Source organism: Lacerta agilis, chromosome 5, assembly GCF_009819535.1.
Source record: "Lacerta agilis isolate rLacAgi1 chromosome 5, rLacAgi1.pri, whole genome shotgun sequence".
Taxonomy (NCBI): domain Eukaryota; kingdom Metazoa; phylum Chordata; class Lepidosauria; order Squamata; family Lacertidae; genus Lacerta; species Lacerta agilis.
The window spans coordinates 92,425,010-92,538,480 of NC_046316.1; the positions used below are offsets into that span (position 1 = coordinate 92,425,010).

At 49.3% G+C, this 113,471-nt stretch overlaps 1 protein-coding gene and 1 non-coding gene across 6 annotated transcripts; both read right to left on the bottom strand.

The window, feature by feature from the left end:
* Positions 1-2,345: 2,345 nt before the first annotated feature.
* TNK2 (tyrosine kinase non receptor 2) lies at positions 2,346-102,198 on the bottom strand. 5 transcript variants are annotated; one of them, XM_033150902.1, is made up of 17 exons: positions 101,865-102,198; positions 88,543-88,821; positions 47,594-47,771; positions 44,768-44,838; positions 42,227-42,439; positions 40,646-40,798; positions 38,111-38,388; positions 34,603-34,729; positions 33,706-33,852; positions 32,241-32,335; positions 18,002-18,196; positions 10,824-10,915; positions 8,597-8,641; positions 4,826-6,198; positions 4,452-4,547; positions 3,931-4,058; positions 2,346-2,724 (listed from the first exon to the last, which is right to left on the bottom strand). In XM_033150902.1, exons 2-17 carry the CDS (start codon positions 88,564-88,566, stop codon positions 2,718-2,720), a joined length of 3,222 nt encoding a protein of 1,073 aa, XP_033006793.1. In that variant the 5' UTR covers positions 88,567-88,821; positions 101,865-102,198; the 3' UTR covers positions 2,346-2,717. The 5 variants fall into 5 exon arrangements, with proteins under 5 accessions (XP_033006793.1, XP_033006794.1, XP_033006795.1 ...); XM_033150903.1 differs by lacking the exons at positions 88,543-88,821; positions 101,865-102,198 and adding an exon at positions 80,391-80,485; XM_033150904.1 differs by lacking the exons at positions 88,543-88,821; positions 101,865-102,198 and adding an exon at positions 70,258-70,303.
* TRNAI-GAU lies at positions 65,203-65,276 on the bottom strand. The gene has a single exon. It is a non-coding gene; the product is annotated as a tRNA-Ile (tRNA).
* Positions 102,199-113,471: the final 11,273 nt, after the last annotated feature.

A 113,471-nucleotide genomic window follows, 5' to 3' on the forward strand; every position in this document is an offset into this window, starting at 1 on the left:
CTGAGCAAATATGAGGGAACGATTTCACTGCCAACCTGGGACAGTGGCTAGAGAGAGGTGTTTTTCACCCTTAAAGTCTCACTGTTCCAAATCCATAGTAAGCCAACAGATGAAAGGAAAATGAGTGTAGAGAGGTCTTCACTAGAAGGGTTGGTGGTCAACGAAACTGAAGATGTGCTCTGAAAACTTACTGGCTCGAGCCAAGGACTACCAGCAACTGAACCAGGCAAGGTGGCGGTTGAAATCAAATGCCCATGGCAGTTATTGATGTCATAATGGGCAGGGAAATGGCCGGGCAACCAGGCAACAAATGACACACGGCAATGGAATGCTCTGCTCCAACGGACGTTTCCAAGCTGGTCTTGCCTCTGGAGAGCTTCATGGAGGTTCAAATTCTGAAACGTTACTGGGGCGGATATAAAACGGTGAAGGAACAACACCCCAATTTTAATGGAACCCTATTTGTACGAGTGCATCTTGCTGTCACTTTCCTTACCGCAAAAAAAAAAATCATTTAAAGAGAGAGAGCCAAAGCGCTTTAATCCACCTTCAATAGTGCAAACCTAAATTTGCCGGCATGTCATTGAATTCCTCTTGCTAAATGGCGACAGCCTGGAGGAGGTCCCTAGTTATGTTAGGGTAGGGTACTGGAACTGCTGCGTGTTCTGCATAAAATGTTCTGGATGTCCTTTGGGAGACAGGTGGAGGGCAAGTATGGAGGATTCCCTGGTCCTGAATGGGGTAACTGTGCCCCTGAAGGACCAGGTGCGCAGCCTGGGAGTCATTTTGGACTCCCAGCTGTCCATGGAGGTGCAGGTTAATTCTGTGTCCAGGGCGGCTGTCCACCAGCTCCATCTGGTACGCAGGCTGAGACCCTACCTGCCCGCGGACTGTCTCCCCAGAGTGGTGCATGCTCTGGTTATCTCCCGCTTGGACTACTGCAAGGCGCTCTCTGTGGGGCTACCTTTGAAGGTGACCTGGAAACTGCAATTAATCCAGAATGCAGCAGCTAGACTGGTGACTGGGAGTGGCCGCCGGGACCACATAACACCGGTCCTGAGAGATCTACATTAGCTCCCAGTACATTTCCGAGCACAATTCAAAGTGTTGGTGCTGACCTTTAAAGCCCTAAACGGCCTCGGTCCTGTATACCTGAAGGAGCGTCTCCACCCCCATCATTCAGCCCGGACACTGAGATCCAGCTCTGACGGCCTTCTGTCGGTTCCCTCACTGCGAGAAGCAAAACTACAGGGAACCAGGCAGAGGGCCTTCTCGGTAGTGGCACCCGCCCTGTGGAACGCCCTCCCATCACAGGTCAAGGAGATAAACAACTACCTGACATTCAGAAAATACCTGAAGGCAGCCCTTTTTAGAGAAATTTTTAATGTGTGATATTTTTGTATCTGATTTTTGTTGGAAGCAACCCAGAGTGGCTGGGGAAATCCAGCCAGATGGGCGGGGTACAAATAATAAAAATTATTATTATTATTATTATTTCCCCCCTGATTTTTGGACAAATTTTTACCCTGACCTTTGACACCAGAGATTTGTGTGTGTTTTCAGGGCCTACCCTATTCCTGTGATTGTAATCTGATTTAACCATTTTGGATTGTGAATGTTAAATTGTTGTCACCTGTTCTGGGACCTGCTGGTGAAGGATGTGTAATAAAAATTTAATAATAATAATAATAATAATAATAATAATGTTTAATTATTATTTCTATTTAAAAACCTGATAGTTTAAGAGCAGAGTTTATGTCACTTCAGACGTGTGGGGAATTACTGTGAGCACTGCGGAAGTGCCTCTGACGATCCAGATGTGTGGAATATTTGCACATCAGTGTCATGTTCACCTCGTGGCTTTGCGGCTGCTGCCGACATGCAAATGCTTCAGCACATACAAACAGAGCAGGCTTGGCCAACCTGGTGCCCTCCAGATCGTTTGGACTGCAACTCCTGCCACCTGTGATAATTGGCCCTGCTGGCTGGGGTTGAAGGTTCTGGAGTGCGCCAGGTTGGGAGAGGGACAGTTGAAGAGCACGGGCATTTGAGTAGCGTTACCCGTAATGCAAAGTGCAAGCAGACACCCAGAGCACTCTGGGAGCTGTAGTTCCCCGGAGAACAGAAGAGCCTTCTTTCACGCTATTGAGGGCTGGCAGCTGTGTGAAAAAAGGGGTGCTTCCATTTCCAGGAAGAGAAACCTTCAGAATTCTTAGGCTTGCACCTTCTCTCTCCTACTGGACTCCAACGCGGCCAGTTTCCACGAAGTCCTCGCCCAAACACCCCCCGCGACCCTGCCCGCCCCATTCGCCCGCGGACACGAATTGCCATTTGACTGCCACTTCTTTCTCTCCAAAATAGAATAGAATATTTATATATTAATGTAACACTTCTCTTTACAAAATAAATCCGACACGAAGCAATGGGAATAATGGTCGGAAGCAGGGGTGGGGCGCGGGGGACGGCGACAAGCAAACACGAAGCCGCCTGGCGTCGGCGGAGGGTCAGCGGCCCGGTCTCTGGCGCGGGGGGAACGCGTGCGGGTCTGGCCCAGCGGGACCAAGCTACAGTCTCGTGTGCCTCTGCTCTGCCGTCCTCGGTCTCGGGGCAGCCGAGGCTCGGTCCGTACGCCTCCTCAGAAGGGGCTCCTCAGAACAGCACCAACCACGGGAACCCACGTCGGGTCAACCACTCCTGTTTTGGGGTACTCCTGCAGCTCACCGCCTGCAAGGGCAAAGATTCAGTAAGTGGAGGACGACAGCAAGAATTCAGTAGATGTGGAGTGGGCCTCTCAGGAAGCAGAGAGTCCTCCAGCCCTTCCCAAAAATGAAACAGAGAGAGAGAGAGAGAGAGAAATAGCTGTCCATATTGATTCCTCTCCCTCCATGTGATACTGCATCTGAGCCAAGGACTTTTCTCACCATCAGGCAACAGCCTTTTTCACCTGCCTTGGCTTCAGGATGGAGTTTCTGGTACGGGTATTATGTGCCTGCGTCTTTTGCTGAACGGAACGGAAGATTAGGCTGTCTGCCGGTATGCTTTTTACAATGTCTTTATTACGTTTTCGTCATTGGTGTTTTGTAATCATAAGAATTGTAGGGTTGGAAGGGACCCCCAAGCATCATCTAGTCCAACCCCCTAATAGGTTTCTAATGTTGTTGTACACCGCCCTGGTATCTTTTGATAAAAGGTGGTATATAAATTGAAATAACAATAAGTAGTAGTAGCAGTAGTAGTCATGGGGTTGGAGAGAGAGAGTGTGTGTGTGGCTTCAACAGTGCTTAGCTTGTTTTTGGTAGCTTGTTAATGTCGTCAATCCTGTTTTGTGAGTTATGAGTGCTGCAATGCTTTGAGATTCCTTAACCTGACTTTGGTTGTGCTGTTTAGCTCAATTTTTTAGTTGTTTTGTTAACGGCGTTTTATAGAAGGTGGTTTGTTTTACAGGTGGTTTGTCATGGTTTTGCTGGCGATCTGTTAATTATTCCATACGGTTTATGTCAACATTCCCCCCTTTTTTTGCGGGAAATTCCCCTATCAGTACTATAGTCTATAGTGCTGATATGGGGATTTCCCACAAAAAAGGGAAGGTTGACAACTATGGTTTACGTTGTTATGGGGATGTTCTGTTGGTATTTTTTGTTTGTAGGCCGCTTCGTGACTCGTGCGAGTGAAAAGGGACGTAGAAATATAATAAACGAACGGATGGAAATGTAGGGTAGCATTTGGGCTGCTAAGGTCAACATTTATGTCTGCTTCCCGACCCACTTCTGTGCTGGCCCATGGCCCCAGGATGAAAAATTGTCCCCCCTGCCCCACCACCTCTGCTCTAGGTGATCTACTGAGGCCGCCCTGGCTTCTCTGCCCCACGGAGCAGGCAGCCACTGAGAAACCAGGCCACAGCCGTGGCGCAAAGCGGTGTCCTGCTCTTACTTGAGCCGGAAGGCGCTGTAGGGATCCAGCAAGTGAGAGCTGGCCTGCTCCAGGTTCCAGTCAAACATCTCCAGGACCTTGTGGCACTCCAGCCGTGTTTTGAGTCCCAGGCAGAAGAGCTGCTCCACCTGTGGGGAAGGACAGGGCACAAGGCTGAGCTGCGGGAGGCAGGCAGGTAAGACTCTGAGCAACAGGCTCATGAGCACCGGGCTCCCATCCTGGAGCTGTGCCCAGCCCGGCCAGCGGAGGGGGCTCAGTGAGCCCAGTGCAACAAGGAGATATCGACCTGGCAGCATTTGGATGGAAGAGCTCCTTCCAAATATTGCCAAGCAATATTTGGATGGCAAGGAACACAGGAAGCGGCCTTGTACCCAGACTATTCCTGCCTTCGTCTCCACCAACCAGGATTTCAGGCAAGGACCCTCTCTCCCGGCTTGAGGCCTATTGCATGCAGAGAGGGTGCCCTACAGCTGAGCCACGGCCCTCCCCACCCAAAGCACACCTCCCTGGCTGCCGTTTACCTTCAGGTACTGAATGGCCTTCTGCACATTCCAGCTGTGGTTTTGCAGTGCCGCGTGGCACTCCTCCGTGGTGACGCCGTGAACCGTCTCTTGGACCTGCAGCGGAAAGCACAAATTATTTATTTCTCTGCGCACCATTCGGACCCCCTTACGTGGAGGAGTGGAGACGCGAACACGGTTCACCAGATTACAAGTCTACCACTCCTAACCACTACACCACACTGGAGGACCTTGGCACAGAATTTTGGGGGTCTACTTTTAGCACGTGGTCCTCCCAGACAAAGCGACAAGTCACGTTTTCGGATGACAAGGTTGGGTCGAAGCGTGCCCGCTGACACAGGCAGCTCTTACCCCAACCCAAGAGAGCCACTCACCAGCCGTATTTTCTCCGAGGGCCTGGGGCTATCGGAGCTGTCGTAGATAATCTTCTGAAGGCCGCAGGAAGCCTTGAAGGGGACGTTGCTGTTGTTGGAGGAGAAGTTGGCTTTGTAGTCGGGCTGCTGCTGGACCATGGGCCGGACGGTGGCCGTGGTGACCACCCTGGCCGGAGGCGGGGCTTCCTCGGGGTTCTTGGCCTCCTTGAAGAACTTCTCGTACTTGTCCAGGTAGGGCGGGCGCTCGGGGAGGAGGTAGTAGTGGGTGTTGCTGACCTTCCGGCCGTCCTTGACGATGGGCAGGATGCAGGGCCCCTTGGCGCTCTCCTTCCCTTGCGCTTGGATCACCTTAGGGGTGGCGTACTTGGGGTCCAGGGCAAAGCTCTGGGTGGTGGGCATGGGCTGCTTCCCGGGGGACGTGGACAGGAACGCCCCCAGGGACAACGGGGAGCACAGGTTGGTCCTCGGCTGCGGCGACCCCCCTTGCAGAGCCATGGGGCTGGGAGTTCGGGAGCCAGGCTGGGATAACGGTTCTCGTGGCGGGATCTGGGGCGGCCGGTCCTCCTCGCCCGCCGACAGCTCCCCGGACCAGCGCCCGTGCTCGTTCCGGCGGATCGGCCGGGGCAGGATGGGGACGCGAGGGGGGATCTGGGGCTTGTCCTCCCCTGGGCTGGGCGTGGAGGCCACGGAGGAAGAGCCCAAGGGCACGTTGAGGTGCTTCATGCATTCCTGTTGCAGTTCTTGGAAGAGCTCGGTCGTCTGGGCAGGGCTAGGCTGCTTGATCTCCTTGGGCGGCAGGAAGAGGTTGTCTTCCAGCGGGAGAGACGTGGGGTCTTCCTTGGACCCAAAGCCAACCCCGGTCTCCCCCTTCTCCCAGTTTTTGCAGCTGTCCCGGCGTCCCACCAGCCCTTCTGCGCTGTTGATGGAGCACACCTCGAAGTCGTCTTCGTCTTGAGCTACGTCGTCGTACGCGGGGGGCGGAGGGAGGGGCCGGGCGTCCCAGTCCACGATGGGCGTCGGGTGGAGGGGCCGGGGCAGTGCTTGCGTGGGGCTCTGAGGGGGTGTCTTGTCCAACAGGGAGAAGGCTTCCATGGCCAGCTTCGCCAGGGACGGGGCACAGAGCTCCCCAACGGGCGACGGGGTACTGGGGACGGGTTCGTCCCCGAAGTCGATCAGCGTTACCTCGCTGCCGGGCAGAGCGCCTCCCTTGGTCCGGGGCAGTAGGAGCCTCTCACCCACTTTGGTGCCGGAGATGCGGGCCGATGGCTTGGCCGGGCGCAGACCTCGCCCCGTGCCGGGCTTCTTCAGGCAGAGATGCTTGAGGCCTAAGGAGAGGGGGTTGTCCTCTTCGCTCACAGGGTCGTACGAGGGCTCTGGAAGGGAAAAGGGGACTGGGTGAGATCCTGGGGCCAGACGGCACTCCGATACTCATGGGCTATCTGAGCTAGGAAGAGGAGTCCCTGTCCTACTGACATCATTCCGTCTGACCCCAAGAAGGCCACTCGGAACCCACAAGGTTGGGTTATGGGGAACCCTGGTCATCTCAATAACCCTGGATGCCCTCTAGATTTTTTGGGGGTACCATGCCCCTCACCCAAAACATCTGGAGGGCACCAGGTTGGCAAAGGTTGCTTGATACCTCAATAAGACCCTCTCAACACTTTGATGACTGCCCCAATGCTGCCCCTGCTCATCAACCCCCAACCCTTCCTCTACCCTTTTGTTTCACCATCGTCTGAAAAGATGATACAGAGCTTTGATATCCCCAAAGGATTTAGGGGTAGGTGATCATTTGAGGTCATGATTTTTAGCTTTTGTTCTTTCCAGAGCACGTGCGCAAACTTGAGGAACTGTTGTAGCCACCACACATTCCCACAACCAAGCACACATGGCAACCTAAGAACCACAACAGAACACTTCTTTCAAGCCGAATTTCAGCCAGGGAAGTGGACCCTGCGGGCATCAGGGGGCGGTTTCCATGGGCCCACCTGGGCCTACAAGTGCCATGTTGCCAGCAGCTGGTTTTAAGGGGGCGTTGGTGGGCAGTGGTGGGGGATTCCCCTTTGGTCCATAAAGAAACCGTGATGGAATCAGAGAGTTGGATGGGATTGACCATAACTTGTTACTGCAGTTTGGGTTGGATCATCCCCTGACCCCACGCAGATCAGCCATTGAAGTACAAACCACAATATTCCACAAGCAGAGAGAAACAGGGCCCCTCCAGAGGTCATTTTTATCGTGCCTTTGTGGCGATTTGTGCTCAGGATGCAGTGGTATGCAACCCAGCTTGTCAATACTGCTTTGGGGCAGAATTACTGCTTTGTTCCTAAATGGTGCATGTCCCACAGTTTCTTGCTGAGATCCTGTAACCTTTTAAACAGCTAGCGCTATGGATGGCAATAATGTGGTAACGTTGGGGAAGCGTCACAGAACAGCCAATATAGTGGAATTATGTGTGTGGACAGCCCCGTAGAAATCCATCACTGATGCACTATTGTTGCACCAGAAACATGTTGCAGATGAGACACCCCTCCAACAAACTAACACCGGTCTGGAGGAGCCCGGAGGAAAGCAGAGAGAGCAGCCCTGCTATAAAGAAAGATCTGTCCGGAGCAAACAGCTGAAAATAACAATCCTGTGCCCCCCCCCCCCAAGCCACAAAGACCGAACTACCAGTACTCGCTGTTCTGCTTTGCTGTCTCCACCATCCATGCATTGAACACACACATGCTTCTTAGAGCCATGGAATCGTAAGGTTGGAAAGGGACCCAAGGGTCATCTAGTCCAACCCCCTGAAATTCAACCCCCTTGCTTCCCCCTTGATCGGGAGAGAGATAAGGCCTCCATTGTTGAATGCAGAGGGAGGCTGTTTGTTTCCCCAGTGACATGTGACTGGCTGATTAGATTATCTGTCTGGAAACTGTAGAAATGGCTGTAGGACTAGAAGCTGCAGAACTGTGAGTTGGACCCCATAAAAAGGGGCTTTTCCTCTTTGCAAAAAAAGCTGCACCACTTTCAGCTGACCCTCAAAAAAGCAGGGCTTTTCCTCTTTGCAAAAAAAGCTGCACCACTTTCAGCTGACCCTCAAAAAAGCAGGGCTTTTCCTCTTTGCAAAAAAAGCTGCACCACTTTCAGCTGATCCTCAAAAAGCAGGGCTTTCCCCCTTTCCTCCTCTAAAAACTAGATGCGTCTTGTGTTCAGGTGCGTCTTATGGAGCAAAAAATATGGTATATCTCTCAGTCTCCGCTTCTCCAGGCTCAACATGCCCCAGCTCCTTCAACCATTCCTCATAAGGCCTGGTTTCCAGACCCTTGGTCATCTTGGTCGCCGTCCTCTGCACAGCTTCCAGCTTGTCGATATCCAATATAAATTGTGGTGCCCAGAACTGGCCACAGTCTTCCCGGAGCGGCCTGACCAAGGCAGAATAGAGCAGGACTATTGCTTCCCCTGGCACTAGACTTCTGCGGTCACAGCCTAGAATCACGTCAGCTTCCTTTGCTGCTGCGCCACACTGCCGACTCATCCCTAGCTAGAAGTATTTCTGTGTCCTCGCTTGCGCACCTCTCTGAGTCCCCCCCCCCACATGCCCCCGGTAGTTCTGTGTGTGCAGCCAGGCAGGGATGGTTGAATGCAGGGCAGGGAGCTCTCGCAGCTCACACCGGGACGCACACACACACATGCACACCCTGGTACCTGTGAAGAGAGGAGCTAAGAGAGCGCGCAGAGAGCAGGCGCAGGGGGCAGGGCAGCCTGAGAAGCGCCCCCACTTACTCTTTAGGAGGATCGAGGGCTGAGGTGGCCGAGGCGGAGGCTCCCCTGCAGGAGAAAGAGAGAGAGAGAGAAACAGAGAGACCCCATAGAAGAGAAAGAGAGAGAAGCAGAGCATCAGTGAGCATCATGCGTGGGGCAGAGGGGGGGCAAGAAGCAGCTAGAGAAGAGGCAAGGGGCCGTGCAGACAAGCCGTTCCGAACCTGGCGTCTCTCAAACGTGGGTCTCCAGCTGTCGTCGGACTACAACTCCCATCATCCCTGACCACTGGTCCTGCTAGCTAGGGATGATGGGAGTTGTAGTCCGACAACAGCTGGAAGACCCACGTTTGAGAAACACTGCCTAAATGTTGTGGGACTCCCAACTCCTATCAGCGCCAGGCAGCATGGCCATTGGTCAGGGATGATGGGAGTTGTAGTCCGACAACCTCCGGAGAGCCGCAAGTTCTCCTCTTCTGGTTTAAAGCCACCAGGTGCAGGGAGAGAGGAGGCGGTCGCTGCAGGTGCCGCACAGGATTCGGCCTGAAGTCTGAGGAAACGTAAAAAAATAAAATAAATCCAGGTATGCACCATTGCAAAGGAATGAATGGGAAGGGGCAGGATGTGAAAGTTTGGTTATATTGCGGAAATGCCCAAATCTGTCCCATGAAGGCAGAGAAGTCACTGCAATTGACACCCGTTTTGGGGTAGGAAAATAGAGTACCGTATTTTTCGCTCCACAAGACGCACTTTTTTCCTCCTAAAAAGTAAGGGGAAATATCTGTGCGTCTTATGGAGTGAATGGTGGTCCCTGGAGCTGAATTGCCCAGGGGCCAAAAGAGGATCATGCTTTTTATTTTACAAAGAGAAAAGGGGGTGTTGAAAGGACCCCGCTGAGCAGCTGATCAGCAAGAGATCGGGAGAGAGATAAGAGTCCCGGCTCCCTTTCGGCCCCGCCCTCCATTGTTGAATGTGCTGCAGAGGGAGGTTGTTTGTTTCCCCAGCAACATGTGACTGGCTGATTAGATTATCTGTCTGGAAACTGTAGAAAAGGCTCCCTTTCCTTTAGAAGCTGCAGAAATGTGAGTTGAACCCCATAAAAACGGGGCTTTTCTCTTTGCAAAAAAAGCTGCACCTCTTTCAGCTGATCCTCAAAAAAGCGCCCTATGGTCCGGTGCGCCCTATGGAGCGAAAAATACGGTATCTGGTTAAAGAATCACAGATTTGTAGAGTTGGAAAGGACTTCAAGGGACGTCTAAGTCCAACTCCCTGCAGTGCAGGAATCACAGAACTGATTTTTCAAAATCAACCAAATTCCCCATGCCTTCCCATTGAACAGAGGAGCTGCCTTGCATTTTGGCACTATAGCCGACAGACAGCCAGTGGTTCTAAACGTAGGGGTTAAGACTATCCGCTTACATTCTTGCATCTGTTTATTACATTTAGTTATTGCTTATTTCCTCCTTCCCTCTAAGGAGCTCAAGGTGGCACAGTCTTCTTCCCCAGTCCCCATTTTATGCTCACAACAACCCTGTGAGGCAGGTCAGGCTGAGAGAAGGCAGTGACCGGCACCCAAGGTCAGACCCGGTGAGCTTCATGTGGCCGAGTGGGGATTTGAACCCTGGTCTCCCGCGTCTCAGTCCAACACCCTAACCGCTATGACACACTTGGTGATGCAGATCTGCCTCCGCCAACCTGGGGCCTGACCACACGCATCAGCCAGCGCCATGGCTAGCTGGAGGACTGATGGCACTCGTAGTAAAAAATATCTGAGACTTCCACAACAACGCCCTTCTGAAATTGGCATCTATGAAGCAGAGGAGGCAGGAAGAAACAAAAAAGCTTGGGGAAAATGAGGAGAAACGTTGGAAGCCCAAGAAGCCATTGCAAAGCCAGTGAAAGCCCAGAGGACACCACGGCCGTTTGATCTCCTGGTAACACAAGACCTTCCTAAAACTTCTAGGATCACCACGTGTCAAGCGAGAAATTATTCAAGCAAGCCAGGCTTCCTTGAGGTGCAGCTGCAGCATCGCACACGGACACTACAACACCCAGCATGCAGTGCAGGGAGTGACGAAGCAGAAAAGCATGCTGGGTCTTGTAGTTCTTCTGAGTTACGGTGCATTCATCCAAATCCGTATCTGCAGCTATGGCAGGCTCAGGCTGAGCTGGGCAGGATCTAGCACTGGCAAGAGTGGGGGGTGGGGGGATAGGTGAAGGATTGGGTTTGGGGGGCACAGGGACCTCCTTACTTTTCGCTCTTCCGGGGAGCTGCGTGGGCCTGGCTGCATTCAAGTCCACCCCTAGGACATCGGGAGGGTCCATAGGGTTGCCCAGGTAAAGCCTGCAGAGAATGACAGAAAGGAGAAAATCATATGTATAAACCAGTGGTTCCCAAACTTTTTAGAGCAACTGACCCATTGGTTCCATAAACAAATCCCCAGGGCCTCCTACCCTATAAAAACCATTATTCAGAATAGCAGTTTACAGTAACAACTAGCTGCACATTCATTCAAAACCCAACTAAAGCCATTTAGTTTCGTTAAATCAACAAAACTGATGAACTTGAGCCAGGGATACCAGTTTCTTACAGTCTGGTAGCCATTTACACCTCCTAGGTAATCCCACCACCCCACCCCAGGGGGCAGTACTGCCCACTTTGGGAACCGGAGCGCTGATAAAAGAACGCAGTCTCACTGGCACAACCTCCCGTTCTGAACCCTTAAGGCACTATCAGCTGCATGGAATGGTCTCTGCCCCCCAGAGCCACCAGGGCTGGCGTCAGGTGTAGGTCAGCAGCCAAAACAATGAATCAGCTAAATCTTTATTCCAGGACACAAACCACAGCTCAGGCCCAGTGGTCTCAGCAACTCTTTCTAGGAGATCCTGATGAGGCAACTGCGAGGATAGAAGGTGCCCACCTTCCCAGTGCCCATTAAAATCCTAGAATCCTAGACTTCCGGCGGCTGGCGCCATTATGGACGGTCCTGGGTTGCTTCGGCTGCGAAGCACCCAGTTCATTCCGGGGGTTAGGAGCCCTGCAGCCGCATAGCGGGGCTTCGGTGGGGGCACGGGAAGAGCGTCCCGTGCCCTGGGCTCCCCGGCTGTGCCCGTTGCGCTCCGAACCCTTCCCCCGCTCCCCCTGTAAAGGGGGAGTGGGGGTGAAGGGACCACGGAGCCGGGCTTTAGGGGAAATGCCCCAACCGGGATGTTTACATGCGGCGGCAAAGTCCGTGATGAGCGTCTCTGTTCTACCTGTCACTAAGGAGTTGCTAAGAAACCAGAAGCTGTGAGTAATTAACTGACTCTTTGTATTCCGGGAAAGCTCTGGGATTAAGAAGAAGAAAGGCAGCCCGCCTCTCTCCCTTCGGGTGGTGAAAGAAATTAACTCTTTAAGTGACTGCTGTTACAACAATCAATAGAAAGTATTTGGAATTTGAGAACTGAGTCTGTTGAGATCTCCTTTTGGGGGTTAACTGAGGAAAAAATATCTCCATTTGAAGTTTTGGTCTTTATACTCCGGGATCGGAAGAAATGGCGGCGATTTGGACTTGCGTAGGAAAAAATTGAGACAAAGGAAGGAAAAGACAGGAAACGTAACTTGATACCCACCTCCCCCCCGAAGATGTTGGGCTTCGCGCTTACGTTGGCATTGAAGGATTGGGAGGAGGAGGAAAAACTCACTGTCTTTCAACTGGAACTGCTTGATCGAAAACTAAGAGCCTTGAGTGCGATTATAAATGGAAAGAATATGTTTTCCACAGAGGAGGCTTTTCGAAAGTTTTATTCAATGGAAACAGACTTCTGCAAAGAGTTGGAAGATGTGTTGGAACGATGGTTGGAGATGGCTGAGCAAATCCGAATGGAACAGGGACCGATTTCAGGGGGTGGCAGTAACCCTGGAACGGAAAGATTTTTAATATCCAGACTCCGAGGTGGCAGCTCGGGGTCGAGGGACATAGAATTAAGATTTCTACAAGAAGAAGAAGCATGGCACAAAGGCACGGAGAAACTCAGAATGGAGAGGACGAACATCTTGGAGCTCGATGCAGGGTTTGTGGTGGTTGCAACCTGGATCTGTGGATATTTAGAAGAATATAATTGGAGATTTGGTTCTGGTGAAGGACAGGAGAAGATAATGGACAGAAGGGGAGTGGGTTGAATTAATTAATGTATAATATAGATGGTCTGCCATGGTATCCGAAATCGGAGTGTGAAGTTTGTTAATTACAAGTCTATGTTAAATAAGTAAGGAGATATTGAGCTTAAGTTAAAAGCAGCATGATAAATGATAGAAGAAATAAGTTTAGCTGTAAGAATATTTGGTTAAGTTTTAGGTTATAATGCAAAGAATAAGACAAAGGTGTTTTTTCTTTTTTAAGTAAAGTTAAATTTTTATAGAGAAAAGTTGTTAAGGAAATAGTGTATTGTTTTAAAACCGAAGGTGTACAGGCGGGGGAAGTCAAACGTCAAGATTTGGAACTAGGAATTTTTTTTTTTTAATAAGGTATACAGATAAGAAGAAGAATCCTGACATTATGTGTATTTGTATTTGTTTTGATATTTGTAGGTGTGGGTTGGGTTTGTGTTATTTTGTGAAAATGTCAATAAATTCTGATAAAAAAAATAAATCCTAGAATCCTAGAGTTGGAAGAGATCCCAAGGGCCATCCAGTCCAACCCCCTGCCAAGCAGGAAACACCATCCAAGCATTCCTGACAGATGGCTGTCAAGCCTCCGCTTAAAGACCTCCAAAGAAGGAGACTCCACCACACTCCTTGGCAGCAAATTCCACTGTCCAACAGCTCTTACTGTCAGGAAGTTCTTCCTAATGTTTAGGTGGAATCTTCTTTCTTGTAGTTTGAATCCATTTCTCCGTGTCCGCTTCTCTGGAGCAGCAGAAAACAACCTTTCACCCTCCTCTATATGACATCCTTTGATATATTTGAACATGGCTATCATATCACCCCTTAACCTTCTCTTCTCCAGGCTAAACATACCCAGCTCCCTAAGCCGTTCCTCATAAGGCATCGTTTCCAGGCCTTGGACCATTTTGGTTGCCCTCCTCTGGACACCTTCCAGCTTGTCAGTATCCTTCTTGAACTGCGGTGCCCAGAACTGGACACAGTATTCCAGGTGAGGTCTGACCAGAGCAGAATACAGTGGTACTATTACTTCCCTTGATCTAGATGCTATACTCCTATTGATGCAGCCCAGAATTGGCTTTTTGAGCTGCTGCATCACACTGTTGGCTCATGTCAAGTTTATGGTCTACCAAGACTCCTAGATCCTTTTCACATGTACTGCTCTCAAGCCAGGTGTCACCCATCCTGTATTAGGACGACTCCTCTCCAGAAACACCCACTGCTGTGCCCATTTCATTTCTCCAGGGGTTCTAGGAGACTAGCAGGGAGGGGAGCCTCTCGCAGCAGGAGGGGGGAGACACTCTGCATTCTTCAGCAGCCTGTCTCCACGCCGTCTCCCTCTTCTCCTGCCTCTGAGTCTGGACTGCCCTCTGCCACCATCTCTTCCTGTTGACTCTCCTGCTCCTGACACCTCCCAGTCTGCTCCTTCTTTACCCTCTGACGTCGTCATCCTGCCACCAATCCCTGAGCCTTGTTCCCTTGGGGGTTACCCAGGGGGTTCCCTGGCTGATGCCTCCCTCCGCTCCCCGCCCCCCTACATCAAGCCAGCCTAGGACAGAAGGCTTACAGATCTCCCTGTGATGTCCATAGCAGCAGCCTTCCTAGAGGGAAATTCAAACAATTGGCCGAAAAGCAAAGTTTTCTGCCAGGCCAATAAAAAAACAGCTATCTGGGGGGGGTGTTGTTTGAATCTGCTGCACTTAAATCCAAGTTTGTTCCTGACCACTTAAAAAAAACCCTGCTCCACGGGTCGTCCTGTTAAGCCCAGCCCAAGATTTGGGTGTTGCCGGGCACCCCAGTTTCGATCCAACCAGCGCCGTGTGGAGCAGGGAAGGCCGGGCAAGGTGTGGCTGGCACAGCAGAGGGCAAGGGCATTGTTGGTACACCTTGCCGGCTGCAATGGGAACATCTTGGGCTTGGCACAGCCTGGATGCGCTGCTGCATCTGCCGCCCACACAAGAGCTGACGAAACACAGAAGCTAAGCTCAGAGACGGCTCCTCGGAAAGAGAGGGTGCGACCCGTAAATATGGGGCATGGCAGGGTTGTGCAGGTGTGCTTCCTGATCTGAACGACCCTCCTTTGCCTCTGAGCTGCAGGAAGGACCTGGAGGCTCATGCATGGGAAAGTTGCCAGCCCAAGGTGTGAGGCTTGGCAGCGGGCACAACACAAGCCTGCCTCCCTTGGGTAAGGGCAGATGGTTGGTTAAGAGAGGGGGGGTGCCAAGCCAAACTCACAACATTCATGGCTTAGAGTCATAGAATTGTAGAGCGGGAAGGGAACCCAAGGGTCATCTTAACTTAAGAATCCATGACAGGTGGCCATCTAACCTCTGAGCCAGTGTGGTGTAGTGGTTAAGAGCAGCGGACTCATAATCTGGTGAACTGGGTTCGCGTCTCCGCTCCTCCACATGCAGCTGCTGGGTGACCTTGGGCTAGTCACACTTCTCTGAAGTCTCTCAGCCCCACTTACTTCACAGAGCGTTTGTTGTGGGGGCAGAAGGGAAAGGAGGATGTTAGCCGCTTTGAGACTCCTTCGGGTAGTGATAAAGCGGGATATCAAATCCAAACTCCTCCTCCTCCTCCTCCTCCTCCTCCTCCTCCTCTTCTTCTTCTTCTTCTTCTTCCTCTTCTCTGCTTGAAAACCTCCAAGGAAGGAGAGTCTACCAGCTTCTGAGGGAGTCCGTTCCCCGGTCAAACAGCTCTTACTGTCAGAAAGTTCTTCCTGATGTTTAGTCAAAACCTCCTTTCTTGTAGCTTGTAGCCACTGGTTCGGGTCCTACCCTCCAGAGCAGGAGAAGACAAACTTGTTCCACCTTCCATGTGATATATGAAGATGACTGTTGTATCACATCTCGGCCTTCTCCAGGCTAAACATACCCAACTCCCTCATAAGGCTTGTTTTCCAGACCCTTGATCATCTCGGTCACCCTCCTCTGCACATGTTCCAGCTTGTCAACATCCTTCTTAAATTGTGGTGGCCAGAACTGGACACAGGACTCCAGACGTGGCCTGACCAAGGCAGAATTTGTTGTTGTTCAGTCGTTCAGTCGTGTCCGACTCTTCGTGACCCCATGGACCAGAGCACACCAGGCACGCCTATCCTTCACTGCCTCCCGCAGTTTGGCCAAACTCATGTTAGTAGCTTCGAGAATACTGTCCAACCATCTCATCCTCTGTCGTCCCCTTCTCCTTGTGCCCTCCATCTTTCCCAACATCAGGGTCTTTTCCAGGGAGTCTTCTCTTCTCATGAGGTGGCCAAAGTACTGGAGCCTCAGCTTCAGGATCTGTCCTTCTAGTGAGCACTCAGGGCCGATTTCTTTGAGAATGGATAGGTTTGATCTTCTTGCAGTCCCTGGGACTCTCAAGAGTCTCCTCCAGCACCATAATTCAAAAGCATCAATTCTTCGGCGATCAGCCTTCTTGATGGTCCAGCTCTCACTTCCGTACATTACTACTGGGATGTAGAATACAGTGGAATACAGTGGAGCTATTGCTTCCATTGATCTGGACACTAGACTTCTGTTGATGCAGCCTAGAATAACACCAGCTTTTCCTTGCTGCTGCGTCACACGGTTGAAAGGCACAAGCCGCATAGCAAAAACCCACAGGCCCCCCAACTTCTGCAAAGCACATGGCAATGGTGCTCGTGAGGGGCTCAGGGTTGGAACAAGCATGACTTTTCAGAGGTCAAACCGGAATCTGAACATTCTGAAACGATGAAAAGTTCTGGATTTCCTGGCGATAAAATTGCCAAAATCTATTTTTTTTGTGGGGGGGGGGGTGCGGTTGTTGTTGTTTCAGGGGGAGAGAATATCATTCAGGCCGCAGAATCTTTAGTATGCACAAACAATTCTTTTAAAAAATACATGTATATGGAATGACATTTAGGATTCGGCTCTTACGGGCTTGCCGTTCTGAAGATTTAAAATGCAAGGCGTCGTTACAGTATGGGCAAAATTTGGAGCACATCTGCATTGGATCCAGAGAGGGGGCGTGCAGGCCAAATATGAGCAGGACAAGGTACAACCTGGTCACATTTGATGCAGTTGCAGATGTCCCACATGGTCTGTGCCACTCATCCACAACCTGTGCATGGCTGCCACGGGAGCAGTGCTTGGGCTGTGGCCACGGCATGCCACGTGGCTCGCAGGAACCAAGTCCCCTGAAGGAGTACACCTGAGCCGAAAGCTCCATTGCCGGCGGTGGCAAGCGGTGTCCCTGGCAGGGTGGAAGGCTGGGAGCCTGGCAGCAGGTGGCGCCAGAGAGCCAACAACAAGGACAGCCAAGCCAGTCTAGTTTTGCTCCCATCTTTCTCCCCACAGAAACCGAGGAGGACTGAATCCTAGAATCCTAGAGTTGGAAGAGACCAGTCCAACCCCCTGCCATCAAAGCATTCCTGACAGATGGCTGTCAAGCCTCCGCCTAAAGACCTCCAAAGAAGGAGACTCCACCACACTCCTTGGCAGCAAATTCCACTGTCCAACAGCTCTCACTGTCAGGAAGTTCTTCCTAATGTTTAGGTGGAATCTTCTTTCTTGTAGTTTGAATCCATTGCCCCATGTCCGCTTCTCTGGAGCAGCAGAAAACAACCTTTCTCCCTCCTCTATATGACATCCTTTTATATATTTGAACATGGCTATCATATCACCCCTTAACCTTCTCTTCTCCAGGCTAAACATACCCAGCTCCCTAAGCCGTTCCTCATAAGGCATCGTTTCCAGGCCTTGGACCATTTTGGTTGCCCTCCTCTGGACACGTTCCAGCTTGTCAGTATCCTTCTTGAACTGTGGTGCCCAGAACTGGACACAGTATTCCAGGTGAGGTCTGACCAGAGCGGAATACAGTGGTACTATTACTTCCCTTGATCTAGATGCTATACTCCTATTGATGCAGCCCAGAATTGCATTGGCTTTTTTAGCTGCTGCATCACACTGTTGACTCATGTCAAGTTTGTGGTCTACCAAGACTCCTAGATCCTTTTCACATGTACTGCTCTCAAGCCAGGTGTCACCCATCCTGTATTAGTGCCTTTCATTTTTTTTTGCCCAAGTGTAGTACTTTACATTTCTCCCTGTTAAAATTTATCTGGACACCCTCTGGACTGGATGCAGGACAGAAGCCACAAAGGTGCAAGGGTGAGGGCATTAGTTCAAGGGGGCAGGCAACCTTGGGACCAGCCACGTCCCCCATAGCCACGAGGCCACGGCCGGTCCTTCCGGGAATCCCACACACAGCAGTGGGGAGGGGGGGAACTGGGGAGAAAGAGGAAAGAGGAAATGTTCTTACTCGTCAATTTTATCGGGGAAGCCCCAGCACTGCTGTGGGTTGGTGTCTCCATGGCCCGTGTGGATGAAGCTGTTTTTGAGGGGCTGGCTGATGTCGTGGGCGGACAGCCCTGCCACCGAGGTCACCGTGTTGCGCGGGAACTGGCCCACCTTCAGGGTCCGTTTGTTCTGACCCCTCCACCAGTAATTCTCAGCCCTGGGGGACAAAATTGGGACAGGTTAGGAGGTCCGGAGGAAAAGCAGGTCGGGTTTTTCTTCCCACAGGCAGAGCATCCGCCAGCACCTGTGCATTATAGGATGGAGATTCCGACTAAACATCAGGAAGAACTTTCTGATGGGAAGAGCTGTTCAGTATTCCCGAAGGAGCGTCTCCACCCCCATCGTTCTGCCCGGACACTGAGGTCCAGTGCTGAAGGCCTTCTGGCGGTTCCCTCACTGCGAGAAGCCAAGTTACAGGGAACCAGGCAGAGGGCCTTCTCGGTGGTGGCACCCGCCCTGTGGAACGCCCTCCCACCGGATGTCAAAGAGAAAAACAACTACCAGACTTTTAGAAGACACCTGAAGGCAGCCCTGTTTAGGGAAGCTTTTAATGTTTAATATATTATTGTATTTTAATATTCTGTTGGATGCCGCCCAGAGTGGATGGGACCAGCCAGATGGATGGGATATAAATTATTATTATTATTATTATTATTATTATTATTATTATTATTAAACAGTGGAATGGACTTCCCTTGGAAGGGGGTGGACTCTAATTCCTTGGAGGTTTTTAAGCAGCAGTTGGGTGGGCAAGCTCTGCATAAATTTCTGCATTGCAGGTGGTTGGACTAGGTAATTATTATTATTATTATTATTATTATTATTATTATTATTATTATTATTTTATTTATACCCCAGCCACTCTGGGTGGCTTACAGCACATAAAAATTGTGAAACATTAGACATTAAAATTTCCCCCCGTTACAGGGTTGCCTTCTGATGTCTTCTAAAAGTCGGACAGTTGTTTATTTCCTTGACATCTGATGGGAGGGCGTTCCACAGGGCAGGCGCCACCACCGAGATGACCCTTGGGGCCCCTTCCAACTCTATGATCCTATGACCCAATCCCAGCCGCTGCAGATGTGTCGAACACCCACCGGGAAATATCTGAAGAAGCGACCAAGACACTGAGCCAAGAATCCTGCTTTTGGACGGACCCATCACCCACAACAGATGGATGCTAGCCATCCAGACTACAACCTCCTGTAGCACACCGAGTGAACGCAAGAACGTAAGAGGAGTCTTCTGGATCAGGCCAATGTCCCATCTAGTGGGTATTCCGCAAGCAGGACCTGAGCAGAAGAGCGTAAGATATTCAGAAGCTTTGCTGCCTCCAATTTTGGCAGCAGAGCATAGCCGTTATGGCCAGTAGCCATCGAGAGCCCTCTCCTCCTCCATGAATTGGTCCAATTTGATGACACAACCTTGATGGCAGAAAGTGAGGAGGAATTAAAGAACCTTTTAATGAGGGTGAAAGAGGAGAGCGCAAAATATGGCCTGAAGCTCAACATCAAAAAAACTAAGATCATGGCCACTGGTCCCATCACCTCCTGGCAAATAGAAGGGGAAGAAATGGAGGCAGGGAGAGATTTCACTTTCTTGGGTTCCATGATCACTGCAGATGGTGACAGCAGTCACGAAATTAAAAGACGCCTGCTTCTTGGGAGAAAAGCAATGACAAACCTAGACAGCATCTTAAAAAGCAAAGACATCACCTTGCCGACAAAGGTCCGTATAGTTAAAGCTATGCTTTTCCCAGTAGTAATGTATGGAAGTGAGAGCTGGACCATCAAGAAGTCTGATCGCCGAAGAATGGATGCTTTTGAATTATGGTGCTGGAGGAGACTCTTGAGAGTTCCATGGACTGCAATAAGATCAAACCTATCCATTCTCAAGGAAATCGGCCCTGAATGCTCACTAGAAGGACAGATCCTGAAGTTGAGGCTCCAGTACTTGGGCCACCTCATGAGAAGAGAAGACTCCCTAGAAAAGACCCTGATGTTGGGAAAGATGGAGGGCACAAGGAGAAGGGGACGACAGAGGATGAGATGGTTGGACAGTGTTCTCGAAGTGACTGGCATGAGTTTGGCCAAGCTGCGAGAGGCAGTGAAAGATAGGGGTGCCTGGCGTGCTCTGGTCCATGGGGTCACGAAGAGTCGGACATGACTGAATGACTGAACAACAACAACAACAGAGTTGGTGGCCATCTCTGACCCTTGTGGCAGGGAGTTCCATAGTTTAACTGTGCGCTGCCTGTCCTGAATCTTCCAACATTCAACTTCACTCACGGGTTTTGGCATTAGGAGAGAGGGAGGAAAGCTTTTCTCTACCCGCAGCGCAAAGAAAGGCAATCTTCAGGGGTGCTTACAGGGCAAAAGCTCGAGCAAGCAAGCCAAGCCGCACATTACAGAGGGACATAGCACCGAGTCACTAGCCAACATGGCCTTAGGAATATAGGCAGCTGCTTCATCTTAACAAGTCAGACCACTGATCCTTCTAACTCTGACTGGCAGCAGCCCTCCAGGGAGCCTTTCCTAGCCCTCCCCAGAGATGCTGAGAACCTGGGGTTTCTGCATCCAAACAGATGCTCCAGAGCTGAGCGACTTACACCCCTTCCCCACCTGGCTGGGGAACAGGGGGGAATTCCTCCCTGACTCAAACCAGGGGTGGCAACGAGCCAAACAACCCGAGAAAAAAGCCATTCACTGAGTCACCATTCCAGTAATAAATTTATGGTTTGCAACCCTGTGACATCGGCTGCCTTTCACGGTGGAATTTCCTGATGCTTCCGAGGGAAAAGTTCCAGAATGGGCAGGAACAAGAGAATCAGTGCAAATGGGAGGCACGTTTTTGGTGATTTCTGTGAGCTGACACTGAATATTCTGAAAAAAGGGTTCTTCTTTTTTTTTGGGGGGGGGCAACCAGGATACACCCAACATTATACCACGGCAGGGTGAACAGACCAGGCGAGTCATATTTCGCAAACTATCTGCAGACGTGAAAAATCAAATAACGCTCCTCTTTTCTGTTTGCTACAGGACTTGAATGGCGAGGCGATGAAATACCTTCTGCTAAGGTTTGTAGCTTCTCAGACCCACTCCCAAATTTTAAATGATATATTATTATGTGAGTTTTGGTAAAAGTAGGAGAGCCCAGCTGTTCAAGATACCGGGATAATCCCTCTGCCATGAGTTCGGTTTGAGCCCCATGTTGGGCGAAAGTTTCCTGCATCGCAGGGGGTTGGACTAGATGACCCTCGAGGTCCCTTCCAACTCTAAAATTCTATGATTCTATGTACCTCATTGCTCTCACCAAGTGGTTTATTTTTTTTAATTGCAAAAATATTTATATATTGGTGTTCATTTAAAAAACATACACACAGAGAGGTGTTTACAACAGTTATACATGAAACCACATACGACAAAAAATAACAATGTTAGAATCAGAAATCAACTACAGTCGTACCTTGGTTCTTGAACGGATTCCAGGAATCCGTTCGTCTTCCGAGGCGCGGCTTCCGATTGGCTGCAGGAGCTTCCTGCAGCCAATCGGAAGCCCCGTAAGCCGCATCGTACATTCAGCTTCCGAAAAACGTTCGCAAACTGGAACACTCACTTTGCGGTGTTCGGGAGCCAAAATGTCCGAGTCGCAAGGCGTTCCATAACTATGGAAATATGCATTCTTAATGGACTAATGGAATAGGAAAAATATCAGCAGCAGCTTTAAAGTTTGAAATACATTGGAAACTTCCGCCCCTGAAGAGGCTTGCAGTGATTTGAAACCCAAAGAATCCTGGGAACGGTAGTTTGGCAATGGTTTGAGGAATTGTCGCTCTGAGAGAGGCTAAACTACAGTTCCCGGGATTCTTCTCAAGGTGCTTTAAATGTCCTCTAACTTTATGGAGTGTTACAGGTATCTGAAGAAGTGTGCATGCACACGAAAGCTCATACCAGGAACAAACTCAGTTGGTCTCTAAGGTGCTACTAGAAAGAATTTTCGATTTTGTTTTGTTTATGGAGTGTGCACAGCCATACAGTCTATGTTTTGCTTTCGGTGTGCCATGAAATCCAGCCTGATTAAGCAGCCTTTCAACGATTGGGAAACCTTTGCCCAGTTCCTCGGTGCCCCGAGCGTGAGACTGTTAGTCCAGAACCGAGCGGAGGGCCTGGCTCTCCGTGTTCACAAGGGAGGAGGCGCCGGCTCCGCCTCTGGCAGCCGCCCTCCCGTTCTCCACGCTGAGTAATAAGTTGGCACAGAAAGACGACTCATCGAGAAGGTAAACAGGAAAGGGGGTGAGCCAGCCTTGATTGCAAGCGGGTGACTCACTAGGTAACTTCAGGAGACGGCCTGCGCTGTTAGCAGCCAGAGAGCACCTGCTCAGAGTTCCGGCTGCAGCAAAAGCAAAGCGAAGCCGTGTTAAGCTGTGGTACTCCCTGCCACAGGAGGCAGTGACGGCCACCAACTTGGATGGCTTCCCATTGGGGCACGGTGTCAGTTGCACTTAACTGAGGCCTTTAAACTTGTCCTATAAAGTATATTCTAATGTATTTTAATATTTGTTGGAAGCCACCCAGAGTGGCCGGGGAGACCCAGCCAGATGGGCGGGGTACAAATAAATCCTAGAATCCTAGAATCCTAGAGTTGGAAGAGACCCCAAGGGCCATCCAGTCCAACCCCCTGCCAAGCAGGAAACACCATCAAAGCATTCCTGACAGATGGCTGTCAAGCCTCCGCTTAAAGACCTCCAAAGAAGGAGACTCCACCACACTCCTTGGTAGCAAATTCCACTGTCCAACAGCTCTTACTGTCAGGAAGTTCTTCCTAATGTTTAGGTGGAATCTTCTTTCTTGTACTTTTAATCCATTGCTCCGTGTCCGCTTCTCTGGAGCAGCAGAAAACAACCTTTCACCCTCCTCTATATGACATCCTTTTATATATTTGAACATGGCTATCATATCACCCCTTAACCTTCTCTTCTCCAGGCTAAACATACCGAGCTCCCTAAATCATCATCATCATCATCATCATCTTCTGATGTTCTTATGGAACCTCCAGGTCCAGAAGCACTCTATCTAGACTTCTAGGTTTTTTTTTAGGAGCATTGGGCCACTGGGAACAGGATGCTGGACTAGATGGGCCTCTTCTTTGGCCTGATCCTGCTGCTTCAGGGCTCGTCTTATGGTCTTCTGCCTGCTAGAGAACTTCTCCTGCACACCTGAGGTGCTCTTGAACAGCTCCCATAAGTTCCCATGAGCTATGACACAACTATTTCTAGGATAAATATTGGGTCTGGTTTCTTTTCTTCTTTTGAAAAACCCATTCATCTCCAGTTTGGTGTAGTGGTTGGAATACTGAGCTGGAACCCAGAAGGCCAGGGTTCAAATCCCCACTCGGTCAGGAAGCTCAATGCCTCTCAGCCTATCCTACCTCACAGGGTTGTCGTGAGGATAAAGCTGGAAGTTGGTGGTGCAGGGACAGATCCATATAGGCCCCATCCTGAGCTCCTGGGATATATATCCAACAACCAACCAACCAACCAAGTCCGGTCCATTGGCATTTATGTCAAGAGATTAAAACTAGATCATATGCTCAAAATCTTCCTATGCGAGGGGGAAATCTGCCATGGAGGAAGTTAACTTTTTAAGCAGTGCAGTCACGTTGCTACTGAGGGTGATTCATGCTCACTGAGGTGGCGAGGAGGGGTCCCTGAAAAGTGTGCGAAGTCACCTGCAGCGCTTAGTCACCGTGAGTTTGCTCTGCATGAGCCGAGAGCAGCCGAGCTCCGGGCAACCCCAAGAGCCGCCCAATCCAACACGGTTCTCTGCTGCTTTTTAAAATGGGCTTCTACGTTTCCCGCGTGGCTATGTGCCGCCCCGATATTTTACGAGAGGGCGGAGGGTGAATGCTTTCGCGAACAAACGGCCGGACTGAGCATGCTGCACTTAATTCACAGCGGAGTCTTTACCCGTTCTCCTCTTAAGACGCCGCAGTTCCCCTGGGGAATCTGATTAAGCCTCTCTGCTTAAGCTCAGACTCACTTTTGCTTTGCTCTGTAGTTATAAACTCACAGAGCTGTAGAGTTGAAGGGGACCCCAAGGGCCATCTAGTCTGACCCCCTGCAATGCAGGAACCACAACTGGAAAATCCCAACCTCTCCAATGCAATCCAATCCTCCTTCTTATTTATGCTGCCGGAGAGCCCAGATAGCAATTGAAAGGTTTGGATTCTTTATTTTATTTTATTGCTCATACAAACCCCCTTTGGCACTAATTCTGCATTCCCTGTTCCCCGCGGCTGCAAGGAAGGAAAAGAGAGTGGAGAGAGCCATGGCCGGAGCCAAATAGCCTTATACTGAGTCAGACCTATGGTCCATCTACCTCAATACTGTCTGCTCTGACTGGCAGCGGCTCTCCAGGAGCGCAGGCAGGGAGTCTTCTGCTTCCCATGAAAAGCAGCTCTGCTCCACCTCTGAACGACAGCCCTTCTTCTAAAAACAACGTAAGACCCTAGTCCTCATGGAGGCTTTGTCTAAATGTGAGCACAGTGACTCGGACCGTTGGTCCACCTAGTGTTGCCCACACTGACTGGCAGCAGCGGCTCCCAGGATTTCAGGCAGCGAGCCTCTCCCAGCCCTACCTGGAAACGGTGCCAGAGGTTGGCCTTCTGCATGCAAAGCAGGTGCTCTGCGGCTGAGCTATGGTCACGCCCTCAAAGAAGGGCCAAATTCTGCAGGCAGGGCAATGGGGTCTGCCGCAAAAACGGGAGGGGAGGACCTGCTTGTCCAGGTGTTGCAGGATCTCAGTGCCCATCGTAGCTGCTGGGCGAAAGGCTCCCTGCCTCTGCATTAAACTGTACAGGTGATATGACTGGGAATGAGGAATGATCCTTCCTGATGGAGATTCCACGTTCCTGTGACGGGGTTTGGGAAAGGGACGGACGGACCCTGAGTTCCTTGGAAGGCAGGGCAGGAAGCGGATTTCATAAATTAGAAATTGCAACAACAACAATAAGAGCTCGAGACAAGAGGGAACAAGAGAAGTTAAGAACACAGCCAGATTTAGACACATCAGGCAGATAATGACCATTATATTATCGAGAACTGATACACTGGGGCAGATTAATCACCAGGGCTCTTGTGTGTCTCCTGCTGATTTCTACATCGGCGCAACTCCCACCACTTCCGAATACAGGCTCCAAATCTGGGGTTCCTGGCAGATGGAGCCCTGAAAAAGCCCAGGGCTCTTGCAGTTTATACCCGCTAACTGGCAGGCCTGGTTAAAAGCAGTCTTCATAGAATCACAGAATTGTCAGACGGGAACCCGGTGGTCATCTAGTCCAACCCCCTGCAATGCAGGAATCTCAACTAAAGCATTCCTGACAGGTGGCCATCTAACCGCTGCTTAAAAACCTCCAATGGAGGAGTTTCCACCATCTTCTGAGGGAGTCCATTCCACTCTGGCAGACAGAAAGATCTTGCTAATGTTTAATGTCTGAATCTCCTTTCTCGTCATTTGAATCCATTGGTTTGAGCCCTACCTTTCGGAGCAGGAGAAAACAAGCTTGCTCCATCTTCCATTTGACAGCCCTTGAGATATGTGATTATGGCTCTCATATCTCCTCTCGGTCTCCTCTTTCCCAGGCTAAACATACCCAGCTCCTTCAACCGTTCCTCATAAGGCTTGGTTTCCAGACCCTGGATCATCTTGGTTGCCCTCCTCTGCACACCTTCCAGTTTGTCGATATCCTTCTTAAACTGTGCTGCCCAGAACTGGAAACAAGACTCCAGATGGGGTCTGACCAAGGCAGAATTTGGTGAGGCTCTGGGGTTTGCGTGAGAGAGATGGACGGATCGTAGTTCGGTGGTAAAGCAGGTTCCACCTCTAGCATTGGCAGGTGGGGCTGGGAAAGACCCCCTGCCTGAACCCCTGGAGAGAGACTGCCATTCAGGGTAGGCAATACTGAGCTAGATGGACCCAACAGGCAGCTTCATATATTCAATTCCCTGCATCTCCAATTAAAGGGTGTTAGCATTTGGAGACCCTCTGCTCGTCAGAGGAGACAAAACGAGGCAAGATGACTTCAGCGGTGAGATGAACAAGGCTGAACCGTGTTGTTGTTTTTTTAAGCCTTAATGTGCATAAACCTCGGACTCCTGGACTCTTTGCACCCATCTGTCATCCTCGGGCAGGGCTGCAAGGAAATCAGAAACCATCCCTTTCCCTTTCCAACTACCGGTAAGCCTGGGTGGAATGTACAACCCAGGATGGTGGTTAATGTACAAGCCAGAATCATTATTCCTGCATTCCAGGGGGTTGGGCTAGATCAGGGGTCGGCAACCTAAGGCCCATGGGCCACAAGCGGCCCACAGGGGTTGTTTAACCGTCCCATGAGCTGCCCCCGAACAGAGCCACCAGCTCGGTGAGTCTCCATGCGCTGCGCTAAACCGGCTCAGCGTGACGCAGGGACTCGCTCCCGCGGCACTGGAAATCGCATCTGCGCAGGCACAGATGCTGAAAATCGTGGGCGCATGCGCGATCTGGCTCACGGAGGGATCTCTGCTGCAGTGAACCGGCCCAGGCGAAGAAAACCTTGCTGACCCCTGGGCTAGATGACCCCGTGGGGTCCCTCTACAATTCTATGATTCCATCAACCACAGTTGGATCCTGGCTTATTCCGAACCAATCAGAGCTTAAACGAGGCAAAGTTTCCAAGGGCGACTCTGGTTAGCCAAAAAGCAAAAGCTTTGCCATCTTGCCGCCCGCAAGGCTAAGCCAAGCACTGAATGCAAAGGAATTGAGGTATCTGCTCTGAAAGGTAAAGGGACCCCTGACCATTAGGTCCACTTGCGGACGACTCTGGGGTTGCAGTGCTCATCTCGCGTTACTGGCCGAGGGAGCCGGCGTACAGCTTCCGGGTCATGTGGCCGGCATGATTAAGCCGCTTCTGGCGAACCAGAGCAGTGCATGGAAACGCAGTTTACCTTCCCGCCGGAGTGGTACCTATTTATCTACTTGCCCTTTTGACGTGCTTTCGAACTGCTAGGTGGGCAGGAGCAGGGACTGAGCAACGGGAGCTCACCCCGTCACGGGGATTCGAACTGCCGACCTTCTGATCAGCAAGCTCTAGGCTCTGTGGTTCAACCCACAGTGCCACCTGTGTCCCAACGTTGAATGTAAAGGTAAAGGTAAAGGGACCCCTGACCATTAGGTCCACTCGCGGATGACTCTGGGGTTGCAGTGCTCATCTCACGTTACTGGCCGAGGGAGCCGGCGTACAGCTTCCGGGTGATGTGGCCAGCATGACAAAGCCGCTTCTGGCGAACCAGAGCAGCACACGGAAACACCGTTTACCTTCCCGCCGGAGCGGTACCTATTTATCTACTTGCACTTTTGACGTGCTTTTGAACTGCTAGGTGGGCAGGAGATCTTAAGGGGAGCCAGCAGGCTGAGGTCTGCTCCAGGGGTGGCAAACCAACGGGAAGCTCTGGACAAGACTTGCCAAAATTAACCAACAGGCACGTGAGCTTCCTAGCAGATTCTGCACTAGGTCAGTTAATGGAAGAGGAGCTGCCAGCTAGTTATTTTTCCCACTTCAGCCAGTCTTAAGCCAACTCTTGCCTGCATTTGCCGCGCAGGCGAGCAGGAGACCAGGGCAGGGTGCAAATGGGCATGCGCACTTCGCGCTTCCTAGAGATGCAACTCAGTGCGCAGAGCAGTTGCCTTGCATGCAGACGGTCCCAGGTTCAATCCCCAATGGCGTCTCCAGGTCGGGTTGAGAAAGAAACCCTGGAGAACAGCTGCCAGTCCGTGCGGGCAATACCGGCCAATGGTCTAACACAGCATAAGGCAGCTTCCTATGCCTTAAACCAACAACATGCAAAGGAAGTCCACTTAAAAGAAAAAAAACAAAGCATTCAAAGATCGTCTTGCATTTGAATCAGAGAATTGCAGAGTTGGAAGGGGACCCCCAAAGGTCATCCAATCCAACCCGTTGGAATGCAGGAATCTCGGCTAAAGCATTTGGTTTGAGCGTAACAAATTAGTTTTTCATTTTCCCGCCGCCCGAGCAATGGGTTGGGGTAACAAACAGATAGGTTGAGCCAATAAAGTGGCACGGCGGAACTGGAACCTGCAACCCCTGCTTCCAAAGTGTGCTCACCTGCCGCCTTGCAGAGCAATTTCCACCCGCGAAGTGGCGGCTGGGCAAACCGGCAGCGAAATGTTGTGCATGTACAGCCCCTTGAGAACATGAGCAGAACCTGGCTGCTGGATCAGGCGAAAGTTTGGGTAGCCCATCTCCTCCAGAAGGCCTGTTCTCAAAGGGGACAACCGGACTCCCCAATAGGAAACCGCAAAGCAGGACCCGAGTGCGAGAGCAGCAGCTCTCACTGCCTCCGGCGGTGGAATACAGTTCCCTCCACCCACCGGCCTCTGTTTCCCCTCCCCGCGCCCCTCCCTGGCACAAGCATCACCTGTGCCGGGTCTCCCCGGGGAAAATCCACGCCGGATCCTCAGGCGAGCCTCCCAGCCGGCAGGGAAGCCCGAGTCTCTCTCCCCGCTGCCTCCAGCACCACCGCCTGCTGAGTGTGAGAGAGAGGAAGGGAGGAAGGGCTGTTTATGTGCTCAGCCCTGTCACTCAGCAGGGCCGTGACGTAATGCTCTTTGCGCTACGCCCTCGTCGCTGGCTCTGGTTGCGTGCCAACTCCCTGCAATTAAGGCTGCCCAGCCCAGGAGCAAGAGTCACAGAGAGGCAGGCGGCAGCGAGAGCCGGTCCCTAAAGACACACCGTCCCGCCCTGGCTCACGGCCGCTGCTCGGAGGGGGAGACGGAGCCAGCCGCAGAGGGGCAGGAAAGGGGGCTCCAGGGACGGGCCCGACCTCTGTGTTCCGTCCTTCCGCTGGCATTCCGTTGCCAGCCTGGTGTCCTCCACAGAATGGGAGAGTTGGGAGGGATCCCCCCCAAAGGTCATCCAGTCCAACCCGCTGGAATGCAGGAGTCACAGCTGAAGAATTCCCGGCAACCTCTGCTTAAAAACCTCCAAGGAAGGAGAGTCTACCAGCTTCTGAGAGATTCTGTTCTCCTATCAAACAACTCTTACTGTCGGAAAGTTCTTCCTGATGTTTAGTCACAATCTTCGTTCTTATAACGTGAAGCCATGGGTTCGAGTCCTACCCTCTGGAGCAGGAGAAAACATGCTTGTTCCCTCTTCCATGAGGCAGCCCTGGAGATATTTGAAGATATCTCCACCCCCATCGTTCTGCCCAGACACTGAGGTTCAGTGCCGAGGGCTTTCTGGGGGTTCCCTCGCTACGAGAAGCCAGGGAACCAGGCAGGGGGCCTTCTCGGTGGTGGCACCCGCCCTGTGGAACGCCCTCCCACCAGATGTCAAAGAGAACAACAACTACCAGACTTTTAGAAGACATCTGAAGGCAGCCCTGTTTAGGGAAGCTTTTAATGTTTAATATATTATTGCATTTTAATGTTCTGTTGGAAGCCGCCCAGAGTGGCTTGGGTATAAATAATAAATTATTATTATTATTATTATTATTATTATTATTATTATTATTATTAGATAGGTCTCATATCTCCTCTCGGTCTCCTCTTTCCCAGGCTAAACATGCCCAGCTCCTTCAACCGTTCCTCATCAGGCTTGGTTTCCAGACCCCTGATCGTCTCGGTGGCCCTCCTCTGCACACCTTCCAGCTTGTCAACATCCTCCTTAAACTGTGGCGCCCAGAACTGGACACAGGACTCCAGGTGGGCGTCTGAGCAAGGCAGATGTGTTGGACCACAAATCCCATCAGCGGGGGCTGATGGCAGGGGCAGACCGAGGGCATCTCCTCCAGCTGGCAGAGCAGGCAGCCCTTGCCAAACCCTTGGGGAGAAAGAGACCCATTCCTAGTCCTGCCCCTCTGATATCCTTGCCACTGAATCATAGAACTGTAGAGTTGGAAGGGACCCCAAGAGTCATCTAGTCCAACCCCCTGCAACACAGGAATCAATCTGGAGGTGCCAGGACTGAAATCCGATGGGTCCCTGCCAAAAAAATCTCGGCCCACTCCCCTCAAATCCAAATTCATCAAAAGCCCCCCCCCCTCCTGCATAGTATTTTAACAATTCTTTCATTGTCCTTTTCTCTAAAAAATCCTGTTCTTACAATGGCCACCCAGGTGCCCTTGGGACGCCCACCTTCAGGGCCCCCTGGCATCCAGAGGAATACCCTCTTCCCCTTCCTGCTTCTCCTCAGGCCAGGCTGCTCTGCCACCAAGGGCAGGACAATCGCCTCTTTCGGAAAACCCTTCTGCAGTTGCCAGGTCTTCTGGGAAAACCGTGCCAGGGTAGCTAGCCAGCCAGCCAGCTGGTGCCGTCTCCTCTGCGGGCATGAGGATCAGGTGAGCGTGGGTGGCAGGGAGCGGCAGGCAGGGCGGGGGCGGGGGCGTGCGAGAGAACGTGGCATGCCGAGCACTGGAGGGTACGCAAGCCAAGGCAGAAATCACACTCCGGGGAAAGGAGTGACTCACGAGACGGGGCCCTGGCAAGGGAGGCCGGCCGCTCCAGAGCCCGGGTGGCACTGCTTCGGCATGGCACGCAGACTGGCAAAGGGCAGGGCACCGTCACAGACTCGTAGGGTTGGAAGGGACCCCCGGGAGTCATCTAGTCCAACCCCCTGCAATGCAGGAATCACAGGTGGAGAACCCCTGGCAGATGGCCGCCCAATCTCTGCTGAAACGCCTCCGAGGAACCCCAGACAGCCTCGACGCGGAGAGTAAACCCAGCAACACCGAGCTTCAGCAAACGTAGCCCCTCCGAGCATCCCGCCCACAAAAGCTTTATGTATTAATTCATTCTATTTGTCCCATAAAATCTATGCACCACTTGATTGTAAATCAACACACCTGCACACACCTCAAAGCTGTCTACGGAAAAAAGAGAAGGCAATAAGATGACCCATGTGAAAATGTTAGCAGCGATAAGGTACGGCTTTTGAAAAGTTAAAGCAACACTATTTAAACTCGCAAACAGTTTCTAAGCATCTGGGTCAGCCAGGATCCCTGCCCCTGACTCCAGGGGGGAGCAGCAGAAAGACTTCCCAGCTATCTTAAGCGGAAACCAAATGTAATTGGATGCCATGCACGCCACATTCCCCTCCTTCCCAAAGCACAGCTCCCATGAGATTCCTGAGCCCATCCCTCGCATTTTATGATGATCCAGGGCGATTTCAATCATGTAAAAACACTCTGATTCCCGGAGCATCCGTGGGCCAGGCTGAGAAGGCGATTGGGCCGCATCCGGCTCACGGGCCTTAGGTTGCCTACCCCTGCAGTGAGCCAACACCCTGGTCAGACTCTCTCTCTTCCCAGGGACTCTTTGGCAGGTGGAATCCCAGATTCATAGAATCGTAAAGTTGGAAGGGACCCCCAATAATCATCTAGTCCAACCCCCCCCCCCGTGATGCAATACACTTTCTGCCCAACATGGGACTCGAACCCACGACACTGAGATAATAATAATAAATAATAATAAAAATTTTATTTATACCCCGCCCTTCCCAGCCAAAAAAACGGGCTCAGGGTGGCTAACACCAATTAAAATCACAGCAAAAAACCTAAACACAATCAATTTAAAATAACAGATTAAAATACAAATTTAAAAATTCAATATTAAAACTGCAGTCTCATTTTCAAATAACCCACCAATAAAAGAATGAAGCATAAATATTAAACAGAAAACAACCCAAAGGCCAGGTGGAACAGCTCCGTCTTGCAGGCCCTGCGGAAAGATGCCAAATCCCGCAGGGCCCTGGTCTCTTGTGATAGACTGTTCCACCAAGTCGGGGCCAATACTGAGAAGGCCCTGGCCCTAGTTGAGGCCAACCTAGCGTCTTTGTTGCTCGGGACCTCCAAAAGATTATTATTTGAGGACCTTAAGGTCCTACATGGGACATACCAGGAGATCAAGAGTCTCGCACGAGACCGACTGAGCTATCCCACAACAACCTGCGAAAAAACAGCCTTTGCAAAGCTGGTGGACCCCCCCCCCCAGGTGATTTGGGTGACCGTCTTGCAGAATAAGTTGCATTTCTCGGTATATATGCATATGGCTGCACTGCCCTCGGTGCATAAGATTTCTTAGGCGAGCTCAGAATTTGCCCGCCTGGGTCCCTCTCGAAGTTTCCCCAGTCTTCCCCTTGCCCCACACTACCTGCCCTCGATGACCGTGATGATGTCGTTCAGTTCGATGTGGAGCTTGTCTGGCTCGTCGAAATCTTGCAGGGCCCGCATATCCGTGGGCTGAGCCTGGGGGAGGAAAGCAGGGGAGACGTGAAGGCTCAGCAAAGAGACGACCCAGCCAAAAGCTTGCAGATCTGCTGGGAGGGAAACTGCCCAGGCCCCCCAGCCAAAGACGAGGACCTGAGGGACCAGAGTTCGAATCTCCACTTAGCCGCCGATGAGCTCGCTGGGCCAGTCGCAGTCTCTCCGCCCTAACCGACCTCGCAAGGTTGTTGTGAGGGTAAAACTAGGCTGAGAGCCACGCGTGCCACCCGGAAGTAAGTGTTGCGGTTTGCGAACGTTTTTCGGAAGCCGAATGTCCGATGCGGATGTCGGCTATTGTTTCCGGGGTGCCTGCATCAATCAGAAGCTGTGCCTTGGTTTTTGAACATTTCGGAAGTCAAACGGACCTCCAGAACGCATTAAGTTTGGCGCTTTCTTTGTTGCTATTTATTTTGCGTTTTTGTTTTTTTGGGCTTTTTCGGTTATTTTGTTTTTGTGGCTGTGTGGAACCCAGTTCAGCTGCTGATTGATTGATTGATTGATTGACTGTGGAAATGGATAAAAGCCATTTCCAAACAATAACTATCATCAGTGTGGGTAAGGGAAAAAAAGTAATTTTTATTTTTAATCATCTACAATACTATCTTATTTGTTTTATAGTACAGTACATTGATTATTGCTTTCATTTTATGGATCTATGGTCTCGTTAGATAGTAAAATTCATGTTACATTTCTGTTTTAGAGGTTGTTTCTAAAAGTCTGGAACGGATTAATCTGTTTTGCATTACTTTCTATGGGAAAGCGTGCCTTGGTTTTGGAACGGACTTCCGGAATGGATTAAGTTTGAGAACCAAGGTATTAACTGTAAAATAAAATAGAACCTGTGGCAGTTGCGTCCCCCTCTCTCTCTCACTAGGTGGCAGCACAGAGGACACCCAAATAAGAGATGCCCCCAAGGGTTTCTGAGTCACAGAATCCTAGAACTGTAGAGTTCGAAGGGACCCCAGTGGTCATCTAGCCCAACCCCCTGCAAATGCAGGAACCCCTAAACAATCCTTGACAGTAGGCCATCCAACCTCTGCTTAGAAACCTCCAAGGAAGGAGAATCCACCACCTTCTTTCTGAGGGGTCCATTCTGCTATCGAACAGCACTTACCACCAGAAAGCTCTTCCTGATATTTAGTCAGAATCTCCTTCCTTGTAACTTGAAGCCAAACTTGAGGTTTGGGGCCTACCCCCCACAGCAGCAGAAAACAAGTTTGCTCACTTACATCCAAGGTTCCCCATTCCTCCACACGTGATTTAGTTTGGGGCGCACGGGTTAACACTGATTTTCCCAGCGGCTATTGTTTTGCATTCCTCCCCAAAAACCCAAAACACCTCTGGGAAAATACCTCCAAGAGGAAGTCACGCAGGGCCAGAAATGTGGGTCGGTCTTCTGGCTTGTGTGCCCAGCATTGCAGCATGACGTTGTAAATGTCCTGGGGACAGTCTTCCGGCCGCGGCAGCCGCTCTCCCTCCTTGTCGATCTTGTGCAAAATCTAGGCAAAGGAAACAGGGTTCAGGAGTGCCAGCCGGAACCGGACCTACCGGCAAGCCTCCTCGGTGAGGACTAGGAGCTTGATGGCAACGCAGGAGGTCCACCGCACATCATTTTAAAACAACAACACCCTCTCGTTTGTGAGGATTTCAGGTCTTTTCTCACGAAATTATAAGATGCCTGCTTCTTGGGAGAAAAGCAATGACAAACCTAGACAGCATCTTAAAAAGCAGAGACATCACCTTGCCGACAAAGGTCCGTATATTTAAAGCTATGGTTTTCCCAGTAGTGATGTATGGATGTGAGAGCTGGACCATAAAGAAGGTTGATCGCCGAAGAATTGATGCTTTTGAATTATGGTGCTGGAGGAGACTCTTGAGAGTCCCATGGACTGCAAGAAGATCAAAACTATCTATTCTGAAGGAAATCAGGCCTGAGTGCTCACTGGAAGGACAGATCCTGAAGCTGAGGCTCCAGTACTTTGGCCACCTCATGAGAAGAGAAGACTCCCTGGAAAAGACCCTGATGTTGGGAAAGATGGAGGGCAAAAGGAGAAGGGGACGAGAGGATGAGATGGTGGGACAGTGTTCTCAAAGCTACCAACATGAGTCTGACCAAACTGCGGGAGACAGTGGAAGACAGGAGTGCCTGGCATGCTCTGGTCCATGGGGTCACGAAGAGTCGGACATGACTAAACGACTAAACAACAACAAGTTGAGGCACTGCGCAGACCAGGCCCCTGCGATCGTACCTGACTGCCGTTGAGGCCAATCCAAGGCTCCTGTCCGTAGGTGAACATCTCCCACAACGTCACGCCAAACATCCAGGTGTCGCTGGCATGCGAGAAGGTGCGGGTCTTCAGGCTTTCAGGAGCGCACCTGGATTTGCAGGTGTGCAGGAGGAAAGAGAGAGATGTGTCAGTGCAATTTGAAGGGGGGGTTGGCAGGTATAAATGCAGATCAAAACAATGCTGGGTGGAGAATGAGATGGTTTGGTTAGCCCGAAGATGGAAAACGAGCGAGGTCCCAACCTAAGAAGAATGGCAACTTAAGCTGACAGAATATGCGCCTCAGATAAAATACAAAACCGTGTATATCTCTGGATAGAAATGTATTAATTATAGAACTAAACTGACAATATCATCATACCAAAAGTAGACATAGATATTTCCTCAGAGGCAAAGCCTATATATGCTTTAAAAAATCAAATGTTCCCAATGTTGGTGAAACGGGAAGATTTGAAGCTGTGCCACCGGTCGGGAGGACATACCCACACGTCTGAATGACTTTGTATAACCTTCTCCAACATTGGGAAGATAGACCCATACGTCTTATAGACTTTTGCATAACCATTTTTAACATTATATTGCACTTTGAACCAGCACTTTGATGTTTAAAAGCATATATAGGCATTGATATTGTCAGTTTAGATCTATAATTAATACATTTCTATCCAGAGATATACACGGTTTTGTATTTTATCTGAGGTACAGATACCGTGACTGTCTGTTGTTGTTTCTACTGACAGAATACGCGCAGCTTGCAGACTTAACATACAGAATAAGTGAACAAGAAGGACATACGTTTAAAGAAGATTTGAAAACGTCTATTGACTAAATGGGGGGAAGCTGCGTACACTTCAAAACGTTGGCAGCGTTAAGAAATATTCCACGGTGTAAATAAGTTTTGATGACTGCAATAATGGAACACTGAATGGTTTAGTTTTTGTAAAATACGCAGGGATCTATGATATGCAAAATGAACCATGGAAAGAGAAGAAGGGAAGTCATTGATATTTTAAGGATGTTTAAATGAGTATTTTAAACGGTAAAACAGAAAATTTAATAAAAAATTATATGCAAAAAGGGAGAGAATGAGATGTGTTCAGCTAGGGACACTCCTAAGATGTAAGAACAGCATCAGACCATTGGCTCATATAGTATGGCAATCTCACAGGTAAACTGGAACATGAGATGCAAAGACACTCTTTGCATCACCCTCCTCAAGACCTCCATAGAAATTTGATTATGGGGCACCATCTGGGGAAGCTGGGGGACCAAGCCCCCCCACCCAAAAAAAACATTTTCAAGGAAATATTTTTGCTGCTAATTCAGCCTGGCCTCGTTTTCCTTTCTGTATATAATTTTATTAAATTTTCTGTTTTACAATTCAAAAGATTTATTTAAACCACCTTAAAATGTCAATGACTTCCCTTCTTCTCTTTCCATGGTTCATTTTTGCATTTCATAAATCCCTCCTTATTTTACATAAACTATACCATTCAGTATTCCATTATTTCAGGCTTCCTCAACCTCGGCCTTCCAGATGTTTTGAGACTACAATTCCCATCATCCCTGACCACTGGTCCTACTAGCTAGGGATCATGGGAGTTGTAGGCCAAAAACATCTGGAGGGCCGAGGTTGAGGAAGCCTGCATTATTACATCCATCAAAACTTGTTTACTCCTTGCCTGCTCAAATAGTCATTAAGATGTGTTTAGAATAAAAAGATGAAAATATGGTTAAGTAGAGAAGAGATTTGAAGATTTGTATATAATGGTGAAAGTATAAAAAATGACAGATAGAATAAAGTAATAAATCAGAATTATGAACCGTTGTAAAAGCAGTGGAAGTACATCTAGAAGATCAATTGTGTATGCTTATTGTTGATTTTCTTTTGCCCTAATTCTTTTCTTTTCTGTTTTCCTCTTTCCTCTTTCTTCCCTTCCCCCTTTTTTTCTTTCTCTTTTCTTTCTCTTTTTTCTTATTAATCTTCCTTTTCCTTCACTTTCAACAACCATCCTGTGTGGGGTACAACTAGTTACATCAATGATGGAAAGTGATTCTTTTAATGCTTTCCCCCCCTCTTTGTCTTTTTATGTGGATACTGGCGATGTTTTAAATCAGTATTTGTATATGCATATGTATATATGTAAGTATTTTAAATAAGTAATAAAGATTTGTAAAAAAACAAAACAAAACAAAAACTAAACTAAACTTGTTTACACTGTTGAATTGATCTTAATGCTGCCAAGTGTACACAATTTTCACCCATATAATCAATAAACATTTCCCAATCTTCTCTAAATGTACCGTATTTTTTGGTCCATAAGGCGCTCCGGACCACTAGACGCACCTGTTTTTTAAAGGGGAAAAACCAGGATAAAATATTTTCCTGGTTTTCCTCCTCTAAAAGGCAGGGAGGGGTGCGCTGGAGGGGGAGCCCTTCACAGCGGCTCATCCCCGCTTGCTTTAAAGGGACATGGGGACGAGGGGAGAACCTGGCACGACCCAGCAACACCCCCGTCCCTTCCTGCTGCCTCCCCCATCCCCCGCCGCGTTCGGCAGGAGGTGGGGGGGAGGCAGCGGAGATGTTGCTAGATCGTGCCCAGCACCTTTCGGCGAACGGAGGTACTGGCACGATCCAGCAACATCGCCGCTGCCTCTCCCCACCTCCCGCCGAATGCGGCGGGGGATGGGGGGGGAGGCCGTGGGAGCGAAGCCTTCGCTCCATAAGGCGCACAGGGATTTCCCCTTCCTTTTTAGGAGGGAAAAAGTGTGTCTTACGGAGCGTTAAATACGGTATGTTCTTCTTGTTCTCTTATTCTATATGTGAAGTCCGCAAGCTGCGCATATTCCATCAGCCATTTTTCTTTGGTTGGAACCTCGCTCGTTTTCCATTTTGTGGCTAACGAAACACGGTCCGTAGTAGTGGCATACATAAATAACTTTTTTTGACACTTGGGAATTTCCGTCTGACTTATTCCCAACAAAAAGGGCTCATGGAATCCTAGAATCCTAGAGTTGGAAGAGACCACAAGGGCCATCCAGTCCAACCCCCTGCCAAGCAGGAAACACCACCAAAGCATTCCTGACAGGTGGCTGTCAAGCCTCCGCTTAAAGACCTCCAAAGAAGGAGACTCCACCACACTCCTTGGCAGCAAATTCCACTATCCAACAGCTCTTACTGACAGGAAGTTCTTCCTAATGTTTAGGTGGAATCTTCTTTCTTGTAGTTTGAATCCATTGCCCCGTGTCCGCTTCTCTGGAGCAGCAAACAACCATTCACCCTCCTCTATATGCCTCTGTTTTTTAGTGGAAAGTACTTTAAAACATTTTTTCCCAATTCATTATGGATTCCTTTCTGGGTTTTGTGGTGTGTGTGTGTGTGTGTTGCGTTGCACTGCTCGATTACATCCTGCCATTTTTAGCTCGGGTTTCTGCTAAGCCAGCCTTGACGGACGAGCCGCGGGTGACTCACCAGGCGAACGGCACCTTTCGATGCTCTTGCATGACATAGTGGTCGTCATTCTTGGGCAAGGCCCTCATGAGCCCGAAGTCTCCGATCTTGACCAGGTCGTTCGTGGCCAGCAGGATGTTGCGGGCAGCCAGGTCCCGGTGGATGAAGCGCTTGGACTCCAGGTAGGCCATGCCGCGGGCGATCTGGATGGCGTACTGGCACAGGGTGGCGATGAGGAAGTGCCCCTGGTTCTTGCGCAGCCGGTCCAGCAGGGAGCCGAGAGGGGCCAGCTCCGTGACCTTGGAGGCGGGACAGAAAGAAGGTCACGCACAGCGGAGGCCAAGACCTTCGGATCGGGGTTGGCGATAGGGCCGCTGCCCGGTTACAGAGACCAGAACTGATTCATAAGAGTGATAGAGTTGGGACGGGACCCCCAAGGATCATCAAGTCCAACCCCCTGATTCTCCGGGTCCCTTCCGACTAATAATTAATTAATTGATTAATTAGCCACCCATCCGACTGGGTTGCCAGTCTGGGAGACTTCCAAAACGATATTCAGACACAAAAACACCCCTCAAACGTTTCTGTGATTCTATGAATTAATCAATTAAATCTGCACGCCTTTGAATAGGACAGTATTGAAATGTGTGGGGAATTGGATCGGATCCACACCGAGTTAGGTGGACACTGAAATTAGCTTAGCCACACACAGCTCACTTGGCGCTTTGGTTCCCATGGGACCTGTTTGGGGGCCAAATCTGTGCGTGTGGCAAAGGTGGTCACTCCAGGAGCTGTGCGATTCTGACTCATGGTTTAAGCAGACATCTTTCCCCACAGTTACAGGTGGGTAGCCGTGTTGGTCTGCCATAGTCGAAACAAAATAGGAAATTCTTTCCAGTAGCACCTTAGAGACCAACTGAGTTTGTTCTTGGTATGAGCTTTCGTGTGCATGCACACTTCTTCAGATACACTGAAACAGAAGTCACCAGATCCTTAAATATAGTGAGGGAGTGGGGAGGGGTATTACTCAGTCTATTTCAGAAATAGACTGGAAAGAGAAGTGGCTGAATTGCAACTAATCACCAAACTTAAAGCCATGGAGAAACCTGGTCTGAACAAAGACATTGGATTCTTATCTCATTATACATGACAAAGCTATCTTTAGCCATCTCACCCCTTGCCTTTCCCTGCAAGACTAAGTGCAGCCGTTAAGAGTCGTCAACAGGTTTTCCACACCTATCAGCTGATTACCCATTCCTACCACCCTTCTGAGTAATACCCCTCTCACTATATATAAGGGTCTGGTGACTTCTGTTTCAGTGTATCTGAAGAAGTGTGCATGCACATGAAAGCTCATACCAAGAACAAACTCAGTTGGTCTCTAAGGTGCTACTGGAAAGAATTTTCTATTTTGTTTCATCTTTCCCCATAGTTCAATGAAAAACCGATTTGATCGATTGATTAAAGGTTGGCACCTGACTTAATTCACATTGCAAGATTACAGTGACAACTGCTAATGGTGCCCTCATAAATCTTAAGGCTGCATTTGGGTATTTTTAAGGCAGCCCCTCCCCCCCCAAAAAACCTTTGTGCTCTCTGGAAGTTGCTGAACTACAACTCCCATCATCCCCAGCAACATCCGGCCATGCTGGCTGGGGCTGATGGGAATTGTAGTCCAGCAACATTTGGAGTCCCCCTAGGTTGCAGAAGGCTGGAACAAGGGCATGCTGGGTGAGGAGAGAGCCAGGTAACTCCCTGGACCTCAAGAGAAGGCGGCTGATGAGATGAGCAAGAGTAAGTGAAAGAGAAACAGCCAGCCCTTCTGTCCTGGAGAATCAAGATGGCTCCCGGTACGTTTCCAAGCACAATTCAAAGTGTTGGTGCCGGCCTTTAAAGGGCCTCAGCCCAGTATACCTGAAGGAGCGTCTCCACCCCCATCGTTCAGCCCAGACACTGAGGTCCAGCTCCGAGGGCCTTCTGGTGGTTCCCTCACTGTGAGAAGCGAGGTTACAGGAAACCAGGCAGAGGGCCTTCTTGGTAGTGGCGCCCTCCCTTCAGATGTCAAGGAAAGAAACAGCTATCTGACTTTCAGAAGACATCTGAAGGCAGCCCTGTTTAGGGAAGTTTTTAACGCTCGATGTTTTATCGCAGTGTTTTTCAACCACTGTTCCGCGGCACACTAGTGTGCCGCGAGATGTTGCCTGGTGTGCCGTGGGAAAAATTTGTTTATTTGATTCCTATTCAAGAGAATTACTTTATATATAGTCAATATAGGCACAGAGTTAAATTTTTTAACATTTTCTAATGGTGGTGTGCCTCGTGATTTTTTTCATGAAACAAGTGTGCCTTTGCCCAAAAAAGGTTGAAAAACACTGTTTTATCGTGCTTTTAATATTCGGTTGGGAGCCGCCCAGAGTGGCTGGGGAAACCCAGCCAGATGGGCGGGGTATAAATAATAAATTATTATCGTTATCCACTACCAGTCCCAGCCCCAAACACCACTTTCCCTCGGTGGCAGGAGCCCAGAAGCGGCGCCTGTCCTCAGCCTCTCCTCACCATCTTCATGGGGTTGGAGAGCACCACGCCGTAGAGGCGGATGAGATTCAGGTGGTCCAAGGAGTGCATGGCGTTGACCTCGCGGATGAAGTCGTCAAGGGCTTCCGGTTGGCTCAGCACGTCCGTCTTGAGGCATTTGACAGCCACGTTCAGCTGGGGGAGGAAGCAAGAGTTTGAAGAAGAAGAAGAGGAGTTTGGATTTGATATCCCGCTTTATCACTACCCGAAGGAGTCTCAAAGCGGCTCACATTCTCCTTTCCCTTCCTCCCCCACAACAAACACCCTGTGAGGTGTGTGGGGCTGAGAGACTTCAGAGAAATGTGACTAGCCCAAGGTCACCCAGCAGCTGCATGTGGAAGAGCGGGGACGCGAACCCGGTTCACCAGATTACGAGTCCACCGCTCTTAACCACTACACCACACTGGCTCTCCCAGTGCCACTCCAATCTTGCAAAACCTACATAAACGTTCTGTTCAGCTGACCGCTGGTGCCTGGATTCTCTTGGCCAGACCAGGATAAACCCACAGGTGCATCAAACCCCAATATTTACCCAGTGGTAAAAAAAGGTAAAGGACCCCCGGACTGTTAAGTCCAGTCAAAGGCGACTATGGGGTTGTGGCGCTCATCTTGCTTTCTGGTGCAATGGGACACTGTGACGGAAGCCAGAGAGCACGGAAATGCTGTTTACCTTCCCTATTTATCTACTTGCACTTTGATGTGCTTTCAAACTGCTAGGTTGGCAGGAGCTGGGACCAGGCGCGGAGGAAGCCTCGCTACCCGGGGCGGCGAACGGAGGCACCCCCTGGGGGCAGGGCGTTGTGGTGTGATGTCACACCGCAACATCAGGACAGAGTGCGCATGCCAGATTTGGTGCATGCTCACTCCGCCGCCAGGCCGCCGCTGCCGCTCCCGCGGTGACCTTGCAAGCCGCTGAGCGATCGGCAGCTCGTGGGGCTGACGCACGCGAAAAGCAGCATGGCCTTATGCCCGCCGCGAACGGTCAGCAAGCCCACGAGCCGCCGATCGCGCGCGACAGCCCCATAGCGGCACGGACGGGCTGCGGGGTGGAGCGGCCTCGCTCCGCGGTTTGCTCACAGGCCGCCGAGCAGGTTTACAAGCAGGCTGCGTGGCGAGGCTGCCTCGCTCTGCGGCTTGCTCAGGGCCCGCCGGCAGGGCAGGGCCGGCCCAAGTGTCACCCAGCCTCCCCTGTAACCTGGGCGCCCCACCCCTACGCCCCGCCCTCGCTACACCACTGGCTGGGACAAAGCAACGGGAGCTCACCCCACTGGGCGGATTCGAGCCGCCAACCTTCTGATCAACAAGCCCAAGAAGCGTTTTAATCCTGCTGGCCACATGACCAGGAAAGCTGTTTGTGGACAAACGCCGGCTCCCTCATCCTGAAAGCAAGATGAGCGCCGCAACCCCAGAGTCGCCTTTGACTGGACTTAACCATCCAGGGGTCCTTTACCTTTTAGCCAACAGGAACATACTGGCTAAACTCCCCCATCAGCTCCATTACTGCCAGCGCAGCAGGAAGCCAGAGGGAGGAAAGCCTGGGGGGGGGGAAGGTGGCCCCCTTACCAACTTGCCGGTGGGCGTGCACCACTCCCCTCGCCGCACCACCCCGAAGGAGCCGTCGCCCAGCTTCTCGAAGAGCACCAGGTCCTTTTCGCTGATCAGGCATGTCAAGGCCTGCTGCTGGCCCTCCTCCAGGGGGGGCGGGGTGGACTGCTTGCCCAGGCCGCACTGCGCCAGGGGCTGGAAGTCAGAGTCCGGCCGCTTCCCGCTGAAGACCTGCGCGGAAGGAGAGGGGGATTATTTATTTGTTTTGTAAAATCTACACAGCGGCAATGGTCTTTTCCTTAGGGTCTGCTCCCGAAGCCTTTCTCACAAATGAGTATAGCCTCGAGGCAGCGGAGGTTTAGGGTCAGAGTTTTCCTTCTCCTCTAATGCAATTTTTTTTAAAAAAATTGTCATTATATTGGGATGCCCTGGGATGCATTTTTAAGAAGGGCAAGATGCAACCGTCCGAAGGAAATTAAACAAAGACACGTTAAGGGTCATTAACCACCTCGAGATACATTTTGTTTTTTTTATATAAGTAAATAAGAAAGGTATAGACACGCACAGGGAGATGGATGAGGGTGGCAGCAGCTGAGGGCCTGAGAAGACTGCCCTTTCCCCACATCCATCCCATAGTCTGAGCTTCAGAGGGACGTCACGGCATATTCCCAAACACTCCAACTTCCCAGGGACTGGTGAGGTACCTAACGGGTCTCTGAGCAAGAGAGAAGGCCTATTGGCCAGGGGGTTCCGGGTGGGAGGGACGGTTCTCTTATGATCCCCATCTCCCCGTAAAACATCCAAAAGGATTCTCACGGTGCCCAGGATTCGATCAGGGAACCAGCCCGCCTGGGGTGCTGTAAAGAAGGGAAGGGAAAGTATTCATGTGCCACTGAATCACAGACAACCTCTAAGCGGGGGTTGCTTCAGCTGCTGTTAAGTCACCAGGAGCTGCATGTTCGGCGGCCGCAGGACACTGGGAAACTGAGACAGCGGAGTGGCTGGAACTCTTTAACAGAAGTGCTGCATGCTGCAACATTTTGCTGCAGTCCCAGTGGTACCTCTGAAAACTCACTTGTAGGGCATGGAGGGAGAACCGGGCAGGGTTAATTCCTCTGTGTCTCGCTCAGGAGCTTCTCGGAAGCAGCTGCCTGGCTACTATAAGCAGCAGAATACTGGACCTCAAAGGGTCTCTGGCCTGATCCTGGTTTCATAAGGCATCCCAGGGGACAAGCCCCTTCAGATTCCCACCGTCTCCAGCAAAAGGAGAGCTTCTCTCTGCAATGATCTGCAAGCAGTTAAACGCCTGGCTCCAAGCCAGCCACGAAGGTTAATTCAATGCTCTCCTGATAATTGCTGTGAATTCAATTTGCTGCCGTTGAGCTCGGAGACATCGCGGCCAATTGCAGCTATTTATCACTTCCACCACGGGCTTGCTGCTTGCACGTCGGTCTGTGTGCATGCGCGGGGGACGGCAGGGACCCCCCCTCCCAACTGCAGCACCCTATGCAAACAGACGTTAATAACAGCAGAATTGGCAGAGTCAGTCCACCAGCAGCAATGCAGCCAGGCGATGAAAATTTGCTCCCAAGGATGCCTCAGCCAGAAGGGGGCGCCAGAGGGACAAAAAGCGCCTGGCTCCCATCTGACGGTTCAGCAGACAGGGAGGCGGTTAATTATTTTGAGCTTGCAACTAATCCTGAAAACTGCAATCGATTAGCCAAAGTGCCTTGGGAAATTAACCTTCCGAGGACAGAGGTCTGCATGCCAATGGCGGCCTCAGTGCATCTGTCCACGAGCACAGGTGTTTTTTTTGTTTGTTTTTTAATCTGCTCTTAATGCAGATTTCTTTCTTTGATTACTGGGGCTTTAAGTTTAGCTTGCATTGTGTTCTTGCATTAGTTATTTATTTGTTGCATTTAAATCCGACCTTTTTCTCCGAGGAGCTCAAGGTTTGACAGCCCTAGAATCACAGAACAGTAGAGCTGGAAGGGACCCCCAAGCATCATCTAGCCCAACCCCCTGGCCGCAGGTCCCAAAGGCGATGCGGCAGCCATCTTCGAATATCTGAAGGGCTATCTCCCGCTCCTCATTTTAATCCCCTCGTTGGTCCTGTGAGGCAGGTTAGGCTGATAGCCCAGAGTCACCATTGCCGAGTAGGGATTCGAACCCTGGACTCCCAGGTCCCTAGCCTGCTGCTCTAACCACTACTCCACACTGCTTTGTTGCACATTTTGTAAATATGCCACCTTAGAGACCCCACGGTGCACAGCTGGGTGTGCATCTTTTAAAGGAACGAATAAGCAAATAAACAGAGCGTGGAGGCTGAAACATAACACCGGCCAAGCTAGAAAAGTGACAGACCTTTCAAGCTCGAAATGCAGCTACAGTTACAACCTTCTACTACTGCATTTCAGCTTTCTTTCTTTAAAAAATCGGTTACGGGAGACTAGCAATGTGCCTCTGGTCATTCCTTAAGAAACAACCACCCAGCGGGGATTTTAAAGACTGCTTTTAAAAAACTAAGTTTCTAGCCCTCTTGAGTACAGCTGCCCTTACTTTGCTCATCCAAGATTTCCGCTTGCACACAGCCTTCCTCCTCTTGACGGCTTCCCAGAGGCGCCTCTGACCTGTGAAAACAAAAAGCGAGGGTCAACCAGTTGGGGGGGGGGGAGACTAGTCAGTTCCCGAAGTATCCACACGGACACCCCAATGCCCATTGCATGCATGTGCCCCACATCCCCAGACTGGATGTTTCATTGTGGCAGGTAATTCTGCAAAGAATTACCGAATATTGTAGCTGAAACACCCCCTAATCCACCTAGCTCCAAGACACTACAGTGCAAAGCACATGGTAAAGGTAAAGGGACCCCTGACCATTAGGTCCAGTCGCGGACAACTCTGGGGTTGCGGCGCTCATCTCGCATTACTGGCCGAGGGAGCCGGCGTACAGCTTCCAGGTCATGGGGCCAGCATGACAGAGCCGCTTCTGGCGAAATGCCGTTTACCTTCCCACCGGAGCAGTACCTATTTATCTACTTGCACTTTGACGTGCTTTCGAACTGCCAGGTGGGCAGGAGCTGGGACCGAGCAACGGGAGCTGACTCCGTCGTTGCGGGGATTCGAACCGCCAACCTTCTGATCGGCAAGCCCTAGGCTCTGTGGTTTAGACCACAGCGCCACCCTCATCCCTCAAAGCACATGGTACAAGCAAACATTTGCAACATGGCCCCCGCGTGTTTTTCATAAATGAACACCAGCTAAGTCAGCGTTTGGATACGCTCCTTTTGAGTAGTGGATCAACTCGGGGCGGCGGGGTGGGGGAAAAGGTTCTTAGCCCGCCGGTCAGTTTTCTGCTCAAAGCAGCCCTGAGGTTCCAGATTTGCAGACACAAATCCAGCGCCCTGTTAGAGGGGAGTTAGTGGGGGTTCATTTTTGAGCAAGAAAATGCCTGGTAGGGACAGGGCTAAGCCACCCCATTCCTTCTCTCTCCTCCCACTGAAACTCAGGCTCCCAAGAGAACCGCTTTTCATTTACTGGTGATTCTTTTTTTAAAAAAAAAAATAACACCCAACCCACAAAACCTGAAAGGCTTTATTTCATACCTCTGTGTGTCACCTACGTTTTGTCCCGTAAAGGTTTGCCCAGCAAATTCCTGGCTAGGCATTCTAAACTGCAGGTGGCTATTTAGTGGGGACTGGGATCATTGTTCAGGCCTGCCTCTTTCAAAATAAAGGCATTTTTCTTTTCTTTTCATAACCTTGACTCCAAAAGGGGCAATAAGGTGTCATGCATTTGTTTTAAAAAATACACAGAAATAAGAATTCATGGTGCACTTCACATTTATGTGGCCCTTGGGCGGTGCGGTGCAATCCTGCACATGGCTGAGTTCTGTGCTACTCAGAGGGCCTTCCAGACACGGTTTTTTAAAAATAGAATCATAGAATTGGAGAGTTGGAAGGGACCCCTGAGGGTCATCTAGCCCAACCCGGAGAGTCCGTTCCCCTGTCAAGCGGTTCTTACCGTCAGAAAATTCTTCCTTATGTTTAGTTGGAATCTCCATTTGGCAATTTGAATCCCTACGGAGCAGCGGAAAACACGCTTGGCTCCCTCTTCCGTGTGACAGCCCTTTGGAGATTTGAAGATGATTTATACTCGTGATGGTATCGGGGCGGTTAGACACAATCCTGCTTTCTATGTTTTGCCTTTGTGAAACTCGGCACGGAGCCGGATAGGTGCAACACAGGAACTGGTGGCTCCACCTGTCCTTACCTCTGGCTCTGCCTATCCTCTACCTCCACTTCACTAGTTCTATAACCTTGGAACTCCCTGCCTATTGATATCAGGCATTAACATTCTATGGCCTTTTAAATACACTGTATGTCTGTGGGAGGGTGTTTTCTGTTTGTTTGTTTGTTTTGCTTGTGTTTTATTATGTATTCGGTGTTTCCGTTTTGTATTTTTATGTTGCAAACTGCCCTGTGATTTCTGAGTGAAGGGTGGCATGCAAATTTAATAAATAATGGCAATACCAATTTGTGGCTGGTTTAGAGCGCTGTGCTCTGAGCCGCTTGGGCTTGCCGATCGGAAGGTCGGCGGTTCGAATCCCCGCGACGGGGTGAGCTCCCGTGGCTTGGTCCCAGCTTCTGCCAACCTAGCAGTTCAAAAGCACACCAGTACAAGTAGATAAATAGATACCACTCCGGCAGGAACGTAAAATGACATTTCCATGTGCTTTGGCTTCTGTCACAGTGTCCCGTTGTGCCAGAAGCGGTATAGTCCTGCCGGCCACAGGACCTGGAAAGATGTCTGTGGACAAACGGCGGCTCCCTCAGCCTGAAAGTGAGATGCGCGCTGCAACCCCATAGTCGCCTTTGACTGGATTTAACCATCCAGGGGTCCTTTACCTTTTTACCTGTACCTTACCTATACCGGATCATCCACACACATCTGGTGTGTGGATGATCATCTAACATCTGGAGGGCTCCTCTTGCACTAGAGAGGAACCAAAGTGGGACAGAAAATAAAACCAGACATTTGTAGTACAAAAAGTTACAGGATTTCTGTAGCAAGTTGCGGGACATGCACTGATTGGCAAGAACCAGTGTGTCCGCCTCAAAACTGCTGAAAGCAGGATTCCATATAACTACCCTGAGACCTTCCCAGAATCAGAGATTTGTCGAGTTAGAAGGGACCCCCAAGGGTCATCCAGCCCAACCCCCCGCAATGCAGGAGTCTCAGCTAAAGTATCCATGAGCAAAAATCGTCATCAACGCACAATATAAAGGACACCGGGATTTGCTCCAAAGCGTCCTCCTTCCCTTTCACTTCCGATCCCGTGATGCTGCCTGTTGAGTCGGCGTTCAGTGGCGGGGACTCACTCACCAGGCCTCCCCATGCCAATCTTCTCCAGATCCTCGTTCTTGACATATTCAAAGTGCGAGAGGCGCGTGACGTTGAGGTCGTCGCGGATGCGCAAGAAGTACTGCTGCAGCTGGACCTCGGTTAACAGTTCCAGCAGCCAGTCCGTTCCTTCATCTGCTTGCATGCCACAGCTCAGCTTCTGCAGGGAAACAGAAGGAAATAAAGTCAGGCAGGCGAGGGGGGGGGGTTTCCATGGTTTTAGGAAACAGTCACCCCCCCCCCCCAACTTCTCCTCGGCTGGGGAGCAGGTAGAGTCCCAGGAAATCTGGAGAGCCAGAATTATGAATTTTGAGCAGGCGAGTATGAATGGATCATCAATCTTTACCATCAAGGGCAAAAAGGAGAAATGTCATATTCAGTACGTAGGTGAAAACTATAAGGGACGTACGCAAACATTTTAGAAATCATAGGATCATAGATCTGCCGTTTTGGCCTCAAAAGCAAAACACTTTAAATCCGCCAATTACAGCCCGTCAAGATTATCAAGAACTGCTACAGCGATGTCAACAGACTAAAGGAGAGAACTTCTATGGCAGGGGTGGCCAACTTCCAAGAGACTGTGATCTACTCACAGGGTTAAAAATTGGCAGTGATCTACCCCCTTTTGGGGGGTTCAGGTCAAAGTTGTTGAGCTTTTTTTAGGAAGGAAAGCCCTGTTTTTTTGGGTTCACGTAAAAGTTGTTGAGCTTCTTTAGAGAGGAGGAAAGTGACATTGAGCTTTTAAAAAGTTTTTTATTTTTATCTTTATTTGCGTTTGGAACATTTGTTGTATAACTGTGGCAAACATTGTATATCTGATAAATAAATGACAATTTTCAATAAAAAAAAGGAAGGAAAGCCCTTTTTTGGTGGTTCAGGTCATTTTAAGGGTGCAGGGCAAAGAAGTTGAGGTTTTTTTAGGGCAGCCAAAGTTTTTTAGCTTCTTTGGGGGGTAACCACTGATCTACCAGTGATCTACCACAGACGTCCAGTGATCTACCGGTAGATCACGATCTACCTGTTGGACATGCCTGTTCTATGGAAATACACAATGGGGATTATCTGGGGTGGGGGGCCCTGAGCGGCAAGGAGGTGGCAGAAGGGCTCCGGAGGTGTAAATGACCAGAAGACTTTGAAAAGCTGGCATCCCTGCCTCCAGTTCATCGCAAATGAATTAAACTATAAATAGTTTTAACTGGATTTTGGATAAATGGGGCATCAGCTGCTACTGTAACTGAACCTTGTTGTGTTATGGTCTTCCTTCGTGGGGCGTGCGAGCCCACGATTCTGAGCAATGCTTTTTCATAGACGAGGGAGGGGGCACTGGGTGTGTTTACGGGACCAAGCGGGGGGACGGGGTGGCCCCAGAAAGTTTGAAAACTGAGTCTGGTGGACGCAGCACAAGGTATATTCCTGCGCTGCTTGGTGCATCCACCGTGGGGATCCGAAGGCGATCTGGAAGTTTTAAACACCCCTGGTTTTTTTGTGCAGAAGTTAATCATTTAAACAGAGCGCGGCTTTGTCCAGGGATGGGGGGGGGAGGAGGGGGGAGGATGCACCAGCCCTCCAGATAAGACCAGAAGCTCCTTTGCAGGAGGCTTGGAACAAGCCAGCTTAAAGTCAAGGTTCCTCATCTATCTCCCACAAATGGGTCGGACAGAGGAAGGGGGCATTTGGGCCTGGCCTTTCCCAGAGGGCAGCCGAAACCCCATTAGCCCCCGGCCCTGCTTAATGGACAGTAATAGTTCTCCTGGCCTGCTTCCCAGCCTCCCGGAGGAACGTGTGGCTCACAGAAAAAGGCCTTCTGTTCTCACTCTGAATGATTCCACATTTGCTGCACGGTCCCCCGGAGTCTGCCAGTGGAGTCGGGGGCCGGAAGGAATCCCGGCCAAAAGGAGTCTGGATTTCGCATCGCGGTGGGGGAAGAAGAGACCGGCGAGCCGCGCTCGCTGGGAAACGGGGCTGCTTGGGAGGAAGCCTGTGGTTTTCGGGGGGTCTCCGGCCGCAGACCGTCTGGAGAAGCGATGGTGGCCGAAAAGGGCAGGCAGGGAGGACAAGGCGCAGGGAGGATTGCGGAGGTGGAGGAGAGGAAGGAGCCACGGAGGAAGGAAAGACGACGACGACGTACAGGAACAAGAGTCAGAGCTGTGGAGAACTGTAGAGATGGAAGGGTCCCTCAAGGGTCATCTAGTCCAACCCACTGCAATGCAAGAATCCCAGCTGAAAAATCCCTGGCAGATGGCCATCCAACTTCCCGTAAATGAGTCCACCAACTTCCACAGTAGGCCTTTCCACAATGGATTGGCTTAGTGTCAGAAGCCCTTCCGAATGCTGAGTCAGAATTTCCAGTCTTGCAAGTTGAATACAGTGGTACCTCGGGTTACAGACGCTTCAGGTTACAGACTCTGTTAACCCAGAAATAGCGCTTCAGGTTAAGAACTTTGCTTCTGGATAAGAACAGAAATCGTGCTCTGGTGGCGCAGTGGCAGCGGGAGGTCCCATTAGCTAAAGTGGTGCTTCAGGTTAAGAACAGTTTCAGGTTAAGAGCGGACCTCCGGAATGAATTAAGTACGTAACCAGAGGTACCACTGTATGTCGGTTCAGGTACCACCCTCTGGAGCAGCAGAGAAAACCCTGCTCCGACTTCCATATCACACAGCCCTTCGGAGAATTAAAGATGCTGTAATCTCCATTGGTGGCGCTGTGTGAGGGAGGGAGGGTGGCCTGGGTTAGCCAATGTGGTGCTGTCTCCAGTCAACGGGGTTGCTATCTGCAGTTGATGGGAGGCGTAGGGACCACATCCGCTACCCCAGATATACACGCTTATTCACAAATGTCCCACTGAATCCGGTGGGGCTTATTCAAATTTCAGCCTAAGGCACAACCTAGCAAGCTCATGGCGATAAATATACTGTATTCCAGATCTATAACCCGATCTCTTAGTCGCTAGAGACACTGGCTCAAAAATACACTTACATAACACACACACAAAGATACACATGCTAACATTAACAATCGGCTGCCAAGATTGCTTGTATTCCTCTTCCCTCCCCATTGCTCTTTCCTTTAATGCCGTGTCTTTTTAGAGTGTGAGCCTTAGCAACTTTTTTGAAAACAAAGAATGGGGAGAAGGGGGAAATAATTCTTAGGGGACACCGAATGATTCAGCACCTCTGGAATCTTCCTCCCCGGAGAACAAATCCTATTGATCCCTACGGCCCTCTCTCAACTGAGGTGGGCGGCAACATGGATCAGGGCCCTTTTCACTCATGGTGCCTCACGTTTGGGACTCCCCCCATCCACCCATTCGCCAGTCCTCGTTTTTGAGGACCTTTATTTGTCAAATTTATATCACGTCTTTCCGTCCAAGGAGCTCAAGGCAGCACACACGGTTCTCCCTCTCCCCATTTCATCCTCACAGCGACCCTGTGAGGTAGACCATTTCTGCATGCTCCCCCTTCCAAGACCTCCAAGCTTCCCATGGGGTTTGACGATGCCCGCTGCTGCTACCAAACCGACCCCTGAACAAATCGATTAATAAGAAAACCTGCTGGGTTTTGTTTCTTGAAAACAGACAAAAACACGAAGGACTAGTATCTTGAGGGTGCAAGTAGAGACCACCCCAGAAAAGGGACGCCGCAGAGTGTTTGCACGTAGGGCTCAAGGAGTGCCCCCGTCCCGTGCCCACAAGAGCTGGGCTTTCTAAAGCAGCCTAGGGCACACTTCTTGGCACAAACCCTGGCACGCACGCAGAGACGGCTTGTACCTGGGTTCAAGGTGAAGAAACCTGGTCGGAAGCAAATGCAGGTGGCGTCTCAGATGAAAGTAACAGCGAAGAGTCGCAGGGAGAGGAGGCTCGAAGCCAGCCCTCTCTTCCTGCCCACTTTTCCACCCAACGGTGCCATGCCTTGCTGGTGCCCAGAGGTGATGTCACATCCTGTGGGCTCCGTTGCCCTGCCCAGACTTCTCCTCTGCACCATTTAAAGCTTCACTGTTTGCAGGCGTTTTAAAATGAAAGATTTCTCCGCTTGGAAAACAACAACTATTCCATATGTATATAGTCTATCTCACACACACACACACACACACACTATTTCTAAATGGCCACACTCGTGCGTGCCAGCACACTTGTGCTGACGGTGTCTGCGTAACGCCCTGGAATTAAAAACATTGCACGCTATCACAATAAATAAATCTGAGGCTTCTTTTTGCACCGTCTGAGCAAGAATGACACCTCTGAGCATGTGCGGAGCTCCTGGCTGCTGCGGAACCACTATACGCTCTGCCGCGCAGAACACGTTTAGAATTTGCCAATGAAAAAGGACACAGAATCGTAGAGCTGAAAGGGGCCCTGAGGGTCGTCTAGTCCAACCCCCCCTGCAATGCAGGAATCTCGAACCCACGACCCTGAGACGAAGAGTCTCACGCTCTGCCAACCGAGACACCAGACTTCTCCTAAATATGTACTGCCGAATAACTGAAGAAATAAAATGAATATTTCTTATGAAGCTCTTCACCAATGATGGTAAATATTGTGCTATGCTACAATATTGGTTTCTGGCCATTTTCTGACTGAGGCTATCAATGAGTTGCTATTTATAAGGAAACAAGGCACAGGCCTGGATCCGCTGGCCTTTTCTCTCTCTTTTTTTGCACTTGGCATCTTCACAGCCGAACAGCAAATGAAGTCACAGAGCATAAAATTATGGTTAATCTGAGTCGCGAATGGTTGCCGTCCCATCCTGAAAGGAGGAAGCTATAGCCAGTTTTCAGGACGAGAAGGTGGCCCTTTGAGAAAGACCCTTCCCCACCCGATATTGTTCCCCACAGAACCCCACAAGTCTACCTCATATTATAATACACTTTGATAATAAATGTAGGTGTATCAAAAGCCCTGTATTGCCCCCAAAGCAGCCTGCCCAGACTTTGAGATTTTATGAGAAGGCCCATTTCCCACTCCTGCTATGGGGTGGGGACGGGGGACGACCCCAAGGGCCTCAAAAATGACAGCTCTCTGAGAAACTGCTGGGAAAGTCTTTACTCTTATCACAAGAACACAAGTAGCTACACACACAATGCAAAGCGCAACAGCTTCTGCAACAAAATGTATTTATGTGAAGGCCATGCAGGCAGGATGAATTATGCTTGAAGCGCTAAAGTGAAATGTATCTAAATGAGTTTTGCTTCCTTGAATGAGGTAATGAGAATGGTTTCTATGCAGGATTGGAGAAAATTTTAATGCTTTGTGTAAGAAACCTATAAGTAACCCCCCCCTCCCCCAGGGCAATGGGACGGGGTTCAGCCTTTGTGGAAGTGACCCCGCTGAACCTATTGCTTTGCAAAGTAATAAAATCGTTAGACTCTTATCTCCTCCTGGCTCCTGAGTTTTAATGGCAAGACCCAGGAACTACGGGCTTTGTTTGCCTGAAACACTGCCAGCTTCACAGACACTTTTGGTGAGGACGCAAGACAGGGCCTTCTCGGTGGCTGCTCCTAGACAGTGGAACTCCCTTCCACAGCCTCTGCCAAAGCGGAGCCTCGAAAGCCTGGGGCAAGAGTCATTTTGCCCTCTCTGCTTTGCTCTCGCCAACCAGCCAGCAAAGTCATTTTTTGTTCCAACAGACCTTGGGCGGCTAACTGGCTGCTGCGAGAGGGTCTTCTAGGGGTGCTGTTCTTCGTGTGTGTTTTAAAAATGAATCTAAGTCATTTTGGCGCTGCTTTCAATAGGCTCGTTTAATTGTTTTCAACCGTTTGTTGTTTGGTTCCAGATGCATCCGCTTTAATGTGCGCCGTGAACCGCCTTGCATGGAGAGAGGCAGGGCACAAGCGAGACAAATCAATGGGCGTAGATGCATTTTGACGGCAAGCTAATGTTTACTGCAGGACATTTTCCGCATAGTTTGCCGTGGAAAAGCAACATGTGGATAGAGTTAAGCTGGACTCGGGTAAATGGGTGTTGGGAAGTTTTGCAAAAGGCAGCGGAACCTGTTTGGCCGAAGGTGACAGCAGGACACTAGAAAGGCGTGCATTTGAGAGGTGGGAATAGGGAGGCAAGTTGAGAGGCTTCCCTGAGCTCACAAATGCTGAAACTGCTTTATCAAGGCCCCTGATCATGTGAAGGACAGATCCTGAAGTTGAGGCTCCAGTACTTTGGCCACCTCATGAGAAGAGAAGACTCCCTGGAAAAGACCCTGATGCTGGGAAAGATGGAGGGCACAAGGAGAAGGGGACGACAGAGAATGAGATGGTTGGACAGTGTTCTCAAAGCTACTAACATGAGTTTGGCCAAACTGCGAGAGGCAGTGAAGGATAGGCGTGCCTGGCGTGCTCTGGTCCATGGGGTCACGAAGAGTCGGACACAACTGAACGACTGAACAACAACAACGATCATGTGTTTTACAGATGTCCAAGTGAACACACCAAGCATCGCTCTGCAGAGTTCCCTCCCGATGTACACGGAAAGTTGGAGGGAAGAGAGGATCTGTGCAATGGGGTTTCTGTGCACACACCTCTCCCTGCCAACACTTACTGCATTTGCACAAGCCAGAGCTGGTGGATCCATGCGTATCCCTTGTTTCCTTATAAGTAGCTTATCGTGAGAAGTGAGAGCTGGACCATAAAGAAGGCTGATCGCCGAAGAATTGATGCTTTTGAGTTATGGTGCTGGAGGAGACTCTTGAGAGTCCCATGGACTGCAAAAAGATCAAACCTATCCATTCTCAAAGAAATCAGCCCTGGGTGCTCACTGGAAGGACAGATCCTGAAGCTGAGGCTCCAGTACTTTGGCCACCTCATGAGAAGAGAAGACTCCCTAGAAAAGACCCTGATGTTGGGAAAGATGGAGGGCACAAGGAGAAGGTGACGACAGAGGATGAGATGGTTGGACAGTGTTCTCGAAGCTACCAACATGAGTCTGACCAAACTGTGGGAGGCAGTGGAAGACAGGAGTGCCTGGCGTGCTATGATCCATGGGGTCACGAAGAAGCGGACACGACTAAATGACTAAACAACCACAAAGCTCATCGTTCCATGGCTCTACCTTGCAAAAATCCACCGGCCTTTTCTTTTTTACGCACTGATCATCTTCACAGCCAAACATTGACCGAAGAAACAGATCCTAAAACTGAAATAATAATAATAATAATAATAATAATAATAATAATAATAATAATAATAATAATAATACCCTACCAATCAGACTGGGCTGCTGCCGTCCTGGGCAGCTTCCCAAAAACTAAAAAAAATTAGTAAGGCAATCCTATCAGATGCGTGGAAAATCCAAAGAGAGATTTTGCTGAACCAAGCTTCAATTCAGCAGGTGAGATCGGGTTTTCACAAGTGTGTCTGGGTTTGCCAAAGTGTGGATGAGCGCTGACTCCCCCGCTGAATTCAGCAGGACTTGCTTTCAAGCAGACACGTGCAGGATTGAGCTGTGCGCATTTGAATGATCCACCTGCACACAGAAAACTAGCTCTTCAAGGTGACGGCAAAGCTTGCCTCCTCCCTGACCTTCTCTGTTTCCGTTGGCAGGGAGCTCCTTTTGGACCAAATTCTTTTGTGTGCCTTATTGGCAAAAGTCTACATTATCCCACTTTATAACACTCATGGCTTCCCCCAAAGCATCCTGGGGGTTGTAGTTTGTTAAGGGTCACCTGACGCCTCTCAGCAATCATAAGAAACTACAGGTGTGGGCCAAAACATTTGGAGAGGTCCCAGTTTGGGAAAGACTGCTCTAATGGGTTTTTAAGGGGGTCGGTGATTGCACAAAAACTCCGGGAAGTGCATTTGAATGAATGTGGACTGCCCTGCTCCAGAAGCATGCTATGGGTACAACAAATGCATTTTCCTTCTCTAGGTTAGCATTTCCTTTTTACAGGATTCTCCGTTGTGGGATCTCCGCTCCGCTCTGCTTTTTAAAAGGCCATCTGGGCTTGATCTGCAAGTGGAGCAATGAAGCAACTCCCTCCATCCTTGGCTCGCTGTTCAATAGCTGGTAAACTGCCCTCCCAGTTCAACATCTGGCCCCGATTTCAGGGGAAAGCAACAACAATGGCATTTGTTTGGCTTTCCGATCACAGCTGTGCACACTCACTCTGCTGGAGTGAAGAGACCCTTGCAGCCCGAGACCAAGGACCCATTCACACCAGGAGGATACAGAGGTTATTCTCTGTCGCTGTGCTGAGATGGATGCCAGGAGGGATGGAGGGCATGTTTACTCAAAGGTAAATCCCACTGCGCTCAATGGGCTTGGCCAACTCCCTGGTTTAATCGTACAGCCTCAAGGCTCGCAGGCTATGAAGGACTTGCTCACAAATTGATTGACAGCTGCACGAATTATAATACAGTGGTGCCTTGGTTTACGAACCTAATCTGTTCCGGAAGTCCGTTCTTAAACCAAAGCTGTTCTTAAACCGAGGTGCGCTTTCCCTAATGAGGCCTCCCGCCGCTGGTGCCCTTCTACCGTTTGGCTTCTGTTCATAGACCGAGGTAAAGTTTGCTAACCGGAGAACCTACTTCTGGTTTTGAGGAGGTAAAGGAGCTGAGGCTCCAAGGCTTTGGCTACCTCATGAGAAGAGAAGACTCCCTGGAAAAGACCGTGATGTTGGGAAAGATGGAGGGCACAAGGAGAAGAGGACGACAGAAGACGAGATGGTTGGACAGTGTTCTCGAAGCTACCAACATGAGTCTGACCAAATTGCGGGAGGCAGTGGAAGACAGGCGTGCCTGGCGTGCTCTGGTCCATGGGGTCACAAAGAGTCGGACATGACTGAACAACAAAAAGGTAAAGGGACCCCTGACCGTTAGGTCCAGTCGCAGACAACTCTGGGGTTGCGGCGCTCATCTCACTTTATTGGCCGAGGGAGCCGGCGTACAGCTTCCGGGTCATGTGGCCAGCATGACTAAGCCGCTTCTGGCGAACCAGAGCAGCGCACGGAAACGCCGTTTACCTTCCCGCCGGAGCGGTACCTATTTATCTACTTGCACTTTGACGTGCTTTTGAACTGCTAGGTGGGCAGGAGCAGGGACCGAGCAACGGGAGCTCACCCCGTCGCGGGGATTCGAACCGCCAACCTTCTGATTGGCAAGCCCTAGACTCAGTGGTTTAGACCACAGCACCACCCGGTGCCTGTGGTCTAGCGAAAAGGAGGATATGAAGGAAGGCTGCCCATGAAAGCAACAGCCTGTGTGTTTGCAATCCATTGGGCCTCCCGCAGCCATGCCAATGCTTCTCTGCCCCCCTCCCTGCCTTCCTGGCTCGCCTTTCCCAAGAACCTCCCTGCCTCTCTCTCTCTCACCCCCCCTTCTTCCCCTGCCTCCCCAGACAGAGTGTGGGGTGGGGAAGGAGAATCTGCCTTGGTATTGTTGGGCTGCAGCCACTTCAAGCTGCAACGCGACAATACAGATTCTCTGTGGCGCAGCCCGGGCTAAAAATATATGGGGCTGCGTCCAGTGGGAGAAAGTGGACATCCCTTTTGCAAGAAGGGTGGGGAGGAGGGGGGAAAAGAGAGAGTTCCAGTTTCTGGACAAGAAGCATTCAAGTTTGGAGACTATTTGAGAGGCAGCCTGGTGCAACTGGGACAGGGCTGGAGACCAGGGTTCAAATCCCCCCTCGGCCATGAAGCTCACTGAGCCACCTGGAGACAGTCCCTGCCTCTCAGCCTAACCTACCTCACAGGATTGTTGTGCGGATAAAAACGAGAGGAGAAGTATGCAGGCCACCTTAAGCTCCTTGGAGTTGTTCCTGCATTGCAGGGGGTTTGACTAGATGACCCATGGGGTCCCAGCTCTACAATTCTTTGTTTCACAATTTGATCCTTTCACATGGTTTTGTTCTGTGGCGTTTTATGCATCGTGTGTTGCAGTTATTTCTATTGATTATCGTTTAGTAATTATTTCCCAGAACAAACTTAGTTGGTCTCTAAGGTGCTACATGACAATTTTTAATTTTCTTTTATTTATTTCGACTGCGTCAGACCAACACGGCTACCTACCTGAATCTAATTATTTCTTGTAATTGTTAAGAAAGGATTTCTGTTCAGTTATTATCTCGCGATATTTAATTGTATTGTGTGCTGTTCTAATGGATTATTGAACGTTACTTTATTTGACACGAGTTGTTCATTCTCACGTTATGTTTTTATTATGAATTCTTTGCATTGAGTCAGTTGGTTTTACGGTGCGTGAACTTTGTTGCTTCTCCAGCTTGCAAACTTCCTTGCGTATATGGAAAGGCGATAGACAAATCAAAAAGCGAAATGGGAGGGGTTGCGATGGATAGGAGGGGGTGGGGTAAAGGATGATTATTTAAAGGGGATATTATAAAGGCTGACCACGGAACTCCGAAACCAGAGGGAAAACGGTGCATGAAACATTTAGGTATTTGTTAAGATGTGATTTATTAATATCTGAAATTGGAATCAGAAGGAATATAGGCTACAGCATTAGAAAGTTAAGTTAAGAGAGGATATAAGAAGTTGTGATGTGGAACTTGATGCTTTGTTTGATAAGAATAAGATTTAAGATTAAGATTAGGTGTAAGAAAGAAGATTTTACAAGGTTACAAAGTTACTAAAGAAGATTAGAAATGAACGCAGAAGAGAGGACGTGAGGAAGTCCCAAATTTAGGATTATAAAAAGGATAAGGATGGATAAATAAGTGTTTTGTTTGTGTGTATTTTGTTTTGTATTTTTGTAGTGTTTGTATTTGTATTTTGTGTATGTTTATTGTTGTTAAAATCCAATAAATTCTTATTTTAAAAAAAGTGAAACGAAATAAAAATGGGATACAAATGTAATACTGGTAATAATAAAATAGTAATCCATCTGGCCCTGTTCGAAGTACGCAAACTCCCCCTGGACTCCTTATCCCTGCAGAATTATTATCATACACTGCACAGCTCACACGAAGTTGCAATGTGGCAGCTACTGTTTTGGAGTAATGAAACTGTTTTATCCTGAGTCCAACCATCGGTCCATCTAGTGTGATATTGTCCACACTGATATTGTCCACAGCGTCTCTCTAAGGTCCTCAGAACAGGATGTCCCCCAGCCCTACCCCAGAGACTGAACCTGGGACCTTCTGCATGCAAAGCTGATATTTTATTATCATCATCATCATCATCATCATCATCATGCCACCCATCTGGCTGCTCCACCATTGATATATAGCGAGAAAATGTCTCCATCCCTCTCTCCGACAGGTCAAGTCTGTGACAGGTGAGGTAGCAGTGGCTAAGAGAGTGCAGTCCAGGATATGTCTACTCAGAAGTAAAGCCCAGTGATTTCAATCGCACTTACTCCCAAGTAAGTGTCTATAGGGCCGGAGGCTGCAATCCTATGTACACCTTCCTGGAAGTAAGCCCAGCTGAAATCAGTGGGAGTTACTCCTGAGTAGACATGCAAAGGCTTGTGCTGAACTAACGCTCTGGATTGGAATCACACCGCTCCAAAATCCGCATCGTGGCACTAAGGACAGTGGCCAGCCTTGCAGGGTTGTAGCGAAGATCTCAGCAGAGAAGAAACTTGCAAGGAGTTTTTCCTGTGAGTCTACGGTTGAGAAAGGGTTTAAAAGCCGGGTCACTTTTGTCCAGATTCTGACACGCTTTCTGCTGTGCGCCACTGCTGCAGGGTTTATGCAATGTGCTGTGCCAGTCACATGTGAGGATGCACAGACCCAGGTTAGTTTTGCTTGCACCAGTCCCTACACCAGTCTCTGACACTAGAAGGTGGTTTCCCGTGAGGATCCCTAGACCAGGGGTGGACACCTTTTGGGGTCCTTGTGGTTGCTGAACTCCAGCTCCTGCCATCCCAGAATACTGACCCTGCGGCCTGCTGGAAGGCCGCAAGTTCCCTACCCAACCTCCTACCCCAAAGTAAAGCAGGACTACCCTTCCTTCAGCTTCCCGGAGATGGACCTTCGCAACCCAGACCAAAGCGGGGTGTGGCGGAACGGCGCCTACAGAGCAAACGGCTAAAGAGGTGGCTCTAGTAAGCCAGCCAGGCTGCGCGCTCGCGTAAAAAGCAGCAGGGAGGAGAAACGCCGAAAGGGAACGGAGGCTGAGCATTTCCTCGTTGCAAACGGGTTCTCTTACCGTGTACATGCGAAAGCGGGCCAGAAATGGGAAGGAGCGCCGCAGAGCCTCAAAGCGGCGCATCTCTGCCACCTTCCTCCTGTCTTGATGTGACCGACGCACCTTTTGGAAAGGGACCCACAACATAAACGGGAGAAGGTGGGGTGGGGGCTTCCCAGAGGCTGCTGCAGGATCCTTGCACTGTCAGCGGCTAGCAAAAGTCGCCAAAACCACCAGAGTTGCAGCACAATCCAAGCATTGGAGGGCAAAGGCACCCATCAATCCAGGGTCCTCAAAATGCTTCAGGGAAGGAACTCCACCGTGGATGACGGAGATGGATGCAATCCCAGGCAGTCAATGGCAGAAGCAGCTGACCTTTTTCGGGGAGACATCCTCCAGGCTGCCTCGGTGCCTCCCCAGGAAAAACCAAGCGGAGACTTCAGCAAGGGTCGTAGGTGTCAAAACTGCCTGTCCCGGCCTGCCTGAAATCTCCATGCTCAGCTTCCGATGCTAAGCCAGCTCAGGCTCCAACCTCCCGGCATCCGAAAGTTAACCCGAATCCTGACAGGTCTGGGATCTGGGTTCCTCTGGGCAGCCAGGGGAGGGAGAGAGCTTGTTGTGCGGTTCTGCACAACAGGACACTGTTGAGTCTGGTGCGCGCATGCTTGTTTTCTTTATCCTCTCCTCCCCTTTCCTCCTCTCTGGCCGGTCCCAAGGGAATCTCTCCCTCGCCTGCCCGCTAGCCTGGAACAGAGACTCTATGGTATTCGCAGGGAACGCAGCTTTGACCGGCTGCCAAGAGGTCAGCTTTAACTGTGGTCTGGAGAGGCAATTTCCTGTGGGCCTCTGCCTGGGATTTCAAATCGGTTCTCAGGCTCTCCTCCAGCCGTCTGGCTCGGACCCTCCTGGCAGACCTTGCTGGCCAGGGAGCATCCTGGGGTACCCTGGTTTCCCTGCAACGTAATCACAGAATGGCGGAGGTGGAAGGGACCCCCAAGGGCCATCTAGTCCAACCCCCTGCAATGCAGGAATCACAGCTAAAGAATCCTTGGCTTATGGTCATCCAGGCTGTTTAAAAACACCCAATGAAGGAGAGTCCACCACCTTTCGGGGGAGTCTGCTCCACAAGTCAAACGGCTCTCGCCATCTGAAAGTTCTTCCTTATGTTTAGTCAAAATCTCCTTTCTCGTCTCTGAATCTGTTGGTTTGAATCCTGCCATCCGGAGCAGGAGAAAACAAGCTTGCTTCCTTTTCCATGTGACTGCTCTTCAGATATTTGATGGCGGCTTTCGTATAGTCCAGGGGTGGCCAACTCCCAAGAGACTGTGATCTACTTACAGAGTTAAAAACTGGCAGTGATCTACCCCCTTTTAGGGGGTTCAGGTCAAAGTTGTTGTTGAGCTTTTTGGGGGAGGAGGAAAACACCGTTTTTTAGGCATTCAGGTCAAATTTGTTGTAGAGCTTTTCTTTAGGGGAACCAAAGTTGTTGAGCTTCTTTGGGGGAGCCAGTGATCTACCAGTGATCTATCACAGACATCCAGTGATCTACCGGTAGATCACGATCTACCTGTTGGACATGCCTGCAGTATAGTCCGTATAGTTAAAGCTATGGTTTTCCCAGTAGTGATGTACGGAAGTGAGAGCTGGACCACAAAGAAGGCTGATCGCCGGAGAATTGATGCTTTTGAATTATGGTGCTGGAGGAGACTCTTGAGAGTCCCATGGACTGCGAGAAGATCAAACCTATCCATTCTGAAGGAAATCAGCCCTGAGTGCTCACTGGAAGGACAGATCCTGAAGCTGAGGCTCCAAGACTTTGGCCACTTCATAAGAAGAGAGGACTCCCTGGAAAAGACCCTGATGTTGGGAAAGATGGAGGGTACAAGGAGAAGGGGATGACAGAGAATGAGATGGTGGGACAGTGTTCTCGAAGCGACCAACATGAGTTTGGCCAAACTGCAGGGGGCAGTGGAAGACCGGAGTGCCTGGCGTGCTCTGGTCCATGGGGTCACAAAGAGTCGGACACATTTGGTACTTTACTACAGCCCAAGTGTAGTACTTTACATTTCTCCCAAAGCAAACAAGATGAATTTTAACAGGGAGAAACAGATGGGGGGCTGCCCCACCAAGCTCCGTCTGCCCTCACCCTTGCACCTTTGTGGCTTCTGTCTTGCATCCAGTCCAGAGGGTGTCCAGATGAATTTTAACCGGGAGAAACGTAAAGTACTACACCTGGGCAAAAAAAAATGAAAGGCACAAATACAGGATGGGTGACACCTGGCTTGAGAGCAGTACATGTGAAAATGATCTAGGAGTCTTGGTAGACCACAAACTTGACATGAGTCAACAGTGTGATGCAGCAGCTAAAAAAGCCAATGCAATTCTGGGCTGCATCAATAGGAGTATAGCGTCTAGATCAAGGGAAGTAATAGTACCACTGTATTCCGCTCTGGTCAGACCTCACCTGGAATACTGTGTCCAGTTCAAGAAGGATACTGACAAGCTGGAAGGTGTCCAGAGGAGGGCAACCAAAATGGTCAAAGGCCTGGAAAAGATGCCTTATGAGGAACGGCTTAGGGAGCTGGGTATGTTTAGCCTGGAGAAGAGAAGGTTAAGGGGGGATATGATAGCCATCTTCAAATATATCATAGGATGTCATCTAGAGGAGGGAGAAAGGTTGTTTTCTGCTGCTCCAGAGAAGCGGACACGGGGCAATGGATTCAAACTACAAGAAAGAAGATTCCACCTAAACATTAGGAAGAACTTCCTGACAGTAAGAGCTGTTCGGCAGTGGAATTTGCTGCCAAGGAGTGTGGTGGAGTCTCCTTCTTTGGAGGTCTTTAAGTGGAGGCTTGACAGCCATCTGTCAGGAATGCTTGGATGGTGTTTCCTGCTTGGCAGGGGGTTGGACTGGATGGCCCTTGGGGTCTCTTCCAACTCTAGGATTCTATGATTCTACGATTAAACAACTAAACAACGAATTGTATCTTCAAATATCTGAATTCAAATATCTGAATTCCCAGTCTTCTTTTCTCCAGGCCAAACGCCCGCAGTTCCCTCAACCGTTCTTCATATGGCTTCATTTCTAGGCCCTTGATCATCTCAGTCGTCCTCCTCTGCACACATTCTACTGCGATTCCCAGAACTGGACAAAAATGGAGAAGCGTGCTTCATTGTCCTAATTTGCTGTTACCGCTTTCCTTGGTGTCCAATTTGGGGCTGATGCAAAAGAGACAGTGTTTGTTTGTTTTTCCTCTCCTACTCCAGTGTGTACAACCCCCCTGCCCCACAAAAAACCTCCTAATTTGAGCCTGGAGCATAAGGAATGTCCTCAGCAGCAAAAGCCACTATTTACTGGGGATAATTTGATGGCAGGCCTGGAAAAAACGCTGGAGATGCGAGAGACCTGGAAATGCAGGAAACAGTGAAGCCGCCTCGTCTCCAAAACTGCTTCCCAGGCCTGCCGCAGGGGAACGATGTGGGGAGGGTCTCATCCTGCGCCGAAGCCCACTTGGGCCTGCTGGGGATTGGGCAGAGCCCTTCCTTTAAGGCTTCCCAGCCTGTGCACCTGACAGATGGCTGGCGGGGAGGCTGCGGGGGGAGGAGAAGGAGCAGGGAGCTTCCTCCAGCGCTAGGGTCTTGTCCCTCATCCAAGCTGGGAGAAAAACAGGAGAAAACCAAGTGCGACCTTCGCGGTGCCCTGGCTCCTTAACACTGCTCTCTTGTCTTCCAGCACATCCCCAAGGAGAACAGCTGGCCGGATCTGGAGCTAAACATTTTCTCTGCAGAGGGATGCTGAAGGCGTGAGGACGGAGAGAAACAACAGGTTTTGGGGGTTTTTTTCCGGGTGGGTTTTTTTTTTTTTTAGCAAGATCCCAGGGGGGAATGGGGGGGGCTGGCTTCCTGTTTACCAATCCGCCTGGAACAATTCCCACACTTTCAAGGCAGTAAAAATAAAAATAAAATAAAAAAGCACCAAGCGCCGTTTGAAGCATCGCACTTTGCAAAAAAGTATGCATTTTTTGTTGAAAAGGGGATTGGGGGGGGGGGTGACCCGTGCAGAAAGATTGAGGGGAAAGCTTATTTTTGCAACTGGCTTCCGATCAAATTGCAGATTTGCAGAGAATCTGGTAGGCTGCCTTCCCCTCTTTTGCAACACGAGCCAAAAGCAAAACAGCAGGTGCAACCAGGTGCCTGCAATGGAAAGAGCTCCAGGTGACTCGAGACAGCGAGCCAAGCCGCGAGCAGCTAGGGAGGGTCACCCCCTGACCTTCTTCTCTGTTCCTTAGCCAGTTTGAGAATGAATCGGGGAGTCCTTATCGACCCCCAAAAAACTGTACTAAGAAGCACTGTGCCAGATCGGATGGAGGCGTTCATTGGCTGCAGCCGGCTGCTTCCAGGAAGATCGCAAGCAAAGTGCAAAGGCAGCCAGCGAACCTCTGCTGCTACTTCTCCGTAGCTCAGGGTCCCGGGTTCAACCACAAGCAGACTCAGTTAAAAAGGAATCTCAGGCAGAAGAGATGGCAAAGATCTCTCCTCGAAACTCTGGGAGTTGCGGGAATCTGTTTTATACTCCACACCCATAAGAAATCCCATCTTTTAGAGAGTGGCGGCATCTACCCTTTGGAACTCCCTGCCTCTTGATATCAGTCTGGCGCCTTCGCTGTACCCTTTTCGGCACCTGATGAAGACATTTTTGTTTCGACAAGCCTACCCAGGTTATCTAGAACGCTGATGTGCTTTAAGCTTATTGCTTTTTTCGGGGGGGGGGGGCACATTTTAATTGCTTTTATTAATAGTTTTATATTCTCAATTTCTTTTGCAAGCTGCTTTGAGGGCGTTTTTAAACAATCAAATGGTGGAGAGATTTTATTAAATAAATCAATCAATCAATCACGCCGAGATGTTGGTCCATCAACCTCAGGATTTGCCCTACACCAAAGATGGAGAACCCGAGGGCCATGTTCTCTTCTGGGGAGCCTGCCAGGGGCCACATGGCAGGGGCGGGCGGGGCCAGAGACAAAAGTGGGCGGAGCCACCTTTCCATTTGTGCAGCGGGGATGAAAACACACACACAGGGAAGAGGCATTGCAAGAGTCTGCCTGTGTCCTAGAGATTGGCAGCAACTGCTCTAGGTTTCAGACAGGGGCCTCATCCATCCCTAACTGGAGATGTAGCAGAATGAACCTGGGGCCTTCTATTTATTATTTCTTTGTTAAATTTATACCCTGCCCTTCACCTGAAGATCTTGGAGATGTTCACAAGAAAAGAGCACGAAATAAATAGTTAAAGCAAAACATATTTAAAATAAAATAAAATAAAAAATTCTTTCCAGTAGCACCTTAGAGACCAACTAAGTTTGTTCTTGGTATGAGCTTTCGTGTGCATGCACACTTCTTCAGGATTTAAAAGGTCTTGGAATATTAATCAGTCAAAGGCCTGGTCACCACGGAATCGTAGAGTTGGAAGGGACCCTGAGGATCATCTAGCCCAACCCCCTGCAATGCTGGAATTTGCAGCTGTCCCAAAAGGGGATCGAACCCGCAACCTTGGCATTATCAGCACCACGCTCTAACCAACTGAGCTATCCAGGCTGAAGAGGGACGTTTTCACCTGGCGTCTAAAAATATACAATGAGGGTGCCAGGCAAACCTCCCTGGGGAGAGCATTCTACAAATGGGGAGCCACTGCAGAGAAGGCCCCGTTCTCGTGTTGCCGCCTTCCGGATGTCTAGTGAAGGAGGCACATAAAGAAGGACCTCAGATAATGATCCTAGGGTCCAGGTCAGCGCTCCTTGAGGTTTTGTGGTCCTGAGACGTTTAAGGCTTTATAGTTCAAAACCAGCACTTTTAATTGGGCCTGGAAACTAATTGGTAGCCAGCGCAGTTGAGCCAGGAACAGAGGACATAATATGTGCAAGCTGTCTTGCCCCGGTGACAATTTGGCTGCCAAATTCTGCACCAGCTGATGTTTCCAAACTGTCCTCAGAGGCAGCCCTACGTATAATGTGCTGCAGTCATCTAACCTAGAGGTTGCAAAGCGGCCCTCGGGAGAGATGCTGCCAGCCAGTGGAAGGCTTCCTGTATCTACCAGCTGTTGCCAGACCTCTCCTCCTCCTCCTCCTCTGTAGACTTGTTTAATCCCATTTTCAAGCCGGAGTCCGCTGCCACATCTGGTGGCAGCAAACCCCGCTGCTTAAGTGTGTCGTGCAAATAAGTACTCTCCCGCATGTGTCCTGGATCCGTGCCACGACTCAGTTTTCCCTCCCTCTAATTTTTTGCAGCCTCCCATGCCTCCGAGAGGAGTCAGGGAAAAGGTTTCATCTTCCTGTGGGGCTTAATTCAAGCCAGAATTCTTGCAGGGCTCGGCCCCACAAACTAAGGTTGCCAGATTTTTTCCCAATGGATCCGGGGACACTTTTCAATGGTTTTTGTATGGAGACTGATTTGTAAAACCGGGGACTGTCCCCGGGAAATGGGGACGTCTGGTAACTTTACCACATAATTCCTGGCAAAAATAATCCTAGCTTTGGTAGCCATGAGGAACACCACGGGAGTCTCCTAGGCACTGAAGCGCCACCACAGAATCACAGAACTGTAGAGTTGAAAAGGACCCCCAAGGGTCATCTAGATCAACCCCTTGCTTTGCATTCTGACCCCTGGAGAGCCTACTCAGCCCCCCACTTCATTTTTTTCTTCTGAGATGTCGGCAGGGAATCGCTCGCCCTTTCCCAAGCCCGCCTTCCAGTCACGAGGGCTAGAAACTTGCTCGTTTTTAAACGAAAGCTCGCGATCCCACAGGGGCAATGTGGTGTAGTGGTCAGGGTTTCGTGCTAGGCGCTTGAAGACCAGGGTTCAAATCCCCGCTTGGCCATGAAGCGCACTGGGTGTAGCCTTGGGCCAATCACTGCCTCTCAGCCTAACCTACCTCTCAGGGTTGTTGTGGGGATTAAATTGGGGGTGGGGGGGGAGAACCATTTACGGCACGTTGAGCTCCATGGAGAAAAATTGTGGGATCCATGGAGGAAATTTTTTGGAAAAGCCCTCCCAGGATGCAATCCTGCGTCTAGATCCCCAGGGGCAAGAACAGAAGAAAAGCCTACTGGATGAGGCCCACCTAGTCCGGCATCCTGTTCTCACAGGGGTCAGCCACATGCTTGTTTGTGAACCCGCAATTGCGGAATCGCAGAATCCAGAGGCCGTCTCCACCAAGAGGAGATCCCTATCCATGCAGAGCAAATCAGCTGAGCCACATTTCGATGCCGCCGCCGCCCTCCTCGCCCCCGGCACTGCCCGGCGAACACCGCCTGGGGAAGACCACCAAATCCACCAGGACTTGCTCAGCATAGAATGGGCAACCCTCCCTGCCAGTAACAAAGACAGGGCATGAACCAGTGAGAAACTCCCGTGCCTGAGCCCCAGAGCTGAACGAGAAGAGCAGGCGGTTCGGCCTCCGAAGTCTGATCCGTTTGTGTCCTAGGCTGCCGCCCGTATCGGTGCCCGATTTCTGAGCCCCCCCGAGGCCACTGACCCACCTCGTCCCCCTCCAGGGCCGGGCCACCTCTGCCACCAACCAATCTGAGCTGAAGGAACGGATTCTCTCAACCCCAAATACAACCATCTACTACGAGATCTGGATGAGTGAGACAGACTTTCTTTTAAAAAAGGCACCTGAGAGCAAAAGGGGGGGCCCTTTGAGAAACGTGAAAATCAAGGACACCCCTCCCTCCCTCCGTCTTATAGGAATATGTCTACTTACCTGCATGTGGCCCCTATCCAAAATGCGCTTTCTCTCTCCATTGCTCTTGCTGAACATCAACAACACAGCCATCTCCCCTCTGACCGTCAACCACTTTGGAATCTGGACGGTCCTGTTCCCCCCTCTTGTTCTGTTTACACTTCTTCTAAAAAAGACAATCTGGACTAACCAGCCCACATGTCCGCTTTGGGGCTGCGTTCTTCTGTTGAGTCAGCCGGGATTGCCAAAGGCACGTGCCTGACCCCTTGGCCTTGGATTGAGCACACAGGTACCTCCTGCCCCTGGTCCCTCCAGACCAGTGTCACCTGCTCTGACTGGCAGCAGCTCTCCAGGGCTTAACGCCAAGTGTGTGTGTGTGAGAGAGAAAGGAGCTGTAGCCTTCCAGACTACAACGCCCATAATTCCCTGAGACATTGTTCATGCTGCCTGGGAATTATGGGAGTTGGAGTCCGACAACATCTGGAGGGCATCAGCTTCCACACCAGGTTTTTCCACCTCTGCTACCCAATAATAATAATAATAATAATAATAATAATAATAATAATAATAAATTTTTATTTATACCCTGCCGTAGGACGGCTAACACCAATAAAATCACAACAAAAACATAAAACAATTCATTAAAATACAGATTAAAAAACAATTTAAAATTAAATCTAAACTGCAGTCTCATTTTCAAATAACCCACCAATAAAAGAATGAAGCATAAATATCAAACAGAAACCAACCCAAAGGCCAGGTGGAACAGCTGCGTCTTGCAGGCCCTGCGGAAAGATGCCAAATCCTGCAGGGACCTGGTCTCTTGTGCCAGACTGTTCCACCAAGTCGGGGCCAACACTGAGAAGGCCCTGGCCCTAGTTGAAGCCAACCTAGCATCCTTGTGGCTCGGGACCTCCAACAAATTATTATTTTAGGACCTTAAGGTCCTACCTGGGACATACCAGGAGAGGCGGTCCCTTAGGTATGAGGGTTTAGAACCATTTAAACTGCTGAGTCCAGGGATTGAATCACAAGAATTGTCAGGGTGGAAGGGACCCCCGAGGGTCATCTAGCCCAACCCCCATGGAACGAAAGCATGCGCTTGGTCACGGAGCCCTTGCCAATGCCCTGGCATAATCACAGACTGGAGCTCAGTATGCAAAGGGGAAACCGATCACGTACGAGCTTTCCCGAGAACAGAGGGAAAATCTGGGGAAATTTGGATCCAGATCCAATTCTTTTTCAAAAAGCGGGATTTCACACCACCTAGAGTCGACGGCCGCAAACTCAGCTGCAGAGCGAAAGCACAAGAGAGGAGGAGGGATGTGCAAACCGAATGCAGCCGTGCACAAGGAGGCAGACTCAGTGATGGGGGGAAACATGGGGGGAAATTCTGTGAAAGTATTTTTTAATGTTTCATTTATTGTTTATGACTAATGTTGTTACGTTGCAGGAGGGGTGGTTTTTTTCATGTTGTGAGCCACCTTGAGCATGGTCTGAACTGCGGAAAGCTGGCATGCAAATAATATACGGGTGAAAGGTAGATCTTAAATTGTTTTATCAACCATCTCCAGTAATTCAATCACAGGGGTGGCACTAAAAAGGCGCGTAAATATTATCAATGTCTATATCAGTCTTTCCCAACCTGCTGTCCTCCAAACATTTCGAACTACAGCTGTGCTGACTGGGGCATTTGGGATCTGTATCTGGCGGGCACCAGGTTGGGGAAGACACATCTGCATGCCATCATCGTTGTATTTATTCCATTCCATTTATATCCCACCTTTTTCTCCTCCAAGGAGCTCGAGGTGGCATGCGTGATTCTCCCCCTCCTCATTTAATCCTCACGACACCCCTGTGAGGCAGGCCAGGGTGAGAGGCAGTCACTGCCCGCTTCCCGATTACCAAGTGAGCATCGTGTCTGAATGGGGATTCGAACCCTGCTCTCCCAGGTCGGCAAGTCCAACACTCTAACACATTTAAAGCCCTGTGATACCACTTTTAAACAGTCATGGCTTCCCCCCAAAAAAGACTTTTGGGAGTTGTAGTTTGTAAAGGGTGCAAAGGCTAGCTAGGAGGCCTCTATTCCCCTCGCAGAGCTACAATTCCCAGAGCGGTTTACAGCCAGGCCCTATTCTCTGAATACAATTTGAATCATTGAGAGCGTGTGGGGAGGACGGGAAATGAGGCAGGGGTGAATAACGGAGGATGAATATGAGTACAGTAAATGCATTTACACATGCTTCACTTCAGTAGTGGGAGGGATTAAGGCAGAGTCGTCACAAATGTATTTTAAGGAGGGGGGGGGCTGAGGGAGCTGGCACTGTGTAGGCTTGTAAATTTATTTAGCTGACTTTTTTAAATGTGGCAATATGGTTGTGAGACCTTAAGGGGAATGGCAGACTGGGTGAAGGGCTGATTAAAAGTTAATTAAATAATAATAATAATAATAATAATAATAATAATATCACAATAGTAATCACCATAATCACAACAGTAGTAATTCCTGGGAGACAGTTACAAATGTACAGGGCAGCAAGGGGGGAGAGATACCAGCCTGCAACATGGCTGGAACCCCCCATACCTGCAGCCCCTTCCAAATTCCCTAAATGGGGAGCCCTTTCATTTTTGGAAGAAAAGAAATAAGAGGGGCACTGGGGACTCCCCCCACCCCCCGCAGAGCGGAATGGAAAGGGAAACCCCAACCCCACAACCTTCGCACTCCCCACAACCCATCCATCAGATCCTGACACCCCCACAGGGGTGAGGTGGGGGGGCTGCCATAGGACCCCCCCCTCTCCTCCAGCAGCCCCCCTTCCTTGCCAAAGCCATACTGACCCTCTGTCCTGGCACCACGAGAAGATCCGGCCTGGGTGCCCGAGGCTGGGAGTCTGGGGCAGCCGCAAACCCCTCCTCGTCCTCCCCAGTCGCCAACCGCTGATAATCCGACTTCTCCCCCATGGCTGAGCGGAGCTGTGCCAAATCCGGAGGCCGGATCCTGGCTGAGTGCGAGAGAGCGAGGAGTGCTGTGCCGCAGTCCCAGAAGGCAAGGAGACCTCACCTGGCCGAGGGATCAGGGGGCCATCTTAGCCTCTGGTCAGGAGTGAGTCAGCCCTTCCCAGAGGTGGGTGGCAGGATGATTCCCCTGGAGCTCTCAGGCATCCCGCTGGCCAACCCCCTCCCTCCTGTGCCTGCATCCCGTCGCCATGGCGAGAGAGATAGAGGGAGGCCTCTCAGAGAGGATGCTGTGATGCTCCTGCAAGCCCAGCTTAATCCTATGTGACGGATTGTGGGAGGGAGAAGGATTCCCAGCAAAAGAGGCGAAGGAGAAGAATTGGTCTTCCTTTTTCCAGGCAACTGGGCAAGGAGGAAGGAGATGGACGAAACCAGTTCAGGCAAAGGCTCTCTTAAAATCCAGCCCCGGGTGCAAAACCAAGGTGGCACAGAAAGGATGGGGCAGCAGATGCTGCTCAGAATAGAAACCAGGAGCAGAACCCCCAACCCACCCCACACATCCCCTGCCTTGCAGCTGTGCTCTCTTCCCCCCTCCCTCCCCTTGCAGTGGCTCCATCTCCCCCTCCCCTTCCCCTGGCGATCCAATCAGCAAGGACCCAGAGAGGGAGAGGGGCTTCCCCCCCCCTCACGCCACCTGGAACAGCTGCTTTCTTAGGAGGGGGGGTTGGGGAGTACAAAGGGGGATTCGTCTGCCTAGATCAGGCTTTGCCAACCTGGCACGCTCCCTCCATGGATGACGGAATGTATGGACCACTTCTCTTGGCCATTCCTGGCCTCATCCTCCCCTTTGGCAAAAGCCTAAGAGCAGGGGTCCCCAAACTAAGGCCCGGGGGCTGGATGCGGCCCAATCGCCTCCTAAATGTGGCCCACGGACGGTCCAGGAACCAGCGTGTTTTCACATGAGTAGAATGTGTCCTTTTATTTAAAATGCATCTCTAGGTTATTTGTGGGGCATAGGAATTCGTTCATTTTTTCCCCCCAAAATATATTCCGGCCCCCCACAAGGTCTGAGGGACAGTGGCCCCCCCGCTGAAAAAGTTTGCTGACCCCTGGCCTAAGAGCATCCATTAGATTAACCACAGGTTAATGAAATGTGAATGCACGTCTATTCTCAAACACGGTGCTTTTAAAAAAATTGTATCGAACACCTCTGGCCTGCCAATTTCTTGCAAAAAACAAACCAACCAGGAATTGTTGCAGTATCTTCTGGTGCTTAATTGTGGCATTGTTTAATAAAAGTCTTAATGCTGAATTGTTTGTGCTGTTGAAAAGAAGAAATTGATAAATTATTTGAAATAAAAAAATGGATTATTATTATTTTTAAAAGAAGCAGGCAAGTCTCTGACAGCAGATGGAGAACATAGCCAGTGTGGCTAGCGGCCGCTGGTAGCCTGATTCTCTCCTGTGAATTTGTCTCGTCCTCTTTTAAAACCATTCAGGATAGTGGCCATCTATGCCTCTTGGGGGAGAAAATTCCTCTGTGTTTGTGTGTGGGTTTGTGTAGAAGACAAGCCGGAAGGTGTGCAGAGGAGGGCGGCCAAGATGATCAAGGGTCTGCAAACCAAGCCGTATGAGGAACGGTTGAATGAGCTGGGTATTTTTTTAGCCTAGACGAGACTGAGGTGAGATATGAGAGCCATCTTCAAATATCTCCAGGGCTGCCACATGGAAGATGGAGCAAGCCTTTCTCCTGATTCAAGGGTAGGACTCGAACCAATGGCTTCACGTTACAAGAAAGGAGATTCCGACAAAACATTAGGAAGTGCCTTCAGAGGGTAAGAGCCGTTTGACAGTGGGTCAGTCTCCTCGGGAGGTGGTGGGCTCCCCTTCCTTGGAGGTTTTTAAGCAGAGGTTGGATGGCCATCTGCCATGGATGCTTCAGCTGAGATTCCTGCATTGCAGGGGGTTGGACCAGATGACCCTTGGAGGTCCCTTCCAACTCTACAATTCTACGGTTCCATGAAGAGTCTTCTTCTGTCTTGAATCTCCCATCAGTCATCTCCATTCGATGGCCTCCACTGGGTTCTAGTATTAGAAGAGAGGGAGGAAAAAACACCTCTCTCTCTCCACTTCCAACATACCACGCATGGTCTGGGACACTCATGTCCTGCCTGAGGGCATCTTTCCCTTGAGGCATCTTGCTAGCTACCGTGAGAACAGGATGCTAGACCAGATTGGCCACTGGCCTGATCCAGCAGGTGCTTTTATGACAAGAGAGGCTGACATCACACACTGTGTGCACCAGATGGAACTGTGTGCACCAGCAGGAACCGGGTCTCAAGGAACACTGGGGCCCAAGTCCAAGAGTGGAACATATGGATCCCATAAGCCTCAGGCAGCGTAGTCCATAATAATGCCATCTGATAAAATATCAGGGGGTGGAGGCAGGTTCGCCAACCCTGATCTGCAGTGGAGTGACTCTTAAGAACAGAGGAAGAGCATCTGCTGGATCAGGCCACTGGCCCATCTAGGCCAACATCCTGCTCTCACAGTAGCCAACCAGATGCCCTCAATGGGAAACCCGCAAGCAGGATTCGAACCCAAAACCACTCTCCCCTTGTTTGGTTCCCAGCAACTTGTATTCAGGAGAATTAATGCCTCTGATCTGAATATGGAGACAAAGCATCGCCACTGTGACTAGCCGCCATCATCAATGCCTCTCCTATATGAATTTGTCTACTCCTCTTTTAAAGGCATTCAGTTTCGCAGCCGCCAGAAACTCCTGCAGCAGGGAGTTCCCCAAGGCACTGCGTGAATAAGTCATTTTCTTTTTCTCTGTCCCCAACCTTCCAGCTTCATGCAATGCCCTTGAGTTTTACTGCTAGGAAAGAGGAAGAAAAACGTGTGTTGTTTTTCCCCCCTATCCATGCCATTCGTAATGCTTCTCTCGCACTGACTTTTCTCTGCATTAAAAAGTCCCAGGCAATGAGACCTTTCTTCATCCCCTCAGCCCCTACAGTTTTCTTTCCCCGCTTGGAAGAGCAGCAAGAGATTTGTCCTTCCTTGATGATCGCGGTGCAGTACCTGCTTGCGCCGGCAAAGCATCACCGGCTCCAGGTGCTCTCAGGGAACACCTGTGCGCGCATCCCATTCCATGCAGGGCCTCTTCAAAGGTCCCAGGTGACAGGCGTGCTCTCCTCCGTCATACCAGAGAGCGCAGCTCATCGGCTGAGGCAGGAAGAGCCCTGCGGCAGCAGACGCGCGAAAGGGGCCCTGCCCACCCACGCCTGTCACCGCACCGGCAGAGCAGGAATCCAGGAAGCACGCCAGGCCGTGGCGGGCGGAAGTGAGGGATGGAGGGGCGGGAGAGCCGCCAGCTCCAGGCTCCCAGGCCCCAGAGGAACGAGGAACAGACAAGTGCCGTGGAGGAATAAATAAATGAGAAATGTCTGCTTAGGCCTCAGGACATCTTTGTGTGGGAGGGGAAAGCATTCATGAAATTGCTCTGATGGATGAGGTTTCTCAGCATGGAATAAATAAACGAAGTCACAGAATCACAGAATTATAGGATTGGGGGCTAAAGCTTGTGTTTCATCTAAGGCAGGGATAAGTCACCTTTGGCTTTCCATATGTTGTTGGACTCCAATCCCAGAGTTCATGGCCAGTGGTCCAGCCACGGGTTGAGAGCCAGTGTGGTGTAGTGGTTAAGAGCGGTAGACTTGTAATCTGGTGAACCGGGTTCGCGTCTCTGCTCCTCCACATGCAGCAGCTGGGTGAACTTGGGCGAGTCACGTTTAAACTAGAGAATGTTGATGTGTTGGACTTGGAAGGACACGATAATATGTTTGGTTGGCATGCATACCTTTGGTATGACAAGGTTAAGATTCACAGAACTTTTAAGACTCATATAGTTAGAAAATCCTTGTATCAGGTCTGGACTAGATATAAAGACTTGTTAGAGAGAAAGACCCCTAGATGGATCTCTCCAGTGGAGGCCAAAGCCTACAAGAGACCGAACATGTCTGCAAACTGGCTAAGATATATGGATATACTGCAGCAGGAAGGGGACTCTTTTAAGCTAAAAAGTTATGATCAGGTGAAAAGTCAGGTCCCCGATTGGCTGCATTATCATCAGGTGTATGAAACATTTAAAATGGACAAAAAGGTTGGTTTTCAAGTAGAAAAATCAAAACTGGAAACAGAACTGATAGAATCGAACTTTAAGAACCTATCCAAAATGTATAATCTTCTGCTAGAGTGGCATACGAAAGATGAACTGGTTAAATCGTCAATGATAGATTGGGCGAAAGATGTAGGACATAATATTATGATGGATGACTGGGAGAGATTGTGGCAGAAAGGTATCAAATTTACTGCTTGTCATAGTTTAAGAGAAAACATAATGAAAATGGTATATAGATGGTACTTGACACCAGTTAAGATAGCTAAGATGAATACCAAAATGTCAGATGTATGTTGGAAATGTAAACATGCGAAAGGTACCTTTTTTCATATGTGGTGGTTGTGCCCAGCGGTAAATGCTTTCTGGGATAAGATTTACAACGAGCTTAAGAAGGTAATGAAAGTTACCTTTTGTAAGAAACCAGAGGCATTTCTTCTGAGCATAACCAATGAAGAGATACCCAGTCAGGATAGAATGTTTTTTATGTATGCCACAACAGCAGCTAGAATCCTATTGGCAAGAACATGGAAAGGTGAAGAGATACCAACGGTGGAAGAATGGCAGATGAAGATGATGGAATATATGGAACTCGCAGAACTGACCGCCAGAATCCGGGACCAGAGGGAGGAGAAGGTGTCACAGGATTGGAAAAAATTTAAAGACTATTTAGTTAAAACAGTTAAATTGAATATTTGAGCAGATGCAAATAGAAGAACGGCTTTAGTAGGTTTATGTTAGATAATATTGTTAAGATGAAATTTTTGTGTAAATGATTTATTTGTTAAAAATGTGTTAAGATTTGATGTTAAGATAAGATTTATAGTTGAGTAGGTAATTGATTAAGTAAAGTTAAGCATATCAAAAACTTGGGCAAATGTCAATGGAATAAGATACAAAGCTACCTAGAAGATATATACGATTTTGAAGACAGTGGAGGGAATGGGGGAAGTCCCCAAATAGAGAAGATAGAAACAAGGAAAGTACGAAGATAAGTGTTAGTTTAAGGTTTGTATAAGTTTCTTTTTCTTTTTATTGTCATTGTTTGATTGTGTTTATGTAGTGTGTTTTTATGGTGTTAATGTTGGTGTTTATGTTATGTTATGTTTTTTCTCTTGTTTTAATGGAAAATAATAAAAATCTTATAAAAAAAAAAAAAAAGAACTTGGGCGAGTCACGCTTCTTTGAAGTCTCTCAGCCCCACTCACCTCACAGGGAGGAAGGGAAAGGGGAATGTTAGCCGCTTTGAGACTCCTTCGGGTACTGAAAAACGGGATATCAAATCCAAACTCTTCTTCTTCTTCCCTGCCATCTTGCCCATAGTCCTAATCTTCCTCCTTCTTCCATGGCTCCTGCTTTCGTGTCACTATGTCTGCTATTCTGCTCTGTGCAGGGCATTGATTCAGCTTCCCACCCTCCAGAGACTGACTTGTTTTTGTTGTTCAGTCATTCAGTCGTGTCCAACTCTTCGTGACCCCCTGGACCAGAGCACACCAGGCACTCCTGTCTTCCACTGCCTCTCGCAGTTTGGTCAGACTCATGCTAGTCGCTTCGACAACACTGTCCAACCATCTCGTCCTCTGTCGTCCCCTTCTACTTGCGCCCTCCATCTTTCCCAACATCAGGGTCTTTTCCAGGGAGTCTTCTCTTCTCATGAGGTGGCCAAAGTCTTGGAGCCTCAGCGTCAGGATCTGTCCTTCCAGTGAGCACTCAGGCCTGATTTCCTTCAGAATGGATAGGTTTGATCTTCTTGCAGTCCATGGGACTCTCAAGAGTCTCCTCCAGCACCATAATTCAAAAGCATCAATTCTACAGCGATCAGCCTTCTTGATGGTCCAGCTCTCACTTCCATACATCACTACTGGGAAAACCATAGCTTTAACTATACGGACCTTTGTCGGCAAGGTGATGTCTCTGCTTTTGAAGATGCTGTATAGGTTTGTCATCGCTTTCCCCCGAAGAAGAAGGCGTCTTCTAATTTCGTGACTGCTGTCACCATCTGCAGTGATCATGGAGCCCAAGAAGGTAAAATCTCTCCCTGCTTCCACCAACTAAACCACAACAAATGCTTGGTCACTAGTCGGAAGCCCCTCCTCCCCAGACCTCAACAGAGGCCCCCCCAGTTCAGATTCTCCTTCTCAAACAGAAGTGGGAAACTGAGACCTGCGCAATGTCAGGACAAGCCAGGCCAGTGACCTCGCCAGAGCTGCTACACCTTGTGAGCAGGTTTAGGAAAGCATGTCATGAGCTGACTCCCCCCCCCCACCACATCCTGTTCCATGATGCAGAAGAGAACTTAACCCAGCACCCTGATGTCACTGAGCATTGCAGAGGCCGTGGCTCAGTGGAAGAGGACCTGCTTTCCATGCAGAAGGTCCCAGGTCCAATTCCTGGCATCTCCAGATGAGGATAAGGGAGACCCAGTTCAAAAACCTGCAGGGCGGCTGCCAGTCAGTGTTGGCAACACTGGGCTGGGTGGACCAACGGTCTGACTCCATATATAAGGCAGTTTCCTCTGCTTCCCATATTCCCTGCCCTGCACTCCACGCTACTGTCTGCCCCTGGCAGTGGGCAGGGAAATGCACATTCAGGAGACATAAAACGGTTAGCACATTTGCAAAGCTAAGCAGGGTCCGGTATGGTTTCGAATTGGATGGGGGACCGAATGTTGAGATCCTGCAATGCAGGGGGTTGGGATGGATGACCCCCCCAGGGTCCCTTCCAGCTCTACTATGATTCTGTCATTCAGAGCTGCTGCAGACATGACAAAAATCCCTCTTACAAAAGGCTCTTCCATATACTTAGAGGAATTGTGAGTATCAGCGATTCGAATGTAGAATTTGCATCGTATTTCTCGACCCCTTTCAGTAAGCAGCCTAGGGATTTCTGTTGAACTATGAAGTGGCAGGGACTTGCATTAAACATACATACAGGGAAATGGAAATGCGAAAACGATAATTAAAAGGTTTGCTTCACAGGTGTGAAATGATCGTGCTAGAAATTGTAAGCGACTACCTCGGTTTCTGAACATAATCTGTTCCAGAAGACCGTTCGAGTTCTGAAACGTTTGAAAACCGAAAACTCAATAGCCAACAGCTAGGCCTCAGGATCCTGCACTCAGAGGAAGCCGTGGAGCATGTTGACTTCCGAGGCGTGTTCGTAAACCGAAGCATTTACTTCCGGGTGTACGGTGTTCGGAAACCCGAAATGTTTGTCAACGTTCGGAAACCAAGGTACCACTTTATATGCTTTCTGGTTTCCCACAAGAGGCATCTGGTTCTGCCCCTGTGAGGACAGGATGCTGGACTCGATGGGCCATTGGCCTGATCCAGTAGCTTCTTCTCATGTGAGTAACTGCCACATGAGATCTGCTTCAAGTGTGTGTATTGGCACTGTGGGAGCCTGCTACAGCCTAACAGGGCAGGGCAGATCATTTGTACCCATTGCAAAACAGGCCGTAAAACTCTCTGCTGTCATCACACACACATGGCAGGGCATGAGGCTCCTTACACGGGAGCAACAGCTGAGGAGACCTGCATAATGAAGTCTTACTCCAAGCCAGACCATTGGTCCCTCTGTAATGTCTACACTGACTGGCAGAGGCTCTCCAGGAACACAGGAAGCTGCCTTAAACAGAGCCAGACCATTGTTCCATTATTATTATTATTATTATTATTATTATTATTATTATTATTATTTTGTACCCCTGCCCATCTGGATGAGTTTCCCCAGCCACTCTGGGCGGCTTCCAATTGAGTGTTAAAACAATATAGCATTAAATATTAAAAACTTCCCTAAACAGGGCTGCCTTCAGATGTCTCTTAAAAATGGGATAGCTGCTTATTTCCTTGACACCTGATGGAAGGGTGTTCCACAGGGTGGGCGCCACTACCGAGAAGGCCCTCTGCCTGGTAGCTCAGTATTGTCTACACTGACCGGCAGAGGCAAAAAGGATGCTCTTCCATTGAGCTACAGATCTTCCTCAGCTTTCTCATTAACAAATTGACCTAGGAACCATTTATAGAACACATTTCAAGTGTTCAAAGTGCTGCAATTGAATACAGGTGAAACTCGAAAAATTAGAATATCGTGGAAAGGTTCATTTCGCTCAGTAATTCAACTTAAAAGGTGAAACTAATATATGAGATAGACTCATGACATGCAAAGCGAGATATGTCAAGCCTTTGTTTGTTATAATTGTGATGATTATGGCGTACAGCTGATGAAAACCCCAAATTCACAATTTCAACTTTTGGGTTTTCATCAGCTGTGCGCCATAATCATCACAATCTCATATATTAAACTCCAGTAGCTAATGGAAACAATTGCTTACATAAATGGATTTTTCCACGATATTCTAATTTTTCGAGTTTCACCTGTACATTTCTTCTATTTCACTTCTCGTTTTGAAAGCAACCCAGAGAATCCTTGTTGGTGAGAGGTCATTTCATCATGGATAAAATTAAATATGTTCACAGAGACATAATTTCATGAATTCTTACAACAGTCCTGTAGGATAAGCCAGTTCTATTGCTCCCATATTTCGACCTGCTGGTGAACGGCGCGTAATACATTTAATAAAATAATAATGATATTAATAATGATGATGACACAGGGGGGAGACACAGTCCTGAAAGGCGCACAGTGAGTCTATGGAGCAAGCAACTTTTGAAACAGAAGCTGAGAAGCTTGTAGCTGCGAATCCTCATCTCTTCTCAGTGAAAACAAACACCTGTCAGTCACATGCGCCATGAGGGAACCCCGGGCGCACACAATTTCCGATGCTGAAGCGTAAGAAATGCAGCGCACACCAAGGGACCATTTTCAGCAGCATTCCACACAAAGAAGTAAAAGGCCAATTGGCTCAAATAAGCAATAAATCACGTTTCCACAGAAGTACTACTCACTCAAACTGAAAACACTTGTTTCCTGTTACACAAACACACACACACGAGATTTTTGAAGCGTCAAACTGCACTTCAGACAAGCCCGCTCCGGATCCTGGAAGCATGCAGCCAATTACCAAAACCACCCATTTATTACAACAAGTGAGTAGCAAAAACGGTGTTATTAAAACAAAGGAAACGTTGCTTTATCGCCTCCCTTTTGCTCGCTGCGCTAATGAACAAATGCACACATGCAATATAGATCTTAAAGGAAAAGGGACTCCTGACCGTTAGGTCCAGTCGCGGACGACTCTGGGGTTGCGGCGCTCATCTCGCTTTAATGGCCGAGGGAGCCGGCATACAGGTTCCGGGTCACTTGGCCAGCATGACTAAGCCGCTTCTGGCGAACCGGAGCAGCGCACGGAAACGCTGTTTACCTTCCCGCCAGAGCGGTACTTATTCATCTACTTGCACTTTGACATGCTTTTGAACTGCTAGGTTGGCAGGAGCTGGGACCGAGCAACGGGAGCTCACCCCATCACGGGGATTCGAACCGCTGACCTTCTTATCGGCAAGCCCTAGGCTCTGTGGTTTGGACCACAGTGCCGCCCGCGTCCTTAAAATACAGATCTTATTGACCTATAAAAGGCAACACAGTTCCCACTAAGGAACGAAACGGCGCTTTTGAAATCCCCAGTGGACTGTTCTCAGTCCTGCCCTCCCTGAAAGTGGGCATTTGGCTTTGCAGCCTTCTGGGCACTGGCAGTGAAGTCTCAGGGTCTGCATTTAGTCATCTTAGGAGGTTTCAGCCTCATCGAAAGCAGCCTAGGGCCCACCGGAGAGCTTGAAAAACAAAAGTTCCCTGTCCCAGCTGCTTTGAAATCGCACTTCCAGCAACTCCCACATCACCCAGGGCCAGGGGTGGGTGGGCATCAGGAGTCGGTACTCACCTCCTGCATCTCTTCCGGAGTGATGCCTTAAGGCTCAGGTGGCTGGTTGCCCATCGCAAACATCTGGCCAGGAGTTTTGCTCTGTCTCTCTCTCTCTCTCTCTCTCTCTCTCTCTCTCTCTGCCTCCCTCTCTCTCTCCCAGCCAGGCTGCCTGTCTCCCAATTGGCCAGCCAGTCACATGACCATGACTTCACCCATCCTGGCATGCAGGGAGGAAGGTGACCATTCACTCATTAGCAGGCAAGCAGGCGGGCGAGTGGCGTCAGAGTTTCAGTGACAGGCTGCCATTCACCGGTCCAGGCGGGAGTGGTTGGCTTCCTTGGAAAGTCACGCTGACAGCCTCAAGACTAAGAAGTTGGAGAAGGAAAAAAGGACAGCGCAAAAAAAAAAAACCTCGCTGCAGCCTCCAGGCTCCCGTAAATCCCGGAGAATTCTGGCAGGCGCTGCAAGGTTAATCCAGTGCATCTCCCATCGCTCGGGATCAACCACGAGGAAGATTCTCCACCAGGGAGATCCTCCCATCAGGAATGCCAGCTGCTGGCACCAAAAGCCCCATCCCGCACCAAGACTTGGGACTTCACCTGATCCTCAAATTCTTTGGAGGGGTCAAGGACGAGAGATGAACTATTGCCAGATGTTGTTGATGAAAAAGTGCTGTGCTGCTTTTATTACCTATATTTCAATAGTGGTGTGTGTTTTTAAAAATATATTTCAATTCTATTGTAGTTTAATTACTTTTTAGCTGGGCAACCCAGACAGATGGGGTACAAATTATAAAATTATTATTATTATTGATTATAAAATTATTATTATTATTATTGATTATAAAATTATTATTATTATTGATTATAAAATTATTATTGTTGATTATATTGATTATTATTATTATTATTTTATTACCTTTTGTCTTTAATTGGTGTTGTTTTAATCTGTGTGTGCAGCCTGCGGGGAAAAGGCACATAGATATATCTATTTACATCTGTAAATAGATTAATAATAATAATAATAATAATAATAATAATATGCAGTGGCCCTACTGAAGAATGTATTGACCCCACAATGGATAGACTTCCTTCCACACAAACCCCAGCCCAATAGTTATGGGGCATTAATGGCTGCAGAGCCCCCCCACTAAGGGGGGGGACTTTGGTCTGATCCAGGGGGTCTCTCCTAATGTTCTTAGCCTCTTATATTCACCCTCACCACTGCAAATTCCTCCCATATGCCAAATCCAATGTCTTCCGCTGCCGCTGCCACCCCAACCCTGCAGGGAGGGAGGATTTGGGCAGACAAACAGCAGAAGCCTGTTCTGCCTCGAGTTGGGCGACCCCAAGCCATGCTCTCGGATTGCAGCTTGACTTCTCCCCCTCCTTTCTCACGTCGTGGGTGCCCTCTTCCCATTTTCACAGCTGCCATTAGGAGCGGAGGGTGGGGGGAAGAGCCCCTACTCATTTTTAAGATATCCACCCCGCCTTATTTTTTCCGAAGGCAGCTGGCATAAATCGAAGGCCGCACATCCAAACCGTAATAAAAACAACAACCGCTGCTACTAACCAGGAAATGCCTAGCAACATCGCCCTCTCACTTGCCTTAAGGTGAGGCTCGGTAGCTTAATGGTTTGAGTGGGTGTGCATTTGTGTGTTTGTACAAGAGAGTAAGAGGAACAGAGCATGCCTCCCGGACCGTGTTTGCAAGGGGGATTCAAGTGTGAGCCAGAAACATCAGGAGCCAGTGTGGTGTAGTGGTTAAGAGCGGTAGACTCGTAATCTGGTGAACCGGGTTCGCGTCCCCGCTCCTCCACATGCAGCTGCTGGGTGACCTGGGGCTAGTCACACTTCTCTGAAGTCTCTCAGCCCCACTCACCTCACAGAGTGTTTGTTGTGGGGGGGGGGAGGGAAAGGAGAATGTTAGCTGCTTTGAGACTCCTTTGGGTAGTGATAAAGCGGGGTATCAAATCCAAACTCTTCTTCTTCTGACAGAAAGAACTGTCTAGCAGGGGAACAGATTCCCTCCGGAGGTTCTGGGCTCTCCTTCCTTAGAGGATTACAAGCAGAAGTTGTTTGGCCATCAGGGATTCTTTAGGCTTGATTCCTGCACTGCGGGGGGTTGGACTAGATGACTCTGGGGGTCCCTTTCCAACTCTACAGTTCCATGATTCCATATAAACACTGCACAAGCAAATCAGGACCAACGCTCGGATCAGAACAAATGCTCAAGAAAGATCAGACGCCGTTTAACCTCTGCATCCGTTTGTTGTGTGCAAATCAGGATGAATGAATGCTGAATAAACAGGTCACCTGTGGGTGCTCAGAAGGAGAGATTTGGGAGCAGAAGATTCCCGGCATCTAACGTCCAAAAGCCTCTCAGCCAGCAGGGCTGAAACCTTGGGAGAGTTTCTGCCAGCTGAGAAGTGGGGCGGGAAATTTTCCGGCGCTTTGTTTTCCCCGTGGAAAAATTTCCCGTTTTGTAAGTTCGTCCGTTAATTGCGGTGAACGGGTGCCAACTGCAAACAGTTATTACGCAAGCTTGGCCGTTTCGTAGGCCTCCTTTACTCAATGCATCCAAAAATGGGCCCAAATTTTCATAGGAAGTTCTCCCAGAAAACATTCCGGGTCAACTTTCCCCAGAAAACCGACAAACACAGGCTGCCAGTGGGGATAGAGAGAGTTTGGCTAGAGGGAGATATGGGGGGCGCTATGGCCCTGCCAGCAGACTCCACGTTTGGACTCCAACTCCCATCATCCCCAGCTGGCATGGCCATTGGCCAGGGATGATGCACGGAGTAGCTATGCATCACCTAAGGGGCACCAGTTTCCCCAACACTGGCATAAATGCAGTTAAGATTCATTGTTTGTACAAGGCAGGTTCATATCTTGGCAGCAAAGCTGATAGGAAGGGAGCTGCCTTATATGGCATCACACCACTGGCACACCTAGCTCAGTATTGTCCACTCTGACTGGCAGCAGCTCTTTGGGGTTTCAGGCAGGACTCTCCCAGTCTTACCTGGAGATGCCAGGGATCGAACCCAGGGCCTTCTGCAAGCAAAGCAGACGCTCTGCCATTGAGCTATGGCCCTTGCACAGGATTTAAGCAGCCAAATGCTGATCTAAGAAGTCACTTAAAAGTGAATTTTTTAAAAAGCCATCCTAATATCCAGCATTTATATGGAACTTTTTTGTGGACACTCTACCTGCTGCAAGACTGTTTGAGCACTCTAAAACACTGTATAAATGCCTGGTCTTAGGATGACTCGGATGCAAGGTTTGCTAAGATGCAAGGGTCTTAGCAAACCATCTCTTAACAATATCTGAAGTGACCCTTCCTGAATCCCAAAATGGTTTTCGGCCTTCTAGGGGGACAGTGGACATGATTTTCACTGTTTGACAGCATCAAGAAAAATGCAGAGAGCAAAACCAAACCCTGGTGTTTATTGACCTGACTAAGGCCTTCAGCACTGTAAATCGTAATGCCCTGTGACCTGTCCTCCTGAAAATCGGCTACCCAGATAAATTTGTGAAGATCCTTCTCCTCCTCCATAATAATATGACAGCAACAATCGCAGATAACAATGGCTCTCAAAGCGAACCATTCACAGTGGGATCAGGTGTTAAACTGGGTTGTGCTATCGCCCCAACTCTATTATTTTCATCGTCATGATCCTACACATTGTCGAAGGGAAACTCGCCACCAGAGTAGAAATCATGTATCAAACAGATGGAAAGCTCTTCAATCTGACCAGGCCGAAAGCAAAGAGTAAGGATACCGTAACTTCCGTCACACAGCTTCAATATGCTGGTGACAACGTAGTTTGTGCACGCTCAGAGGATGACCTCCAAAACATCCTAAATATCTTCGCGGAAGCTTACAAAAAGCTTGGCCTATTGCTCAACATCCAGAAAACCAAAGTGCTGCACCAACAAGCACAAAACAACCCCTCTGCAGCGCCACAAATCCAACTCAATGGTGTAATGTTGGAAAATGTCGATCACTTCCCCTACCTGGGCAGTTATCTTTCCACAAGGGCCGACATTGATGTCGAAATCCAGCATCGCCTGAGTTCTGCGAGTGCGGCTTTCTCCCGATTGAAGTGCAGAGTGTTTGAGGACTGGGACATTCGCAGGGAAACCAAAACGCTTGTTTACAAAGCTGTTGTACTACCAACTTTACTTTTACAGGTGGGTAGCCGTGTTGGTCTGCCATAGTCGAAACAAAATAGAAAATTCTTTCCAGTAGCACCTTAGAGACCAACTGAGTTTGTTCTTGGTATGAGCTTTCGTGTGCATGCACACTTCTTCAGATACAGAAGATCTGAAGAAGTGTGCATGCACACGAAAGCTCATACCAAGAACAAACTCAGTTGGTCTCTAAGGTGCTACTGGAAAGAATTTTCTATTTTGTACCAACTTTACTGTATGCGAACTAATGCCAGTGTACTGGAAGACGCAAAGATCACCCGTGTTGAAGCAAAGATTCTTCAACATCAACTTTGTTGGACCGGTCATGTTGTGCGGATGCCTGATGATCGTCTTCCAAAGCAACTACTCTATTACAAACTTAAAAATGGAAAGTGTAATGCTGGTGGTCGACAAAATAGGTTTAAAGACTCTCTCAAGGCAAATCTTTAAAAAATATAGTATAAACACCGACAATTGGGAAACACTTGCCTGCGAGTGCTCCAGTTGGAGAACAGCCTTTATCAAAGGCGTCATGGGCTTTGAAGACACTCGAACTCAGGCCGCAAGGGAGAAATGTGCTAAGAGGAAGGCACGCTTGGCAAACCTTCACCATGATCAACTCCTGCCCGGAAACAAATGTCCCCACTGTGGAAGGACTTGTGGCTCCAGAATTGGCCTCCACAGTCACTTATGGACTCATTGTTAAGACCGTGTTTATGGAAGACAATCTTACTCGGCTACGAGGGATCGTCAAAGAAGAAGACCATCTCTGTGTTCTGCGCCCTAAAAAGGTGTCATGTGTCGTCGTCCCCCCACTGCCAGCTGTGCCCACATGTTTGTTCCTATAGTGCCCTCTAGTGGCAAACTGGAGTGAGTGGCGAGTGCAGGATGTCCCCCTGGGAACTATTTCGAACACCAGTTGCTGGAAACTGTAGCAGGGATTTTGTGCTCGAATCCTGCTTGTGGCCAGGGAGAAAACAGGATGCTGGAGTAATAAGGCCATTGGCCTGATCCAGCTAAAGGGCACTTCTGATGTTCTTCGGCCACTCAATGGAGTCTCTCCCTCCCGCGTCCTCTGTGCCTGCTGCTGTTGAGTCTGAGCAGGGAGAAAGGGTGACTTTTCAAGCCATGCATCTTGGGTTTTATAGGAATTATTTTCTCTTGGGAGAAAAGCAATGACAAACCTAGACAGCATCTTAAAAAGCAGAGACATCACCTTGCCGACAAAGGTCCGTATAGTTAAAGCTATGGTTTTCCCAGTAGTAATGTACGGAAGTGAGAGCTGGACCATAAAGAAGGCTGATCGCCGAAGAATTGATGCTTTTGAATTGTGGTGCTGGAGGAGACTCTTGAGAGTCCCATGGACTGCAAGAAGATCAAACCTATCCATTCTTAAAGAAATCAGCCCTGAGTGCTCACTAGAAGGACAGATCCTGAAGTTGAGGCTCCAGTACTTTGGCCACCTCATGAGAAGAGAAGACTCCCTAGAAAAGACCCTGATGTTGGGAAAGATGGAGGGCACAAGGAGAAGGGGACGGCAGAGGATGAGATGGTTGGACAGTGTTCTTGAAGCTACTAACATGAGTTTGGCCAAACTGCGAGAGGCAGTGAAGGATAGGCGTGCCTGGCGTGCTCTGGTCCATGGGGTCACGAAGAGTCGGACACGACTGAACGACTGAACAACAACAACAACAAAATTTTCTCTCTGCTGATGTGCATAACACGGGGAGATGAAACCTGCTTTTTGAGGGGCCTCTCTCGCACGCAGCACCGATGCCCATAAAATGCCCCCTTCTTTGTCCCCACCTCCCCATAGGGTGGGGGGAAAGAAACAGTTTGCTAGTTCCATGTTTGGTGCTTTGGGAAACAATGTCCCTTGAGCAGCAGTTGCCAAGCGCAATGTGCAAGGGATTTCGGACAGGTGGGTGGGGCAACTCACCTGTCAATTACATGGCACCATAATGAGGGCATGTGACTGCCACATGGGTCCCGCCCACCTGCTGCATTCTGCCCATAATGCTGATCCTGATTAGCATCTGACTCGCGGAACCAAAAATAGGTCTCTCCCCCCCCTTTATGTAGGCAATGCTGAGCCGCTGAGTACCAGATAAGGCACCTCCTTCAATTTGGGGGGGTTGGGCTAGATGACCCCTGGGGTCCCTTCCAACTCTACAGTTCTTTGATTCCTAGGTTCCCTTGAGATGGAGCAATGAGTTGGGGAGGCCAGGTTCCAAATGCCACCCCCGCCGGGCAGAGATAGAATCATAGAATCCTAGAGTTGGAAGAGACCCCAAGGGCCATCCAGTCCAACCCCCTGCCAAGCAGGAAACACCATCAAAGCATTCCTGACAGATGGCTGTCAAGCCTCCACTTAAAGACCTCCAAAGAAGGAGACTCCACCACACTCCTTGGCAGCAAATTCCACTGTCCAACAGCTCTCATTGTCAGGAAGTTCTTCCTAATGTTTAGGTGGAATCTTCTTTCTTGTAGTTTGAATCCATTGCTCAGTGTCCGCTTCTCTGGAGCAGCAGAAAACAACCTTTCACCCTCCTCTATATGACATCCTTTGATATATTTGAACATGGCTATCATATCACCCCTTAACATGAATCACATGAATCTTGAGCAAGCCACACACAAGCCTGCTTAAACTTTCGTTTTCTGCCAGCCTCAATGACGGGTTTCCTGAAAACGGCTTGCACACTCAGGAAACCACTTGCGCAATTCACCGCCCGGTTAGATGCCATGCTCAGAAACATACGCAGCAGCCCATGTATACTTATTCGCCAGTTAAAACAAGAAGTAAATGAAACCTTAGCGGTCCGATCCCGTCCACAAAAAAAGCCATTGAAATATTGTTTTCTATTAAGAAAAACCTAGACGCTACTTAGCACTTCCAGGTTCGATGGTCTCAACTCAGAGGACGCTCTAAAACCTCGGGGGGGGGGAGGAGAGAAATAAGCTGCTGGTTCTCAGCGAGGCGGAAATCCTGTGTCTGGGCTGTGCAGCTTCAGAGCGAGTGGTGTGTGCAGCAGAATCCCTCCCCAAAGAAAGCTAGCACACCAGGGAGACATTCAGCCTAGAATCCTTCTCCCTGCTAAACAAACAGGCACTCAATCAGCTGAACCTGCTTTAAAAAAATTAAATTAAAAGGTATCAGTCCCAGAAGATGAGTTTCCACTGTAACCATGTCCGGACTTTTCTTAAACGTGGCTGGTCTTTATTCTACATCCTGGAAAGTCAATGCTGGTCAGTCCCTAAGCTTGCAATCCTACGTGCAGCTACTTAGAAGCCCATGAAGCTCAAACGATAGAAATTTGTTTTTGTATGCCACAACAGCAGCTAGAGTTTTGATAGCAAAGAACTGGAAGACAGAAGAATTACCAACGACAGAAGAATGGCAGAGGGAAATGATGGACTATATGGAGCTTGCAGAAATGACCGGGAAAATCCGTGACCAGAGAGACGACGCGGTGGAGAAAGAATGGGGAAAATTTAAATTGTATTTAAAAGAGCATTGTAGGATTGAAAATTAGATATATTCTGAGGATAAGATAGGTTGTAGAACTGAAATTAGTTGATGATGATAAAAGATGATAAAGGTTAGGATAAGAGATAGATTTAAGTAACTTGATATAAGTTAAGATATAGAAGATATTAATGGATACGTTTTGTAAGAAATTGGAATAGAATTATAAGATTTTGGAAGTTACGAAAAAGATATTCACAAGGGACGCAGGAGGAGGAGACAGGAGGAAGTCCCACTAAGATGTGAGGAAATATCTATTTTGTTAAGAAGAATAGTAAGTGCTTGTTTTTGTTGTGTTTTTATGTTTGTTATTGTTATTGTTGTTATGTTATTTTTTGTTTTTTGTTATGTGAAAATTTTTAATAAATATATTTTTTTTAAAAATAGAAGCCCATGAAGCTCAGCAAGGCTTACTTATGAGTAAACCCATGTACGATTGTTTACCTACCCGAGGTTGTGTTATTTGGGTCATCTTCTGCCTCCCAATCCCAGTGTCTACTTTCTCTCCAGGAGGCTCTGGAAGAGAAGAGTCAGTCCTTTGATTCTCCACTTTCCCTTACGACTTGCTTCTTCTCCCTCAAGAGAGGATCGACCTGGAGCAGGAGATCTACTGAGAGGGGGCCATCTAAGCACCCGGCTGCTTCAGGCGGTTAGGGTTTCCCTCAGGCAGAGGATCCCAGGATCCCAGTCATCACTGGGTGGTCCATGGAGGTGATTCACACCCAAACTGCAAGAGAATGGAAAGACAAGCGTCAGTCACCAGAGATTTCCTGTCTGGAGCTGCAAGGGCTTGAGACAGAACAAGAAGAGGCTTCAGCAAAATATGGGGTTTCGTATTTAATAAAATTAGAGAATCGGAGGCCTGACTCTCTGCCGTGCTGTGTGACACTTGAAAGCTTCTAGTCCTCAGTTTTCTCCTTCCCCAAGAATTCTTTCCCAGTCTTGGTTTCTATTTTCTACACAGATAGGTGGCCCCTGTTTTCCCCTCCCATGACAAATGGCCATCTGTCAGGGATGGTTTAGTTGTGATTCCTTCAACTAAAGCAATTAATAATAATAATAATAATAATAATAATAATAATAATTGTTGTTGTTGTTGTTGTTGTTTTATTTGTACCCCGTCTGGGTTTCCCAAGCCACTCTGGGCAGCTCCCAAGAGAGGACTAAAAACAGAATAAAACTTCAAACATTAAAAACTTCCCTAAACACTCTAAAGCACTGCTTCCAAAACTTTTTCTCATGGACCACTTGAAAGTTGCTGAGAGTCTTGGTAGACTGATTAAGGATTTTTGTGCCTGTTGTAGCAACTGTAATATGCTGGGCTGGGTGCGGTATGATTTTTTAAAATTATATTTTCTTTGTTCCTTTTATTTTCTATATACAGTGGTACCTCGGGTTAAGTATTAAATTTGTTCCGGAGGTCCGTTCTTAACCTGAAGCGTACTTAACCTTGAAGCACCACTTTAGCTAATGGGACCTCCTGCTGCTGCTGCGCCGTCAGAGCACGATTTCTGTTCTTATCCTGAAGTGTCCTTAACCTGAAGCGTACTAAACCCGAGGTACCACTGTACAGGTATTGTATTCAAATTCATATGCCACAGATTTCAAATTGCAATTCAGTAAGAATACAATATAAAGCATAAAAAAGAAAATACAGTTAAAAATCAACGTGACTACTGTATAGATGTTCCATCTTCCACTACAAATCCAGAGCCATCCTGCAGCCCACCAGGGTCTGGTCTGATTTCAAATTGGATGGGGGACCTGCGTGTTGAGATTCCTGCATTGCAGGGGGGGGGTTGGACTAGATGACCCTCGGGGTCCCTTCCAACGCTACAATTCTGAGATTCTAGGGTATGTGCCCACTCAGCCACTCTGGTCTGTGGAACCGGTTGAAAAGCATTTCACTGCATTGCAAGGTCCCAAATGCCGCGAGTGTTCCTCATAGGGGAGCTGCTCAAACATTTGGGTGGCCCTGATCCTAGTCACACAGATGCCCCCCCAGCCACAGCCTAGCGACTGTCTTCACCAGCAAGGCAAGGTCAGGATCCGGCCCTGCCCTCCCCCCCCCCACACTTGGCTACAGCTAGAGGGAAAAGGGAAAAGCCAGCGCTTCCTTGGCCTGCGAAGAACAAACAGAGTTATTGTTGCTAATGGGGGATTCTGCTGCGTGGTTTCTCGTGAGTAGGAGGGCAGATTTCCCACGCCCTGCCGCTCCATCCCCTTCCTCCTCCGGCCAGCCTGCCAGTCGCTGTGCTTGGGAACATTTTGGGAGGGCTCAGAAAAAACACTCCGCTCAGAACAACACCCAGGAAAAACAGCTATTCCCAGGGCATCGCCTCCTTCACCTCTGCTCCCTCGCCCAGCCTCCGCCAACCGCGGATACAGAAAAACTTTTTCTCCCTCTCTCCTAACTCTACAACTCAGGGACATCTCAGTGAAGCTGGACGCTGCATGATTCGGGACAGGTGAAAGGAAGGGCTTCTTCATGCAGAACAGGGTTCAACTATGGAACTCCCTGCTGCAGGAGGCAGGGACGGCCACCGACCTGGATGGATTTATAAAAGAGGATTAGACAAATTCACAGAGGAGGAGGGGGGGCTATCAAAGGCTGTTAGTCATGGTGGCTCTGCTCTGGTCCACAGCTGAAGGCAGCAATGCTTCTGAATTCTGGTTTCTGGAAACCACAAGAGGGGAGAGTTGCTCCTGTGCTTGTATCCTGCTTGTGGGTTTCCTATTATTATTATTATTATTATTATTATTATTATTATTATTATTTAGTAGTAGTAGTAGTAGTAGTATACCACCCTATACCCGCAGGTCTCAGGGCGGTTCACAAGATAAAATCACAATATAATAACATAAAATACAAAAATAAAAACAAGAACAAGAACACCCAATAATTCCCCCACCCGAACACATTTTATTTTAATTTATTATTTATTTTTAAATTCTTAAAATAAACTTTATTAAAATTCCAGATTTACATTTTCAAATGAATACATAAAAATTGCATAAACGAACGTAACTTAGATAAACAAAACATAAATCCTATATCCCAATTACATTCCCTGCCCTTACCCCACCCTCCCTGATTTCCCTCCCCCCTTCCCCCTGTTACTTATCAACCTTCCCATTACTGCATTAGTACCAATCTTTACTCTGTCTACATGCTCTTTTGTCTCTTGTATCCATCCTATTCCTTTACGTCAATTATTTGGGTCTTTAACATTCTGCCAAGAGGTCGGCCTTCTCAACATACAATTTCATATACTCTTTAAATGATTTCCAATTCTCCTCTCTCTCTATCTCACTTATCCCTTTTAACTTTTTATTTAGATGCCAAATTGTAATATGTCAACATTTTTAAATGCCAAACACATTTTAAATGGGCGTCTGCTCGGCCAGTGTGAGAACAGGATGCTGGACTAGATGGGCCACTGGCCTGATCCAGCACGCTCTTTATAAGTTCTCTATTGCAGATTCAGCATTGCAGGCAGAAATTCAGCAGGTGCGGTACATCTGCACATCAAGAGCCAGCGTGGCCCAGTGGTTAGAGTGCCAGACTAGAACCTGGAAGCTCAGGGTTCAAATCCCCACCCAGCCATGAAGCTCACTGGGTGGGGGCCAGTTACTGCTTCTCGGTCTGGCCTACCTTACAGGGTTGTCGTGAGAGAGAGAAAAAAACACAGGGTGGAGGAGAACCTTGAAGGCCATCTTGAGCTCCTTGGAGGAATGAGGTGGAGTTAAATAAGAAAGGCTTCTGCTGAATTTCTGAGGGCAAGGCCTCAGGCAGGAGAAAAGCGAGTGAATGCTAACTCATAGGAACATAGGAAGCTGCCTAATACCGAGTCAGATCATTGGTCCATCTAGCTCAGTATTGTCCACACTGACTGGCAGCAGCTCTCTGGGATTTCAAACAAAAGTCTCTACCGGGGACTGAACCCAGTGTTAGAAACTCAGATATATAACCCAACCGCCAAATAGCACCGTAAACCTAGGTTACGGTTGCCACAATGGAACCTTCTTTTCTCAGTGGAGATTACTGTTATCATTATTATCAATCTCATTTCCATACCGTTTTATATTTGAAGGAAAAAATTTCAAAGCAGTTTAACACCCATTCAGGGGCGTAGCAAGGGGGGCAGTGGCGGTCCGCACCGGGTTCCATAATGGAGGGGGTGACAAATTATCAAGGAACAAATTTTTTGGGGGGGGGAATTGATATTTTTTTTTAATGCCTGCTCCAAAGGTCTTATCTTACTATACTAGGAATTATATAGCTATATATGAAATTTCATGCATACCGGTTAATATCTTGACCCTCCTCCACCAAAATAGCTGTTCACTTGGCTGTTTTCCTATGTCATGAAGGCTGAAATTTCAGTTCAGTGGAGCACTTACTGTTCCCAACCCTAACCCTGTGGAAAGCCATCTGATTAGAATTTGATTTGATTTTGAGATGTTTTTAGGAGGTAATTTAATTATTGTTTGATTTTATACCAATGTTATGTATCTGATGTTAGCCACCCCGAGCCCGACTTCGGCCGGGGAGGGCGGGATATAAATAAAAGTTTATTATTATTATTACTTGTTATTATTCCTTTGTAAGAAAATATGAAATAACGTAAAACCATTTTTGCGGGGGGGGGAATCAATGGGGGGGGTTGACAAGAAATTTTCTGCACCGGGTACCACCTGACCTCCCTATGCCTGGGGGGGGGGGTGACAATTTTTTTTTTTTGCCCCCGGGTACCAATTTACCTTGCTACGCCCATTCACCCATTAAAACATCAGCTAAAGCAATCCAAATTCAAGCTTCCACGGAAAATATTCCAGATCCTTCTCTTTTTGCTTTCCCCAATCGCCAACCCGGCATCCAGAGATTTCCATGTTGCCGCAATTAGACCTGTGCCAGTCGCAAAACGCACCTGCCTCCTGGCTGATTCCTGACCCTGATTTGAACCTGGGACCCTCTGCCAGTGAGCCACGACCCTTCCCCAAATCCCCTTCCCCCAGCACAGCCAATGCACCAGATCCCCACGGGTGACCCCAAGCCCCCATCACTGCCTCCTGCAACTTTGGTTATCAGCAGAGAGTGGGAGAGAGAAGATTAGCGGAACAGAACAGAACAACCAAATGCCATTATCCTCAGGGCCTTTCGCTCCCTCGCCCATTGTTTCTTTTCGAGGCATCCGGGCCAGGCGGGGGCCTGCCAAAAGCCTGCACAGAATGGGCTCAGCAGAAGATAAGGCTCGGGTGCCACCTTTCCTGCGGGGGCTCAGCCTTCCCAGGCCTGGGGGTGCCCTCTAGATGTTGGGGCTGCCAAACCCATCAGCTTCCAGTAGCCAACCTGGACAATGGGTCAGGGAGGACGGCAGCCATGGCGCAGAAGCATCAGGAGAAGAGAATAATAATAATAATAATAATAATAATAATAATAATAATAATAATAATAATAACAACAACAACAACAACAACAATTTTTTATTTATACCCCGCCCTTCCCCGCGAAACCGGGCTCAGGGCGGCAAACACCAATAAAATCACAACAAAAACATAAAACAGTTCATTAAAATACAGATTAAAATACAATTTAAAACTAAATCTAAACTTCAGCCTCATTTTTAAGTAGCCCACCAATCACCCCAAAAGAACGAAACATCAGGGTTAAACTGAAACCATCCCAAAGGCCAGGTGGAACAGCTCCGTCTTGCAGGCCCTGCGGAAAGATGGCAAATCCCGCAGGGCCCTGGTCTCTTGTGCCAGACTGTTCCACCAAGTCGGGGCCAGTACTGAGAAGGCCCTGGCCCTAGTTGAAGCCAACCTGGCATCCTTGTGGCTCGGGACCTCCAACAAATTATTATTTGAGGACCTTAAGGTCCTACCTGGGACATACCAAGAGGAGGAGTTCGGACTTGATATCCCGCTTTTCACTACCTGAAGGAGTCTCAAAGCGGCTCACATTCTCCTTTCCCTTCCTCCCCCACAACAAACACTCTGTGGGGTGAGTGGGGCTGAGAGACTTCAGAGAAGTGTGACTAGCCCAAGGTCACCCAGCAGCTGCATGTGGAGGAGCGGGGATGCGAACCCGGTTCACCAGATTGCAAGTCTACCGCTCTTAAACACTACACCACACTGGAGGGCACCAGGTTGGGGAAGGCTAACTCAGGCTCTTCAGAAGAGCCCCATCAAGAATTCTTTGTTGTGACCCTTCTTTTCCACAGCTGGCTCACAACATCATGGGGAATAAAAGGCAACGTGGCTCAGGATCTCAATACTGTACCTTAAGGACTGCCCCTCCCCAAATGAACCGACTCAGAACCCTGCGCTTGCTATCTGGGGCCCTTCTCAATGACCCCCATCCCAGAGAGTTTCAGAGAGTGGCAAACACAAGAACGGGGCCTCTTCAGTGGTGGCTCCCTGATTGCGGAATGCTCTCCCCAGAGAAGCTCGCCTGGTGCCATCATTACATGACTTTAGGCGACAGGCAAAACTATTCTTCCTTACCCAGGCCTTTGGCTATTGAATAATCTATAGCCTGTTAAAACGGGGGGGGGGGGCGTGTCTGTTATTATAATTCTTTTATTATTATTCTGTCTGCTACTCTGCTTTTTATTACGTTTTTATTATTGATGCTCTGTAATACGTTCGTAATGTTGTACAACGCTCTGGGATCTTTGGATAAAGGGAGGTATATACCGGTAAATTGAATAAATGATAACAATCATTTCAAGATAATGTGTCAGGAGTCACAAAACAGAGCGCAACTCAAACACCTGTCCCAATATCATCTGCACCAGCCTTCCCAACCTGGTGCCCCCCAGATGTTGTTCAGCTGCAGCTCCCATCGCCCTTCACCATTGGCCACCCTGGCTGATGCCCATCTACATCTGGAGGGCAACATCTGGTTGGTCTCCTCCAACGAGCCACAAAAGAGCCTTTCCATTCTTGCTGCCCTGGCTTCCTTTGTCAGGAAGGGCAGGGTACAGATTCTATTATTATTATTATTATTATTATTATTATTATTATTATTATTCCTAGCCCTATTCAGTGGGCCAAAGGCCTGATCCAAAAGGCACTTCTGACATTCTTGCAAGGTCTTCGGGAATTATGCCGAGGGCAGCAAGCAGCCCGCCTGCGGTTTTGCGCAGATCGCAATCCACCCCCCAATCTTTTGTCGAACGCCAACGGGCAAGTTCTGGTTTCGCAGGGCTTAGCTGTACAGTCATACCTCTAGATATGAACGCTGCGTGTTGCATTTGTCACGGGTTACGAATACGCCGAACCCAGAAGTACCGGAACGGGTTACTCCTGGGTTCGGCGGTTCGCGCATGCGCAGAAGCACCAAATTGCGCTTTGCACATGCACAGAAGCACCGAATTGCGTCGCGCACATGCGCAGACACGGTGCTTCAGGTTGTGCGCTGCTCATGTTGCGAACCGGGCTCTGGATCGGATCCTGTTCGCAACCAGAGGTATGACTGTAATCATAGCTCCTCCTGCATTGCGGGGGGTCACACTAGATTGAGCCTTAGGGTTCCCTTCCAGCTCTGCAGTTGTATGATATAACCAGAGCCAACCCAGGTAGATGTTTCCCCTGCGTTACTTTTCATTGGCAGAACGGCACCCCAAAAACCTCCCGCTTTGTGCCCCATTTCTGGACCCCCGAAACGAGAAGCTCCCCTGCCAGCATCTGCCTCTCCTGGGTCAGATCCACCAAAGTCGCTCAGCACTTTCTCAGGCACAGCCGCCTCCGACTGCCTGCCTGGATGTGGCCCAGAGCGCGGAAGGGGAAACAAAGGGAGGAAAAGAAAAGAGAATGGAGAGGAAATGCTTTGGGGCACCATCTGCGCAACATCTGGAGACCCAGGAGAACAACAGAAGGGCTCTGATCAACAGGAACCATGTGTCCCCGCACAACATGTTCCAGTGGCGCCATGCTGGGTGGGATGTGGGTTTGCGCGAGGCCAAAGCACATTGCTGTGGGGTGGGGGTGGGGGAGAAAAGCAGGTCCACTGAACTCCAGGCTTAGAATCATAGAGTTGTAGGCTTGGAAGGGACCCCCAAGGGTCATCCAGCCCAACCCTCTACAATGCAAGGAATCTCAGCTCATGGCAGGTGGCCATCCGAGCTCTGCTTAAAAACCTCCGAGGAAGGAGAGCCGCTTCCAGGCTTCTCACTATTTCACGGGTGGGATTCCAGCACAAACCAGCAAACTGGTCTGGAAACCAAGCCGTGCGACAAAGTCCCACATGATATTCTTGCAGGGAAGCTGGTAAAATTCAGGCCAGGCAATGTTTCTGTTAGGAGGATTTGTAGCTGGTTGACCATCCGAACCCAAAGCATGCTCAGCAAAGGGTCTTCATCATCCTGGGCAGAAAGTGACAAGTGGGGTGGCTGGGTGTTGTTCGACATTGTTATATAACTGAAGGAATTCAGGGGAAGCCCATCAGATTTGCAGACGACACCAAATTGGGTAGGCTGGCTAATTAATACCTGAGAAGATAGGGCCAGGGGGACCTTAATAGATTGCAGAATTGGGCCACAAGTAACAAAAATGAATTTCCATAGAGACACGTGTCAGGTGCTGCACTTAGGCAGGAAGAACCAGGTGCACAAATATAGGATGGGAGACAGAAGGATGTGTGAAAAGGATCTCGGGGTCTTGGTGGACCACAAGCTTAACGTGAGTCAACAGTGTGATGCAGCAGCAAAAAAGGCTAATGCTATTCTAGGGTGCATAAACAGAAGACTAGTGTCCAGATCAAGGGAAATAAATAGTACCGCTCTATTCTGCCTTGGTCAGGCCACACCTAGAATCATAGAATCCTAGAGTTGGAAGAGACCCCAAGGGCCATCCAGTCCAACCCCCTGCCAAGCAGGAAACACCACCCAAGCATTCCTGACAGATGGCTGTCAAGCCTCCGCTTAAAGACCTCCAAAGAAGGAGACTCCACCACACTCCATGGCAGCAAATTCCACTGCCAAACAGCTCTTACTGTCAGGAAGTTCTTCCCCATGTTTAGGTGGAATCTTCTTTCATGTAGTTTGAATCCATTGCCCCGTGTCCGCTTCTCTGGAGCAGCAGAAGACAACCTTTCTCCCTCCTCTATATGACATCCTTTGATATATTTGAACATGGCTATCATATCACCCCTTAACCTTCTCTTTTCCAGGCTAAACATACCCAGCTCCCTAAGCCGTTCCTCATAAGGCATCGTTTCCAGGCCACCTGGAATACTGTGTCCAATTCTGGGTACCACAATTTAAGAAGGATGTTGACTAGCTGGAACATGTGCAGAGGAGGGCAACTGAGATGATCAAGGGTCTGGAAACTAAGCCTTATGAGGAGTGCTTGAAGGAGCTGGGTATGTTTAGCCTGAGAAAGAGGAGACCGAGATTAGAAATTATGTTGTTGAGTCATTCAGTCATGTCCGACTCTTCGTGACTCCATGGACCAGAGCACGCCAGGCACGTCTATCCTTCACTGCCTCTCGCAGTTTGGCCAAACTCATGTTAGTAGCTTCGAGAACACTGTCCAACCATCTCATCCTCTGTGATCCCCTTCTCCTTGTGCCCTCCATCTTTCCCAACATCAGGGTCTTTTCTAGGGAGTCTTCTCTTCTCATGAGGTGGCCAAAGTACTGGAGCCTCAACTTCAGGATCTGCCCTTCCAGTGAGCACTCAGAAATTATAGCCACCTTCAACCATTTTAAGGGCTGTCACACTTCCGGCGGCAACGCCATTGCGGGTGGTCGTGGGCTGCTTCGGCTGCGAAGCGCCCAGTCCATCCCGGGGGTTTGGAGCCCCGCTACCGCAAAGCGGGGCTCCGGTGGGGTGCGGGAAGAGCGTCCCGCACCTTGGGCTCCCCGGCTGTGCCCATTGTGGCTCCGAACCCTTCCCTCGCTCCCCTTGTAAAGGGGGAGTGGGGGTGAAGGGACGACGGAGCCGGGCTATAGGGGACATGCCCCAACCGGGATGTAAATGCGGCGACAAAGCCTGTGATGAGCGTCTAAGTTCTACCTGTCTTTAACGATCTGAAAGAACCCGGTGGTTGTGAGTATTTGACTGACTTTTCTATTTTCGGAACGATCCGGGGGGAAGAGGAAAGGGAGCCTGCCTCCCTCCCTTCGGGAGAGAAAGAAAGTAACCAGTTTAAGTGACTGCTGCTACAATAATGGATACAAAGTGTTCGGAATTTGAAAACTGAGACTGCTGAGTTTTCCCTTTGGGGATTAAGTGGGGAGAAAATATCTCCATTTAAAGTTTTGGTCTTTACACTCTGGCTTCAGAAAAATGGCGATGGAAAATTTGGACTGACGTGGGAAACAATTGAAACAAAGGAAGGAAGAGACAGGAACTGAAATTTGACACTCATTCACCCTCCCCTCCAAAATGCTGGACTTTGTGTTTGAACTTGTTTTGAACTCTGGTCTAAAGGATGAAGAAATGCTTACTGTCTTGAGGCTGGAACTGCTTAATCGGAAATTGCAAGTCTTGAGTGGGATTATAAATAAAAAGAATCTATTTTCCACAGAGGAGGCTTTTCAAAAGTTTTACACAATGGAAGCAAACCTTGGCAAAGAGCTGGAAGGGGTGCTTGAAGGATGGTCTGAAATGGCTGGGCAACTCCGGGAAAAGGAACCGTTTGCTGGGGGTGGCAGCCCTGGAACGGGAAAATTTATAATATCCAGACCCCGAGGTGGGAGCTCGGGGGCAAGGGACATGGAATTAAGATATCTACAAGAAGCAGAAGTATGGTACAAAGAAGCGGAGGAGCCCAGGAAGGATGTGATGTGTACCCTGAAGCTCGATGCAAGGTCTGTTGTGAATGCTGCCTGGATCTGTGGACATTTGGGACAAGAAGACAACTGGAGGATTGGTTCTGGCGAAAGACAGAGAAAGGCAATGGACAGAGGGGGTGTGGGATGAAGTATTAAATGTAAAACCCAAATGGTCTGTTATGGTATCTGAAATCGGAGAGTGAAGTTTGTTAATTATAAGTTTATTTTGAATAAGCAAGGAGATATTGGATTTTAAGTTAAAAGCAGCATGATAAAGGACAGAAGAAATAAGTTTAGTTTTTATAAGAATATTCTGTTAAGATTTATGTTATAATAGGACGATTAAGAGAATTGGGCTATCTTTAACTGAAGTTAAAAAAAATTTATAGAGAAAAGTTGTTAAGAAAGTAAAATATGGATTTAAAACCGAAGGTGAAAAGGCGGGGGAAGTCAAACGTCAAGATTCAGAAATAGAATTTTTTTTTTGTAAGGTATACAAACAAGAAGAAGAATCCTGGCATTATGTGTATTTGTATTTGTTTTGTATTTGTAGGTGTGGGTCTGGGTATGTGTTGTATTATGAAAATGTTAATAAATTCTTTAAGGGCTGTCACGTGGAGGAGGGAGAAATGCTTGTTTTCTCCTGCTCTGGAGGGTGGGACTCGAACCAGTGGCTTCTAGTTGCAAGAAAGGAGGTTCTGGCTAAACATTCAGAAAAACTTTCTGACAATAAGAGCTGCTCAGCAGTGGAACAGACTCCGACGAGAGGTAGTGGTCTCTCCTTCCTTGGGGGTTTTTTAAGCAGAGGTTGGGTGGCAGTCTGCCAGGAATCCTTCAGCTGTGATTCCGGCATTACAGGGGGGTTGGACTAGATGTCCCTTGGGGGTCCCTCCCAACTCTGGAGTTCTATGAATCTATCCCCCAAGCTACAGGTCCTAATCCTCCCTTTGCCCTTTCCACCAAGGGCACAAGGCAGCTCAGGAGGCCAGCCATCTGAGTCAACCTGGGAGCTAAATGCAGGCATTTAATCCGTCCCGCAACTGAACTCCCAGGAAGAAGGCATCGTGACTGCCAATCCATTTACAAGGGCATAGCAGCTCTGAAGAGCTCACACCAGCTCCCACCTTCCCACCTTGTAAGAGCCATCACAGAACTTACCTCCCCACAGGCAGGACCCTGACAGGCTACATTTGAAGTCACAAGAAGTCCAGGGTGACTGGAACTGGGACACCCCAAATCTAAGACTCTTAAAGAAAACCAAAATAAAATCTGCACCAGGGACAACAAAATTCTCAACTCCTAGCGAAGCAGCTGTGTGCTCTTGTATTTTAATTGCACGGAACAATGAGAACTAGCCACTAGTCTTTTCTCCCTTTCTAGTTTCAACCCGAAGCTTATGCCAAAGTCCAAAATCCGCAGGAGGCCTACTGCCCTTTATCGATTGCCAGCTGACAGGGGTTTTGTGCAAATACAGTTCAGGCAACTCTCTCTCCCTCTCAAAAAAATAAAAGCGACAAAGGCTGGGGTGCTTTAGTTGAGATTCCTGCATTTCGGGGGGTTGGACTAGATGAACATTGGGGTCCCTTCCAACTCTACAATTCTATGAAATCTTGAGATCGACTCCAGATTGCAAGAGTTAAAACGGGCCACTCCAATCCGATTTGCACGGTCATTTCCTTGCCTCCCCTTGCGGGGATTTGGCAAAAAAAAAAAAACAGGGCAAGGCAGCCCACCTCCGCTTCTTCAAAAGCCATCCCTGTTCACGCGTGAAGTAGGGAGAGAAGTCTCTGGTTTTTATACTGGAAAGGGAGCCTGGGGAGAAGGAGTCAAACTGCCCTGCTGTGGAGGAGAACAGGGAAAGCAGGTGGAGAGCAATCACGACTGGTTTGGTCCTGTGGTTTGGCTCGCTTGCTCGAGTGCTCCGGAGCGATCAGTTCCCAGGAATCCTCCTTCGCTACAGAGCAAGCAGCTACCAGTATAGTCACACTCTGTTCAGGGGGGAAATATGCAAGCATTTCATAGAATCATAGAATTGCAGAGTTGGAAGACACCCAAAGGGTTATCCAGTCCAACCTCTTGCAATGGCGGAATCACAACATTTTATGCCCCACAGGCAGGGTACTTGGGACTGGCACATCCCAAATCTAAGATCCATAAAGAAAAGAAAACCCGTACCAGAGACAGCAAAATTCTCTTAGCAGAGCAGCCACATGCTGCCAGTGTATAATGAGGACCAACAAGTTGTTTTTTTACTCATTCCAGTTTCAAACAGAAGCTCACGCCAAAAGCCAAATTCTGCAGGGGCCTGGGGCCGGTTTGTGCAGGTCTGAAACAAGCATCTTCATCTACCAGCCTGCTCAGAAGCAGCCCAGCCTGGTGCCCCTTCCCCAACCTGGTGCCCACCTCAGATGTTTCTGACTATGACTCCCCTCCCCCCAGTCCGCTTTCCGCTACCCATGCAACAACACCCTCTGTGGCCACCAAAACTCTGCCTCTACAAAGCAGTACAGTTATCCGTTCCAAGACAGAACTGTTTATGAGAGAAGAGAACCGGTTGCTGAGTGGGGCGGTGGTGGTAGTTTTTAGGAGGAGATACAGGGTCTGTTCACCCCCCTTGCAGATTATTTGTTAGCATGACATGTTCTCCCGTCCTGCTATAATCCACAGAGATTCAGAAAGCTTTCCAAACACTCCTTTTACAAGGGGTTCACAAGGTCTACAGTTTTTGCGCCAGTGTTGCAAACCGTGGAGCCAACATTTCACAAAATCTAATTTAAAAGCACCCCACAGGAGCCCACTTCCTTCCTCAACAGGCTCTAGATATGGCTTAAGTCAGTCCCATCTGACAGACGCAACCTTCAGAGTATGGTAAGCGATTGCCTGTCGCCTGAACAGACTAGACAAGGAACTCTACACAACAGGGGGTGCATCATTCAGCCCCCACCCCCGCAATCTCCCCCCCCCCCGGGGGGCATTTCACTTACCCACCAAAGCCTGTGCCTTCTCTTGCGGCCCTTTATCTCCTTGTCCTGCCATGGGGCTCCCACATCTGCTCTCCAGCCGAGAGAGGAACGAATTCCAGAAATTGCAGTGTGCACACTCCGGCTGTGCTGTTTTGCTGGGCTGGCCGGCTGCCGCCGCCGCTGCTGATCTTACACGCCAGGAGGCCCGAGCGAGTGTTGTTGACACACGCAGACAAACCTCTCTCGGTTGCTTTGGCTGCCGCACGCCGGCAGGGACAATGCGCTCTCTCGTGGCCGCACGCTGCCAAGGCGGCTGCTCAGGTAGATCTGCTGCTGCTAATCCGGAGAAGAGCCCAGCAAACAGCCAGATAACATTGTTGTGGCTTCCAGAGCAGGCAAGGCAGAGACACACATGCAGCTGTTAGATCGCCAGGCTGGCAACTCGCACACTGCGCACAACTCCACACGAGGAGGACATCAGGAGCAGCTGCACGCAGCAATCCACAGGACCACACAGGGATGCTTAACACCAGGGCTGAGGTTTACGGCCCATCGCGAGGCCCCCCCGGCTCGACTGTCAGGCTCTCTTTTGCATGGCACACCGCTGGGAGTTTGCAGAGCCAAGATCTCTGGCGGAGAAAGAGGCTGTTCTGGAGCAATCCAGACACGAGCAGAGGGGAGAACAAGGCGTTTGTGACGCACCGCAAGGGCTTAAGACTTCATGCAACTTCTAGGAATTTGCAGGGACTTGTTTCAGCGGGGAAGACGTTCCTGCAGTAGCTTGAGTGCATGCAGAAGTAGGAGGAAACGCACACACAAAACGATGCTTCGGCTTTGCAACACACAGTGTTAAAACTTCCAGGACTTGGAGAGGAAAGGATGCACAGCAGGCCAGGAACGGCGAGGCTTGGGAAAGCTGCGCGAAGAGGCTTGCAGATGAGAGGAAGGCGATGGCAATCACAGACTTGGAAGGGGCCCACAGGTCATCTCGCCCAAGCTGTGGCAGGACCTCTCAGCAGCCTCTGCCACAACGGGAATGGATTCTGCCCCCTTTGAGGCAGATTCAGGGTCCCTTTGGCAAGGAAAGCGAAGAGCCCCTCAGTTTCCCAACCGGCCCTGATTGAGCTTTCAGGGTCTGCTGGCTTGGATCTTGCGCGCGCGCCGGGGGGGCACCTTCCTAGCCCTGCAGGGGTTGCCGCCTGCCCGCGTTCCCTTGCCCTTCCTGCAGTCCCCAGCCCAAGCCACCCAGCTCCTGTCGCTGCTCCTGGACCCCCCGCCTCAGCCCCCCCACCTCCTGCACCCCCTGGCCCAAGCCCCCTTCCTGCGAGGCCGAGTGCTGCACCGCCTGCCGGAACTCCTGCCCCCCGGGCTCAAGGCCTGGCACCGGGCTCACATCCCGCTCGCCATGGGGCTGGTGCTGGCCCCACAGGCCCACCTCCTGGCCCAACCCGGCCCGCCCCTCCTGCTCCTGGCGGCCCCCCAGGCTCGGGCCTTCCTCCTCCTGGCCTGCCTGGCCCAGACCTTGCTCCTCCAGCAAGCCTGCTCCACCCGGACCCCCAAGCAGCTCCTCCTGCTCCTTCTCCTCCCAGAGCTCCCCCAAAGGCGGGTTCTCCTCTTCCACCCCACAGCGCTCCGGCCGCTGGCCAGCTGACCCCTCCTGCACTCCAGCGCCCCTTGCCAGCTGCCTCTCGCCTGCCCACTGCACCTGCCCCGGTGGCTCCTGGGGGCCCCTCACCCGCCTCTCCCCCGCCCCACTCTGCAGCCACTCCTCGGCCTCCTCCTGCTGAGCCCCAAGGACCCCCAGCCAAGGGCCTCCCTCTGCCCGCCCCCCAAGGGGTTCTCTCTCCCTGGCCTGGCTCTGCTCCTCAACCCCGCACCGCAGCACTTCCTCCTGCACCCCCGGCCCCAAAGCCTCCTCCTGGACCCCCACAACCAAGCCCCACGCCTCCTGGACCCCCTGCCCCAGTCCCAGCGCCTCCTGCTGGCAGCAAAGCCCTCGCCTGGCCCTCACCTCTGGCCGCCGGATGGCTCAAGGGGGAGCCATCTCACCCCACCGCCTCAAAAATAAAAATGGTCACCTTGGGACACTTGACCCCTTCTTCTCTAGACGGCAGCCCAGCCCCACAAACTCCCTCTCCTGCTCTGTCACCTGCGCCCCAAAGTCTCCCCAACCCCCTCCTGTCCCAGCCGCTGTTCCTTTTCCCGACCGGCCCCCCGGGCGCTCCGTCCGGCCCTCCTCTTCACTAGTCCACCTTGACGCCTGCAAGGCGCCCTCCTTCCTCCTCCAAGCTCCCCTTCTCTCCCTTCTAAGACTCCCCCTGCAAAAAACACCCGTTTTCCTGCCCCCCAAAAGTACCCCCAATTTTAAAAAAATAACTTTTCCCCCTCGATCGCCTTTGCCAGCAGCCCCTTCCTCACTTTCCGGGCGCGCCCAAGCGTCGCCCTCCCCGCCCGGCCGCGGCCTCTGCGCCACCCGGCCCGGCTCGGCTGGCCAAAGTCGCCCGGAGCGTGGGTCGCCTTGTTCCCTTCGCGCTTCGCTCCGCCTCCGCCGCCTCCCTTAAAGGAGCCTCGGCTCTGAAAAACAAAGGAAAGAAAAAAGTGGGGGGCCGCAGGGAGAGCGGGCAAAGGGGGGGTCCAATCACGGAAAGTGGGGGGTGTCGAGGGCCAGGGAGAGGAAGGAGAGGGGTTCGCTCAAGGGGTCTCTCTGCGCCTCGCTTCTGCGCCCAGGGCGCACCGAGGCGGTCCGTGGAGAGATGGAAGGAAGGGGTTAACGTGAGTTTGTGCCCAAAAGGAGGGTGGTGGGGGTGGCAAACCTCCCCCATTCATTAAGTCACTGCCCGGGTTATGTAACAGGCGGCGATGACTGCGCAGACCGTCGGGACAGGCGAAGGGCGAGCCCCCGGACGAGGAGGCGGCAGCGCCAGGCCGGAATGGTCCAGCCGTTCCTGCATCCCCGCATCCTCCGACCCCAGCAAGACGCGCACTTGGGGCAACTCGCCCCCCAGGATGATGCCGACGGGGAAGTTGTTGACTGGCCGCCAATAGCTAATCGCTCTTTGGGTTTTGGATCCAGATTTAAAAGGCTGAGGGAGATCTTAAGGGGTTTGGGGACGCGTCGTGCCGAGAGTTTTAACAGGGGCTGGGGGTGCTCTCCATCCAGGCGTGAAACGGCGGCCTCCAACGGTCAGACCGCAAAAGTTTCGATTCACGCAGGATGACCTTTCCTGCCCTGTGTATTTTATTACATCTGTGGTTTTTAACGTCTTGCTTTTTAATCCCTATTTTTTAAATTGATATTTTATGTTACTGTATTTTAGGTAAACTGCTTAGAGGCTGTTAGTTTTTCATGGAGCACTATATTATTTATTTGATACGTTATATCCTGTGCTCCCCTACCCTAAGGGCAGCAAACAGCAATAATAATAAAAATATTTAAAACGTTTTTTAAAAAACAATTCCAATACAGTAGCAGCCTGGAAAATATCTCAGCCTTGCTAAATAAACATAGAAACCTGATTCAATTAGCATCTCACAAACATGAATAGTTTTCAAGGGGTGGGGTGGGGAGAGGTCTTTAGGAAGGGGAAGTCGATAGATGGGTAGGTAGGTAGTCAGTCTCAGTTCACATGTGACGATTCCCAGAGAACACCAGCATCTCTTGCCAACTCAGGGAACAGTCCTATGCTGAACAAGCCAGCCATTCGCCACCCTCTTTCCTTCTAGATGTGGTTGGGCTCAAGACTCCCATAAGCCCCAGAAGAGCCAATTGCCAGGAATGGTGGAGTTATGGTCCTCCATCACCAGAAGGATCAAAGGTCACCCATCCTTGATCTAGAAGATCTTGCCCCATAATGCAACTAATCCAGAACGTGGTAGCTAGACTGGTGACTGGAAGTGGCCACCGAGACAACATAACACCGGTCTTGAAAGACCTACATTGGCTCCCAGTACGTTTCTGAGCACAATTCAAAGTGTTGGTGCTGACCTTTAAAGCCCTAAACGGCCTCGGTCCAGTATACCTGAAGGAGCGTCTCCACCCCCCCATCATTCTGCCCGGACACTGAGATCCAGTGCTGAGGGCCTTCTGCCGGTTCCCTCACTACGAGAAGCCAAGTTACAGGGAACCAGGCAGAAAGCCTTCTTGGTGGTGGCACCCACCCTGTGAAACGCCCTCCCATCAGATGTCAAAGAGAAAAACAACTACCAGACTTTTAGAACACATCTGAAGGCAGTCCTGTTTAGGGAAGCTTTTAATGTTTAATAGACTATTGTATTTTAATATTCTGTTGGAAGCCACCCAGAGTGGCTGGGGAAGCCCAGCCAGATGGGCGGGGTATAAATAATAAATTTATGATTATTATTATTATTATTATTATTATTATTATTATTATTATTTCCAGGCATTTCTAAAGAGCTCTGCAGACATGATGACTAGAAGCTTGTTGTAACGAAGGGGAGTCAGACAGAATGACTAGTGTGCTCTTGCACAGCTCGCCTTCATTTTAATTAGCCTTGTGCAGGGATCTTCCCATTAGAGAATGCCCATTTCGCTTTTACAAAAACGCCCCAGACTTCACGGCCTTTTGCACAGTCACCAGTGTGCTCCAATCACTGGTGTTTGAAGCCAAGTACGCATGACATTATCCGTAATCCACAACAGTCCTATAGTTGCTCGGAGAATACTCCTGTTGGGTCTGTTTTCCTTCAAGCTGGCTTGCCTCCGAGCTGAAAACATAAGCCACATTCCATCGGCAGTCAAGCTGAGGTGTGTGCATTTGAGACGGCTGTTGCACATGCCTAGATGACAGCTTTATGAATGGGAGTCTGGCGGGGTTGCAGGTTTGGGGGAACCAAACAGGTCCCGCGCATCAGGTGAAGACATCCCCGTCCTGCTCTCCAGTGTGCGTAACATTTTGTAAATGCAACTTTAAATGTGCTGCGTTATAAGCCACTAATGTTTGCATAGCCTGAGTGATACGCCATAAGAATTTCCGCAGAACTGCAGGTGGATTGAAAAGCTTCGAGTGTTGCACTCTGCCTCTGTTATGGACTTTCTCGCAAAGAGGAGGCATTTACTGTATTGCAACAGCCTCTGACTCCCTAAGGGTGGGGGGGGGGGAAACAGAGCAGGAGTGATCTCATTTCTTTTCTTTTTTTTCTCACTTTTATTAAGTTTATTTACAACACATAAACATACACTCGTCAAACTCAACATAGAAATAATAATACAAAATCAGAAGATAAACAAACAACAATATAAACCTTAATTATTTACATAAATCTACGCATAACCCAAGTCCAAATTAATACTTACATCGCTAACAAATTCAAGTACATAAATACATAAATAAATACATAAATAGACTTCCTGTCTTTCCTGTTGTGTACTCCTTTTCTGCTTGTGAAGATACTTAACATTTTTTTTTCTTTATTTATATCCAAAACCTTTACATTACCGAATACAGCTTCTTTTTCTCAAACTCATTTTCATTTTCATTTTTTTTCCTCCAGGAGTGATCTCATTTCTGTGCCCAGACTTGCATCTGCTGTACGGATGGAACCTGAACCGTCTCGTTCAATAATTCAATCTTGTGCTGCTGCTCCAGAAGCTTGGCTGCAAATCAGTCCAATTCCCTGGAAACCTCCTCCTGTGCTGAAGGGTGTTTTTGTTTTGTTTTGTTTTGCTAAACTGGCACAGCAGGTGTTCTCCCACATCCTAAATCTGTCCCCTACTCTTAATCATTATGCGCTGCAATTCAGGGTATCAGATTCCTCCTCTGTCCTCCCCGTTCCTGCTTTCTAGCTCTTCTGTGTGTGACGTCACTCAGTGGAACTTACACAACTGTCTAAGTTTGCATGCACGCACCCCTCTGTGGGCCTGCACCCCTCTTCAGAGACAAAAGACAAATTGGGCTGCGAACTAAACACGACCAATTTCAGCAGCGCAGCTAAATTAACAAATGGTTTTTTTGTGTGATATGTTATTTACAACCTGTGTTGTCTGTTCTGTGCCTGTCGCTCCTCAGTTTCATAGTTCTCTGCTTGTTGCTAAGGTTTATGGTCCAGCTTTCAAACAAGTTGGTTCAGGGCACCTAAACAATATATCATTTCAAAGTGCAGTGAAACGACTAATGCGTAAACATAAGTTCGGTGCAGCATGTGTCTTAAAGCAGCGTGAAAATAATGCATGCAAAGAGAGAATAAAACAGATCGACAAAAGTTTTAAGAAGCCCTCACCTGGCACTGGGAAGACATCAGAGTGGGTGCCAGGTGAGCCTGTTCGGGGAGATTTTTCCAAATCCAGGGGCCACCACCAAAAAGGCCCTTTCTCTAGTAACCACCCATTGGAGCTCAGGTGGCAAGGGTAATCAGAAAAGGGCTCTGGCGGTGATATCAAAGTACAGGCAAGCACATGCAGAGGCAGGTAATCCTTCAGATATTTTGGCCCCAAACCAGGAAGGAATTTAAAGATCACTTTGATTAGGACCCAGTCTTACGAAGTTGTTTTGAGTGCTCTTTGTGAGCCAGGGGACAGGTCATAGCACAGTGGGAGGGCATCTCTTGGGAGGCAGAAGGTCAGAGGTCCAGCCCCTGAGCTCTCCAGATAAGGCTTGGAAATGCTCCTGCCTAAAACCCTGCAGAGCTGCTGCCGGTCAGTGTAGACGATGCTGAGCTAGATGGATCAATGGTCTGACTCTGTATTAGGCCGCTTCCTTCTCCATAGTCACACCCCGACAGCAGAATGCCCTCCTCCCAGTCTTGGATGGCTATAACCCTTGTGAGCTCTTGTTCCCTAGTCGAAACTTTTGTTTCAGGCCTGGTGTTAGCTGGTGCCAAGATTATATTCTGATTTATTGCTCTTTTACTTGGGATGGTTTAACTTTGTTTTATTACACTGCATTCGTATTTTTATTGATAAAATTATTTATATGCCACTGCTCATTTTAAAAAAAATATCAGAGTGGTTTACAGCAAATTGTACATATGATTAACAAGTTAAAATCGTGGATAGATGTACCGCATTCTCATTTCCTGAATGAACCTGCTCTGCACCCACCCTGATAATTTTTGCCTGGCTGGAAAATATCATTGAACTCTGATAATGCTCGTTTGCCTGGATGCAACACAGAGAGGGGTGTGTGGATGTGTGCAGAAACTATCCTACTGCACAAATGTAAACTTCATCTTCATTGCTCTGCGTTTTTCCTTCTGCCACCTCCCCCGGCATGTGGCCCCCAGAAAGTTGCCCAGAAGGTAATATGGCCCTCAGATTAAAAAAAAAAGTTTATCCACCAGAGCCTTGCAGGTTGGCGATTGCACAAAAAGACTCCCCTCCCCTGCCGCCTTGGGGTCAAAGGCACCTAGCTACTAGCAAACCCAACCACTGATAATTTATTTTCACTTGGAAAATAACCTCACAAGGTTGATGTGAAGATGAAATGGGGAGGAACAGAGCCGTGTACACCACTTTGAGATACTTGAAAGTTAAAGAGGGCATATAAATGTAGTAGTAGTAGTAGCAGTAGTAGTAGTAGTTGTTGTTGTTCAGTCGTTCAGTCGTGTCCGACTCTTCGTGACCCCATGGACCAGAGCACGCCAGGCACGCCTATCCTTCACTGCCTCTCGCAGTTTGGCCAAACTCATGCCAGTCGCTTCGAGAACACTGTCCAACCATCTCTTCCTCTGTCGTCCCCTTCTCCTTGTGCCCTCCATCTTTCCCAACATCAGGGTCTTTTCCAGGGAGTCTTCTCTTCTCATGAGGTGGCCAAAGTTTTGGAGCCTCAGCTTCAGGATCTGTTCTTCCGGTGACCACTCAGGGCTGATTTCTTTGAGAATGGATAGGTTTGATCTTCTTGCAGTCCATGGGACTCTCAAGAGTCTCCTCCAGCACCATAATTCAAAAGCATCAATTCTTCGGCGATCAGCCTTCTTGATGGTCCAGCTCTCACTTCCGTACATTACTACTGGGAAAACCATGGCTTTAACTATACGGACCTCTGTCGGCAAGGTGATGTCTTTGCTTTTTAAGATGCTTTCTAGGTTTGTCATTGCTTTTCTCCCAAGAAGCAGGAGTCTTCTAATTTTGTGACTGCTGTCACCATCTGCAGTGATCATGGAACCCAAGAAAGTGAAATCTCTCACTGCCTCCATTTCTTCCCCTTCTATTTGCCAGGAGGTGATGGGACCAGTGGCCATGATCTTAGTTTTTTTGATGTTGAGCTTCAGACCATGTTTTGCACTCTCCTCTTTCACCCTCATTAAAAGGTTCTTTAATTCCTCCTCACTTTCTGCCATCAAGGTTGTATCATCAGAGTATCTGAGGTTGTTGATATTTTTTCCGGCAATCTTCATTCCGGTTTGGGATTCATCCAGCCCAGCCTTTCACATGATGAATTCTGCGTATAAGTTAAATAAGCAGGGAGACAATATACAGCCTTGTCGTACTCCTTTCCCAATTTTGAAGCAATCAGTTATTCCATATCCAGTTCTAACTGTAGCTTCTTGTCCCACATAGAGATTTCTCAGGAGACGGATGAGGTGATCAGGTACTCCCATTTCTTTAAGAACTTGCCATAGTTTGCTGTGGTCGACACAGTCAAATGCTTTTGCATAGTCAATGAAGCAGAAGTAAATGTTTTTTCTGGAACTCTCTAGCTTTCTCCATAATCCAGCGCATGTTTGCAATTTGGTCTCTGGTTCCTCTGCCCCTTCAAAATCCAGCTTGCACTTCTGGGAGTTCTCGGTCCACATACTGCTTAAGCCTGCCTTGTAGAATTTTAAGCATAACCTTGCTAGCGTGTGAAATGAGCGCAATTGTGCGGTAGTTGGAGCATTCTTTGGGATTGGGATGTAGACTGATCTTCTCCAATCCTCTGGCCACTGCTGAGTTTTCCAAACTTGCTGGCATATTAGTAGTAGTAGTAATAGTAGTAGTAGTAGTAGTAGTAGTAATAATAATAATAATAATGATGATGATGACGACACATTTCCCCTCTGCAAATGCCTTTTTGCCAGAAGTGGGGAAATGTTCCCGTGAGCCGTGCTGCAGTGCCATCTACAGGACAAAAGGTGTTAGAACATGGCGTTCTTTTCTCTCTCTCTCTCTCATCTGTACAAAGCACCTCCTACAACTGGGAAACAGACTAGGAGCTCCTAGATCAGGTGCCCTCTAGTCTGCTCCACAGACAACTCTTCTAAAAGTTGCATTTCCTTGTGAAACAAATGTGTATATACCCAGTCGCTGCCAGGAGTACCATCGGACTAGACAACCTTCCCCAAACTGGTGCCCTCCAGATATTTTGGACCACAACTCCCAGCATGCAGAGGCTGTGCTGGCTGGTGGGAATTATAGTGCAAAGCATTTGCAAGGCATCAACTTATTAAGGATACTGCAACAAATAAGCACGGGTTTATTCCAGTTTTAGAACAGCTGCACTGGCTGCCAGTTCATTTCCAGGCCCCGTTTAAAGTGCTCACATTAGAGTTTAAATGAACCAGGCCCCAAATACCGGAAAGACTATCTCCTCCCCTACAGACCCTCTTGGGTGCCAAGATCAGCAGTGGGTGCCCTCTCAGTTATTTCATTTCATTCATTCATTCATTTTCAATCCCACCTTCTTCTCCAAGGAGTGCAAGGTGTTGCAACTGGTCTTCTGCTCATGTAATTTACTAAACAACCCTGCAAGGTAGGTTAGCCTGAGAAGCAATGATCAGCCAAAGGTCACCCAGTGAGCTTCCTAGTCATGTGTGGATTTGAATTCTCGGCTCTCAGGTCCTAGTCTGACACTTATCTACCAGGGTGGATTTGATTTAAATCAAACTGATTTAAATCACGATTTAAATCACTTGTCAGTAAGGCTCAGGGCCAATTTAAATATATAAAAAAATCCAATTTAAATCAGATTTTTTAAATTTAAATCAATTTTTTTATTTAAATCGGATTTTTTAAAAATTTTAAATCGGCCCTGAGCCTTACTGACTAGTGATTTAAATCAGTTTGATTTAAATCAAATCCACCCTGCTATCTACTACACCACACTGGATTGTTTCACCATCCTCAGAAGTTTTGGTCTGGCGACCCCTAAGCCATGTTACTCCCTCCCCCCAGAGGTGAATCTGGCAGAACTCCTAGAGGATGCTGAAGATACAACTCATTACTGCTTGAGGAGTATGTTCTTAGGAGCCACCCGATTCCTGTATAAGTTGTTTTGAACTGATTTCAATACTGTTTTGAACTGTGGTTTTAATTGTTCCAACCTGCCCTGGGACCTTCGGGGGAAGGTTGAGTAATAAATTATAGCAATAGTATATGGGCATGGCTTAGAAGCTGCGCCAGGATGTGGGGCAAAGCAGCAGTGAAAGGCAAACTGGTGTCTCTCCATTCCAAACATTTCACAATCCCTTTCCCCCTCAAGTGTAAAAACCGAGAGCTGGGGCAAATCTAGTTTCACCTTCCAGATCCAACTCCTGCAAGTTGAACGTATGTTGCCTCAGGCCTCCCTACAGCCCTAAGGAGTCCCTGTTGACATCTCCACGCCCTGTGACCTAGCCTGTCGGATCTCAGATTCGCCACAGAGGAGCAAACTGGCTTGGCACATTGGGCCGCAACTACCCTAAATCTTCCAGAAGGGGCTCTGCGAGGCTGGAGATGGCTCTGGGCTGCTGCACCGTCTGCTCGATAGCTGCGAAGGAAGGTTGTACGTGCAGTCTGTGCTGCTGCTGGTGTGCGAGAGGCACAGCCGGCTCAGGACAGGATCACAGCTCCTTTTATAGCAAGAGCTGCTCCAGATGCCGATGCAAAGGAGGGAAACGTCACACTGCAAGCTGGAAACGGGACCTTTCGTTTACACGTTGGGGTGACCCAAGTCCGATTCGGAAACCAACCACTGCCTTGGCATGAGGTCGCAAGAGAGAAATCAGTTTGCCGTTGACAAGGCAGAGTTGGGAACGCAGAGGGGCACGTCCTGTTCTTTGCACAACCAGCCGTTGTGCAAGACTGGGCCTGTCCTCCTCTGCCTGATCATGGCACTGCCTTGAGAAGGTGGGTCTGCCAAACACTTTGCTTGCCAGGAGCATCATCTTAGCCTGCTTAGCCACTCTTGGCCCACATACAGGCCCCAAAACATTTGGCTAGTAAACGGGGGCCCTTGCTCCCAGGGGAACAGGAGTAACTCACTCGCATGCCTTCCTCTGCAGGATGGAGAATTTGGAAAGCATCTTGGCTTTCTGTCCTGGGAGACTTGCCCCTGCCTTGCTCCTCTTTATGTCTGGGCTTGGGAGGACAGGGCCCTGACTGACTGCAGTTACGAAAACTGAACCTGAAGAGATGCTTGGGCCCTGCAAAATGCAGGGCTTGGAGGTTTGCAGGAGTGTAACAAAAACCCCCTTTTGTCAAGCTGCCTCTTTAACTGCTCCACACCTAATGTCATACATCAGGCTTGACCATCTTAGCCTTGAACCAATGGGCATTTTCAAATGAAATAACGTGTTTTTATCGCAATGGAAATTTGGAAACCCCCCCCCACTTTCAACCTGAGGTGTCGGTCCTGCTAATGTATCTCCCAATAAGGTGGGTACACAATGCAAAAACCTCTCTAAGATGCTATGAGGTGGGGAATCTATGCAAGG

Bases quoted from the DNA above. Each gene is read 5' to 3' on its own strand.
- TNK2 (XM_033150900.1), bottom strand. From the start codon at position 59,766: ATGCGCCGCTTTGAGGCTCTGCGGCGCTCCTTCCCATTTCTGGCCCGC. The intron at 18,197-32,240 runs GTAGTGTGGGGC...TTTGTCCCCCAG, and splicing joins ATCACGGTCATCGAGGGCAG to GGCTGAGAATTACTGGTGGA. The intron at 6,199-8,596 runs GTAAGTGGGGGC...TTTCCCTTCCAG, and splicing joins GCCCTCGATCCTCCTAAAGA to AGCCCTCGTACGACCCTGTG.